Source organism: Dromiciops gliroides, chromosome 3 (assembly GCF_019393635.1).
Source record: "Dromiciops gliroides isolate mDroGli1 chromosome 3, mDroGli1.pri, whole genome shotgun sequence".
NCBI lineage: Eukaryota > Metazoa > Chordata > Mammalia > Microbiotheria > Microbiotheriidae > Dromiciops > Dromiciops gliroides.
This window is the reverse complement of record NC_057863.1, coordinates 665,208,648-665,352,826: the sequence shown is the minus strand read 5'-3', so window position 1 is coordinate 665,352,826 and position 144,179 is coordinate 665,208,648. Positions and strand designations below refer to the sequence as shown.

Genomic DNA, 144,179 nt, shown 5'->3' with positions numbered 1-144,179 from the left:
AACCCCGATTGCCTCACTAAAAAAAACAAAACAAAACAACAAAAAAACCCACAGCATTTAATAGTAGTTTCTCTATTCATTTCTTTGCCTACAACTGGCTCTCCTTTGTCCCATCTCTCTAAAACTGTATCTAATGGAGAATCTTGAGGAATTGATATTCTATTTAGCCCAGTTCTCATGTCACTCAGAGTGTGGAGAAACAATCTGGCTTGTACTAGACAAACAGAACCACATACTATATCTTCAATAAGGGGGGCTTCTCTGGCTGAGCAAATACAATGCCACTCTACCCTTACACACTCTGGTGGTGCCAGCCACACAGACTAGCTACATAGCTTAGACCTCTACACACCTTCCCCTTTTACTCAAAGTTTAGAACGAATTTCACAATTTTAGCTACTCTAGTTATTCAGATTCTAATTTCAAAATGTTATAAATTATTATCTCTTTATAATCTTTAATCCCTAATTGTCCTAATTTATTCCTATATATTCTCTTTTTACAAGATAAAATCATAAATAATTCTCCTTCTAACAGAAAGTCAATGATTGTATAGTTTTAAAAAAAGAGAACTTTTGGGGCAGCTAGGTGGTACAGTGGATAGAGCACCGGCCCTGGAGTCAGGAGTACCTGAGTTCAAATCCGGCCTCAGACACTTAACACTTACTAGCTGTGTGACTCTGGGCAAGTCACTTAACCCCAATTGCCTCACTATAAAAAACAAAAACAAACCCCTACTCAGTGTCAGAAGGCTTAGACAAAGACAGAAGAAAATTAGTATCTCCATCTGCAGCTTGAGAATACTCACCTGACTTGGAGAGTAGATCCCTTGTATCATTGCTTTGGTGGGAGCAAATGCAAATGCAAAAGCTATATTGTCACCTTGTCTGCTGTACAACTTTCCTAGAATCTATCTATCTGACTTCCATTTGTAATTAGTTATAGCTACCAATCAAGCTTAAATGTCAGATACCTAAAATAGTAACTCCTGAGCTGAAAGGAACCAATCGGGGCTGCCAAGAAGTTGGAGTGTCACACTTAAAGCAACATGGCGGGAAGCCTTTACAGTAGAAAACGACTTAGAGTGATGGAGCAAGAGAAGATTCATCTGAGATGGCAAAGACACATTCCAGCAGATGATTTCCTGTGTTATGAGTCTGTTATTTAGTAATTGGGCTATTTAAAGTCAAGCATATAGAATGGCAAGTGCCTATGCTGATATCAGACTGGTGGTTTCTTTCTTCCTATGCCATACTCATTGAATATGTACCACTCGGATTGTGTTAAATTATGGGAGGAGTCATGTATAAATATCTCTGGAGCCTGAGGTTTGGGTCTTTGGGTCCTAGATTGAGAGCAGCTTTGTTGTGAGACAGGATCCCTCTCTCAATAAACCTATTTTCTTTTGGCTTAGAGACTTTGGTTCTTGCTTCTTCTAACACTGCAACTTAGAAATTGTCACAATAGTATTGATCTAGTAGTAGGAAGCTCCGATAGTGATATTTCAGAATGCTATGGATGACATAAGGAATAAAAGTCCTTAGAATCATCAGTTTGAGATCACTCTCTGATCCTACTATCTATATTTTCAAGCCACTGCATGCTTCTAAGAAATGGGAGTTTAGTCTCATATTTAGGAACAGATCCAGGTCTCATTCAATGTGTGGCTTACTTTACTCTAACTGGAGTTTTCAGGAGGTCGTCCTGGGCAGAGAATATTTATGTGTCACCAGGGTAAAAATGTGGGGTTTCCTCCCACAAAGAGCATAGAGGTACCTGGTAACTTGTGAGTCACTGCTGATCAGCACATAGGGGCTAATAGCTGGGAAACATGAAGCCAGGAAAGCAGAGGAGTGCATCAACCAGGGTGGGGACTTTATAAAAGACATATATGCTGTTAAGATGCAATTGAAAGCATAAGAGGAAACAAAGGTGCTTACTAGCAGTAGAATAGTGTTGGTGGCCCTGGTCTCAGGGGAGGCTCTGGGGGAGAGGCAGGTAAGGTGAACTTGCTGGACTTGCTGGTGATGCCTGTACAGAAGAAACATCATGTAGCCACTGGCAGAGACCATGAGTCCCAAAAATATAGCATCAGGAAAGGAGATAATGGTTGCAAATATGGAAACTTGAAACCCAGCAAGAATTTGATAAGAGCAGTATCCAGTAAGTTGTATCTCAGTAATGTTTCTGGTGTATTTTGGTCCCTTAATTCCCCAAGGGATATAGCTACAAAAAAGCAGGTGAAAAGTCCAAAAGAAGAGACTGGAAGGCATAAGGTATCTTGGGGCTCTGGCTTTAAGCTCTGCCCAATTGGAGTTGCTGGGGCTGATGGTGATGGCCTGAAAGCCACTCAGGAGGCAAGTCATGCTGAGGGAAAGGTCCCGAGCTACTTTGTGAAGGTAGAAAATAATTTTACAGCCAGTTTCATCCAGGAAATTCATCAGTCCCAAAGCTGTCATTGTCTCAGGGATGCCCTTTGAGAGAAGCACCAAGCAGTTGACCAAGGCCAGCTGAGTGATAATAGTGTCTACAGGTCTCATCCTATGTCCACTGAGAAATGAAAACATGAAGAGACAAATAAGGAAGGAATTCCCTAGAAGCCCAATTCCCATTTGGGGAAAGAAAGCAAACCTCAAGATTATGTCTTTCGATTTCATATTAGTTGTGTCTTGATGAGAAGATCTGTCTTCAAAGGTAGAAAAACCTAGAGAAAAGGAAAAGTTGATTTTATTTGTGAGGACTTCCTCCTCAGTCCCCCCTTGCACATCCTATTTAAGGTCTTTCCTTCTGGTCTTTACAGAAACATTCTCATACTTGGCTTTGGTCTATAGAGCAGGGGGGTTGGGATTAGTGGGGGGATGCTATTCCTTTACCCTCTTTTAGTTTAATATTAGGAAACCCCATGTTTTCACCTGGCAAAATCCCATAATTCACCAGGTGTTCTCTTAGCTGGACAAGCACTGGACAAACTCAGAAAGTCCAGAAATAGTTCAAACTTGTCACATTCTTGCTGTTAGCCATCATTGTCAGTGCTATAGCTCATTGTGCAGCCACTAGTATAAGTACTGAGATGGTTATGGGGATACAGTGAGACTCTAATGAGAAGGGGGGTCAAGAAACAAGTCAATTATGGAAAGGTGAGGGAGATAACACAGGGGTCTGATGAAAATCCTGCTGTCTTCATGAGCCGCTTAGCGGACTCTCTGAAGAAATATACCAACCTAGACCCCCAAAGAGATGTAGGAATAACTGTCCTCAATATTCATTTTATCAGCTAGTCTGCTCCTGACATTAGGAGAGAGCTCCAGAAGTTAGACTGGGGTCCCCAGATCCCATCCTCACAGCTACTTGACATTGCTTTTAAGATTTTTAATAACAGGGACCTTGCAGTAGCCAAAGAGAGAGCAAAAGATGGCTCGTGCCCGCTCCATAGACCAAGATTCTATAATAGCAGCAGCCATCACCACATCTGCTGCCAGCAGAACTCCGGCTGGCCGAGATTCTGGCAGCTGCAGTAAACCGGGACACAGAAGGTGAGGCCAGCTCTCCTACCTCTTTGTCCCCAGGTCAGCACCCAAGAGATCGGCTTAGTGAAAATCCAGCGCTCTGCAGCTTGCTCTCCTGACCAGCACCTTGTCAGGCCCATGGCCAAGCTGGACATAGGAGGCAAGCCTAGGAATGGTTTGGGGGCGACCTCTGTCTTACTCTCTGGTTCAGGTCCTAACATTCAATCAAGACACAAAGTGGGGATGGGATAAAAGGACCCTAAATGTAGACAGACACTGCCCCTCACAGAACTAGCCTTTGATCTGATTACTTAACTTTGGTAAAGCAGGCCACACCCTGCCCTGCATTCAGCCTTTCCAGCTTCCACTGGGAAAAAAAAAGCGGTCACACTTTACTCCTGATCTGATAAAGTCCCTTTTCGGTTTTGCTCTGGTCAGTTTTAATTTTTTTGTTTAAGTCTGTTCCATCTAGGCTCAAGGATTCATGACACTGTGCCTATGCATTGCCTCTGGACTCTCTGGGCCCCTCACAGCTCTGCACATTCCAGGCCTTCTCCACTTCTCTCCCCTTCCCCTCCCTTGCGCCGTGATTTCTTCCACCCCGGTCAGCATGAAGCAGTTTCAGAAGAATCTTCGTCCCCTTTCCTTATATATAGAGAAGTGGGGAAATGTTATGGAGTGCAGAGCACCCCAGAAGTTCTCTGGGGCACACCAAGGAAGCTTTTCCTTGAGAAACTAAACCAGAGGACAGATAATGCCTAGAGAGATAAGCAGAACCAAATTGGACTGAGCTAGCTTCAGATTCCTACCCTTCATTCTGGTCTCCCTTACCCTGGGGAGATAAATTTGGGTGTGGCTGTGGCCTTTGTGTCCTGAAGAGAGGTCTGTAGCCACCCCTCACCCAATTCTTCCAGTCACTACCAGTGGGGGATGGTCCTCCCTCACTAAAGGAACTTTGCACAGGCAGATGGTCCACCCCCATCAGTCCTCTATAAAAGTACCTTCCAGTCTCCTGCTCGTGGAGATTGGTACCTCTGAGCCATGTGCTTTGTGCCTATCTCCCCATGAGAAGTCTAAGGATTTCTTATTTGCATTCCAATACCTCTGCAATTGGGATAGCATTCTACAGCTCCTTTCTTACCACCCTGTCCTTCACACTTATCACAAATTACATTCTTTTGCAAAGCTAGTTTTCTTGTTGCACCATTATATAAACCTTCCAAGGTCACCAACAACTGATGAACAACATTTTTACCTCTCCGTTCCCTTTGCATTCTTCCACCTCCTCCAAAAAACATATCGAAGATAACCATTGGAGAACCAAAGCCACCACCAGAACCATCCTGTTTGATGGCTTGTTCTCCACCTTTGTCATATAAGTCTCTTTTCTTTGCATCAGAAAGTACTTCATAAGCTTGAGAAATCTGTTTGAACTTTTCTCCTTCATTTCGATTCATGTCTGGGTGATATTTCAAGGCTAGTTTTCTATATGCCTTTTTTAGTTCTTCCTGGGAGGCATTGGGTTTTACCCCCAAAACATCATAATAAGTCATTTCCTTCATCATTTTTTTATAACCAGGAGTGCCGCTCGTGGTACACCGGGTGTTGAAATGCCCACGTCCGGGGTGGGGTGAGAGGGGACCGCCCAGGAGCCAGTTGGGATGTTAGGGGATCGAGTGGAAGAGAGAGAAGATTGGGGGAGTGGGCACGAGGTCTTGTGCGTGGAGCTCAGGCAACGGCAGGAAATTCTGGGGTGCTCTGCACCCCATGACACTAAGAAACCCAAAGATCCCAACCCCAAAGACCAAGGGAAAAGCAGCTCCCTCTCCCACCTCAGGTATGAGGTGTGGCAGGACGTGACCCCAGTATGCTGATAAGCAATACTAGGGTCTGCAAGAGCATATGCAGCATATGGATGGATGCTGCCTAGCCTACTGATACTTCAATACCAAAGATCCCCTCTTAGGTATCTGGCCCCAGTTTTTGCATTTCCCCTTGTATAGCTCCCTTCTCTTTGTTTTGTAAACAAGACCAGTCTTCTCTTAGTCCAGTTGGACCATCATCAAGGAAATCACTGTTCCCTTTCCATATATCCCTGTCTCCTAATAAATCTCTTTTATTTTACAAGATTCAAGATGATCTTCCAATTCTTTGGGTGACTAGCCACCCCCCCCCAAACATTTCTGGTATCAAAATCAGGGAAAAGTCATCAGACAAGTAAAAAGAGTGCTGCTCATTTGGCTCTTGGATTCCCTGGGTGGGGTATGCACTGTGTTTCTCTCCTCGGGCAGGAGCCTCAGTCACTTTGGGTGGGCCCCCAAGGTCTGAGGTTGGAATAGGAAGGGACAGGGAGAGAGCATTCTGTATGATTCCCACCCCTCAGGTGTAACCTTAAAAACCAGGAAGAAATTGGACATAGACAAAAGGAAGTGAATGATTTTCTATTGTAACACCAAATGGCTATTATTTGTAGGAGAGAGGAGAATTGAGGTAAACAGGCCTCCTGATTAGCCCCTACCACACCTCAGACTGAGCTAGCCCGGAAGAAGTAACATCTCACAGCTGTTTCTTTGTTTGTTGTCTTATGTGCATTTATATGTCTGTCAAATGTTATAATCGTGTGTATAATCTATGGAAATTTTCGGTTGAGACTCATAAAGCTGATTCTAAACCCGTTGCCTTCCTGAGCTGTGGCCAGACTCTGAAGGTGTGGAAAAGGCTGTCTGACTTCAGGATACCTTTACATTGTGAACGACTCAGAGTCTTAATTTGGCATTGGAATGTAAATTCTCTGTTAGGCATTCATAGCCTTAGATGAACATTGTAAAAGCTGGTTTAAAAAAAATACTGCCACCTTTGAAATCTTTTGTAGTGGAAAAGTTTAAAATCAGGAATCATTTGTAATGTCTAAAAGTTGCAGCTTACACCATATATTAAAATAAGGTCAAAATGGGTACATGATTTATTATGTACATAAAGGATGATACCATAGGTAAATTAGGAGAGGAAGGAATAGTTTACCTCTCAGATCTATGGAAAGGAGAACAATTTATGACCAAACAGGAGATAAAGAATATTATGGGGGCAGCTAGGTGGTACAGTGGATAGAGCACTGGCCCTGGATTCTGGAGGACCTGAGTTCAAATCTGGCCTCAGACACTTAACACTTACTACCTGTGTGACCCTGGGCAAGTCACTTAACCCCCATTGCCTCACCAAAAAAGAAGAATTTTATAAAATGTGTTATGGGAATATTATGGGCCCCAGTTACCCCAGAAGTTGTCTGGGGAGGTCAAGGAACCTACTCCTTGAAGCCCCAGGAGCTTTCCCTAGAGATCAAGGAACCTTGTCCTTGAAACTAAACCAAAGGACAGACACACCCAGAGAGATAAGCCACACTTGGGACTGAGTTAGCTCCAGGACCACCACCTTTCATTCTAGTCTCCCTCACCCCCTCAATGAGGTAATCCTGTTAGAGTTGGCTGCACCAGGAGGGGACAGAGCAACTGCCCACTACCAGACTGCTTCCAGCCCAACACCCAATAAGGGACATTTCACCCTTCCTTGGGTGGTCACGCCATCTTGGCCCTATAAAAGGGTGCTCCCCAGTCTAGTCGGGGAGAAAAGAGTTTTAAACTTTCCTCCCGGCCAGTTTCTCTTGTATCCAATAAACCTTTTATTTTATGCCTAACTAGGATGTGTTTGAGAATGTAATTCTTTACAGAGGAATCCTAAGGACCCACGTGTTTTCCCCATACAAATGCAAAATGGATAATTTTGATTACATTAAATTAAAAAGGTTTTGTTCAAACAGAAGCAATGCAGCCAAAATTAGAAGAGGGGCAGCTAGGTGGCTCAGTGGATAGAGCACTCGCCTTGGATTTGGAGGACCTGAGTTCAAATCCAGAGTCAGACACTTGACAATTACTGTGTGATTACCAGCTTACTGTGTGACCCTGGGAAAGTCACTTAACCCCCATTGCCCCGCCAAAAAAAAAAAAAAGAAGGGAAGCAGAAAGATGGGAAACAATTTTTTACAGCTAGTGTTTCTGATAAAGGCTTCATTTCTAAAATATATATAGAATTAAATTAAATTTATAAGAACACAAGTCATTCCCCAATTGAGAAATGGTCAAAGGATATGAACAGGCAGTTTTCAGAAGAAGAAATAAAATTTATCTATTGTCAAATGAAAAAATGTTCTAAATCACTATTGGTTAGAGAAATACAAATTAAAATATCTCTGAGGTACCACCTCATGCCTATAAGATTGGCTAATATGACAAAAAATAAAAATAATATATATTGGAGAAGCTGTGGAAAAATTGGAACACTACTGCATTGTTGGTGGAGCTGTGAACTGATCCAACCATTCTGGAGAGCAATTTGGAACAATGCCCAAAGGGCTATGGTACTGTACATACCCTTTGACCCAGTAAAACCACTACTAGGTCGTATCCCAAAGAGATCATAGAAAAGGGAAAAGGACCCACATGTACAAAAATATTTATAGCTGCTCTCTTAGTGGTGGCAAAACATTGGAAATCAAGGGAATGCCCGTCAATTGCTTATCAGACACTTAACATTTACTAGCTGTGTGACCCTGGGCAAGTCACTTAACCACAATTGCCTCACTAAAAAAAAAAAAAAAGCATTGGTTCTATGACTATTGTTGGCAAAGAATGGAGCTGATAAATTAAAACTCACCAGGAGGAGGCAGTACCATGAAAGCTAATGGCAGAGTAGATCCAATGTCAAATGCTGAAAGGTGCTATTGTATTACTTCTGTATCCTATGCTACACAGGCCCAATTTCTGTGTTTACACAGATTGGATTCAATTTTTGCAACATCAGCAGACATACCAAATACTATGTGTGTGTGTGTGTGTGTGTGTGTGTGTGTGTGTGTGTGTGTGTGTGTAAAATGAGGTAGATATGAGGTACAGAACTTGCAATCAGAGAGATGAGTTCAAATCCAGCTTCAGGCAATTACTGACTATGTGATCCTTGGCTGGTCATTTATACTTTGCTTCAGTTTCTTCAACTGAACAGAGAGGGAGGGAGGAGGCTCTGAGGAGGTTAAAGAAATTCACTCTCTCTGTTGGATGCTTTGCAAAATCATATGCCTGCTTCAAGATCCTTCCTTTAAGTTTACCTCCCTGACTCCATACTGTAGAAAATTTGTACTAGGTTCTGTCTCCCCTTCATGTCCCAGAGAATACTTTCTCCTTTGAATAGATATACCACATATCTGAGTCTGAGATATAAGAAGACACTCACCAGGCTGGTCTCAGCAGCTGGTCTGTCAGGCATGGTAGTGGCAATCAGCATGTCAGTGGGCAGGCTGTGTAAAAGCAGGGCCCTAGTTAAAGGGTCTTAATTCCCAAAGAGGATCTTCCCCCTCCCATCCTCTTCCCACCAGGGACCTACATTCATCTTGTCAATGACATTGACATTGTTGGCAGAAGGAGCCAGGGGATGTTCCAAGAGGAGAGAGCTTTTAGCCCCAGTGCAAATTACCATCAGCAATTACTGTTCATTAATAAGCACTCCTCAATGGAAACTCATTATAGATAAAGTGGACAGAGGCAGCTGGGTAAAAAACTTTCCTGTGCCCTGAAGGAAGGGCTAAGAATGTCAGCCCTGGTCACACAGAGCGGGGAGGTGGCAGTGAAGTCTGAGCAGAGAAGGCCTCTATACATCTATCCTGAATCAGACTCGAAGCAGCTATTTCTATAATGGCTAGAGTGCTGGACTTGAAATCAGGAAGACCTTAGTTCAGATCCTGCCTCATACAGTTACTAGCTGTGTGACCCTGGGCAAGATGCTGAACTTCAGGTGACCAGGAAGTGTAAGGGGTTAAAATTCTAGCTATACTGTCTAAAATATCTAATGAGTGGTCACCAATAAATTATAAGCTTTAGCAAGAGTTAGACTTTTAAGCATTTGTGCAGGTCTGACCATGTCACAACCCTCCCAAGCTCAATGAACTGCAATAGCTTCCTATTGCTTCCAGGAGCAAATACAAAAAGCTCTGTTTGGCATTCAAAGCCCTGCATAACTTAGCCCTCTCCTACCCTGCCAGTCTTCCACCTTTCTCCCTACCTGTACTCTTGGATCCAGGGACACTGGGCTGGCTCCTGGATGCTTCACTAACTAGACCCTCCATCTCTCAGCTCCCAGCATTTTCTCTGGCTGTCTCCCATGCCTGGAATAGTCCTCATCCTCTGCTCTGACCACTGACCTTCCTGGCTTTAAGTCCTAACTAAAATGCCCCCTTCTGTGGGAAGCCTTCTCCAACAGTTCTGAGAGTTTACTGCCTTTCCTCACTATCTTAGCTCTGCCCCAGAAATCCAGGGCTTAAAATTCTTTAAAGAAAATGGTAAAAAAAAAAAATTAAAGGATGCTAAGTTAAAAAATATTTACAGAATATAAAACAAAATATAAAGAAAGAAATAAAGCAAAAATACTGCAGACATTCTGGTTTTGGGTTTTTTTGTGAGGCAATTGGGGTTAAGTGACTTGCTCAGGGTCACACAGCTAGTAAGTGTCAAGGGTATGAGGCCTGATTAGAACTCAGGTCCTCCTGAATCCAGGACTGGTACTATCTCCACTGCACCACCTAACTGCCCCTGCCCAGACATTCTGAACACAGTAGACACAGTCCATCTCAGAATATACATATTTCCTCTAAGAAAAAAAAAAAGGCCATATACTTGAAACATCAGATTAAATGCTAATTTATGGAATGATTCCATTGGGAAAAAAAGAAAAAAAACTTCTGCAAGTGACCAGCACAAATACCATCCAGTATAAAGGAAAGGAAACTTAAATAACACAAGCTTATTCTATAACTATTAGAATCCACAAGGGGGGGGGCTGTTATAATGTGTAATAAAGGGGATAAAAAGGATCCCAAGATGATCCCCAAGATTGATATAGGAGGCAAAAAGGGGTTAATAGAAAAACCCAAGACCCAAGCTCTAATTCAGATATTAGCTCTAAAAGGGAGTCAGACCCCAGTTAATGGATAACTTATACTAGGTTCTTGTACCCATAGAAATCAGTGCCCAGAATGGGAACAGAGGGAGCTAGGCCATAGAGACCTGACAAGACTATAGAAATTCTAAAGAAAAATCATTCTATTTTGAAACTAGCCATGGGAATCAGAAAGAGACATGCGCGGAAAAGGCCAAATTGTCCCCAGATTCACCTTATGAACTGTAACCCCCCAAAACACACCTCCACTGAAAAAGGGACCCACCTCGGGGCTTGGCTTAGGACCCCAGGAACTCCAAATTAGGATAAACCCTCCCCTGTAACAACTCTAGGTGGAGTATATTTTAATGAAAGGACAGGCCCTCCCCTGTACCTCCCCAAGGTGGAGATTATTATAATGAGACTGATAATCAATTTATCTATACTATAAACATAACTGTCTTTTCTTTCACTATTCTAGAGATACCTTTCCACTTTTCTGGTTCTCTCCCTGTGGTCACCCACAGCATTGCAATAAAACTTGGCAAACTGAGTCACTGAGTCTTGTGATTGTTTTGGGACGAGACACAATCAATTTGACCCTAAATTCTATCCCAAATGATGTGGCCCAGGACAATATTTGCCAGAGTTAAAGCACTCTGTAACTCTAACTCTTTCTCACTTCTTGTGAGAAGGAGGCACCCTAGTGTGCAGCTAGTGGGTGCAAAGAAAGGGGGCTTGCAGGCCCTGTTTTAAACCCTAGTCTCTAACTCAAATGGACCCTCCCCTTTTTCATCATTGGTCCAATTGCTACCCCTACCCCTACCCCATCCCAAACTCCCTAACCTTTTTTCTCCATGACACTTAGTAAGACTGGAACTCTCTGTGAAAGTCTTTCCAAACTGATTACGTTCATAAGGTTTCTCTCCAGTGTGCATTTTCTGATGTCTACCAAGAACAGAGCTGTGTATGAAAGTCATTCCACATTGATTAAATTCATAAGGTTTTGTTATGGGGGAAGTATGGTAGGGGGTTTGGGATAGAGGATGGGGTTCTTAGGAATTCCTCTTTAAAGAATTACACCCTCTTGCACACAAATCCAATAGAATAAGATAATAGTTTATTTAGGGGCTGGGGAAAGGAAACCAAGAGAGATATCCTTGGACTTCTCATGGGGAGAAGGCATAGCACAGAGGCATGACTCTGAGATACCTTTCTCCTCCAGCAAGAGAAAAGCAGATACTTTTATAGAGGTCTGATGGTGGTCTGATGAAGTGATCATCTTGTTAACCTGGAAATTAAAGAAACAATCAATATAGGAGAAATAAGGTCTTTAAGCAGGGCAGAGGAACTATAGCTCATAGTATCCCAAAGTTCAGAAGTTAGGAATACCCAAAGATGGGAACAGAGGACAGGGTTTTTATGGGGCAACAGAACAAAAAGGGAACCAAAAGATTGCTCCAGAGTCAGGTGCAACTACTTAATGTAAATGAACCTTTAACAAAAGAAATAATAGAACTACTCCTAAGTTAAGTATAGATGCTACTAACTCTGAATAGAAACTAATTAATGTAGGTTGACACTTTTTACATAATAACATAAAGTCCAGGGAGTAAGGTGGGGAAACATTGGGTGGGGAAAGTTGGTTGCTTTGGGAAAGGTCTATAAGTCCATCAAGAGTCTGGAAATGGGAGACTTCTGGGGCGGAGCCAAGATGGTGGAGGAAAGGCAGTGAGCTCCCGAACTCATGACATGATCGCTACAAAAAACATCCAAATAAGGTCATAGGAAAATGCCCAGAGCAGCAAAACTCACAGAAGAATGTGCTGAAACCATCTTCTAACCAAGAACGGCTTGGAAGGTCAGAAGGAGGGAGCTGCTGTGATGATACAGGAGTCGGGCCCAACCCCACAGTCACCCTGACACAGATCCAGTCTCAGAAAGTCCTCACCAGAGAAGGAGACCCCCAGAGCCTCTGAATCAGCTGAAGCACCAGTGTCGTCTGGAACTAAGCTCACAGTCTGGTAAGAGGGCTGAGCCCTGGGCAGGGGAGAGACTACAGGGGTCTATGCTGGTGCTAAGGCAGAACTTGGATTTTACACCCCTACTGAGAACCAGGTGGTAGGCTCGAATGGAAGTGGCCCAGGTGGGGAAGGGGCACAGGCTCGTCGGAGCTAACAACCACAACACACAAAACTGGTTGATTAGCAAGTTGGTCTGGTGTCATCTAGGACTAGGAAACAGGCCTGGCAAGTGAAGAACCTGATTCTCCTTAAATCATACCACCTGGGACTTCTTAAGCTTGGGATACTGCAGCCTGGAAACAGTGTCCCACTTTAAGGAGCAAAAAGTCTAGTAAGAGAAAGGCAAGATGAGAAGACAGAGAAAGGTGAGGACCATAGAAAGTTTCTTCAGTAACAAGGAAGACCAAGGGGCACCCTCAGAGGAAGATGTCAACATCAGGGCCCCTAAAGCTAAAGCTTCCAAGAAAAATATGAATTGGTCTCAGGCCATAGAGGTTCTCAAAAAGAACTTTGAAGATAAAATTAGAGAGGTAGAGGAAAAAATGGAAAGAGAAATGAGGGTGATGCAGGAAAGACATGAGAAAAAAGTCAGCAGCTTGAAAAGTCAAATGGAAAAGGAGGTACAAAAGCTCTCTGATGAAAATAATTGCCTAAGAATGAGGATTGAACAAATGGAAGCCAGTGACTTTATGAGAAACCAAGACACAATAAAGCAAATCCAAATGAATAAAAAAATAGAGGGCAATGTGAAATATCTTCTTGGAAAAACTGCTGACCTGGAAAATAGATCCAGGAGAGATAATTTGGAAATTATTGGTCTACCTGAAAACCATGATCAAGGAAAGAGCTTAGACACCATTTTCCAAGATATTCTCAGGGAAAATTGCCCTGAAATTCTAGAAGAAGAAGTTAAAATAGAAATTGAAAGAATCCACTGATCACCTCCAGAAAGAGATCCCAAAAAGAAAACTCCTAGGAATATTATAGCCAAATTCCAGAGCTCTCAAGTCAAGGAGAAAATATTGCAAGCTGCCAAAAAGAAAGAATTCAAGTACTGTGGAGCCCCAGTCAGGATAGCACAAGATCTAGCAGCTTCTACATTAAAGGACTGGAGGGCATGGAATATGATATTCCAAAGGGCAAAGAAAATGGGATTACAACCAAGAATCACCTACCCAGCAAAACTCAGCATTATCTTTCAGCGGAAAAAATGGGACTTTAATGAAAAAGAAGACTTTCAGATATTTGTGATGAAAAAACCTGAACTGAATGGCAAATTTGACTTTCAAATACAAGACCCTAGAGAACCATAAAAAAAAAAAATTGGAGCTGGGGGACATACCTGGGGTCATACAGTGGGCGACTGTCTTGTGTCTGAGGCCGGGTTTTGGCTGGGATCCCCCTGGGTCCAGGGGTGATGATTTGTCCACTGTGTCAATTAGCTAGATGATAACACCTTTAGGATTAAATTGAGGGGTGAAGGGAATTCATTGGGGGAGGGGGAAGGGCAGAAGCGAAATCCTACATGAAAGTAACAGGAAAAGGCTTATGGAGTGGAGGAAGAGATGGAAGAGGAGCAGGGCAGTAAATGAATTTTACACTCATCAGAAAAGGCTCAAAGATCTTAAACTCATCAGAGCTGCTTCAAGGAGGGACTAATAGACACACCCAACTGGGTGGAGTAATCTATTTAATCTGGGCAGTAAATGAGCCTAACACTCATTAAAATTGGCTCAAAGACCTCAATCTCATTAGAATTGGCTCAAGGAAGGAATAATGTACACACTCAATTGGGTGGAGGAATCTCTCTAACCCTGTAGGAAAATAGGAAGGGAAGGGGATAAAGAGAGGGGCATAAGAAGAAAGGGCAGAGTCGGGGAGGGGACAGACAGAAGCAAATCCCTTTTGAAGAGTGATAGGATGAAAGAAGTTGGATAATAGAATAAATATCATGGAGAAGAGAATAGGATGGAAGGGAAACAGTTAACCATAGTAATCATGAAAAAATGAAAAGGGGGGGAAATTGTACAAAAATATTTATAGCAACTCTTGGGGAGGCTAAGAATTGAGAATCAAGGGAATGTCCATCAATTGAGGAATGATGGAAAAAGCTGTGCTATATGATTGTGGTGGAATGGTCTTGTGCTACAGGAAATGACAAAAAGGATGATCCCAGAAAAACCTGGAAAGACTAATGAACATCGATATATAGTGAAGTGAGCAGAGCTGGGAGGACATTGTGCATAGTGACAGCAGTACTGTACAATGAGCAATTGTGAATGACTTAACTACTCTCAGCAGTGCAACGATCCAAGACAATCCCAAGGAACCAATGAGGAAGCATACTATGCACTGCTATAGAAAGAACTGATAAAAAGAACACTTGTGGATTGTACATATATAACCTGATTGCGATCTTGTGGAGGGGGGAGGAAAAGGAGGGAGGAAGGGAGAAAAATTTGGAACTCTAAATCTTATGAAAATGAATGTTGAAAACTACCCTTACATGTAAATGAAAAAAAAAAGAGTTTGGAAATTATAAAGATTGGTCAGCCCCTGGCAATTCGTTTGTCTGGGAAAAGCGGGACTGGGTAGGGAATCAGTTCTCAGTAAATTTTGTAGTTCTCATTCCCTCCTCTTGGTCAAGAGTAATTCTGGAATTCATCAATGACCAAAAATAGTGTTGGGGCATGAAACAGGATTCTCAGGCCACGTCCGGACATTTTGGGACTAAGTAGTCTACACTGATGTCGTCTGCTTCTTTTTCCTGGCCAGACAAAGCTTGTTGTCATTGGTAGCATGTATGGCCATCAATTCAGGGGTTAGAGTCTTCTTCAGATGTGATAAGTGGATCCAGCTGTCAATTCCTTTCAGCAACCTGGTTAGTCAGCAGCACCTGGTAGGGAATCTTTTTCCATTAGACCCAGTCTCCGGGGTCCAACTGTAGGTTAGACTGATTTAAGATTGAGCCACTAGAAAATGACTGAGAGACAAGATGATTAAGGTGATGAAGAGTTTGGGTGAGTCCTTTACAATAGGACAGAAGGGAGGCTTTAATGGAGAGGGAGTGACTTGAGGGAGAAAAGAGAGGCATAGGACACCCAGAGATGATTTCAAAAGGTGAAAGAGAACGTTTACCAAAAGGGTTGCCCTAAGCTTCAGAAGAACTAAAGGGCCTTTGGCCATGGTAGATTCAAATCAACTATAAATTTTCCAAGGTGAATCTTAATGATCCCATTTATACTTTCTATTAAACCTGGGGATTGGGGGTGGTAAACATAGTGTAAATGTTGAAGTACTGGCCAGGAAGTGAACAATTGGGAGACAATTGAACCACTAAAAGAAGTACCTCAATCAGTGTGAACTCCATTAGGAATTCCCCAGGTGGGAAAAATCTTTTCTGATGAGTACTTGGCTACAGCTCTTGCAGTAGCTTTCCTGCAAAGAAAACTTCTACCCAATGGGAGAGCATGCAAACCATAATATAAGCTGCCAGATTTGAAAAGGGGTAAAGGAATTTCCTAGGGGTAAGTTTTATTGGCTTGCTTACATTATATTTAGTACAGATCTTACATTGTAGGTAAGTGTCATATGCAGCTCATCTCAATTTTACCACCAATATTTGCAAACTAAACTAAGCAGTTTGTCAGGACTCCAGTAACTTAAAGAGTGCAGGTGTTCCATCATAGGTCAATGGAAAGAGTTGGGGAGGATTGGGCATCCATTGGACCCAGAGTTTTTATCCTTTTTACACACTTCTGGTCTTAGCTGGTCTTGGATGGGACTGTACAGGGTCCTTGGGACTACAGCAAGTTTTGGTGGGGTCAATGTTAACTTGGGGCTAGGTCCAGGGGATGTAATAGAAGATAGACTAAGAGGGAGTAGGGTTTTTTGAGCAGCCTGCTTGGCATGCAGGGCATCAATCCAGGCATGGGGAGAATCTTCATGGGGGTGTCCTGGCATTTTAACAATCACTGCTGCTAGCGACAAAAGGGAGTCAAGCAATCTCTAGATGTGTAGGACTGTCAGAGGACATCAGAAACCCTTTCCATAAGATCCCCAAATCCCCAGCACATATCTGCTATCTGTGTAAAATATTCACTAGTTTTCCTTTTGCTAATTTACAAACTCAAGTCAGGGCTTCAAATTCAGCCTGTTGTGCTGAAGAGCCAAAAGAAGGGGTCAATGACCTTTTCTGTGGTAGTGACAGCATACCCAGCATTATTTGAGACAGGAACCATCAGTGTACCAGGGATAATCGGGGTTTTCTATCTTAGTTTTGCATAGTAGAGAGATCTCTATTCCTTCAAGACAAGAGACTATTGGCTAATATCAGATGTCCTAAAAACTTCAAACCTGAGAACAGGAGCATTCAGTGCTCAGGTCTTGGACAAGTAGTCACATGAGCTCAACAAAGAGGAAGCATCAGAACCTAGTGCGGGAACTAAAAGAACAAAGGATTGGCAGTCCTTAAAAAGCCTAATGCCCTCAGTTACCTCTGGAAAGGAAATACTGTGAGACTCAAGGAAGTTTAGAGGGATCCAACTGAATCTGGATTGGAGAGACACTAAGAACCTTTCCAATGTCAGAAGAGTTAACTGCCTATGGGGAGGATGGGAGGATGGGACTTCTTCCAGGGGTGGGGAAGAGCAGATTGACATGAGCTGTCAGGGTATGGGGGAAAGTAGAGAGCTTTTCAGAAAGAGTGAGAGCTGGATATCATTATGGGGAGTTCTGTATATGCATTGAAAGTCATGGCCTAGAAGTGGAGAGGTACATCTTTTTACATTTTCATCACAAATTAATTGTAACAGTAATCATATCTTTCAGCAAAAAAAAAAAAAAAAGATGAATGCTATGGAAGTTTAGAATCCTGGCAATGAAATAGAGTATTAAGAGAAAGAGAAAGGTTAAAATGGCATGAATGTCTTAAGAAAAATTCCAGATAGTAAAACAAATTCCAGTTGAAATTTTTTTCAGGGCAACGAGGGTTAAGTGACTTGCCCAGGGTCACACAGCTAGTGATGTGTCTGAGGCCAGATTTGAACTCAGGTCCTTCTGAATCCAGGGCCAGTATTTTATTCACTGTGCCACCTAGATGCCCCTCTTGAATTTATTTTGAAATAAAACTTACTCAAACATCTATCAATTAAAAGTTATTAAACATAAAAGCCATCATAACAATTGAATTGCTAGGGGTATGAAAACTTGAAAATACCTGTGAAGCTTGAAGAAAACAGTAAAAAGTTTAACAAAGTTAAAACAAAATTATTAACTATCATACCATTATTAATGTGTGTAATTATTTCAACAGTAACTGCTTAACAGAATTATTGAGAAAAGCTGTAAAATAGCACCATTGCTAAATAGAACAAGATTCTCTGGCATTATTAGGGAAACCTCCAGTTTTCAGAATTTTAAAATTTGTTCTTGGTATTGACACCTAGAAGCCAAGATATTTTTCCTAGAGTCAAACATTCATTATACCTAGATGTTCCTGACTTTGAGATCACTTCTTTGTGAATTCACAGTAATACTGCATTTCTGAACAAAGAGTTTCAAGTATTTGACATTCTTTTAACAGTAGCATCTATAACAATTTATAGCCCAAAAGAATACTCTATAATGATCAAATATCCACATTACAGATCGGTAAACTAAAGTAACTTGATTTAGGATCATGCAATTAACAAAAATCCAGATCCAAACTTTTAAACACTTTGTCTTAATGTCAATCTCAAAATAAACTGTGCCTTTAAAACCCACACATCTTATTAGAAGACAAACTTCAATTAAAATAAGACATATAAATTCAATTACAACTGGAACTATTCCCACACGGTAAAATCCTCAATTTCTCTGAAGCCTAATATTATTAATTATCAATAAACTCATTTTTACATGGTGATAAACACTGAAGGCTGAGAAGCCAGATAGTTCCCCAAATTTAAAAAGAACCTGATTAACCTTGATTTGGGGGTTCATAAAACCTGGATTTAAACTATCAAATATTGGAGATCAATTCTCAACTAAAGTTTGAACAAAGTTCTTAAAAACAGGTAAAAATAAAATCAAGATATAGTCTGTCTAACTGCCTCTCTGTAAATTACCTTTCTGACAATTCTACTTTGAGTGGTAAAGAGGATTGCTAACCAAGTGCAAGATAAAGGACTCAGCTTGAATAGCAAGGGACACGGACATGGACACACACACACACACATATAGAGCCTTTTAACACAAATAGCATTGTACAAGGACACACACAAAATCAATAATGGTAAAGATTCTTATAATTTAGCATGCCCAAATTAAGTCCTCTTCTATCCTCAAAGACCTATTTAATTTGAGCCAAATTAATTGGTCTTTTTCCTTAAAAAAATTTGACCTTTTTCTGAGGGACAACATGTTGAATGGGATTTGGTGGTCTTGTGTCATTTCAGATTCTGAGGATGGGGTCTGGAAAGTGCCCAGCCCTCAGTCCCTGTTAGTGTCAGATTACTTTGTTCATGTTTTATTCCATTGCTAATAACAGAAATCGTGTATTTTGTTTTACTGAACTTGATGTACCCTGGTATCATCCACCCCTGCCAACATTCCAAAGCCCCCAGTCCTTGTTATGGTTAGCCATGCAGTTGCTACAACACACCTCTTACTCCCCCCTTGTTCTATGACCAAGCAGGAAAGCTGTCTCCTGCTAGCACAGACTCACCCAAATGCAACCTCACACTTCTTGCATTCCTAAGCCCTAGCTGAGCTGGTACCATCTCTCTCCTCTTCCCCCTTGGCCCTTCCTTACACAGGTGGAGTGGTTTCACCCTTTCCCCCTCCCAAGGTTTGACTTTTTCCCCCTCCCCTTCCCCCTCACTCTTGGAACATGTATCCATACCCTGATCACGAGCTGAACACGCATACAGGGTGAGACAGGATCAGATATTAGATTGTGAACTCATCCTGTGCATGAGGGGACCCCCCCCCCTTAAAACTTCCATAAAAACCCAACTCATGAGCCCATTAGTGCACTCCTCATCCCTTGCATGAGGTCACCCATTCTCATGAGAATGTAATAAATCTGCTCTGCTTGACTTGGTGGTCTCCTTGAATTATTTGGATAAACTGAGGCAATTTCTCCCAAACAATGTCCTATCAAAAATCCTATTTTCCCCCCCACCCCTTTTTTTTTAAGGGAGGAAGGTTCAGATTCAGATTCTCCTTTAATTGAATCAAAATGTCATTGAAAAAGGAGAAAGAAAAAAGCAGTCCCACTCAGGGCCTTCAACTTTTAGACTGACTGAATCAAGAGTAAACTCAAAAAATGAGACCCCAACTGTGGCCATCAGTGTTGTGGGTCAGACTTGAATTCTGCTAGCACTTGCAATCATGTGGTACATGATCTGAAAACAAAACCTGGCAGCTATCCTTTCCAGGAACTGTTGGAGTGGCCATATATGGTCCATCAAAATCTGCAGCCATCCCCTTTTGGGGGACCTGTCAGAACGGACCCATTACAAAGTCATCCATGGACATAACCAGACCTCCGACCAAATAGCTTTTAGGAACTCAAGCGAAAAGGATGCAAGTTCTGAATTCAAGAGACCCTTGCCCAGGCCAGGCCTCAGAATTTGAGTCCAGACTGGAACACAAAAGATTCCTGCTGGCGCTGAGTGTACAAGAATCAAAAACAGTGGCTGACTGGACACTGAGTCTTCAAATCACAGAAAGAGCCCCCATATGTTAACCTGGAAATTAAGGAAACAATCAATATAGGAGAAATAAGGTCTTTAATCAGGGCAGAGGAACTATAGCTCGTAGTATCACAAAGCTCAGAAGCTAGAAATACCCAAAGATGGGAACAGAGGACAGGGTTTTTATGGGGTAACAGAACAAAAAGGGAACCAAAAGATTGCTCCAGGGTGACATATAGCTACTTAATGTAAATAAACTTTTGACAAAAGAAATAAGAGAACTGCTCCTAAGTTAAGTATAGGTGCTACTAACTCTAAATAGAAACTACCAAATGTAGGTTGACCCTTTTTACATAATAACATAAAGTCCAGGGAGTAAGGTGGGGAACGTTGGGAGGGGATAAGTTGCTTGGGGGAAGGTCCATAAGTCCATCAAGAGTCTGGAAATGACAAAGATTGCTCAGCCCCAGGCAATTCATTTGTCTGGGAAAGGGGGGCTGGGTGGGGAGTCAGTTCTCAGTAAATTTTGTAATTCTCAGTCTGTGGAAAGTTCCCCTATTGGGGGAGGACCATCCCCCACTGGTGGTAGCTGGGGGAAGTTGGGTGAGGGGCAGCTCTGGATCTCTCAAGCAATCTCTCTGCTCCTCACACCACAAAGGCAGCAGCCACACCCAATCCCATCTCCCTGAGGGGTGGGGGAGACTGGTTAGGTGTGTCTGTCCTTTGTTTTGGTTTCTCAAGGAGGTTCTTTGATGTATCCCAGAGAACTTCTGGGGTGCTAGGTCCATAACATTTTCTCCCCAGTGTGGATTCTTTTTTGTTTGTTTGTTTTTGCAGGGCAATGAGGGTTAAGTGACTTGCCCAGGGTCACATATCTAGTTAAGTGTCAAGTGTCTGAGGCTGGATTTGAACTCAGGTCCTCCTGAATCCAAAGCCTGTGCTTTATCCACTGCTACACCTAGCTGCACCCAGTGTGGAATCTTTGATGTTCAGCAAGTTTAGAGCTCCTTGTGAAAGCTTTTTCACACTGATAACATTCATAAGGTTTCTCTCCAGTGTGGCTTCTATCATGTGCAACAAGACTACAACTCTGTGAAAAAGTCTTTCCACACTGATTACATTCATAAGCTTTCTCTCCACCGTGCATTCTCTGATGGCCAATAAGGCATGACCTGTAGCCAAAGGCCTTCCCACATTCATTACATTTATAAGGCTTCTCTCCAGTATGAATCTTCTGATGTCTAACTAGATCTGAGTGTGAATGAAAGGCCTTCTTACACTGATCATATGAACATGTTTTCTCTCCAGTATGAACTCTAGGATGGTAAGGAAGAGATGAATGAAGGGATAAGGTTGCTCCACCTTCATTGCATTCATCAGGCTCCTTTCTAATGTCAGTCTTCTGGTGAGTAATGAGCTTAGAGTTCTGGCTGAAGGCCTTTCTTCCTTCATTACATACATGAAGCTTTTTGTCAATATCACATTTCTGATGTCCAGTGAGGTCTGAATTCAAGCTGAAAGTCATTTTCTGTTGATTACCTTGATGCAGTTGTATTTCAGGAGGCTTCTCATGGGACTGAATAATGTGTAATTTAAATTTCTAAATGTAGGTTCTAATCTGTCCCCCCAGTTGTGGGGGGAAACTGACTAAAATCACTGATAAACAAGTTTAGGTTTTTAAGGGTTTATTGAAAGAGAAAGATTGAGAACAGAATTCCTACAACCTGGCAATCCTATCTTTCCTCCACTTCCCTGTGAAGTCCTCTGGAGTCTCGCCTCCACCACAGCCAGGTCAGGAACCAAAAGGGCACGAATTCCTCTGCCAGCATCTGCTTCCTACTTCGTGTGTTCTTCCCAGCAATGGGAGGCGCCTCAAACTGATTGGCTGGTAGCTCTGATAGACAGTCCCCATGAGAACTTCCTGACACCAAAGAAAAACCACATGGCCTTGCCCTCAGAGGCCTTCTCCTCGTGGTGGAGCTTTCCTACAGTAAGTCTCCAGCAGGTGGCATCATTCCAATCATTGCAATAAGTTCTACCTGTTCAGTAAAGCTTTTCCTATATTTACTGTTCTCAAAACAGTCATTCCTTGGCGACACTGTCTTGAATATTAGCTGGCCAGATTCTCCCTCAGAAATGCTCAAGGTTGTGATCATCTCTTTCATTTTAAGCCTGGCTACTGCATCTGAAGAAACAAACATATATAACACATATAAATATATATAATTTCCCCTCTAATGGCAGAAAGGAAACCAAATGTTATTCTACTTCCCCAGGCAAAAAGAAGTTTCAAACTTAAGCAGGCAGAATCAATCACTGGAATATGACATTAGCTCAAATTCACATTAACAAACATCCTCCTTCCCCAGGACTAGATGGCCTTTTTCCTTGCACTATCAACACCTATTTTTTTTTGAAAGGGCTATGGGGGTTAAGTGACTTGCCCAGGGTCACACAGCTAGTAAGTGTGAAGTGTCTGAGGCCGGATTTGAACTCAGGTACTCCTGAATCCAGGGCCGGTACTCTATCCACTGCGCCACCTAGCTGCCCCTGTCAACACATTTTTTAAATCCCTTTTTAAATTTTTACTTTTTATGTTGTCAGTCTCAGGTAATTTTCCTGCTTTTTGTAATGCTGATTTGATGCACAGTCACATGATGATTCATCAATTTCATAGAATGTTGGGAAATATGTTTCTTCTTTTTAATTCTCATGTAATAGCATTCAGTGTTCCAACTGACTTCCCTTATATGCTCTTTTTTTTTTAAATTTATTATTTTTTTTTAGCAAGGCAATTGGGGTTAAGTGACTTGCCCAGGGTCACACAGCTAGTAAGTGTTAAGTGTCTGAGGCTGGATTTGAACTCAGGTATTCCTGACTCCAGGGCCGGTGCTCTATCCACTGCGCCACCTAGCTGCTCCCTTATATTCTCTTAAAACTGATAGATATTTTGCTATTTCTGAGCATATATTAAAATTTTCACATTATTTCATTATTCATTAAATCACTAAGTATAATAACTATGTTGGTGTACCCTTTCAAATCTATTTGTTTTTATTTCCAGGTCTCAGACACCACATGACTTCCAGCCATTTTTAAGTAATTTTCCCAAGGTGTAATAGAATCTGTTTTGGGCTATCATTTCTTCAGGATAGCCATTATCCATATATTTACGCCCCCCACCTTTTTTTTTTTTTTTTTTTTTTTTTTTTGTGGAGCAATGAGGGTAATTCAGTGCCCTGCTTAGGGTCACAGAGCTAGTAAGTGTCAAGTGTCTGAGGCCAGATTTCAACACAGGTCCTCCTGAATCCAGGGCCACTGTGCCACCTAGCTGCACCTATCCATGTATTTTCTGTGACATTTCTTTTCTTTCTTTCTTTCTTTTTGTGCAGGCAATGGGGGGTAAGTGACTTGCCCAGGGTCACACAGCTAGTATCAACAGTCTGAGGCTGGATTTGAACTCAGGTACTCCCGAATCCAAAGCCAGTGCTTTATCCACTGTGCCACCTAGTGGCACCCATTGTGGATTTTTTGATGTTCAGCAAGTTACGAGCGCCTTGTGAAAGCCTTTCCAAACTGATTACATACATAAGGTTTCTCTCCATTGTGTATTCTCTTATGTGCAGCAAGACTGGAAGTCTTTGTGAAAGCCTTTCCACACTGATTACATTCATAAGGTTTCTCTCCAGTGTGGACTCTCTGATGGGTAGCAAGATTGGATTTTGTTTGGAAAGTCTTTCCACATTGATTACATTCATAATGTTTCTCTCTAGTGTGAATTCTCTTATGTGCATTAAGACTGGAAGTCTTTGTGAAAGCCTTTCCACACTGATAACATAAATAAGGTTTTTCTCCAGTGTGGATTCTCTGATGTGCAGCAAGATCAGAACTGCATCTGAATTTCTTTCCACACTGATTACATTCATAAGGTCTCTCTCCAGTGTGGACTCTCTGATGCCTAGTAAGACTGGAATTCTCTGTGAAAGTCTTTCCACACTGATTACATTCATAAGGTTTCTCTCCAGTGTGGATTCTCTGATGGGTTGCAAGATTGGATTTTGTTTGGAAAGTCTTTCCACATTGATTACATTCATAAGGTTTCTCTCCACTGTGCATTCTATGATGTCTAACAAGAACATAGCTGCGTGTGAAAGTCTTTCCACACTGATTACATTCATAAGGTTTCTCTCCAGTGTGGATTCTCTGATGTGCAAGAAGATGGGAGCTGCGTGTGAAAGCCTTTCCACATTGATTACATTCATACGGTTTCACTCCAGTGTGGGTTTTCTGATGTGCAATAAGAACATAGCTGTGTGTGAAAGTCTTTCCACACTGATTACATTCATAAGGTTTCTCTCCAGTGTGGAACCTCTGATGCTTAGAAAGACTGGAACTATGTACAAAAGTCTTTCCGCACTGTTTGCATTCATAAGGTTTCTCTCCAGTGTGGAATCTCTGATGTACAGAAAGATTGGAGTGCTGTGTGAAAGCCTTTCCACACTGATTACATTCATAAGGTTTCTCTCCAGTGTGGATTCTCTGATGTTTAGCAAGACTGGAATTCTCTCTGAAAGCCTTTCCACACTGATTACATTCATAAGGTTTCTCTCCAGTGTGGGTTCTCTGATGTGCAACAAGAACATATCTGTGTGTGAAAGTCTTTCCACACTGATTACATTTATAAGGTTTCTCCCCATTGTGGATTCTCTGACGCTTAGCAATACTTGCAGTCTCTGTGAAAGTATTTCCATACTGATTAAATTCATAAGGTTCCTCCCCATTGTGGATTCTCTGATGCTTTGCAAGACTGGAATTATAGGCAAAAGTCTTTCCACACTGTTTACATTTATAAGATTCCTCTCCAGTGTGGATTTTCTGATGGATGGCAAGATTGGACTTTGTTCGGAAAGTCTTTTCACATTGATTACATTTATATTTCTCTCTAGTGTGGATTCTCTGATGTCTAACAAGAACATAGCTGCGTGTGAAAGTCTTTCCACACTGACTACATTCATAAGGTTTCTCTCCAGTATGGCTTCTATCATGTACAACAAGACTAGAACCCTGTAAAAAAGTCTTTCCACACTGATTACATTTATAAGGTTTCTTTCCAGTGTGGATTTTTTGATGTACAGCAAGATTCCAACTCTGGTGGAAAGTCTTTCCACATTTTTGACATTCATAAGGTTTCTCTTCTGTGTGAATTCTCTGATGGCCAATAAGGACTGATTTGTAGCAGAAGGCCTTCCCACATTCATTACATTTATAACGTTTTTCTCCAGTGTGAATTCTTTGATGGCCAATAAGGCGTGACCTGTAGCCAAAGGCCTTCCCACATTCATCACATTTATAAGGCTTCTCTCCAGTATGAATCTTCTGATGTCTAACTAGATCTGAGTTGGAATGAAAGGTCTTCTCACACTGATCACATGAACATGTTTTCTGTCCAGTATGAACTCTAGGATGATAAGGAAGAGATGAGTGAAGGGATAAGGTTGCTCCACCTTCATTACATTCATCAAGCTCCTTTCTAATGTGAGTCTTCTGGTGAGTAATGAGCTTAGAGTTCTGGCTGAAGGCCTTCCTTCCTTCATTACATAGATGAAGCCTTTTGCCAATATCACTTTTCTGAAGTCCAGTGAGGTCTGAATTCAAGCTGAAAGTCATTTTCTGTTGATTACCTTGATGCAGTTGTATTTCAGGAGGCTTCCCATGGGACTGAATAAGTTCTACCTGTTCAGTAAAGCTTTTCCTATATTTACTGTACTCAAAACCGTCATTCCTTGGCGACACTGTCTTGAATATTAGCTGGCCAGATTCTCCCTCAGAAATGCTCAAGTTTGTGGTCATCTCTTTCATTTTAAGCCTGGCCACTGCATCTGAAGAAACAAATAAACATATATAACACATATAAATCTATAATTTCCCCTCCAATGGCAGAAAGGAAACCAAATGTTATTCTACTTCCCCAGGCAAAAAGAAGTTTCACACTTAAGCAGACAGAATCAATCACTGGAATGACATTAGCTCAAATTCACAGTAAGCCATTAACAAACATCCTCCAGCCCCTGTGACTAGATGTGCTCCTTCCCCAGGACTAGATGGCCTTCCTCCTTGCACTGTCAACACCTTTTCTAAATCCCTTTTAAACATTTTTACTTTTTATGTTGTCAGTCTCGGGTAATTTTCCTGCTTTTTGTAATGCTCAGATTTGATGCACAGTCACATGGTCATCATCAATTTCATAGATGGTTGGGAAATATGGTTCTTCTTTTTAATTCTCATGTAATAGCATTCAGTGTTCCAACCGACTTCTCTTATATTCTATTAATTTGGAGACCAGGCCAGCAGGCTGGCTACTATCTGGGTGTGGTCCCAAGGGGTCAGTGAGTCTGGCCGACAGCAAGTAACAAAAAGGGGGAGCTGAGTTTCCCCATATACTGGTTAATAATTATTTTCTCACTCTTTCTTTGTATCCCTGGTGCCAAGCACAGGTCCTGGAATGAAGCAGGTGCTTAATAAAGGTTTCTTGGCTTGAAGAAAATCTAGGACAGTGTTCATTCTCATTGGAGACCTGCAGCCCTTTTTGAATGATTTCAGGAGAGTTCTGTGCCCCAAAGTTCCAAGGAGTGACCTATACATGATCATAGACTTATCACTGGAAGGAAATTGAAAGGCCATGGAGGTTAAACACCTTGTTTTACAGATGGGGAAACTGAGGCTCAGAAGGTCAGTGACTTGCCCTGGAACATGTTGCTAAACAGGAATTTCCAGGTCAGGTCTGCCTGTCCCCAAGGCTAGCACTCCCTTCACTACAACACAAACATCTCTCATACAGCTGCTTACACCTCACTCACCTGGACAAAGGTGCCTTGGGCCTTTTGGCTCCAGAAGCCATGGTGCTCCCCCTTCCTGAGAAGAGGTCAGGTCTTCTCTGGAAACTGGAAGCCCTAGGCATGGGGAATGAGGAAAGGATGAGGATGGAGAGAAATGTGGAATGTGGGCCTCTTCAGGCAATGGGGAGGGGCAAGCAAGGACCACAGGATTCTTCAAGGAGGGTTTCCATGGTAATGATTGTCAGGATCTTTGGAGGGGAATCATGGGATCATGCAGCCAGTTGACAATCAGAAAATCCCATCTCTGGCCACCTCTTTCACAGGTGCTCCATAGCTTCCAATTATGTAGCAATTAGAAGCAGCTGGAAATGCAGTGGTAAGAGCCCCAGGCCTGGAATCAGGAAGGCTTGATTCAAGTCCAGGGTCAGACACTTAGGAGCTGCCTGCCTCTAGGCAAATGACTTCACTTTTGTTTCCCTCAGTTTCCTCAGCTATAGAATGGGGATGAAAGTACTAAAATCAGAAATATTGTGAGGATCAAATGAGAAAATACTTACAAATGACTTAGTACAGTGCCTGGCACATAGTAGGTCTATACAAATGCTTATAGCTCCCCCTGTTTTACAAAGCAAATGTGCTGCAATTAAGGGAACGGTGAAGGAGAATAAAGTAACTGGTAATACTAGTGAGGAGAATAGATTGGTTTACCATCATTTATTTATTAAGCCTGTTGACAACGAATTGATTTTTTCCAGCAAAAGCTTTTGCCCTCTAATTGCTTGGGTCATGGGTCTTTCTCTGTGAACTTAGTTCAGAATTCAGCTGGTCTTTAATGGGTTATCTTTCAAAATCCAGCTCTCCTGCCAATCACTGAAACATTGTTGACTCAAGGAAGTTAACCATCCCTGAGGGATGCATATGAATACTAAGGTGTTGAGTTTAATATCTAGAACACCAAGCCATCCTTCAAGCATGTCTGGTTTGCTGTCCAAAAGACTAGTCTGTTGCCTCTAAGCCCTAAGCAGGTGTTCCAAACAATGACCATTTCTTAGTCACAAGGAAGAAGGGGGGGATTGCTGCTAGCCCCTCATCACCAACCAATCATATTGCTTCCTGTGCCTCAGCTCTACAAACAATGATGCTCTCTTCAATCCCATGATGTGATCTCCCTGTTCTGTTCCTTGCTCTGTATTCCCCAAAACCTACAAAAGGGGATCTGTCTGTTTGGGATCTTTGACCAGAGGTAGAACAATGGCCCATTTTACTGGCAGGCAGCATTCCCTTGCTAACAAAGGTGATCTTGCCCAGAAGTGCTTCAGTTTATCTCATTGTTGAATCTCACACACAACACTAGGCAGGATTAGGAACAATGAGCTACAAAGTGATGCTTGTTAACAAGAAGACCTTTCTAAATTCTATACCCTTCTTTTTTTTTTTTTTTTTTTGCAGGCAATGGGGGTTAAGTGACTTGCCCAAGGTCACAACAGCTAGTAAGTGTCAAGTGTCTGAGGCCGGATTTGAACTCAGGAACTCCTGAATCCAGGGCCCGTGCTTTATCCACTGCGCCACCTAGCCACCCCCTTTGGGTTTTTTTTTGGGGGGGGGTTGTTTTTTTTAAATTCTATACCCTTCTTAAGGAGAAAGGGAGGCCTTGACTGGTAGGGTTTCCCTTCACTGCCCTTCTTCAGGGAAAAACTGTATAAACAGTTGTGAGAGATTTTGCAGACAAAATTCACCTCCAGTTGGAGGTTACACTGCACATCACCTCTATAAGGAGCTCTGAATCAGAGATTCTCTAATACTGGCAACTTTGTGTGGAACAAAGGAAATGCCAGCTTCCCCTCACATAATTCAAAGACCTGTCAGAGGAAAGCCAGGCAGCAGAAGGGCCCTGTGGAGACACCAGCACTTCTGCCTTTCAAATAACTGACAGAGGCTCAAACCCTGCCCAGCAGGTAGGGAATGAAGACGCTGCTTTGATGGCAGATTCAGAGTTACCAGAGGCAAAGGTCCTTACCCAGGGAGAGAAAGGTCTGGACATTCTCCAGCGTGACCTCCTTGTACAGTTCTTTCTGAGAATGGTCCAACAGGCACCACTCCTCCAGGGTGAAGTGCACAACTACATCCTTGAAGGTCACCGACTCCTAAAACATCAAAAATCACAAAATTGAGCAGAGAGACTCCAGAATTCATCTAGTCCAACCTTCATCCACTTCAAGCAGGAAGCAGAGAAGAGGTTTGCCCCAAATGCCTATCACCTTTAAGAGTGTCAGAGCCAATACTTGGAACCATAGTCATTAAGGGCCCAATGGCATGTTGAGAAAAGCATTTTATTTTTGAATTGACAATGATGGGGCAGCTAGGTGGCACAGTGGATAGAGCACCGACCCTGGAGTCAGGAGGACCTGAGTTCAAATCAGGCCTCAGACACTTGACACTTACTAGCTGTGTGACCCTGGGCAAGTCACTTAATCCCAATTGCCTCACAAAAAACAAAAAAGAAAAAAAGATAGGAGCTGAAGTGACAATGATGTAGGAATAATAAAAGCTGGAGAAATATCTTACTACTGAATGTTCCTCCCTATGAAATCACAGAGAAAGCATGTGCTCTACCAATGAGGGATGAGAGTCTGTGGAGAAAGAGAGAAGGTGAGGTGAAATTCCTCCTCATGAGAAGTGTCATAAGGGAAATCTTAAGGAAAAAAAAATTCTATGAAGGGCTTGTGAGAAGCCGGCAAGTCCTGGGTATTCCAGGGGGGGAAAGGTTACCTGTGGTCACTGAAGAGAGCAAAGAAAAGGCACTTTCTACTTAATTTCCTGAAAGGCTGAAATAAAGTCTCAGTGACTTGAAAGCATGAAGGAGTCTTGAGAAATAGTGCTCACAATCGGGGCTGAACTGAGTGGTACAGAACTGTTGCCAGTCAAGTGAAGAAGAGGTATGTATTCTTCTATTGAGGGCACGAGGTGACATAAGGTATGATGTGTCAAACACGAAACAGCTTCTGTCTTTGCTTTATGATTGCTTTCCCTTGGCACCTGTTCCTTAATTTTCATGTTTAGTTACATAGAACTGAGTAACAATGATGGGCTAACTATGAGCTAATTCCCAAGAAAGATACTGACAGAGTTTTTATGAGGAATGAGCTACTGAAATAAATCCCTGGAACTCTAGAATGATGGGTGTTGAGAGTCAAGAGAATGAGTTGAGGCAAACAGATGGCTACAAGAGATGGGCCTCATCTGTCAATCCTTTGATTCCTGTGAGGGGCCATCTATTTTTCCAATCTGCTGCCTGTAGACCCCATGATTAGCCATTGCACATGGTCTTTGATGTTCTTCCATTTCTAGTAGAATGATTCGATCCACTTTGTCAGAGCTTCTATTATTTTCAAGTGACACAAACTTATAACTTGGGTGTCATCTTTGATACCTCCCCTTATCCAATAATTCTGTTATTTGGTTCTATTAGTAATATTCTCTATGTTTAATGTTATTATGTCTATATAGATATAACCTATATCAGATTACCTGCTGTCTAGGGGAGGGGGGAGGGAGGGGAGGGAGGGAGAAAAATCTGAAATTGTAAAGCTTGTATAAACAAAAGTTGAGAACTATCTTTACATGTAACAGAAAAAAATAAAATAACTTTATTAATTAAAAAACAAAAAAACAAAAAAAAGTAATATTCTCCACTATATGGATAAAATTGTATTTTCATGTTTTCATCTCTTGGATTTCTTCTTTAAGACATTAATTTCAACTCTTATTCTACTCCTTATTTCACCTTTTGCTTCCTGTATTACTATTGCAAAATTTCTGGAAAAAAAAATCAGAATTTGTTCTTTCCCTGTCACTTTTTGAGATTCCCAAGAATTTACAAATTTTTCCTTTTCTTTAGGGTTTTTTGAGTCATGATTCTTCACTGTGTAGTATTTATTCTTAGTGTGGGCAATTACTGTAGGAAGGCAGTCCTTTTATTGATTAACAATTGATCTCTAATTGATTCTCTAACCTACTCTCAACAGAGCTATTCCCAACTTGTTTCTTTCTCCATCCTCCCACATCCATCCTCCACCACCATGGGATGATGCCATGACCTCCAAACCTCCATGTAAGCCAAGAGCTCAGCTCACCCATCTCCTCACTTCTCACCTGGCTCCTCTACCTTGGAACTTCTCTGTTAGACTTCTCCATTGTTCCCCAAGAAGCTGATGACCACGATGAGCTCTTCATGCTGTAACATCTCATCACCCTGGGTATTTACCTCATCTCTACCCTCTCACTCTCTGATGAGAACACTATTTGGGGACTTTGGAATTCTCCACCATGAGCCAAGGTCTGGTGTTCTCTCACCCTGTCCCCACCTTTTTGAACTTTTGAACATGAGGAGTGCACTAATGGGCTCATGAGTTGGGTTTTTTGGGAAGTTTTGAAGGGGGGGGGGTCTCCTCATGCACAGGGTGAGTTCACAATCCAACATCCAATCCTGTCTCATCCAGGGTGTGTGTTCAGCTCATGATCAGGGTGTGGATACATGTTCCAAGAGCGAGGGGGAAAGGGGAGGGGGAAAAGGTCATGGGAAAGGGGGTGAAACCACTCTACCTGTGCAAGGAGGGCCAAGGGGGAAGAGGGGAGTGATGGTACCAGGATCTGGTACTCGGAGGAATGCAAGAAGGGAGAGGTAGTGTCTGGGTGGGGTCTGAACTAGCAAGAGATATCTTCTCCTGCCTGGTCATAGAACAAGGGGCGGGGGGAGGGGGGGTTGTAGCAAAAGCATAAATAGCAATAACAAGGACTGGGGGTTTGGAATATAGGTGGGGGTGGGGGTGGGGAAAGGGGTGGTATCAGGGTACATCAGGTTCAGTAAGGCAAGATACATGATTTCTGTTATAATCTATGGAATAAAACATGAACACGATAATCTGACCATAATAGAAACTTGTTTAGGGCTAAAATTCTAGCTAGTCTGTCTAAAATATCCAATGAGTGGTTGCCAACAAATTATAAGCTTTAGCAAGGGTTAGACTTTTAAGCATTTATTAAGGAGAATAAGAATTTGGTAAAGAGAGAGAGAAAGGCCTACATTCATCTATCTATTAAAGGGAGAGCGCATTTCTAGCTCCCTTCTCCACCAGAGTCCTCAGGAAAAGAGCCAGAGTCAGAGCGCCAGGCTCCCCCTTCTTCCTCCCACATGCAAACTGTCACTTCCTGACGCCAAAGAAAAGACGCATGATCTTGCCCTCAGAGACCTTCACCTCATGGCGGAGCTTTTCTACAGTAAGTTTCCAGCAGGTGGTGTCATTCCAATCATTACAGACTGGGGGCTGGGTACTTTCCAGACCCCATCCTCAGAATCTGAAGTGACTCAAGTCCACCTATCCCACACAGGTATTAAACATTTATTAAGGGGCAGCTAGGTAGCCCAGTGGATAAAGTACCAGCCCTCAATTCAGGAGTACCTGAGTTCAAATCCAGCCTCAGACACTTGACACTTACTAGCTATGTGACCCTGGGCAAGGCACTTAACCCCCATTGCCCCGCAAAAAAAAAAAAAAAAATTATTAAAATATATTAGAGGTTGGGGTGGCTAGGTGGCGCAGTGGATAAAACACCGGCCCTGGATTCAGGAGTACCTGAGTTCAAATCCGGCCTCAGACACTTGACACTTACTAGCTGTGTGACCCTGGGCAAGTCACTTAACCCCCATTGCCTCACTAAAAAAAAAAAAATCTATAAAAAATATATTAGAGGTTAACAAAGAGAGAGGAACTTTCTCTGAGAGAATAGGAAAACCTAAACCCCTCAACCACACCTGGTTCAGCTGCCAACCCCAGGAGGTTCCAACCACCAACTAACAAAACAAACTTCCTTACACACTGCTTCAAGCTGATTGGTTGAGGGTGGTCTCATGCTCACTCAGCAGGGAGTCCCTGATAACAATATTCTCACAAGCTATCATTCTGTTTCAAAACTTTTTCCAAGTCAAAGTCCTTGAAAAATCTGTCTGAACTCCTTTTTCCTCTGTCTCTCCCTCCTCACTCCCTTACAGACTGGCTTTCCTCTTTAGTCTCCTGAAAGTGTTCTCTCTAAATTTACCATGGATCTATTCACTGCCAAATTTGATGGTATTTTCTAGTCCTAACTAACCTCTTTTCTTCAGATGACACAGTTGACCCTGCTCTCCTCCAGGATCCTCTCTCCTATGGGGGTTCTCTCTCTTGCATTACCTCCCACATGACTGACCACACTTTTCAAGTCTCCTTTGATGGCCCAGGAACCACATCACAACCTAGACTAGTGAATATTCTTCCCCAAGGCTCCCTCCATACTCTCCCTCTTGGATTGATTGAATTATTATATCTGCAGGTCACTGGCAGATTTCTACAACCAGCCTCAGCTCTTTGAAGCCTCCATCAGACTCCATCACACCAACCAAGCATCTGGGCACATCTCAACTCCAAGAGAAAGCAGAGAGATCTTATCTCAAAAAGCAGTGAGCAGAGTTCTGAAGTGGAGCCAAGATGGTGGAGAGAAGGCAGGAAGCTGCCTGAGCTTTCCCATGTTTACTTCAAAAACATCGTTAAATCAAGCCTCTAAACACATTCTGGAACTACAGAACCTACAAAAAGACAGAAGGACACAACCCTCCTACTTGAGATAATTTAGAAGACTTCAGGAAAGGTCTGTCTCACCTGGGTGAAAAGGGGAGGGGGGATCAGCACTGCTCGGCTCAGCTGGGGTTGGCTCAGTGGGCAGCTGGACACTGCTGCAACAAAATGCAGCTGAGAGTGCAGCAGCTGAGAGCAGTAAGAAGCTTGCAACAGTGATCCCTGTGCCTCAGGAGCAGACTTCAACTTTATAAGTTAAAAAGTAGGCTACAAGCTGAGCAAGAAACAAAAAAGGACCTTTACCACTGACAGCTTCTATGGTGAAAGGGAAGACCAAAACTCAAACTCAGATGAGTTTGTCAAAATGCCTACAAGGGACAAAAATTGGAAGATAAACTTGTCTCAAGACCAAAAACTCTTCTTTGAAGAGCTCAAAAAGGCTTTAAAAACCATTCTGGAGAGCAATCTGGAATTATGCCCAAAGGGCTATAAAGCTGTGCATTCCCTTTGACCCAGCAATACCACTTTTGGGGCTTTTTCCTAAAGAGATCATAAAAAAGGGAAAAGGACCCACAGTTAGAAAAATATTTATAGCTGCTCTTTTTGTGGTGGCAAGGAATTGGAAATTGAGGGGTTGCCCATCAATTGGGGAATGGCTGAACAAGTTGTGGTATATGAATATAATGGAATTCTATTGTGCTGTAAAAAACAATGAGCAGGAGGAGTTCAGGGAAACCTAGAAGGACTTGCATGAACTGAAGAAGAGTGAAATGAGCAGAACCAGAAGAACATTGTACACAGTATCATCAACATTGTGTGTTGATCTACTGTGATGGACTAGATTCTTCTCACCAATGCAAAGGTACAGAAGAGTTCCAGGGAACTCATGATGGAAGGGGATCTCCAAATCCAGGAAAAAAAAAAAAGAACTGTGCAGTATAGATGCTGATTGAACCAGACTATTTCTTTTGTTTTTGGTGCTGATGTTTTTCTATTTTGAGGTTTTTCCTCATTGCTCTGATTCTTCTCTTATAACATGACTAATGCAGAAATATGTTTAATGTTATTTTATGTATACATGTATGTATGTATGTGTGTATATATATATATATATATATATATATATATATATATATATATATATATATATATATATATAAACACCTATATTAGATTACCTGCTGTCTAGGGGAAGGGGGTAGGGGAGGGAGGGAGAAAAATCTGAAATTGGAAAGCTTGTATAAACAAATGTTGAGAACTATCTTTTCATGTAACTGGGAAAAAATAAAATACTTTTATCAGAAAAAAACAAATGAGAGGGGTAGAAGAAAAAAATGGAAAAATAAATGAGAGAAATGAGAGTTACACTGGGAAAAGAAGCATAAAAATTGACTAAGAGAAATAATTCCTTAAAAAATTACAATTCAGAGCTGCTGCCGTCACCATGACCTGCAGTAATCAGTGTGAGCTTGCCCTCCAGAAGAACATGAAAAAGCAAAGTGACTCAGGCAAGGGAAAACACTGGGATGACGGGCTCTCTGCTGCTGCCCGAAAGCAGAGGGACTTGGAGATCATGCAACAGAAGCAGAAAAAGGCCAATGAGAAGAAGGAAGAGCCCAAGTAACTCTATGGCTCATACCCATCTCTCTTGCCAGTCGACCAGTCCTGTCATGTGCCTGGAGCCAGTCCCGTCATGCTCTCACCTCCTCCTGTAGCACTCACAGGTCCCAGAACTGATGGCATTCCCTTTGCCCTGTGTCTGCAGTGGGTTCCCTCTGTGCATCCTTCACCCCAGGCAGACTTGCTCTCTTCCAGGGCATTCCTGGGGGTGAGGGGGGCTACCCTCTCCCAGTGTTTTTTATTCCCATTGGGCTTATCCCAGAGTATTAAAAGTAGCTTTGTAAAAAAAAAATACAATTGGCCAAATAAGAGACAAAAATTGCCAAATGGGAGAAAAAATTGGCCAGATGGAAAAAGAGGTGCAAAAGCTTACTGAGGAAAATAATGCCTTAAAAATTAAAATTGGGCAGATGGAAGGTAGTAACTCCACGAGACACAAAGAATCTGTCAAGCAGAATCCAAAGATTGAAAAAATAGAAGAAAATGTGAAATACCTCATTGGAAAAACAACTGACCTGGAAAATAGGTCCAGGAGAGATAATCTGAGAATTATTGGACTACCTGAAAGCCATGATCAAGAAGAGTCTAGACACCATATTCCAGGAAATCATCAAGGAGACCTGCCCTGAAATTGTAGAACCAGAGGATAAAATCATCATTGAAAGGATCCACCCATCACCTCCTGAAAGAGACCCCAAAAGGAAAACTTCAAGGAACATTACAGCCAAACTCCAGAATTAGCAGGTGAAGGAGAAAATATTCCAAGCAGCCAAAAAGAAACCACTTAAATATCATGGAGCCATGGTCAGGATTGCACAGGACCTGGTATCTTCAACATTAAAAGATCAGGGCAGCTAGGTGGCACAGTGGATAGAGCACCAGCCCTGGATTCAGGAGTACCTGAGTTCAAATCTGGCCTCAGACACTTAACACTTACTAGCTGTGTGACCCTGGGCAAGTCACTTAACCCCAATTGCCTCACTAAAAAAAAAAAAAAGAATTGACATTAAAGGATCACAGGGGTTGGAATATGACATTCAGGAAAGGAACTTGGATTACAATCCATAATCAACTCCCCAGCAAAACTGAGGATTCTCTTTCAAGGGAAAAGATGGACATTCAATGAAATAGGGGACTTTCAAGACTTCCTGAGAAAAAGAACAGAACAAAACATTTTATGTCCAAATACAAGACTCAAGAGAAATATAAAGAGGTAAAATTGGGGGGTGGGGGGTTGTTTAATGAATTAATGAATTTAAACTGCTTACATCTCTATGAGGGAGGAAAATACTTTTAACTCTTGGGATCTATATCTCTGTTAAGGGATTGTTATTAAATTGACTTTGATGTAATGATATGAAGAAACTTAAGGGGCAGAATTAAAGAAGACTGGGGAAGGAGAGGAAGGGAGAGGTGCAATGGGGTTAATTACATCATAGGAAGAGGCACAAAAAGAAGCCATTACAATAAGAAGGGAGGGGTGAGCATTGTTTAAATGTTACTCTCATCAGATTTGGTTCAGGGAGGGATTAAAATATACTCCCTTTTGTATAAAGGAACTTAACTTACTCCTTAAGGAAACAAAAAGGGAAGGGGGAAAGGGTGGTATTAATAGAAGGGAGGGCAGAAGTGAGGGAGAAAAGGGTAAAGAAAAGGGAGGGGGGATGGTAAAAAGGAGGACAGATTGGGGGAGGCAGTGGTCGGAAGCAAACTGCTGGTGAAGAGGAATAGAGTGAAAGAAGGGGAAAAAGAGTACAAAGAGGATGGAGGGAAATAAACAGTTAATCTTAACTGTGAAGGGGAATACTATGAACTCTCCCATAAAATGGAAGCCAACAGCAAAGTGGATTAAAAATCAGAATCCTACAATATATTGTTTCCAAGAAACACATTTGAAGTAGAGAGATACAGAGTAAAGGTAAAAGGCTGGAGCAGAATATATTATGCTTTAACTGACTTCAAAAAAACAGGGGTAGCAATTCTTATCTCAGACAAAGCAAAAGCAAAGATAGATCTAATTAAAAAAGAAAAGGAAGGAAACTAAATCTTGCTAAATGGAATGATAGATAATGAAGTAATATGAATACTAAACATGTATGCACCAAGTGGTATAGCATCCAAATTCTTAGGGGAGAAGTGAAATGAGTTATAAGAGGAAATACACAGCACAACTATACTAATGGGGGACCTGAACCTTCCTCTCTCAGAATTAGATAAATCCAACCACAAAGTAAATAAGAAAGAAATTAAAGAGGTGAATAGAATATTAGAAAAGTTAGATATGATGAGATATCTGGAGAAAACTGAATGGGGATAGAAAGAAATATAGCTTTTTCTCAGCAGTGCATGGCACTGACCATGTATTAGGGCACATTATTAGGTGGAAATAGTAAATGCATCCTTCTCAGGTCATGATGCAATAAAAATTACATGTAGACTGAAAATTAATTGGAAACTAAACAATCTCATCCTAAAGAATGAGTGGGTCAAACAACAAATCATAGAAACAATCAATAACTTCATCCAAGAGAATGACAATAATGAGAAAACATGCTAAAACCTATGGGATGCAGCCAAGGCAGTGCTTAGGGGAAAATCTATATCTCTAAATGCTTACCTGAATACAAAAGAAAAAGAAGAGATCAATGAATTTGGCATGCAACTAAAAAAGCTAGAAAAAGAACAAATTGAAAATCCCCAATTAAATACTAAATTAGAAATCCTGAAAATCAAAGGAGAAATTAATAAAATTGAAAGCAAGAAGACGATAGAATTAATCAATAAAACTAAGAGCTAGTTTTATGAAGAAAACCAATAAAATGGATAAACCTTTGGTTCATTTGATTAAAAAAAAAAGAAAGAAGAAAACCAAAATACAGTATCCAAAATGAAAGGGGTGATTTCCCCACCAATGAAGTAGAAATTAAAGCAATAATTAGGAGCTATTTTGCCCAACTGTATGCCAATACATTTGGCAATCTAAATGGAGTAGATGAATATTTACAAAAATACAAATTGCCCAGGTTAACTGAAGAACAAATCAAATTCTTAAATATGCCCATTTATATTCATGGCAGAGGAGCATGTAGCCTAGCTAGAGAAAACCCATGCTGTACCAATTGTCACGAACTCTTATAGGAAGAATGATAAGATTGACCCATTCAAAAAGCCTTATTATTGGTGATATATGTTCCATGCATGCCAACTGCCATGAGCCTTTACAATTGTTATTATTGTTCTTACAAATTTAAAGAAGGTATTCAGGTTGGGGTGTAGTTAGGATTTTCTACATAAACGAATCATCAAGTTGATGTTGAGGAAATATGTATTTATCTTTGCTATGTTTCTAATTCTATAACTGTGTCCTAATATGGTAGAAGTTATTGTGACTGTATTTTATAAGTTGCACCCATTCACATTATTTTGAATGTAATCTTGTACCTCAGTAGGGGAGTGCCACCTCTGGATTTTGAGAACTTCCCTCTATGTGTTAATGATCCAAGAGACAAATTTAGTATTTGTCTTTGGATCAAAGGAGGGATAATGTAAATGAGATTTTCCTCACCCCTTAGTTATAAGAGATTTAATTATGGTAATAATCAGTATATTGACTACAATTTTTGATTTACTATATTTTATTCTATTTTATTAGTAGATTAAGTTAATAATAATGGATTGTTTTAAAGTAATACCAGTAGAGCTAAAACTGATCTGATTTCTTAGCAATGCTACTATGATTAACAATACTCTTCTGATCAGAAGTGCCAGATGATCTGTAAGTTCCCCTACTAACAGCAAGCACCTCTATGTATCATATCACAGCAGTTTGTACATCATTGTATTCCCTGCTAACAGCAACCATCTCCAGTCATCATCTGTAGCTAAAGCTATCATTCATTACATCACAGTACTAAGTGTTTAGCAACTACAGTTTGCAGATTGTGATATTCTCTGTTAACAACAAACAAGTAGCTAATAACAAGTCCTTATGATCAACTTATGATAGCCCATTAAGAGGAGTTTGTCTAAAACTAGTAAAGCCCTGCAGGGGTATAAAAACCCCTGGATTCTAAGGCTCAGGGTCTTTCAGCTCTACTCCTATCTGAGACCGGCTTTATGGTGAGACTGACCTTCTCTCAATAAACCTATTTTCTTTGGCTTGGAGACTTTGTTGTTTCTTTCCTTCGTCAGACTTAGAAATTTTCATAACATCTGTGAGATCACAGGAACCAAGTGTCCATCACTCTTGAGTGGATCAACAACCTGCCATGTACCTGTCTGGCTTCAACCTGTGTTCCCTTATTCTGCATGTCCCTGGCAAGGACCCTGACAATTCTCCCCACAGGATCAAATGATTTACTATTTCTAAGGCTCCCGGCATAGAACAGACACCACAGCACCAGCCCCAAGCCCCTTTCCACTTTTCTTGCACCTCCCTCCCTCCACCTCCTCTCTGGTCCAAGGACACTGGCCTCCTGGCTGATCCTTGACCAAGACCCTCCATTCCTGATGCTGTGCCCCTCCAGTGACTGTCTCTCATGCCTGGAGTGTCCTTCCTCCTCCCCTGCCCCTCCTGGCTTCCTTCCCATCTCAGCTCACATCTCCCCTTCTGAACACAAGCTTTTCCTGGTCCCTGACCCTGCTCGAGCCTTCCCTCTGAGGCTGCCTCCCATCCATACTGTAGAGACCTTCTGTGGACCCAGCTGCTGACACACTGTCTCCCCCATTAGACTGTGAGCCCCTTGAGGGGAAGGCTTGTTATTGTTTGAACCTTCCTTTGCATCCCCAGTTGAGGATGCACAGTGCTTGGCACAGAGGAGCCCCTGTCTAAATGCTCATTGACTGGACCTAAGAATGACAAGTGAGAAGGATTCAGAGAGAGCAGGGAAGACTGCGTGGTCTGAGGCAGAAGGAAATGAGCAGAACCAGGGGGACCATGTCTGCTCTGCTGACAGCCCTGCAGAGGACAATGTACATGTAACAGGATAAAGCTTCCTTGGCTCTGCTGGATTCTTCCTTAGCTGACGATGGTCAGCTCTGTGAATGGGTTGCACTCACCTGGGATGGGGGTCTCTGGGTCCCCGGGGTCATTCTCTCTGGCTCCAGGCTCTCTCCTTGGAATAGCCTTTGGTTGTCTGCAGGCTCACCTGGGGAGGGAGAAGGATCTTGGTGTTGGGGAGACATTGACTTTGTTTTCTCTTCCTAGGCTGGATGCTGACCTGCCCAGGATTATAAAGCTTAGAGCCTCAGAGCACTTCCAAAGAGGGGAGCAGGGAGGGTCCGGCTTGGAAGTAAACTTGGTCTGAGCAGGAGGAGACTCCTTGTCTTTGGCCTCATGCCCCTCCCCCATCCTCCCACTGAGACCCCAGAAGTAGGAAGAGCTTGGGGTCCCAAATGGGAGGAGACCAGGCAGAGTCTCAATGACTCCTTACTCAGAGCTCTCCCTCCACCTGATACTATGGGTGACATGGGAAGGTGGGTCAGCTGCCCAATGGTAACAGTGGGAATGGCACCCCAGGATCTTGGGGATGTGAGGGGAGCCTCAACATGAAGCAGAGGCAAGGGGCAGACCAGAGAGCCAGGCCTAAGAAGGAGGCCTGCTCCTGGCCAGCCTGGCTGACCCTCACCAAGGGGTCAGATAGGGAAGATGAAGCCCAGTGGAGATGGCAGCCAGCAGAAGTGAGGTTTGGGGGGTTCAGACTTACCTGGGACTAGCAGGTGCAGAGATGGTTTTCAGAAGACAGAGACCTCAGCCCAGGGGAGGAGGCAGAGAGATGTCAGTCTCAAATTCTTATCTTCGGCCAGCCAACACTGGGCGGGTCCTCCTAGTCCCCAGAGTCCCCCCCCCCCCTCCCCGCCCCCGAGGCCCCGGCTGGACCCTTTCCTCCAATCACACCCAGGGTCAGGATCTCCGGACCCGGGCTGCCTCTCCTCCCCAAGCCCTGCCCTCCGTCACGTGGAACGCCTCGGCCAATGGGATGGCCCCTTTCTTCCCCTCTCACCTCCTCCCGGGCTCCCAGACTCCACCCCAGGCTGGTCCTCTCTGAGAGCTCCTCCTTCCCCAGGCCTCCAGCACTTGTCCCCCTCCATCCCCTTCCACCCTCAGCAGAACCCCCTGGCCTTCTTCCAGCTCCGCCTGCTCCACGCCTCTTCTTCCTCACCAGGATGTGCCACCCTACGGCCCCCCGGCCCTCCCAGGCATCCCCTTCCCCCATGTCCTCACCCCGCCCCCGTTCTCCCTGCAGCCTGGAGCCCAGACTCGTGCACCCCCACTTAACTTGCCCAGAACCTGACAGCCTTTACTGCCCTGGCCGGTCTCCATTCGTGACCCGCCACAGCCCATTCTGAACACTGAGGGGTCTTTTCCCTCTATCTCGTTATCTTCCCTAAGGGCCAGTCTGTCCCTGGAAAACAGCTGGAGCCTATGGGGGCACCCAGGCCAGGCAGTCAGGACTCCGGGCTTATAAACCTCTCCTCTACTCCCTTAGTCACACCTCCACCCCTCCCTCTAAGAGCAGGGGCTTGGCTGCCGCCGGAAATCCATCCCCAAGGGTCCCACTGTTTCCCTCTCTGCCCCTCAAAGCTGGGTCCTAATGGGAAGGGGAGAGGAGCAGAAAGCAGGGCATCTTGGTCCTCGGGCACCCTCAAGACTGATCAGGGCATGGAAGCCAGAGAAGGCCTGAATGTGGGATTGCTGTTGGGGGTGGGGGAGCTAGCTAGAAACCCATGGACAGGGGCCACTAGGTGGCACAGTGGATCAAACACTGGCCCTAGATTCAGGAGGACCTGAGTTCAAATTCGACCTGAAAGAGCTTTCTGGCATTTCTTTTTTTTTTTTTAGCAAAGGTCCACCCTCCTGGCCCTTTTCTCCCACTGGGGAGTGGTTGACAGGGCCCTGCAATGTGGAGGAAAAAGTGACTGGGCTGGGGAGTGGGGCCTTGGGGCATAGACTGAAACTCCTCATCCGGGCACAGGAGCAGTGGGCTTTGATCTGGTTCTTGTTCCCTCACCTGGAGAGGAAAGGGAAAGTCTGGGGGTGAAAATGAAGCTAAGAGAAGGAGTAACAATATCTAGGTGCATATGCACCCACGTGGGTATGTTTGAGCCTATGTTTACATGCACACCTATGTATCTAAATTGTTTCTATGTCTAGGATACAGACAACCCTTCACAGAGAAATTTTGTTACCAAGAGGTTTCCCCATTTGACCTCTTCCCTTTTTCTCTTAGATCCCTCAATGTTTTCTGTTCAGAAGTTTTCAGTTTCAAGTAATCACAGTTATCTTTTTATCCTTTGGAATTGCCTCTGTCTCCTGTTTGGTGAAAATCACATCTCCTCCATAGCTGGGACAGGCTGAGGAGCTGTTTCTCTTCTAATTTTTGTATAGTATGACCTGTAATGTTAAGGCTGCATAGGCATTTGGGCTGGGTGGTGGGGTGTGCTGAAAGGTCTTGGTCTGAGCCTTCTTTGGAAGAGACTCCTTGCCTGCTTTCCCAGCAGATTGGATCAAATCAGGAGTTTTTCCTAGAAAATGCAAACACTGAACCCCTCCTGGGAATCTCCTTGGTTTAGTCTTTTCTGTTTATCTTTTTGTGTTGTAACCAATTCTAGATGGTTCTGATGAATGTAGCGTTACACTATAGTTTAAGGTCTGGAAGCTCTATTCCCTCATCATCCTTCTTTTCATCTGGTTAGGAGTACCTAGGTGGCTGAGCCTGGAGTCAGTCAGCAACATCTAAGCTCAAATCTGGCCTCAGATATTTACTAGCTATGTGACCCTGGGCAAGTCACTTCAACTGTTTGCCTCAGTATCATCATGTGTAATATGGGGATAATCATAGCCCCCACCTGCTGGGGTTCTTTGGTACAACAAACATTTATTTTATTTTTTCCAGTTACATGTAAGGGTAGTTTTCAACATTTATTTTCATAAGATTTAGAGTTCCAAATTTTTCACCTTCCCTCCCTTTCCTCCCCCTCCACAAAACAGTAACCAATCTGAAATAGGTTATATATGTACATCCCACAAGTGTTCTTTTTATTTTTATTTATTTATTTGTTTGTTTGTTTGTTTGTTTGTTTATTTATTTTAGTGAGGCAATTGGGGTTAAGTGACTTGCCCAGGGTCACACAGCTAGTAAATGTTAAGTGTCTGAGGCTGGATTTGAACTCAGGTACTCCTGACTCCAGGACCGGTGCTCTATCCACTGCACCACCTAGCCACCCCACAAGTGCTCTTTTTAGCAGTTCTTTCTAGGGGGGTGGATAGTAAGCTTCTTCATTAGTCCCTTGGGATTGTCTTGGATCACTGTATTGCTGAGAGTAGGTACGTCATTCACAATTGCTCATCTAACATTATTGCTGTCACCATGCACAAAAGATCAAAAAGATAATAATTGCGAAGCTCTTAGCACTTGCCTAGCACAAAGTAGCCACTACCTAAATGCTAGTTATTATTATCATTTTGGGGATTTTAAAATATCCTCTTATTCCCCCTTGCAACTTTTGGTTAATATTAACCTCACCTAGGAGGCAGCTAGGTAGCACAGTGGATAAAGCACCAGCCCTGGATTCAGCCTCAGTCACTTGATACTTACTAGCTGTGTGACCCTGGGCAAGTCACTTAACCCTCATTGCCCTGCAAAAAAATATTTCTATTAACCTCACCTGACTAAAACCTGTCCCATAGAATGTGAACATTTACTGTGACCCTTAAATGTTCCTTAGAGAAGAAACCAGAGGAAGGATCTCAGCCATCCCTGCCTCCTTGGCTACATCTATGTCCTCCTCAATCAGCTTATTGGGGAACCCTCTAACTATAGTTTAATCTGTAACCGGACTTAGTTTGTCTATAGAGTTTGTTTGAGCAGGTTTGCTTCCTATGGGGATGTAGGAGATTATGAATCTGTTTAACTAAGTTTAATTTTTCTGACATTGAAGGAAGAATGGGATTATGGACTTATCCATTTTATGTTCTTGTTTGTCCTTGATTTTTGAAGAGGACCATGACATTGGGGTGATGTCATGACTTTCACTGAATTGGATTTAAGTGAGGGGAGCCTCTGCAAAGTCACCCACCTCACTCTCCTCCAGAGCCATCTGGGTCCAGTGACAAGATACATAAAATGAGATGGCCCCTGATGGTTTTTATTATTATTTTTTTGTGTGTGAGGCAATTGGGGTTAAGTGACTTGCCCAGGGTCACACAACTGGTAAGTGTCAAGTGTCTGAGGTCAGATTTGAACTAAGGTCCTATTGACTCCATGGCCAGTACTCTATCCACTGTGCCACCTAGCTGCCTCAGGCCCCTGATGTTTAAGGCAATTGAGGTTGACTTGCCCAGGACCACACAGCTAGTAAATGTTTGAGGTGAGATCTGAACTCAGGTCCTCCTGACTTCAGGGCCAGTGCTCTATCCACTGTACCACCTAGCTGCCTATCAATTTTCATCAATTTTATGGCCTAAGAGGAATATACAAGATTGTACTATTTAAATAAAGGATTTTCCTGTCACTCTGGTGGAATTTGCCTGTAAAAAGCCTTGTCAGGGTCCTCATGACAGTTCAGGTTTTCTGAGGCCTGAACCTATGCTTGAGCATATTCATAAGACCTAGGTTTTTACTTTTATAATTTCTGCATTGTGGCAAATCGATATTTCGCAGGAGTTGCTCACCAACACCTGGCCCCAGTTCCCAGCACATTCCAATCCCCTAACTCTCCTCCCTAGACTTCTCTTTGCACCATACCCCAGACTTCTTGATCCACTTTCCCCATCAGCCTTCTCAGCCAGGTCACACTCCCCCTTGGCAGTGCTCCCATGGGCCCCTTGCTCCCAGAACATCCATTTTAAGGAAAGGCTCTGGCCAGACACGTTCCCTCTCCTTCCTCACTCTTTGGGCAGCTGTATCCACCATGCTCCAGCATGGACACTTTCTCTCCCTCCATCTTCCCCCTCACCTAAAGTCCAAGCACCTTTCTCTGTTTTGTAGGTATAACCCTTCACTGATGGACTCCAGCCAGGCCTTCCAGACTGGCTACTGTCCTCTACGGTCCAGCCAAACTGGTCTTTCCCCACCCCTACACAGGACATGCCAGCCCCCTGTGTGCCCTGCTTTTGCATGAGCTGTCAGTCCTGACTAAATGCATTCCTCCCTCACCTCCCCTGCTCAGAACCCCAAGGTCCATCAAAGCTCAGCTCTGCTGTCCTTTCCTGGTTTCCCCATGGTTAGTGTTTTACCACCAGGACTGTGATTACTGATCCTCTACATGCTACACTTAGTTGTGTAAGGGGTAGAGCTGAAGTCCCCCTTCTCTCCCCAGCTCTGTATAAAGTCATAGGCTATAATCAGGTATGAGAAGGTGGTGATGCTCCCTTTACAAAGTATGAACACTTTCCTGGAATTAGAATGAGGCTGACCATTGGCTGGGCTAAACATTGGACACAACCCTGGAGGCTCTGAACTAGTCAGAGGTGTGGAGACACGGAGAGAATGCCCAGCCATCCAGCTGCTGGGACCAGAGGTGCAGAAAGATGCAGATCCCTGCCAATAAACAGCTCTTACCAGGGGAGATGGGGTCCCTCTGTCCTCTCCCATCCTGGGCCATGTAGACTCAGTGATGTGAAGCACAGTCAGAAGCACCACAGTCAGGAAAAGGCTCCACACACCTACTCCATCCAGAGCCAGAGCCAGAGCCAGCCCAGAGAGGCACTTCAGCAGCCCCAAGGAGAAGGACCTCTGGCAGCAGAGAAGAGAGCCCACGGTGGACTCAGAGGACAAGCCCCAGCAGCCAGGATTCAAGGCCTGGAGAGCTGAGGCCCCTGGGACATTGCACCTGGTACGGGGAGGGAGCCGGCTGGGGCTCGCTTTCAGAACGGACTGGATGGAGTTTGGGCTGTCACCGGGCAGAGCCTGGAGGCAGGCAGCTGTTGCCATGGTGACGGTGACGTGGTGATGTGGTCCACCAGGAGAGAGCACACGCATGGGTTCGGCCTGGGTGTACAGGAGGAGGAGGAGGGGGGCGTGCCTCGGGCGTATCAGGTGAGGCCAGCACAGGCTGGAGCAGGGTTGATCGATCGCAAGTGTAGGAGGCCATGGGGCGCCAGTGCCAGTGCCAGGACAGCTGGCATTTATGCGGCAGGAGGGGCAGCTCCCCTGGGCCCTTGTGGGAGCCCTTAGCGCTTTCTTAAAGGACTAAGCTAAAAGAACAGACGCCCTCCTGGGCCTTCTGGCCAGGTCCAGGCAGCGGCGCCACACGTGTGGACTACATTTCCCAGAATGACTGTACCATGACATCATCCATGTGGGGGGGCTTTTCCTGTGGTTTCTGCAGAGCCTAAGGCATGCTGGGAAATTGGGCGACACAGGAAAAATTTCGACTGGGCACTTTGCTTTTGGGCCAGTTTGGGCGAATGCAGGTTGGGGAGGGAGATGCTGAGGGAGGAGGTTGCCAAGCCAGACACTGGCTTCCAGCGGGCTGGGGGTGCCCCTCTTTCTCCTTACCCCTCCTCGGTACCCCAAAACCCTTGGCCCCTGCCTGGGTTCATGAGGATAAATGATGAAATGGGCCACCCACTTCCAGATATATTGGACGGGGATACCCCAGGAATGTTGTCCTCGATGGTACCACTTATCAACTTGGGCTTCCTTGTCTCAGTTTGTGACAGGAGCAGGGGAAGGGGAAGGAGGGCATGTGGAGTTCTCTTTATTAGGAAAAAGCAGAAGAAAGCTCACTCAGATACTTTTCTTGATCTAAGATCACTTTCTTTATATCTAAACACAATTTAAACGTTTGAATGAAAGAAATGGGCAGCAAGGTGGCCCGATGGGATTGGCTTCAGGAAGACGAATCTTGGGAGTTCAAATCCAGCCTCAGACACTTACTGGTTGCCTCAGTTTAATCATCTGTAAAATGAGCAGGAGAAGGAAAAAGGCAAACCACTCTAGTATCTTAAAAAAAAAAAGTATTTTATTATTTTCCAGTTACATGTAGAGATAGTTTTCAACATTTGTTTATATAAGATTTGCAATTTCAAATTTTTCTCCCTCCCTCCCCTGGGAGGGCCTCTGCAGAGAGTACACGCTACAAATGGTGTATATAATAACAGAAGGAAAAAAGAAAAACAACAAAACCAAACTGTTCATTTAAAGTCTTTGAAAGTCTTTTCTCAGATGTCCTCTGGGTGTAGTCTTGGAATGGTCTTTTCAGGGGTTGATGTGTGGATGCTGGTAATCAGCCAGGAAAATTTCCTACAAAATTGAGCTTAACACAACTTTAAAATAGCTTTGTCAATAATCAAATCAAACAATGAGAGTTCTCAAAAACATGTCTAAGGGAATTCAGAATCTTAGTTGTTACACATGAAACATATAATAAAACAAAAATTGAAACATTCTCTAAAACTTAATATTACTATAGTCCCCCCTTGTGGAGGGTAAATTGAGAAGATAATTGATGCAATATTAATTTTTAAAAATAATTTTTATCTTTGTTTCATCACTTTTTGCATCATCTGCCTAATTATCCTCATGCCATTATGAGAAATTTAAAAATCTAATATAATTGGTAACAGATGTCAAGGCCAAATTCAACACTGTATTTATCATGACACCTAAGATAATTATGGGGGTTACCATAAAAGAACAGAGAAATGATGGGATATGAGCATTCCCAAATTTCAGCAATATATATTGCCCATGCGGTATGCCAAGATTAAAATAGGTGGATGGAATATATGTCCATGCCACTGAACATATTGGAGGAAACTGAGTCAGACTTAATCAGATGTATGGGATTAAAACGTCCATGGCATCAGGCAAATAGGAGGGGGCATAGAAGCCATGTGTAGAATGAGATGGGTGGGATCAAAACTTCCAGCCACCTGTATAATATTATGGAGGAAAAAGAAAAAAAAATAATTAAACCAAGAGAATCCAACCTCAACATTTGTCAAAAGCTGTTCCCTTGGCCATACCTTGAATTCATGCATGTCTCCCCTCATGTGACAGTTCAATGTCTGCTCTTGCATGTATTCCTCTTGTGATTGGATGGCATCTTGGCCAACTGGCATCTGATATCTCAGAATAAAGGCAATAAATGTCTTAAATGATAAGTTCTCATAATCCAAGTCTCATGTGGATTTAAAAATTGAGGATAATAAATGATCGCAAAAAATGTGAATGTATCTTGACTCAGAATATAATATACAATTATGCAACAATTCCAAATACTACCTTTTTTTTTACTTAGTATACAATTACTTTTGTGAAAAATAAGAACATATTTAAATACAAGTTAAAGCACAACACAATCTCAAAGAAAACTTTTTTTGAAAAAAGAAAACTTTTACAAATGTTCCCCTCTTTTTTTTTATGCTTATCAAAAATAATACTTCTAGAATCAATTTACACTTTCCATGGCAACCAATTTGCCAGGGAAATGTTTTAAAGAGTTTGATCAAATAATCAGTTGAGAAAAAATAACAACAAAAAAACCCTCAGAATATGGGAGCACAATACTCCCAGAATTAACATTGTATTATGAAATCAAAACCATCTTGCATTGTTTCAAAATTAGATAGATGAATGAATAGAAGAAAATACACATGGAAAAATAAAAGACAATGAAATTCAAACTAGGGAAATCTAAATGAATATGAACTTAATGTTAACAAGAGTGTTATAAAATATAAACTTGATCACATGACTATAAAAAGCTTTTACAAATATTCTTTTTTTTTAAAGCTAAGTATAAAACACAATCTCAAAAGTATGAAAATCTCTGAAAATAAAGCCATATCATTAATTTCAAATGTAGATGTAATAGCATAGAAATCCTATGTGACCTCTGAACTGATACTGTTCCTCTGAGTGAATTTAGAACACTTCTGATTCTGGCATCTAAAATCCCCAACACTCATATCAATACCTTGCCACTTACTTCTACATTTCTGTACAATATGTACCCTCTCATGGCAAAAGAAGCAGAGTCTTGAACTATGATGATGATTGTCATTTTTATTCAGCTTAAGTTTGTCTTCTTTAACCCCTCTACTTTGTCTGTCAGTCCTTTCACCATACAAATGCTTTAAAAGGTTACCAATTAAAGACAAAAGCAGATTAGCAAAATTATGAACAAAAGGAGCATATGTGGAATTTAAAGGGCTTTCTAAGGTTGAGTCAGAAGCACAGCCAGGCTGGGAAAGGGCTGAGACTGAAGCTTCAAATGTAAAACTGCAAATGCAGGTAGAGAAAGCTGCACATGCGCATTAGATCTCTGGACTTCCCTGGCAGAGGAATCAAGGGGCTTGGCCAAGGGAGGGGTAGAAGGTGGGCTCTGGAGAGGAGGAGAGGGACTAGGGCAATTTGAATCAGACTCGATTTTGAACTCAGGCCTGGTTTCCCCTTCCCCCACTGCTAGGGGATTAAAAGCTTCTAAGGTTGGGTCATTGCCTCCAGGCATGCAAAATTAGAGCAACAATTAGTGTTAGAACTTTGGAAAAGTTGCAGGAATCAGAGGTTTCTTTGAAAAGGCATGTTTGGGAGAGAGGGGGATATTTATATTCCCTTGTGTGAGCACCTTGCTGGCTCTTCTAACAAAAATAAAAATAAAAATAGAAAATCCACAAAAACAAACTATTAACATGATCTTATCTCCCATTTGTCTGGTTAAACAGACTAAAATCAAAAATAGGGTAATGAGGGAGTTTAAAAAGTCCATTTGAAAAAAATTAAAGGGAAAACAGCCAGTACTTAGCAGTTTAAAAGGACAGGGTAGGGGGCGGCTAGGTGGCACAGTGGATAAAGCACCGGCCCTGGATTCAGGAGTTCCTGAGTTCAAATCCGGCCTCAGACACTTGACACTTACTAGCTGTGTGACCTTGGGCAAGTCACCTAACCCCCACTGCCCCGCCCAAAAAAAAAAAAAAAAGGACAGGGTAGGGGAAATTTCTTACCCAACTGGAAGATGAGAAGATGGAGGTTTCAGCTTTCCTCTTCATGGTCAGCCATCTGTAAAGGCTAAAATGCTAGCTAAATTATCTGAAATCTCTAATGAGTGGTCACCAATAAATTATAAGCTTTAGCAAGAGTTAGACTTTTAAACATTTATTAAGGAGAATAAGAATTTGGTAAAGAGAGAGAGAAAAGCCTAGATTCCTCTATCTATTAAAGGGAGAGAGCATTCCTAGCTCTGCTCTCTGCCAGAGTCCACACGAAAAGACTGAGTCAGAGCGCCAGGCTCCCCCTTCTTCCTCCCACAAGCCAATGTCATTTCTTGATGGCAAAGAAAATGCCCTCAGAGACCTCCTCATGGTGGAGCTTTCCTACAGTAAGTCTCCAGCAGGTGGCATCATTCCAATCATTACATCATGTTATAAGAGAAGAATCAGAGCAAAAAGGAAAAACCTCAAAAAAGAAAAACAACAGCGTCAAAAACAAAAGAAATAGTATGGTCCAATCAGCATCCATATTCCACAGTTCCTTTTTTTTTTTTTCTGGATTTGGAGATTGTTTGGGACAAACTGCCTCAGTTTACCCAAATAACTCGAGGAGACCACCAAGTCAAACAGAGACAGATTTATTTCATTCTCATGAGAACAGGCAAACTCAATGACAGATTTGAGTCTGCAATGATAGGCCCAAACTTTTAAGGTTTTTATAGTAATTTTGAAGGGGGGGGGGGAACCTTCATATGCACAGAGTGAGCTCACAATCTAACATCCAATCCTGTCTCACCCAAGGTGCATGCTTAGCTCATGATCAATGTATGGAGACATACCTATGTGTTCCAGGAACAAGGGGGAAAAGGGGAGGGGGTGATGAGTCTGAGGAATGTCAAAGAAAAGGGGAGGCAGAAATCACTCCCTTATCTGACTATAATTAATCCATGACAGGGACTGGGGATCTGACATGTGAGAGGGGGTAGGCAGACTGGTCGGAGACATGATTTTTATTACAGGCCATAAACTAAGGTGTAGCTGACGTGTGGAAACTAAGCAGAAGTAAAGTAAATAGTGCTAATTTGTAGAACTGACAAGCAATAAAATTTATGGGGGGGGGGGGGTCTGGGTATCTTCCAGATCCCATCCTCAGAGTTTACAGAACTGACTCAAGTCCATTATCTCATCAATAAAACAAAGGAGACAGTGAGAATTTAACAAGCAATTAACTTTTAGGCAAAGTGAGAGACTAACTATACTGGGGTGGGGTGGGGCTGGGTATCTTTCAGACTCCATCCTCAGAGTTTAATCTTACTCAAATCCATAATTATCCCATACAGAGATCCTTTTCCATCATGACCACTCTAGTATCTTTGCAACACCCAGTTGGGGGCAGAGAGTGAACAACAACAACAAATAAATGAAAATCAAATTAGAAATTAGAGAAAGGAGAATATATCCAATATTACCTGGAAAATGATTAAGAAAAGTTATTCATATCCAAGACATAGAGAGAACCAGCACTCACATGGACGAGGAACCATTGTCAATAGATGAGAACTAATAGGTCAGGAAGTTTTCCAAAGTCCTGACATGTGAAAACATGTTCCTGTTGAATATTTTAAAATATAGCTTTTGTATCTGCCTGTGTCTTACAAACTGTTCAGAGAAATAATGTTTAATCTCTCCTACAAATTAATAAACAGATCAGAGAAATTACAACATCTTATATCTCCTACAATAAACCAGATCAGAGAACATGATATATCTACCTGTCTCCTACAAACAGACCAGAGAAACAATGTTTAATCTCTCCTACAAGTCAGAGACAGACAAAAAAAAAACCTGTCCTCCTACAAAAACGGTTCAGAGACAGACAGAAAAAAAAATATCAATTTAATATTTTATTTTCCCAAGAAGAAAGTCAACAAAACATGATCATGTGGAGATTTCCCTCCTAAGAGAGAAGAAGCTCAGAGACTCCCCATTCCCGAGGGTATATATGGCTTTAGTGCACTGATTACAGGGCATTGTCAGTTTCAATAGCATGATATAGAAATCAACTCAGAAGCAAAAAGAAGTTTAACAATTTCAGTTATTACAAGTATGGAGGAAATACAGAAGCATCAGGATAACACTACAGGATTCTAAAAAAGGATTTGGCAAGGATGAGGATGACCAGATGTTACCATAAGATAGGGACTTACTATCCTGACAGAAAAGAAGTCACTAGATAGGGCCTTTTATTTGCTAGCTATCTGGGTTCAGGTTTGGAGTTCAGTTGAAGGACATTATGCTCCTATTAATCCTATTAATCCAGGGTTTTATAAAACTCCCCTTGGATAATAAGGTACCTCCATCAAATCCAGGTGATCCATATATTCATATTAACATTCCCAAGTAGTGATAAAAAGGTAAATCTTCCTAATTTTCCATAATAATCCTGATAGAAGAGCAAACATTCAGAGCATGTTATTTCTTTTAGGCAGATTTTGGTTTAAATCAAATCAGTTGGGGATTTATAATAACTAATGGTAATATTTTAGTTCTATGGCCTAGTACTCTGCAATTATAAAATTCACATAATACCTTTGTGAAAGGTTTTCAACTCAGGATTTTGTCTGAGCTCAACCCTGGGGATATTTCCCCTTGGTCCCTTCTTGAGGGAGAGGTACCTGAAGGGTATTCTATTTCTGGAAAGAAATTGGGAACTTTTGATTCTGAGAGTCTAGACAAGTTAGAAAAACAAGAAAACTGGAAAGAGAATATTTGCTTTGTTGAAAATTGTTATCTACTATGATTATTGAAGAAATTGGACAAAGAAATGAGTCTATTATTGAAGTACCATCAAATCTTCCTTCTCATTGTCCTTGGACTTCTTCTCATGGTTAGAAGGCATGGCACAGAACGTGGCTCTGAGATACCTATCTCCTGGAGCAGGAGACAGGCATATACATTTATATAGGACTGATGGGGGTGATCATCTGACTGTGGAAAGTTCCCCTATTGGAAGAGGACCATCCCCCACTGCTAGTGGCTGGGGGAGTTGGGTGAAGGGTGGCTGATGTCATGGGGGCATGGGGGATGGGGTTGGGGTTAGGGGTAGGGGTTCTTAGGAATTCCTCTTTAAAGAATTACACCCTCTTGCACACAAAAGCAATTAGAATAAGATGGTAGTTTATTTAGGGGCAAGGGAAGGGAAGGGCAGGGAAGGAAACCATGAAAGAAATCCTTGGACTTCTCATGGGGAGATAGGCACAAAGCACGTGGCTCTGAGGTACCAATTTCCTCGAGCAGGAGACTGGCAGGTACTTTTATAGGGGGCCGATGGGGGTGGACCATCTGCCTGTGGAAAGTTCCTTTAGTGAAGGAGGACCATCCCCCACTGGTGGTGACTAGAGGAATTGGGTGAGGGGTGGCTATGGATCATTCAGGACACAAAGGCTGCAGCCACACCTAAATTTATCTCCCGGGGGTAAGGGAGATAGATCAGAATGAAGGGTGGAGATTCTGAAGCTAGCTAGCTCAGTCAGATTTGGTTCTGATTATCTCTCTAGGCATATCTGTCCTCAGGTTTAGTTTCTCTAGGAGTAGATTCCTTGATGTGCCCCAGAGAACTTCTGGAGTGCTCTGCACCTCTTGACACTGTGGATCTCTCAAGCCATCTCTCTCCTCCTCCTGCCACAAAGGCAGCAGCTACACCTAATCTTATCTCCCTAGGGGTAGGAGAGCCTGGAATGAAGGGTGATGATCCTGGAGCTATCTCAGTCCAGAATCCAGTGCCACTTATCTCTTTCCTTTGATTTAGTTTCTCAAGGAGAAGGTTCTATGATTTACCCCCAGAGAACTTCTGGGGTGGCCTGGGCCCATAATATTCCCATAACAATTTATAATCAGAATAAGTTCAGGACAAGATGAGGAATGAAACAAGGATGCCCACGTAGCGCTTGTGAGAAATAGAGCTCCAATATTCAGTGTTGGTGATATGTCAAAGGCTAATTTATTTTCATTCTCACAAGAACTGGCAGCCCTCTAGCAGAGCTAGCAAGCATACAGGCTCCCAGGCCTGTTTTTATAACAGCAGATTGGCCCTGCCCCTAGGGGTACAATCTAAGCAGGAACTAGCTAATCAATCAAACTCAGCATTCCTGCCCCTCTGCATTGATTTTTCTTCTGTGGGAACCTCCCTGGGGAAGTTCTCCCTTTGAATTAACCCCCATCTGTGGATATCAACATTTAAGTACCTGCTTCTATTCTCCTAGCTGAATCTGAATCCACTCCCCAAGCACCTGTAGGTGTTTGCCCAGACAGATCTAATCAATCAGCTGAGAGGAGTCAACATTTTCCCACAGTGCTATACTCAAGTTTAAATGGGGAAAAATTATCTGAAGATTGTGATAATCAAAGTTCAGCTACAAGCCCTCATTGTAGTATTCATTTTCTCACTGTTAACCAATCAGAGTTGATTGCCACCCTCAGGAATACCACTTCCAAAGGGTCTTATAAGCCATGAACTACAGCTAATTCTCTTTTGTCTAAGAGACAATACTGAAATAGAAATGCTGGCATTACTAATAAAATTATTTACCCTTTGACCCAGTAATACCACTACTAGGTCTGGATCCCCAAGAGATCATAGAAAAGAGAAGAAGACCCGTATGTACAGAAAATATTTATAGCATCTCTGTGTTGGCAAAAAATTGGAAATTGAGGGAATGCCCATCAATTGGGGAATGGCTGGACAAGTTGTGGTATGTGAATGTAATGGAATACTATTGTGTTGTAAGAAATGATGAGAAGGCAGATTTCAGAAAAACTTGGAAAAATTTAAGTGGACTGATGTTGATTGTTTGGGACAAACTGCCTCAGTTTACCCAAATAACTCGAGGAGACCACCAAGTCAAGCAGAGACAGATTTATTACATTCTCGCAAGAACGGGCAACCTCAATCCTGAGATTAAGTCACAATAATTTTTTGTTTGTTTGTTTTGTTTTGTTTTGTTTTTGCGGGGCAATGGGGGTTAAGTGACTTGCCCAGGGTCACACAGCTAGTAAGTGTCTGAGGCTGGATTTGAACTCAGGTACTCCTGAATCCAGGGCCAGTGCTTTAACCACCATGCCATCTAGCTGCCCCCTAAGTCACAATAATTAATACATGACTTGAGTTTTTATAATAATTTTAAGGAGGGAAGTCCCCACGTGCACTAGGGTGAGCTCACAATCTAACATCCAATCCTGTCTCTCCCAGGGTGCATGCTTAGCTCATGATCAATGTATGGAGACATGCATGTGTGTTCCAGGAACAAGGGGGAAAAGGAGAGGGGGTAATGAGTCTGAGGAATGCCAAAGAAAAGGGGAGGCAGAAATCACTCCCTTATCTGACTACAATTAATCCATGACAGGAACTGGGGTTCTGACATGTGAGAGGGGGTAGGCAGACTGGTCGGAGACATGATTTTTATTACAGGCCATAAACTAAGGTATAGCTGCCGTGTGGAAACTAAGCAGAAGTAAAGTAAATAGTGCTAATTGGTAGAACTGAAAAGCAATAAAATTTATTGGGGGAGGCTGGATATCTTCCAGACCCCATCCTCAGAGTTTAATCTGTCTCAAATCCATAATTATCCCATAAACTGAGTGAAGTGAGCAGAACCAAGAGAACATTGTACACAGTAACAGCAATATTGTGTGATGATCAACTGTGATAGACTTGTGTCATGGGGTGCAGAGCACCCCAGAAGTTCTCTGGGGCATATCAAGGAACCTTCTTGAGAAACTAAACCAGAGGACAGATAATGCCTAGAGAGATAAGCTGAGCTAGCTTGGGATTCCTACCCTTCATTCTGGTCTCCCTTACTCTGGGGAGATAAATTTGGGTGTGGCTGTGGCCTTTGTGTTCTGAAGAGGGATCCCTAGCCACCCCTCACCTAATTCCTCTAGTCACTACCAGTGGGGGATGGTCCTCCACTCCTCACCCAATTCCCCCAGCTACCACCAGTGGGGGATGGTCCACCCTCACTAAAGGAACTTTCCACAGGCAGATGGTCCACCCCCATCAGTCCTCTATAAAAGTACCTTCCAGTCTCCTGTTTGAGGAGATTTGGTACCTCTGAGCCATGTGCTTTATGCCAGTCTCCCCATGAAAAGTCCAAGGATTTCTTTCATGGTTTCCTTCCCCCCACCCTTCCCTTCCCTTGCTCCTAAATAAACTATCACCTTATTCTAACTATGTTTTGTGTGCAAGAGGGTGTAATTCTTTAAAGAGGAATTCCCAAGAACCCCAACCCTAATCCAACCTGTACCCCATTTCCCACCATATCACTTGGCTATTGAAAATTCCAAAGAACTCATGATGGAAAATATTCTCCACATTCAGAAAAAAGAACTATGGATTCTGAATGCAGATTGCACCATTCTTTCTACTTTTTGGCTGTATCTTTTTGGAGGTTTTTCTCTTGTGTTCCAATTCTTCTTTCACAACATGACTAACGGAGAAATGTGTTTAATGTGACTGTACATATATAATCTATTTTAGCTTGTTTTCTGTCTTGGGGAGGGGGAAGGGAAGGGAAGGAAGAAAAATGTGGAACTAAAAATCTTTTGAATACCAATGTTGAAAACTATCTTTACATGGAACTGGAAAATAATAAAATAATTTTATGACTAATAAAATGATTAAATTACCCAGCATTCATGTCTCTCAAAGCTTTCTTTCTTTCTTTCTTTTTTTTTTGGTGAGGCAATTGGGGTTAAGTGACTTGCCCAGGTTCACATAGCTAGTAAGTGGTAAGTGTCAGGTCCTCCTGACTCCAGGGCTGGTGCTCTATCTACTGTGCCACCTAGCTGCTCTCAAAGCTTTCTAAATGTCACAGAAGAAAGATGCATCCACCTCCAGAAAAAGAACTGAAAATTAGAAGTGTCCATTGAACAGAAAGGAAATTAATTCAGCCAATACATAAAGAATTTAATTCAGGCTTCTCACTGGAAGATGAAATACTGAAGCTGAGGCTTCAATACTTTGGCCATCTACTGAGAAAACAGAACTCATCCCCAAAGACCCTAATGTTGGGAAAAACTGAAGGCAAAAGGAAAAGGGACTGCAGGGGATAAGACTGATAGATAGTGTCATGGAAGCAATGGACAAGACCCTGGAAAGACACTGGGAGATTGTGGAGATAGAAGATTCTGGAGTGCTTTGGTTGAGGGGTCACAAAAGGACTGATGTGACTAAACAGCAAACACAACAATGTATTCACCATCCCACTCAGCACAGCCCCTTGTGCAAATCTTTCCATCCCTCCTGAAATCTTCTGTAGCTTTCCTCCAGCCACCTTCTTCACGGAGCACTTCTTTTTTTTTTTTTTTATTATGAGATATTTTATTTTTTCCGTTACATGTAAAGATAGTTCTCAACTTTTGTTTATACATGCTTTACAATTTCAGATTTTTCTCCCTCCCTCCCCTCCCTCCTCCCTCCCCTAGACAGCAGGTAATCTGATATAGGTTATATCTATATATCTCTATACATATACATATAGATATATATACACACATATATATATACACATAATAACATTAATCCTATTTCTGCATTAATCCTGTTACAAGAGAAAGAATCAGAGCAGTGATGCAAAACCTCAAAATAGAAAAAAAAACCAACAGCACCCAAAACAAAAGAAATAATATGGTTCAATCAGCATCTATACTCCACAGTTCTTTCTTTTTTTTTTCTTGGATTTGGAGATCCTCTTCTATCATGAGTTCCCTGGAACTCTTCTGTACCATTGCATTGGTGAGAAGAATATAGTCCATCACAGTAGGTCAACACTCAATGTTGATGATACTGTGTACAATGTTCTGGTTCTGCTCATCTCACTCATCATCAGCTCACGTAAGACCCTCCAGGTTTCTCTGAACTCTTCCTGCTCATCATTTCTTACAGCACAATAGTACTCCATTGTATTCATATACCACAACTTGTCCAGCCATTCCCCAATTGATGGGCACCCCCTCAACTTCCAATTCCTTGCTACCACGTAAAGAGCAGCTATAAATATTTTTGTACATGTGGGTCCCTTTCCCCCTTCCATGATTTCTTTGGGCAAAAGACCTAAAAGTGGGATTGCTGGGTCAAAGGGTAAGCACAGCTTTATCGCCCTTTGGGCATAATTCCAAATTGCTCTCCAGAATGGTTGGATCAGCTCACAGCTCCACCAACAATGCATTAGTGTTCCAATTTTCCCACAGCCTCCACGGAGCACTTCTAAAGGCAAAATTGACTGAGAACTGATTCCCCACCCAGTCCCCTCTTTCCCAGGCAAATGAATTGCCTGGGGCTGACTGTCTTTGTCATTTCCAGTCTTATGGACCTTCCCCCAAACAACTTATCCCCCCTCCCAATGTTCCCCACCTTACTCCCTGGACTTTATGTTATTATGTAAAAAGGGTCCACCTACATTAAGTAGTTTCTATTCAGAGTTAGTAGCACCTATACTTAACTTAGGAGCAGTTCTCTTATTTCTTTTGTCAAAGGTTTATTTACATTAATTAGCTATATGTCTCTCTGAAGCAATCTTTTGGTTCCCTTTTTGTTCTGTTACCACATTAAAAACCCTGTTCTCTGTTCCCATCTTTGGGTATTTCTAGCTTCTGAGCTTTGTGATACTGTGAGCTATAGTTCCTCTGCCCCCATTAAAGACCTTATTTCTCCTATATTGATTGTTTCCTTAATTTCCAGGTTAACAGCACCTTGCCATTGGCTACAAAGCTCCCTCTTCTCCACACTTCATCTCCCATCAGTTTTATTCTCACCTTTCTCCTCTTTTATGTCTGCCTCATGCCAAATAATGGCCCATTTTCTTGCCAAAGCAAACCCTATTATATGCACTAGTGACCCCAGTCTATTCTGCCTACTCCAGCAGACTCATCCCCAACCCCCATTCATCCCACCCTCTTACCAGGAATTTTTGTAGCAGCAAAAACCAGAAAACACAGTGATTACCAATTAATTGGAGAATGGCTGATGACATGTTAAGTATATAAATGTCATAAAATGTAATGATAGTCGGATTTCAGAAAATTCATTACATTTATAGGGTTTTATAAATAGGATGAAATTTGGGATGTTAAATGAGGTCTCTTAGTGGAAGGTCTCATGAAGTCTGTGTTGCAACAAGAGACCTTCCCTTGTTATTTAGATATCTAAGATTTCTCTCCAGCATGAATGCCCCAAATGACAGAAAAGTATGAGCCCTAGGTGAAGCCCTTCAGACAACCACTGCTGTTATACATACACCTTCATTCCACTATCAATGTTGTTGTCTACTCATCACCCTCCTTGAGACAAATGCCCTTGAGCATTAAGTCCTTCTGACTGAAATCCTTCCCACAATGAGTTGATATAGAGTTGTTCATAACAATGAATTCTCTAATTTTGAACAAGCTCTAAATGACAAGTGGATGCCTTTCCTCATTTATGACATGGATGAGATTTCCATATAATAGGAATTCTCAGATGGGAAATAAGAGGTAATTATAGCCTGAAGGTTTTTACCACATTGATTATATTCCTAAGATTTCTCTCCAGTGTGAATTCTCTGATGCTTGGGAAGACAGGAACACTCTCTGTGAAAGTCTTTTCACACTGATTACATTCATAAGCTTTCTCTCCAGTGTGGATTTTCTGATATCTACCAAGAACAGAGCTGTGTATGAAAGTCATTCCACACTGATTAAATTCATAAGGTTTTGTTATGGGGGAAATATGGTAGAGGGTTTGGGATAGAGGTAGGGGTTCTTAGGAATAGCTCTTTAAAGAATGACACCCTCTTGCACACAAATCCAATAAAATAAGAGAATAGTTTATATTTAGGGGCTGGGGAAAGGAAACCAAGAGAGAAATCCTTGTACTTCTTCTCATAGGGAGAAGGCATAGAACAGAGGCTTGACTTGGAGATACCTATCTCCTCGAGCAGGAGACAGGCTGATACTTTTTTTTTTTTTAGTGAGGCAATTGGGGTTAAGTGACTTGCCCAGGGTCACACAGCCAGCAAGTGTCAAGTGTCTGAGGGCGGACCCGAACTCAGGTACTCCTGACTCCAGGGCTGGTGCTCCATCCACTGCGCCACCTAGCTGCCCCCAGGAAGATACTTTTATAGAGGTCTGATGGTGGTCAGATGAGGTGATCGTCTGACTGTGGAAAGTTCCCCTATTGGGGGAGAATCATCCCCCACTGGTGGTAGCTGGGGGAACTTGGATGAGGGGCAGCTCTAGATCTCTCAAGCTATCTCTCTGCTTCTCACAAAATAAAGGCAGCAGCCAAACACAATGCTATCTCCCTGAGGGATGGGGGAGACTGGTTAGGTGTGTCTATCCTTTGGTTTGGTTTCTTTTTTTTTTTTTTTTTAGTGAGGCAATTGGGGTTAGGTGACTTGCCCAGGGTCACACAGCTAGTAAGTGTTAAGTATCTGAGGCCAGATTTGAACTCAGGTACTACTGACTCCAGGGCTGGTGCTCTATCCACTGTATCATCTAGCTGCCCCTGGTTTGGTTTCTTAAGGAGAAGGTTCTTTGATGTACCCCAGAGAACTTCTGGCATGCTAGGCCCATAATATTTTCTCTACAGTGTGGCTTCTTTTGGTTTTGTGTTTTTGTGTTTGTTTGTTTTTGCAGGGCAATGAGGTTAAGTGACTTGCCCAGGGTCACACAGCTAGTTAAGTGTCAAGTGTCTGAGGCTGGATTTGAACAAGGCGAGTACTTTCTCCATTGTGCCACCTAGCTGACCACATTGTGGATTCTTTGATGTTCAGCAAGTTTAGAGCTCCTTGTGAAAGCCTTTCCACACTGATTACATTCATAAGGTTTCATGCCAGTGTGGATTCTCTGATGCTTAGCAAGACTGGAACTATGTGCAAAAGTCTTTCCACACTGTTTACATTTATAAGGTTTCTCTCTCCAGTGTGGATTCTCTGATGCCTAACAAGACTGGAATTCTCTGTGAAAGTCTTTCCACACTGATTACATTCATAAGGTTTCATGCCAGTGTGGATTCTCTGATGCTTAGCAAGACTAGAACTATGTGCAAAAGCAATTCCATACTGAATACATTCATAAGGTTTCTTTCCAGTGTGGATTCTCCAATGTGCAATAAGATTGGAACTCTCTGTGAAAGTCTTTCCACACTGAATACATTCATAAGGTTTCTCTCCATTGTGCCTTCTCTGATGTGCAAGAAGATGGGAGCTCTGGGAGAAAGTATTCCCACACTGTTTGCATTTGTAAGGTTTCTCTCCAGTGTGGGTTCTCTGATGTCTAGCAAGACTGGAATTATCTGTGAAAGTCTTTCCACACTTAGTATATTCATAAGGTTTCTCTCCAGTGTGGATTCTCTGATGGGTGGCAAGATAGGATTTTGTTTGGAAAGTCTTTCCACACTGAATACATTCATAAGGTTTCCCTCTAGTGTGAATTCTTCGATGATGCAAAAAGCTTGATGTGGAGCAGAAGGTCTTTCCACCTTGATTATATTCATAAGGTTTCTTTCCAGTGTGGATTCTTTGATGTACAGCAAGATTCCAACTCTGCTGGAAAGTCTTTCCACATTTTTGAAATTCATAAGGTTTCTCTCCTGTGTGAATTTTCTGATGGTCAATAAGGACTGATTTGTAACAGAAGGTCTTTCCACATTCATTACATTTATAACGTTTTTCTCCAGTGTGAATTCTTTGATGGCCAATAAGGCATGACCTGTAGCCAAAGGCCTTCCCACATTCATTATATTTTTAAGGCTTCTCTCCAGGATGAATCTTCTGATGTCTAACTAGACCTGAGTTCGAATGAAAGGTCTTCTCACACTGATCACATGCACATGTTTTCTCTCCAGTATGAAATCTAGGATGGTAAGGTAGAGATGAATGAAGGGATAAGGTTGCTCCACCTTCATTACATTCATCAGGCTCCTTTCTAATGTGAGTCTTCTGGTGAGTAATGAGCTTAGAGTTCTGGCTGAAGGCCTTCCTTCTTTCATTACATAGATGAAGCTTTTTGCCAATATCGCTTTTCTGATGTCCAGTGAGGTCTGAATTCAAGATGAAAGTCATTTTCTGTTGATTACCTTGATGCAGTTGTATTTCAGGAGACTTTTCATGGGACTGAATAACTTCTATCTGTTCAGTAAAGCATTCCCTATATTTACTGTACTCAAAACCATCATTCCTTGGGGACACTGTCTCACAGTGATTTAGAACTGAATACTGTATGAAGCTCTTTCCAACTTCATCAAATTCACATGAATTCTTTGGATTTTTATCCACCTTGATATCAGAGTCATAGACTTCTCTCACATTGAAGTCACAAGGACTATCACTCATGAATCTTAGCTGGCCAGATTCTCCCACAGAAATACTGAAGTTTGTAGTCATCTCTTTCATTTTAAGCCTGGCCACTGCATCTGAAGAAACAAATAAACAAACATATATATGTATATATATATATATGTGTGTATGTATGTATAAACACATATAAATATATGATTTCCCCTCTAATGGCAGAAAGGAAACCAAATGTTATTCTACTTCCCCAGGCAAAAAGAAGTTTCAAACTTAAGCAGACAGAATCCATCACTGGAATATGACATTAGCTAAATTCACAGTAAGTCATTAATAAACATCTTCCGGCCCCTGTGACTAGATGTGCTCCTTCCCCAGGACTAGATGGCCTTTCTCCATTGTATTATCATAATCTTTTTAAAATCCCATTAAAAAATTTTTATTTTTTTTGTTGTCAGTCTCAGGTAATTTTCCTGCTTTTTTGTAATGCTCAGATTTGATGCACAATCACATGGTCATCATCAATTTCTTAAACTGTTGGGAAATATGTTTCTTCTTTTTCATTCTCATGTAATAGCATTCAGTGTTCCAACTAACTTCTTATATTCTATTAAAACTGATAGATAGTTTGCTATTTGCTGAGCATATATTAAATTTTCGCATTGTTTCATCATTTATTAAATCACTAAGTATAATAACTACCCTGGTGTACCCTTTGAAATCTCTTTTTTTTTTTAATTTCCAGGCCTCAGACCCCAACATGACTTCTAGAAATTTTAGGAAATTTTCGCAAGGTATAATAGAATCTGTTTTGGTCTATCATTTCTTTGGGATAGCCTTTATTCATGTATTTTCCTTTTTTTCCCCCATTTTTTTTGTGGGGCAATGAGGGTTAAGTGACTTGCTTAGGGTCACACAGCTAGTAAGTGTCAAGTGTCTGAGGTGGGATTTGAATGCAGGTCATCCTGAATCCAGAGCCACTGTGCCACCTAGCTGCCCCTATCCATGTATTTTTTTTCTTTTTTCTTTTTTGGTGAGGCAATGGGGGTTAAGTGACTTGCCCAGGGTCATACAGCTAGGAAGTATCAAGTGTCTGAGGCTGGATTTGAACTCAGGTCCTCCTGAGTCCAGGGCTGGTGCTCTATCCACTGCACCACCTAGTTGCCCCTATCCATGTATTTTCTAAAATTTATCTTCATTGATTCTAAAATGTCGTGATCAGGCAGACCTGCAATGGTTTTGGTGTTCATGCCATGATTATATCCAACTCTGTCCACTTCTAAGGGCAACAAATTCCTTCTCAATCTGACATCAGATTGCTTCCAAGCAGTCAGGTAATATATCCCCTTCCCTCCCAATATTGCAACTTTCTTAGTTCAGGCCTCAATCAGCTCATATCTGAGATATTTTTGTAAGAGTGTCCTTGTTAGCCTCACCATAGCATAGCAAATCTCTCTCCCATCCACTCAATCTCCCCTCCAGCTGTCAAACTCATCTTCCTAAATAAAATGTTCCTCTCTTCATGTCACTGCCTACTCCATAAACTCCCTTGGCTCCCTATCACAAGGACCAAATATAGAGTCCTCTGCTTGGGTGTTCAGTCCTTCATCATCTGCCTCTCTCCTCCCTTTCCAGTCTTCTTTCACTGACTCCCCTCCACATGTTCAATAATCAGTGGTACAGGCCTCCTCTCTATCTGGACCAGGACATTCCATCTCCTGACTCCATGTTCTCTCTGGCTGCCCCTCCTGCTTGCTCTGGCTTCCCTCAAGCCTCACCTACAACCCCTCATTCTACAATAAGTCTTCTCCAGGCCTCCTTAGCCAAGGGGGCTTCCCTCTCTTGATGGGCTCCAATTCATCCTGTGCATAATGGGTTATTCATAGTTGTTTGCATGTTGTCTTCCCTACTAGACTGTGAAGTCCTTGAGAGCAGGGCTTGTCCCGTTTGTTACAGGTAAAATAATTGTAAGAGACACCAGTTTTGGGCAAACATTTTATGATTTTATCAATTTCTACTAGTAAGCGTGTGAACAAGCCGCTCCCTAGCTTCTTGTGGTCCTGAGAGAGAGAGAGTGAGAGAGAGAGAGAGAGAAAGACAGAGTGAGAAAGAGACACTCTGAATGAGCCTGCAGGGCTACTTGTCCAATTTTTTATCCCTTTTCAGTAAGAGGCAGGTCATTTTCCATCAATCAGAGCTAACTGGTTCAGGTATTTGAAGGTGGATTATATCAAGTCTGAAGGACAGAACTGTTGGCTGGATTAGAATCCAAAGAATTTTGACCCCAGCCAGACCAGGCCAGCAGGCTGGCTACTATCTGGGTGTGGTCCCAAGGGGGACAGTGAGTCTGCCTGACAGCAAGTAACAAAAAGGGGAAGCTGAGTTTCCCCATATACAGGTTAATAATTATTTTCTCACTCTTTCTTTCTATCCCTGGTACCAAGCACAGGTCCTGGAAGGAAGCAGGTCCTTAATAAAGGTTTCTTGACTTGAAGAAAATCTAGGACAGTGTTCATTCCCATTGGAGACCTGCAGCCCTTTTTCAATGATTTCAGGAGAGTTCTGTGCCCCAAAGTTCCAAGGAATGACCTATACATGATCATAGACTTATCACTGGAAGGAAATTGAAAGGCCATGGAGGTTAAACACCTTGTTTTACGGATGGGGAAATTGAGGCTCAGAAGGTCAGTGACTTGCCCTGGAACATGTTGCTAAAAAGGAATTTCCAGGACAGGTCTGCCTGTCCCCAAGGCTAGCACTCCCTTCACTACAACACAAACATCTCTCATACAGCTGCTTACACCTCACTCACCTGGACAAAGGTGCCTTGGGCCTTTTGGCTCCAGAAGCCATGGTGCTCCCCCTTCCTGAGAAGAGGTCAGGTCTTCTCTGGAAACTGGAAGCCCTAGGCATGGGGAATGAGGAAAGGATGAGGATGGGGAGAAATGTGGAATGTGGGCCTCTTCAGGCAATGGGGAGGGGCAAGCAAGGACCACAGGATGGTTCCCAGGATTCTTCAAGGAGAGTTTCCATGGTAATGGTTGTTGAGATCTTTGGAGGGGGATCATGGGATCATGCAGCCAGTTGGCAATCAGAAAATCCCATCTCTGGCCACCTCTTTCACAGGTGCTCCATAGCTTCCAATTATGTAGAAATTAGAAGCAGTTGGAAATGCAGTAGTAAGAGCCCCAGGCCTGGAATCAGGAAGGCTTGATGCAAGTCCAGGGTCAGACACTTAGGAGCTGCCTGCCTCTAGGCAAATGACTTCACTTTTGTTTGCCTCAGTTTCCTCAGCTATAGAATGGGGATGACAGTACTAAAATCAGAGATGTTGTGAGGATCAAATGAGAAAATACTTACAAATGACTTAGTAAAGTGCCCGGCACATAGTAGGTCTATACAAATGCTTATAGCTCCCCCTGTTTTACAAAGCAAATGTGCTACAATTAAGGGAACAGTGAAGGAGAATAAAGTAACTTGTTATACTAGTGAGGAGAATAGATTGGTTTACCATCATTTATTTATTAAGCCTGTTGACAACGAATTGATTTTTTCCAGCAAAAGCTTTTGTCCTCTAATTGCTTGGGTCATGGGTCTTTCTCTGTGAACTTAGTTCAGAATTCAGCTGGTCTTTAATGGGTTATCTTTCAAAATCCAGCTCTCCTGCCAATCACTGAAACATTGTTGACTCAAGGAAGTTAACCATCCCTGAGGGATGCATATGAATACTAAGGTGTTGAGTTTAATATCTAGAACACCAAGCCATCCTTCAAGCATGTCTGGTTTGCTATCTAAAGGACTAGTCTGTTGCCTCTAAGACCTAAGCAGGTGCTCCCAACAATGACCACTTCTTAGTCACAGGGAAGGAGGGGGGGATTGCTGCTAGCCCCTCATCACCAACCAATCATATTGCTCCCTGTGCCTCAGCTCTACAAACAATGATGTTCTCTTCAATCCCATGATGTGATCTCCCTGTTCTGTTCCTTGCTTTGTATTCCCCAAAACCTATAAAAGGGGAGCTGTCTGTTTGGGATCTTTGGCCAGAGGTAGAACAATGCTCCATTTTACTGGCAGGCAGCACTCCCTTGCTAACAAAGGTGATCTTGCCCAGAAGTGCTTCAGTTTATCTCACTGTTGAATCTCAGACACAACACTAGGCAGGATTAGGAGCAATGAGCTACAAAGTGATGCTTGTTAACAAGAAGACCTTTCTAAATTCTATACCCTTCTTAAAGAGAAAGGGAGGCCTTGGCTGGTAGGGTTTCCCTTCACTGCCCATCTTCAGGGAAAAACTGCATAAACAGTTGTGAGAGATTTTGCAGACAAAATTCACCTCCAGTTGGAGGTTACACTGCACATCACCTCTACAAGGAACTCTGAATCAGAGATTCTCTAATACTGGCAACTTTGTGTGGAACAAAGGAAATGCCAGCTTCCCTTCACATAATTCAAAGACCTGTCAGAGGAAAGCCAGGCAGCAGAAGGGCCCTGTGGAGACACCAGCACTTCTGCCTTTCAAATAACTGATAAAGGCTCAAACTCTGCCCACCAGGTAGGGAATGAAGACGCTGCTTTGATGGCAGATTCAGTTACCAGAGGCAAAGGTCCTTACCCAGGGAGAGAAAGGTCTGGACATTCTCCAGCATGACCTCCTTGTACAGCTCTTTTCTGAGAATGGTCCAACAGGCACCACTCCTCCAGGGTGAAGTGCACAACTACATCCTTGAATGTCACCGACTCCTAAAACATCAAAAATCACAAAATTGAGCAGAGAGACTCCAGAATTCATCTAGTCCAACCTTCATCCACTTCAAGCAGGAAGCAGAGAAGAGGTTTGCCCCAAATGCCTATCACCTTTAAGAGTGTCAGAGCCAATATTTGAGACCATAGTTATTAAGAGCCCAATGGCATGCTGAGAAAAGCATTTTATATTTGAAGTGAAAATGATGCAGGAATAATAAAAGCTGGAGAAATATCTTAGTACTGAATGTTTCTCCCTATGAAATCACAGAGAAAGCATGTGCTCTACCAGTGAGGGATGAGAGTCTGTGGAGAAAGAGAGAAGGTGAGGTGAAATTCCTCCTCATGAGAAGTGCCCTAAGGGAAATCTTAAGAAAATTCTTTGAAGGGTTTGTGAGAAGCTGGCAAGTCCTGGGTATTCTAGGGGGGGAAGTTACCTGTGGTCACTGAAGAGATAGTAAAGTGTATGGGATAATTATGGATTTGAGTCAGATTAAACTCTGAGGATGGGGTCTGGAAGATATCCAACCCCCCAGTAAGTTTTATTACTTGTCAGTTCTATCAGTTAACACTATTTACTTCTGCTTAGTTTCCACATGTCAGCTACACCTTAGTTTATGGCCTGTAATAAAAATCGTGTCTCCGACCAGTCTGCCTACCCCCTCTCACATGTCAGAATCCCAGTCCTTGTCATGGATTAATTGCAGTCAGATAAGGGAGTGATTTCTGCCTCCCCTTTTCTTTGACATTCCTCAGACTCGTCACCCTCTCCTCTTTTCCCCCTTGTTCCTGGAACACATATGCATGTCTTCATACATTGATCATGAGCTAAGCATGCACCCTGGTTGAGACAGGATTGGATGTTAGATTGTGAGCTCACTCTGTGCATGTGAAGGTCCCCCCCTCCTCAAAATTACTATAAAAATCTAAAAGTTTGGGCCTATCATTGCAGACTCAAATTTGTCATTGGGTTTGGCCATTCTCGCGAGAATGAAATAAATCTGTCTCTGCTTGACTTGGTGGTCTCCTCGAGTTATTTGGGTAAACTGAGGCAGTTTGTCCCAAACACAAAGAAAAGGCTCTTTCTACTTAATGTCCTAAAAGTTTGAAATAAAGTCTCAATGAGATGAAAGCATGAAGTAGTCTGAACTGAGTGGTACGGAACTGTTTTCAGTCAAGTGAAGAAGAGTTATGTATTGTTCTATTGAGGGCTTGAGGTGACACAAGGTATGATGTGTCATACACAAAACAGCTTCTGTCTTTGCTTTATGATTGCCTTCCCTTGTAATGGCACCTCTTCCTTAATTTTCATGTTTAGTCATGGAGAATTGAGTGACTATGATGGGCTAACTATGTGCTAATTAGTGAATTACTGAAATCAATCCCTGGAACTCTAGAAGGCTGCATATAAAGAGTCAAGAGAATGAGTTGAGGAAAACTGATGGACACAAGAGATGGGCCTTATCTGTCAATCCTTGGATTCCTGTGAGGGGCCACCTATTTTTCCAATCTGCTGCTTGTAGACCCCATGATTAGTCATTGCACATGGTCTTTGATGTTCTTCCATTTCTTTTTTTTTTTTTTTTGTGGGGCAATGGGGGTTAAATGACTTGCCCAGGGTCACACAGCTAGTAAGTGTAAAGTGTCTGAGGCTGGATTTCTTCCTTTCCTAGTAGAATGATTCGATCCACTTTCTCAGAGTTTCTATTATTTTCAAATGACACAAGCTTATAACTTGGGTGTCATCCTTGACTTCTATATCTCACCTCCCCATCCAATAATTCTGTTATTTGGTTCTATTAGTAATATTCTCCACTGTAATGACTGGAATGATGCCACCTGCTGGAGACTTAATGTAGAAAATCTCCGCCATGAGGTGAAGGTCTCTGAGGGCAAGACTATGCGTCTTTTCTTTGGCATCAGGAAGTGACATTTGCTTGTGGGAGGAAGAAGGGGGAGCCTGGCACTCTGACTCGCTCTCATTCCTGAGTACTCTGGTGGAGAAGGGAGCTAGAAATGCACTCTCCCTTTAATAGATGAATCTAGGCCTTTCCTTCTCTCTTTACCAAATTCTTATTCTCCTTAATAAATGCTTAAAAGTCTAGCTCTTGCTAAAGCTTATAATTTATTGGTGACCACTCATTAGATTTTAGACAGACTAGCTAGAATTTTAGCCTTAACATGGGTTAACCTTTTTTAGCCTTAACATGCTTAACCCTATTTTCCTCAGTTTACTCATCTGTAAAATGAGTTGGAAAAGGAAATGGCAAACCACTCTACTATTTTTTCCCCAAGAAATCACCAAATGGGGTGAAAATGAGTCAGCAAAGTCACCAGCCTCCCTCTCTTCTCCAGTGGCAAGATAAACTGTGTAATCAAATTTTGTTTCCATACCAGTTGTCCTTTGGGTGTGGGGGAGCAGAACAAAAAACCCAGATGTTAGAACTACTAGGGAAAACACAGCACCAGGTTATTTGTCCCAAGAACAAGCAGGCAGTAGCAGGAAATCATGTGGAGACCCTTTCCAACTCTCCTTCTTTCTGAAGCTATTATAGGTGTCTTATAGGTGTTTGCTCCCTAGTTACAGATCTTATTGGTACAGGGGTTATCAGTTTCATTAGCATGATACAAATCAACTTAAAAGCAAACACTGTAACAAGAATGCATGAAATGCAAGTCAGTTTAACAATTCAACTTAAAAGCAGACTCTAGGAGAAGATTATGTAGTTCAAAAAAAGGGTATTTTCAAGGACAAGGATGCTCAGTTGTTTTTATAAGGATGATTCCAACAGAAGGTGTTCCTTGGTGTGCCATAGAGTCTACTTATTATTTTAGGGAAGATCATTAGATTGGGCCTTATTTGCTTTCCCAGACATTCAGAAACACAAATGATCCACAGCCCAAATGGCTCTGGGGTTTTCCTGACACCCACTAACTAGGACATTGTCTGGGTTCAGCTTGGAGTTCACTCGGAGGACATTCTGATCTGTTCATCTAAGGTTTCACAACATTCTTTGGCCAATGAGGCAGCTCCATCAAATCCAGGTGATTTGTACATTAACAATACATAAGGACAACTGGAGAGAGCCCTAGATGTTTGAGGCAATTGGGGTTAAGGGACTCACCCAGGGTCACACAGCCAGTATCTGAGGCCACATTTTAATTCAGGCTTTCCCGACTCCAGGGCCAGTGTTCTATCCAGTGCAACACCTAGCTGCCCCATTAAAGACCTCTAAAAGAAAAAAAAATAGCATCTTCTCTGTGCCAGGCACTGTGCTAAGGCCAACATGGCTTCTTGGAGCAGAGTTTGAAAATGGGCCAGTCCTGGGGGGAGGGGCCAAGAGGGTTTGTTCATTAAAAGATGGGTGAGAATGACCAGGAGGCCAGAGAAAGTCCCTGAGTGAAGGACAGAGCAGAGATGTGTGAAGAACAAAGACACTTTAGGAATTGGAATTCATTCAGGTCCCCTAAATGTTTCTGAAGGATTCTCCCAGTTCAGCCTGGGCCCCAGCCCGGGCTGGGATGGTGGGCAGGGGCAGGTGGCTGCCCAAGGGAAGATATTAGGAGGCCACTATTCAAGTGTCCAGCTGTCAAAGTGATGGAGGAGGCTAGAAGGGGTTAATAAATAACCTAAGACTTGATCAATAGTAGTGTTAAGGGCTAAAATTCTAGCTAAACTGTCTAAAATATTTAATGAGTGGTCACCAATAAATTATAAGCTTTAGCAAGAGTTAGACTTTTAAGCATTTATTAAGGAGAATAAGAATTTGGTAAAGAGAGAGAGAAAGGCCTAGATTCCTATCTATTAAAGGGAGAACACATTTCTAGCTGCCTTCTCCACCAGCATCCCCAGGAAAGAGCATGAGACAGAGCACCAGTCTCTTCCTTCTTCCTCCCACAAGCAAATGTCACTTCCTGATGCCAAAGAAAAGATTCCTGGTCTTGTCCTCAAAGACCTTCACTTCATGGGCAGAGCTTTTCTATAGTAAGTCTCCAGCAGGTAGCGTCATTCCAATCGTTACAGTAGCTGGAAGGGTCAACAGAGAAACTAAGGTTTGAGTTTTTTCAGCTGTAACTAGTGTTCAAGTCCCTAGCAGCCAACAACATCATGAGAAGTTTAGACAGTATCTCCTTAGAGTGCCCTGTGGCCTCATGGTATTTTTTGTTTGTTTGTTTTTGCAGGGCAATGAGGGTTAAGTGACTTGCCCAGGGTCACACAGCTAGTAAGTGTCAAGTGTCTGAGGCCGGATTTGAACTCAGGTACTCCTGAATCCAGGGCCGGTGCTTTGCCACTGCGCCATCTAGCTGCCCCTGCCTCACGGTATTTTAATAAAACTTAGCAAACTGAGTCCCTGAGTCTTCTCATTCTTTGGGAAGCCTCACGATCTATTTGATGAATTAAATCCATGCCCACCACAAAAGGACCCTGGGCTAGAGCTAGGAGGGACCTCAAACTCTAGGCCCTCATTGTTCCTTGGAAACACCTGGTTCTCTGATGTCTTCTCTGTCTGGCCAGAGGTGACTGAAGACAGATAGAGACTGCTCCTGTCATCTCTCCTCCACCTTTCCATAACTCCCACTATTGATATCACTTCTCCTCCCCCTCTCCCTCCCCCTTCCTGGCCATTCAAGGCCAAACTTGGCTCCACCCTGCTCAGCCTCCTCCTAGCCCAGCTGGGTGGGAGGGAGGTGGGGGGAGGGCTGAATGGCCAAAGCTCCCTTTACCCAGCCTGGGTCAGTCTGCTGGCCTGGGTTCAGTGCTGCCACCCTTGCTCCAATAATGCAGACATGTCTCCAATCAGACCCCTCCTTCCTTTGAGCTTGGAGACCTCATCTCTGACCTCCCCATAGATATCTCAGTGACTCTTCTAAGCCTAGGAGAAGACAAAGACCCTGTGGCCCGGGCTGACTCTGTACAGGGTTGTGACTATAGCTCCCAGCGTATCTGCACCTGCTACTTTGTCACTTGCCCTTTGAGACAGGTCAAAATGGTAAACTCATATGGATGACATCTTTTGACACGGGCATAAATTGGATTAAAGTGAGGCAGTGTTGCCCAAAGACATCGACCTCCCCATCTCTTCCAGAGCCAACACAGTCCAGTGGCAGGACAGGGTCAAGACAACTGGTGATGGCTTGAGATGAAGTAGATGACCTTGGTGTCCGTGATGTCTAAGCAGACTCTCAGCAACTGCCCAGCACTTACTTCAGCTGCCTTCAGGGCCATGGGAACAAAGTGTTCTCATCTGCCCGTTCCACCAGGGGACGTCATCACATGGTGGGGATAGACGCCACCCTGAGTCACTGACAGGTGTGAGACCCCTCAATTACCCTCAGCCTGGTTTAGCCTGTGTGCTGAAATCATTTCACAGTGTGTGGCTGCTGTGTAGGGTACAGCTTCTTGGGGCCAAAGGTGAGAATCTTTGAAAGCAACCCAGAAAAGGGCTTGGCAGCCCTCACATCAGAGGTACCAGTCTTCCCTGAATACACTCTACACCCCATTCCTGGTATAAATTCCACTCGGTCACTACCTATAATAGTCATTCGTCTGCTCTTCATTCCACTGAAATAAGGATTTAGAGAGATATTTTCCTTAATTCATTTTTGTTCTGCCTCCCATGAGATTTTATATGTATACTAAATATTGTTATTCTTTTTTTTTTTAGTGAGGCAATTGGGGTTAAGTGACTTACCCAGGGTCACACAGCTAGTTAAGTGTTAAGTGTCTGAGGCCGGATTTGAACTCAGGTCCTCCTGACTCCAGGGCTGGTGCTTTATCTACTGCACTACCTAGCTGCCGCCTCGCAATTACTTTTTAATGTACATTTCCTTAGTACCTTATTTAATATAATTTTGATGCATCATGATCTGCAAAGAATATGTTTAATACTTTGTCTTTTAACTAATATATGACCACATTTTGTAAAGGTACAATGAACATTAATCATATTGTGAAAAAAGACAGACCCAAAGGAAAAAAAACACACAAAAAAAGAGAAAAACAGTACACTTTGATCTGCCTTCAGACTCCATTAGATCTTCCTCTTGAGGTGGAAAATATTTTTTATCATGAATCCTTTGGAATTGTCTTGGACCATTGCATTGCTTAGAATAGTTAAATCATTCATATTGGACATTGTCATGTGTTCAAATTTATATTTTGATACTAATTTTGAAACAATCTAAGATGGCTTTGATTTCATAATACAATGTTAACCCTGGGAATATTGTGCTCCCATATTCTAAAGTGTTTGCTTTTTTTTTAACTGATTATTTGATCAAACTCTATAAAGCATTTGCCTGGCAAATGTAAATTGATTTGATAAGTATTATTTTTGACAAGCATATAAAGTTTTTTAGAAATTTAATTAAAATGTTTAATGTTTAAATGTTACATGTTTCTTTTTTATGCTATTGCAACTACATTTTGAACTCAATAATATGGGCTTATTTTTGTAGAGATTCTTTTAAGCAGGCATTGGACTGTCTCAGAAGGGGAGACACACACAAAGTTCAGGTAGTACACTGCCTTGGGAAAGGCCAAAAGAACAGCTATTGGCAAGAGCTTCAGTTGCCTTCTATTTCCCCAGAACATTTTACAGATGGCTGGACGTTTTCATCCCACCCATCTCATCCTACACCTGGCTTCTATTCCCCCTCCAATATGCCTGATGCTATGGACATCTCAATCCCATGCATCTAATTAAGCCTGACTCAGTTTCCTCCAATATGTTCAGTGGGAAGGATGTAAATCCCATCCACCTATTTATTTTAAGTCTGACATACTGTATGGGCTTTATATATCACTCAAGTGTGGGAATGCTCATCTCCCAGCATTTCTCTGTTCTTTTATGGTAACCCCCATAATTATCTCAGGTGTTATGATAAATACAGTGTTGGATTTGGCCTTGACATCTGCTACCAATTATATTAGATTCTCTCATTTCTCATAATGGCATGAAGATAATTAGGCAGATGATGCAAAAAGTGATGAAACAAATATAACAATTATTAAGTTTTGAAAGAAAATTCAATTTTTGTTTTTATGAAATAAAATTTTTATAAAATATCTTGAATTTCCTTAGACATATTTTTGAAAACTTTTGAAAAATTTTGATTTGGTTATTGGCAAAGCTGTTTAAAGTTGTGTTAGGATCAATTTTGTAGGAAATTTTCCAGCTGAGGAGACTTTCTAGCTGATCATCAGTATCTGAAACACCTGAGAGACTTTTTGTTACAACCACATCTGAGACCAGGCCTAGGATCCAGAGCCAGAATCCAGAGCTATACCCACAGGACATCCCAAGAACCATCTGAGAAAAGACTTCCAAAGACTTAAATGGACATTTTCCTGTTTTCCTTTTCCCACTGCATACACTATTTGTAACATCCACCTACTAAAGGGGAATGTCCCCTTTAGTTTTTGTCAATGCATCAATTTCTTTTCTCTCTTTTCATTCCTCTTACATTTTTAGTTATAAGTATCTGGAAAGTGATTGTTTCATTGAAGGAAACTATTGTTTCTTAATGAAACACAGGTGGGAGTATAAGATTATTACCAGGGGCCCCCTACTGAGAGCATGGGTTGACCTGTCTAAGGTTCAGTGTCTGGAAGTTACCACACATCAACAAGAGACCACCTTCAACCAATCAGATTGAAGCAGTGTGGAAGGCAGTTGGTGGTTGGAAACTTTTTGGGGGGTTGGGGGGTTGGTAGAAGAACCAGGTAGGGGTGTGAACTCTAATCTCTCCTCTAGGGTAGATAGGTTTCCTATTTTTCCTATTCTATCAGAGACACTTGTTCTCTCTTTGCTAATCTATAATATATTTTAATACATGTTCAATACTTAAACTGTTAAACCATTGTCCTAGTTAATTTTCCCCACACTGGGGAAAGGTAACCACACACATTTAGTTTTATCCCTCACATCCCTTTTCTATGATCTCTTTGAGATACAGACCTAGTAGTGGAATTACTGGGTCAAAGGGTATGTGCAGCCCCATAGCCCTTTGGGTATATGAAACACAAAGTTCTAAAATGGATTTTAAAATAGTTTTTACATGTAATTGGTGGGGAAATAAAATCTGAAGTGAAAAAAAAAAAGTGAATCCCTAATTTTGAACAAGTTCTAAATGACAACTGAATGTATTTTCTAATTCATAACAGTGATAAGATTGCTATAGAATATGAATATTGCCTGAAGGTTTTACCACATTGATTATATTCCTAAGATTTCACCAGTGTGAATTCTCTGATGTACAACAGAATTGGAGCTCACTGTGAAAGCCTTTCCACACTGATAACATTCCTAAGGTTTCTTTCCAGTGTAGATTCTCTCATGCTTAGCAAGACTATACCTGTGTGAGAAAGCTTTTCCACACTGATAGCATTCCTAAGGTTTCTCTCCAGTGTGGATTCTCTTATGCTTAGCAAGACTGGAGCTCACTGTGAAAGTCTTTCCACAGTGATAACATTCATAAGGTTTCTCTCCAGTGTGGATTCTCTCATGCTTAGCAAGACTGGATCTCTCTGTGAAAGCCTTTCCACATTGATGACATTCATAAGGTTTTTCTCCAGTGTGGATTCTTTGATGTGAAGCAAGAGTGGATCTCACTCTGAAAGTCTTTCCACACTGATAACATTCATAAGGTTTTTCTCCAGTGTGGATTCTCTGATGGTTAACAAGAGTGGATCTCTCTGTGAAAGCCTTTCCACACTCATAACATTCATAAGGTTTCTCTCCAGTGTGGATTCTCTGATGGTTAACAAGACTGGATCTCTCTGTGAAAGCCTTTCCACACTCATAACATTCATAAGGTTTCTCTCCAGTGTGGATTCTCTCATGCTTAGCAAGACTGGATCTTTCTGTGAAAGTCTTTCCACACTGATAACATTCATAAGGTTTTTCTCCAGTGTGGATTCTCTGATGGTTAACAAGACTGGATCTCTCTGTGAACACCTTTCCACACTGAAAACATTCATAACCTTTCTCTCCAGTGTATATTCTTCGATGTGAAGCAAGAGTGGATCTCACTCTGAAAGTCTTTCCACACTGATAACATTCATAAGGTTTTTCTCCAGTGTGGGTTCTCTGATGGTTAACAAGACTGGATCTCTCTGTGAAAGCCTTTCCACACTGATAACATGATTGATGGGATGAGGTTGCTTTACATTCATTGTATTCAACAGGCTCCTTTCTAATGTGAATTTTCTGAAGAGTAATGAACTTAGAGTTCTGACTGAAGGCCTTTCCACTTTTGTCACTTTTCTGAAGTCCAATGAGAGCAGAATTCAAATTCAAGGCCATTTCCAGATGATTACCTTTGTACTTTAGCATTTGAAGAGACTTCTCCAGGGCCTTAAAAGGCTCTAGTTGTTGAGGAAAGCATTTATTATCTTCACTGTCCTGAAAATATTCATTCCAGGAAGCCCTTCTCTTCCTGTTATTTAAGACTGAAGACTCTCTGAGTGCCTTTTCAATTTCACCAAACTCGCAGATACTACTACCCACCTTGGTATCAGAGTCACAGATTTCTTTTAAATTGAAGTTACAGGCACCATCACTCTCAAACATATGCTGGCCAAATTCTTCCACAGAAATGTTCACTTGTGTAGCCATCTTCTTTAATTCCAACCTGGTCTCTCCACCTATAGAAAATAATTATGGATTAACAGAACAATACATACATATAAATATGTTTTCTCATGTGGCATAATGTAAACTTATTCATATTCTATTTCCCTAGTCAAAATGAAGAATTTTCCTCAGTAAAATTAAGAATTTTAAATTTAAATAAGCAGAATGAATCTTTGGAAACACCTGCAAAATGGCTTATTTTATTTTGATAAATAGCAATTCTTTTTTTCCAAATTACATGTAAAGGTGGCTTTCAAAATGTATTTCCCATAGAATTTTGTGTTTCAATTTTTTCCCTCCTTTCTTTTCCTCCCCCCTTCCCAAAATGGCAAGCAATATAATACAGTGATTTATATGCATTTCCACATTGTTCATGTTGTGAAAGAAAAAACCGGTCAAAAGGGAAAAACCACTGTAGTGAAAATTTCTAAGTTGCAGTGTTAGACAAATAAAGGGAAAAGAAAATAGGGCTATTGAGGGAGGGATCCTTTCCCATAATACAGCTGGTCTCAGTTCTAGGACCAAAAGCACCCAAGCCTCAGGATTCAGGGATATTTATTATACACAATGACTCCTCCCACTATTTATCATAATCAAAGGAGTACAAATACAATAAGTATGGAATAGGGAGAAAGAAACCATCAGATACTAGCATAGTCACTTTCAATTCTATATATTGTTTTAAAATAACAGGCTCATAACATATGAAACCAGATACTGGATTGCATCTTTGCTATCTTGGATGTGTCCTCTCTGGACTACATTTCTCTGACTTTTTTCTCAGCTATCAAGACTTTCCACCATATTGGTTAAGCTTGGCTTTCCAACTTCTCTCCAGCTCCCATTGGTTCCTTATACCTCAGAAGTTACTATTTTAGGTATTTGACCTTTAAGCTGACTGGTGGCTATACCTAACCACAATTGGAAGTCAGGTAGTTGTACCTTTGGTTAAGCTTGTTGAATAGGCAAGTTAGCATTTGCCTTGGCTCCTTTCAATAGCTATCTTACTTCATTATCATTTTCTTAAGTGATTAAAGAATATCTAAATCTTTTAAATGCCAGTTTGTAGTCTATAAAATGATTAGTACTACTGTTAAATTACTTCTATTTAAGGGGTGGGGAAAATCTCACAATGTGAGAAACAAAAAAACAGAAAAAATGTGAAAATAGTATGCCTCAATCTTCTTTCAGACTCCATCACTTTTTCTCTGGATGTGGATAGCATTTTCCATCAAGAGTCCTTTGGAAATGTCTTGGATCACTGTATTACTGAGAAGAGCTAAGTCTTTCATAGATGATCATTGCACAATGTTGCTGTTATGATGTACGATGTTCTGGTTTTGCTCATTTCACTCAGCATCAATTCAGATAAGTCTTCCCAGGTTTTTCTGAAATCTGCTCATCATTTCATATAGCACACTATTATTTCATTACATTCCTATATCACAACTTGTGCATTCATTCCCCAATTGATGGGCATTGCCTCAGTTTCCAATTATTTGGAAACATAAAAAAACCAGCTATAAATATTTTTATATATATAGATCTCATTTTTGACCAACCATAATAGTAGTTTATTTTTTCCAGTTATGTGTAAAGAGTTTTCAAATTTGTTTTTATAAGATTTTGAATTCCAAAGTTTTCTTCCTCCTTCTCTTCCTTCCTCCCACCCCAATTCTATATATGTGCAATCACATTAAACATATTTCTACATTAGTCCTGTTGTAAAAAAAAGAAAATCACATAAAAAGGAGAAAAACCAAATGTTTTCCATGACCACTCATGTATAACTTATTTTGAAATGCTTGAGTTCTAGTGAGTGGGGGGTGAGAATGGAGGAGGAAGAGAAGTTGGAACACAAATTTTTTTTTTAAATTGATGTTGGGGTGGTGAGGTGGTGCAGTGGATAAAGCACCGGCCCTGGATTCAGGAGGACCTGAGTTCAAATCCAGTCTCAGACACTTGATACTTACTAGCTGTGTGGCCCTGGGCAAGTCACTTAATCCCATTGCCCCACAAAAAAACCACCACCAACAAAATTTGTTTTTACATATATTTTGGAAAATAAAGTTCTATTCAATTTTTAAAAAGGAGGAAAACCCAAAACAAACAATCAACCAAAAACCACCTCAAAAAGTCAAAACAGGATGGTTCAATGTGCATTCAGAGTCCACAGTTCTTTTCCCTTGGTGTGGAGAGCATTTACCATGATGAGTCCTTTGGAGTTGTCTTGAACCATAGTATTGCTGAGAAGAGCTAAGTCTATTACAATTGATCATCCCTCAATGGTGCTGTTTACTATATACAACATTCTCCTGGTTCTGCTCACTTCACTCAGCTCCAGTCCACTTAAGTCTTCCCAGGTTTTTCTGAAATCTGCCTGCTCATCATTTCTTTTAGCACAGTAGTATTCCATTACTTTCATATACCACAACTGGTTCAGCCATTCCCCAATATATGGCCATTCCTTCCATTTCCAATTATTTGGAACTGCAAGAAAAGGAGCTACAAATCTTTTTGTACACATAGGTCTCTATTTTATGATCTCTTTGGGATAGAAACTTAGTAATGGCATTGCTGGATCAAAGACTAGGCACAGATTTCTTGCCCATTGGGTATAGTTACAAATTGCTCTGGACAGGGTTTGGATCAGTTCACAACTCCAGCAACAATTCATTAGTGTTCCAATTTTCCCACATCTCCAACAGTTATCATTTTCCTTTTCTGTCAAACTAGCCAATCTGAGGTGTCAGGTGGTTGTTTTAATTTTCATCTCTCTACTCAAAAGTGTTATAAAGCACTTCTTCATATGAGTAGAGGTAACTGATTCCTGACCTTGAAAACTACCTGTTCATATTCATTGGCCATTTATCAATAAGGGAATGGCTTGTGTTCTTACAAATTTGGTTAAGTTCTCTTTATATTTGAGACATAAGGCCTTTATCTTTGGGCAGGTGGGGCTCCTTAGCCTTGGCAGGCAACCCACCTAGGGGAAGGAAACCCTGATTTTAACCCTCTGCTGCCTTGTGGCTATCCCCATATATGGGAAAGGCTTCAGGAGTTAACCCTGAGGAAATATCAGGAGTTGGAGTCCCTTAGGCAGTTGGAGGTTGGACATCACATCCCTCTGGAAACTCCTGCGGCGGCACTGGTGCCAAACTTTACTGGCTCTGCCTCTCCTTTGGATCCACCAGTGTCGTGGAGAAGGAAAACCTGCTGCATGGCCAACAGCTTGTTTTCCATATTGATCCACCCAGGCCAGCTCCCTGGAGAAGACACTCCCACCACTCCTCACGGGGTAGATACAACACAGAATGCGGCAGTTACCAGTTATAAGTCACTCAGGAACTGTGGCTCCTGGCTGCACAGCCACACTGTGGCTTCAATGTGCCGATCTATGGTCGTCTGTGACTGGTGGAGGCCTACCACTACTACTACTAAGGCCTTTATCAGAAACACTTGCTATAAAAAAATTCTTCCCCATCTTTCTGCTTTCTTTCTAATCTTGGTAACATTGATTTTGTTTCTGCAAGCTTTTTTTCATGTAATGTAAGCAAAATGATTCACTTGGCATTTCATGATGTTCTCTATCTCTTGTTTGGACCTAAAATCTTCCTCTGTCCACAAATCTGACAAACTACTCTCTGCTTTCCTAATTTGCTGGTGGGCACCACCCTTTATATCTAAATCATGTACTCATTTTGACTGTGTCTTGGTATAAGGTGTGAGATGTTTGTCTACATCTAGTTTCTGCAATACAATTTCCATGGTAACCAACAGTTTTTGTCAAATAGGGAGTTCTTATACTAGAAGCCATACTCTTTTGGTTTCTCAAACTGTATACTATAGTCCTTTATTCCTCCATTTGGTATACCTAATCTATTCCACTGATCTTGCACTCCACTTGTTAGCCATTACCAGAGAGTTTTGATGACTACTGCTTTATAATCTAGTTTTACATTGGGTGTGGCCAGGTCACATTCCTTTGCATTTCTTTATTAGTTCTTTTCATAATGTTGTCCTTTTGTTCCAGATATATTTTATATTTTTTCCATCTCTATAAAACAATTATTTTTTGATAGTTTGTTATTGTTCATCCTTCATTCTTGAAGAGGACCAAGATATTGGGGAGGTGATGTCATGACTTACAATGAACTGGATTTGAGTGACGAAAGACTGTGCAAAGTCACTAACCTCACTCTCTCCTCCAGACCAATCTGGGTCCAGTGGCAAGATATTTATCAGGACAACTGGAGATGGCCCCAAATGCAGTGAGTGACCTTTGCCTTTTCAATTAAGATCTTTCCCAGGTCTCAGTTTGTCTGAGGCTATGCCCATTCAGAGATTAAGGGTAGGTCGTTCTGTGACCTACATTCCAAAAGAGGACCATGACATCAGGGTGATCTCATGGGTCCAGTGGCAAGATATAGATCAGCACCACTGGAGATGGCTCAGGATATTGAAGGCAATTGGAGTTGAGTGACTTGCCCCATGACATGCACTTAATCAAAAAAGATAGATAAGGAGCTAAGATTGGAGAATGAAACCAGCAAGCTCCCTGAGCTCTCCCAAATTTTCCTCAGAAACAATGTTTAAAATATGCCTCTCAACATATTCTGGAACTGTAAAATCTGCAAAAAAAAAAATGGAGTGAAACAATCTCTCAACTTAAGATAACCAGAAGAGCTTCAGGAAAGGTCTGTCTTGCCAGGGTAAAAGGGGAGGAAACATTAGCTCAGAGGGTATCTGGGCAAGCCACCAAAGGGCTATGACCCACAGCACAGATCAGCAGCTGAGGACCCCCAGTCCAAGCTCAACAAGGCAGTAGTAGCACAACAGGCTAGTTTTGAGACCCCTGGCTTCAGTGCAGAAGGCAATCTGCCAGCTGGGGTACCTGCTACCCAACAGGACCAACTAGGCTGGGCCACTCCAGTGCAGTGAGCAAGCTGCAAGGAACTGAGACCTCAGAGAAAAAAGCTAATGACTTTGCCCCTGACCCCCAGCAAAAGAAGCTTGGGGGCAGCTAGGTGGTGCAGTGGATAAAGCACCGGCCCTGGAGTCAGGTGTACCTGAGTTCAAATCCGGCCTCACACACTTAACACTTACTAGCTGTGTTACCCTGGGCAAGTCACTTAACCCCAATTGCCTCACTAAAAAAAAAAAAAAAAAAGAAGAAGCTTGGAACAGTGCATGCTGTACCCCAGGAGGAGAACTCAACCTTAAAAGGCACAAAAGAGGGTAAAATATGAAGACTAAATAGAAAAGAACCCTCACCACTGACAATTACAGGGAGGATAAAAACATAAATTCAGGAGCACAACAAAGAACTTACAGGTAAGAAGAATTGGTTTTGTTTCCATAATCCCTCTTGGAAGAGTTCAAAAGGGATTTTATAAACCAATTAAGAGAGACAGAAGAAAAATTGGGAAAAGAAATGAGATTTATGCAAGAGAAAGTCAATAACATGGAAAAAGAAAATAATGCCTTACAAAATACAATAGGACAAATGGAAAAGAAGATGCAAAAGCTGACTGGGGAAAATAATTCCCTAAGAATCATAATCAGGCATATGGAAGCTAATGATTCAAGGAGACAAGAGGAAGAAGTAAGGCAAAATGAAAAGAATATAAAAGTAGAAGAAAACATAAAATACCTTTTCAGAAAAACATCAAACCTGAAAAATATATCCAGGAGGGACAAGTGAGGACTACTTGAAGAACATGACCAAATAAAGAGCCTAGACAGCATATTTTGACATTATCCAGAACTGCCCCAATGTCTTAGAACCAAAGGAAAATTTAGTCATTGAAAGAAGTCACTGATCACCTCCTGAAAGCTATCCCAAAAGGAAAATGCCAAGGAATATTGTACTCAAGTTCCAGAATTAGAAAGTAAAGGAGAAAATACTGCAAGCAGTCAGAAAAAAAACCATTTTAATATCAAGGATCAATCAGAATTACACAGGATCTGGAAGCTTCTATATTAAATGATTAGAGGGCTTGGAATATGATATTTTGTGATGTAGGAGGCAAAAAAGGGGTTAACAAAAAAACCCATGGTCTAAGCTCTAATTCAGATATGAATTACCATGTCAGCAGCTCAGAGTCACCAGAGGCAAAGGTCCTTACCTACAGAGAGCAGGTTCTGGACATTCTCCAGCATGACCTCCTTGTACAGCTCTCTCTGAGAATGGTCCAAGAGGTGCCACTCCTCCTGGGTGAAATCCACAGCCACATCCTTGAAAGTCACCAACTCCTAAACCATCAAAAGTCATATGATTTAGAGCTGAAAAAGACTTCAGAATTCACCTAATCCCAACCCTCATCAACTTTGAAGAAACTGAACCACAGAAGGGATTTGCCCAAAGCTCATATATTTATGAGCATTAGCAACAACACTTGAAACCATATCTGAAAAGAGCCCAATGGAATATTGAGAAAAGCATTTTATATCTGAAGTGAGAACCATGTTAGAATGATTCAAGTTGAATAAAGGTCTTACTATGAAGTGTTTCTCCCCATAGGCTTAGGGAGAATACATGTGCTCTTTGAGTGAAGTATCAGAGTCTATGGAGAAGAAAGCAAGGTAATATAAAATTCCTCCTCACCCAAAGGGATATGTTACATGTCATAAGGGATATGTTAAGGAAATTTTATAAAGAATTTATGAGAAGTTGGCAAATATTGTATACTCTGGAGGGGGCAGGGGGAACCATTACTAGTCATCACTGAGAAGAGAACAAAGAAAAACAACTTAATTTCCCAAAAGGCTGAAATAAAGTCCTACTTAGATAAAAGCATGAAGAGCATTCTTAAGAAATATTGTTTGAGGGGCAGCTAGGTGGCACAGTGGATAGAGCACCGGCCCTGGAGTCAGGAGTACCTGAGTTCAAATCCAGCCTCAGACACTTAACACTTACTAGCTGTGTGACCCTGGGCAAGTCACTTAATCCCAATTGCCTCACTAAAAAAACAAGCAAACAAACAAACAAAAGAAATATTGCTTGAAGGGAGAGCTAGGTGTTGCAGTAGATAAAGCACCAGTCCTAGATTCAGGACCTGTGTTCAAATCCAGCCTCAGTCACTGTGTCACCCTGGTCAAGTCACTCAACTCTCATTGCCCCTCAAAAAAAAGTGAAGGAAAGAAAAAGAAAAAGAAAAAAAGAAAAATTGCTTACAATCTGCCCTGAAGTAAGAGTTATGAGAATCCCTTTCCAGAAAAGTGGAGGAAAGTTATCTGTGTGTCATAGCCAAAATAAATTTTATGTCTTTGCTTTATGATTGCTTTCACTAGTTAATGGGATATATTCATCCATTTTAATATTTAGTTACATAAAAATAAGAGTGACTATGATGGGGAAAGGAGAACTCATTTATCTAAAAAATTACATTTTTCATATAATTTTTTATTGACTGGGGTTGAAGATCAAGCTTATTCATAAGATACTGACAGTTTATTTATGAAAAAGAAATGATCACAATTTAGCCCTAAAACTTTAGAACATTTGGCACCAAGAGTCAATACAAACAGTTAAGAAGCAGACTGATGAATAACAGGCAAGAGATCAACTACATCTGAAATCCTTAGATACTTGGGAGGCTCACCTATTTTTCCAATCTGCTACATGCAGAACCTGAGCTTGACCAATGCACTTGGTTTTTGAACCTCTTCCACTTCAAGCAGAATGATAGGATCCACTTTTTTAGAGGTTCTATTATTAGGAGCAAATCTTTTTCTTTCTTGTCAAATTATTTTCATTAAAATAAAATAGTTATTTAGTTTTTTTCAATTTTATTTATTATTTAATAATAAACATTTTTATTTAAAGCTTTGAGTTCCCAATGCTTCTCCTTTTCTCCCTCCCTCCTGGAGGCACCAAGCCATCAGCTATGGGTTATACTTGTGCAATCATGCAAACCATGGTCATATCAGCCATTTTGCATCAGAAAACTTGAATAAAAGAACAATGAAAGAAAGTGGAAAATAGCTTCCTTCAGACTGCTCGATCAACCTGATTCAACCAGCTTCTTTGGAGGTGGACAGCAAGTTTTATCATTAGTCCTTTGGGATTGTTGTGGATCATTGTATGGAGCAATTCTTTTTCACGTAGATGCAAATATCTTCACTTTTCTGCCATTTTAATTTTTTCCTCAAAAGATTTATCAAATTTATGCAAATTTGATGTTTATTTCCTTCAACTCTTTTAGCTGCAAAAGGAGGATACTAAGAGGTTTTACCTGCCAGGGTTCTTCTGAGGATCAAATGAGATGTTCTTTGTAGAGAACTTCACACCATGCTTGGCACATGGTAAACTCTATGGCAATGTGGATCCTCATCCTTTTCCTCTCCCCCAAAGCCTCTTAAGTGGTTGCTCTGGCTCTTGTCTCTCAGCATTCTGGGCCATCCTCTTCAGTGCTGCCAAACTTCTTTTCCTTAGCATGGATCTGACCATGTAACTCTGCTACTCAGACAATTCCAATGGCCCCTAGGATCATATAGCAACCACTCACCCTCTTGCCTTTGCAACCCAGACACATTGGCCTTCTCTCTTTCTGGGCTCTGCTCTTCCTCCTTGCCTTTCTGCCTCTTTTACTCCATGTTGCAGACCCTCTGTCCCTTGAAAACACATTTTCTGCATAAAGCTTGCCTGCTAATTCCCACCACGGGGAGCCTCTATTTCAAATTACTTTCTATTGAGTACCATTGTGTTTATCTGAATTTATCCAGTCCTATTGATGCTGTACCTGTGTTTGTCAGTACTTCTTGTCTGTTCTATGAGAATTTAAGCTCACTGGAGTGGGCATTATTCCATTAATTGCAGCTATCTCTCTCATAAGCAGTACAGTTCCTGTTGTCCTTCGTTCTCAAAGAGGAATAAATGGACATCACTATTACAATCATGTTACAGTGTCGGACTGGCTGATCAGACCAGTACACCCTCAGAATGCTCTACCACAGGTCCAGCCCTTCAATTTGGTATTCAGTCTAATACTTATTGTCCCCCATGATTTTCTTCAGAGCCTCCAAAATACTGAGGCAGCTCTGGGAATGCATGAGTCAACCACATAATCAATATGGACATCCCTGAAAAGGAGACTGCCAAGGCCAGTGAACACATTTACAGTATTTAAATCTTCTCCACTTGTTGGAACTGATGGTTCCATGAATGCATGACATGATGACTGATGAAGTACCTATATATTCTTAGTGTTTCCTGTTAGGCCACAATAAGCAGCAGGAAATTGATTCATATTTTGTTGCTTATCAACTTCAGAGGCTACACTGAATTCAGTCATCTGCACAGAAACCAAAAAAATAATATGATGGAGAGCCTCCTCTGACGGTCACAGGACAATTCATTTCCTTTACTTTTATATGGATGGACAATGGAGGCATCCTTGAGCTCCTGGGGGATAACCTCCTTTTGCCATATAATTCAGAAAATGTTAGCCAATGTTTGTATGAACAATGGACCCCCCACACTGTAAATCTCAGCTGGAATAAAATCAGCACCAGATGCTTTACTACAGGAGAGGAGCTAAGGGCATTCTAACATCTTCAGCTGGAAATTTGGTTAGAAAGGGATTGACTCCAAGCTGAGTTAAATGACCAGTGGCTTCATGATTGATAGATAACAAGTCTGTTGAGATCATTATGGAAGTGTTCAGTCCATCTCTCCAGGATCCTATCCTTATCATTTACCAGAGGGGCTCCTTCCTCACTGAGGAGTTGAGATGCACCACAGGTCTTTGGTCCATCGCCTTGGCATTTTCCTCCAAGGCAAGCACACTGTCACATGCCTTTTGTTCACTCCTCTTGGTAGGCATACAAGCTTGGTGACTAGATTAGTTTTGATTGCAAAACCTATGCCAGCTTCCCTGGGCTCAGCTTCACTGTGGCCCCTCCAGAAAAAATGTGTATCCGGCTCCAACTTCAGGAAGCTGGCCTTCATTTCCCAGCCTTGTTTTACTTAGGGCTGCTGTTGGGATGTGCTACTGCCTGAGTTCTCTTATAACACAAGCTGTTCATCTTTCAGGTCCACTGGATTGTCTGCTGTCCCTAAGGGTGCACACATTTCATAGACTGATGGGGAGTGGAATCACCTTTGCAGAAATGTTTTTTAGTTTTTGTTTTGACAGGATGTTGGGATCCCCACATGCTGTGGTCATCAGGCCAAGGTGTGGTAAGCAAATTTGATGCTAGTATGTATGGCTCTTCTCAAATCAAGGTACTGAATACCTCCTTCAGTACCTCCCTCCCCCAGTCACTTTAGGAGAACACACAGGACTCACTTCCTGTCCTGCTATTCTGTCCAAGGAGGTGCAAAGGCTCAGCAAATAGTGATTAACTCCCTGCCTAATCAAGCAGCTCCTATCTTCTTTAGACTGCTTTGAGCACCAGTGCTAAACATCTTTGTATCTAAACTTTCAAGTCTAACTCTCAATTCAGTTTTTACTTTTGCTCAAAATGTAACGTTTTTCCACTATTAGGTCTTATCCCAAAGAAATCATAAAAAAGGGAAAAGGACCCAGATGTATAAAAATATTTATAGCTGGGGCAGGTAGGTGGCACAGTGGATAAAGCACCAGACCTGAATTCAGGAGGACCTGAGTTCAAATCTGCTCTCAGACACTTGACACTTACTAGCTGTGTGACCCTGGGCAAGTCACTTAACCCCATATAATTTATACCTGTTCTTTTTGTGGTTGGAAAGAACTGGAAATTGAGAAGATGACCATCAATTGGGGAATGGTTCAACAAGTTGTGACATATTGTGATTATGAATGTAATGGAATGTTATTGTGCTATAAGAAATGATGAGCAGATGGATTTCAGAAAAGCCTAAAAAAGATTACATGAATTGACGCTGAGTGAGATGAGCAGAACCAGGAGAACGTTGTATAAATAGTATCAACAACATGGTGCGATGATCAATTGTGATAGATTTCACTTTTCTTAGCAACACAATGGTCCAAGATAATTCCAAAGGCCTCATGATGGAAAATGCTCTCCAAATCCAGAATAAAGAACTGTGGAATCTAGATGCAGATTGAACCATACTGTTTCTGTTTTTGTCTTTCTTTTTTCTTTTTTGTGATTTTTTTCCTTTTTGTTCTGATTCTTCTTTCACAACATATGCATTTTTTTTAAGTGAGGCAATTGGTGTTAATTCACTTTCCCAGGGTTACACAGCTAGTAAGTGTTAAGTGTCTGAGGCTGGATTTGAACTCAGGTACTCCTGACTCCAGAGCTGGTGCTCTATCCACTGCGCCACCTAGCTGCCCCACACATATATTTTTAATGTCATCGTACATATATAAACTAAATCAGACCACTTGCTGTCTTGGGGCAAAGTGGATAAAGCACTGCCCCTGGATTCAGGAGGACCTGAGTTTGAATCTAGCATCAGGCACATGGCACTTACTAGCTGTGTGACCCTGGGCAAGTCACTTAACCCTCATTGCCCCACTCCCCCCAAAAATGTTGAAAACTATCTCTACATGTAACTAGAAAATAATAAAATACTTTTATTATTAAAAAAGTACCTTTTCCTATCTCTGTGCCCCAATCAAAACTTATCTAAAACATCTTTGTAAGCCTGTCTATGGTAATAAGACCTAACCCATCCTGCCCAAAGGTTAGGTCACATAACTCAGGAGGGGAAACTGCCTCTCCATCATCTGTGGAACTCTGAGATACACATGTCCATCACCCACTCTGGGAGGTCGTCACTCTCTAGAGAGAATAAATAAACCTTGGTTTACTGCCTGGCTATAACTTGTGCTCCCTTATTCTGGCCATCCCTAGGAAGGACCCTGACAAATGTCCCAACAGGATCATGGGAGATAATGTTTATATGGCTCCTAGCATACAGCAGACACCAGATAACCCTGTCCTGTCTTCTTGCACCTCAGTCATCTTCTCTCTGACCTGAGGATACTGGCCCCCAGCATGCAATGGCTGTCTCTCACACTTGGACTGACCTCCCTTCTCACCTGGGCTTCCTGGTGTTGTGGGAGGAGGGACCCCAAACTCCAAGGAATCACTATACTTTCCCAAGGGAAAAGCAGCTCCACCTCCCATATCCAGAATATGGTGTCACTGAGTAAAAAGACCCTGGTCTGCAAGGAACAAAGATGACATACTGATGAGGGTGGGTGCTATTCCTACCCAGGCACTCCTTACCAGTTGTTTCCCTGCCAGTGGTCTTGCCCCTCCTAACTGCTTTGCACACAGCTCTTGTTTGTAACATAGAAAGGACCAGCTCTTCTCTTACCCAGGGAGACAGGTTTTCAGCAGTGATTCTGTCTCCTGGTCATATGTTCCTCTCTTCTAATAAATAACTTTTCATTTTACAAGGTTTGTGATGAGCCTCCAATTCATGGGTGAGCTTGCCTCCTGCTCCAGGTCACAAGTCTCCCAACATTATGGTGCTGAAACCCAGCAAAAGTCATTAGGCAGGTAAAAAGTTGGGCTGCTCATGTGGCTCTTGGATTGCCCAGGTGGGGTGTCCACTCTGCTCTCTCCCGTCAGGATCCTCATTCTCAGTGGGTAGACCCACTGTCTGAGCCAGCCAGGCTACTTTTAGATTCTCTTTGATTTATAGTCACAGGACATCCAGATTTGGGAAATGCTCAGGTTTTTGTCAGCACCCACTTGGAGGCAGGTGTGGGCATCAGTCCCTGAGGTCTAGCCCAGCCCACCATGAAAAGGGACAAGGAGAAAGCATTCCCTGGGGCCCTCCCTGCTCAGGTGTATCCTTTAAAAATGGGGGGGGGGGGAAATGGGAGTTAGGTGCAAAGAAGTGCATGATTTTCCATTGTAACACAAGATTCCTGATGAGCCTCCAATTCTTTGGCTGAGCTAACCCCTAGATGCAAGTCACAAGGCCCCCAGCACTGGCTTCCTTCACATCTCAGCAAAATCCTCATCTTCTGAAAATGAGCTTTTCCTGGTCCCTGACACTGCTTGGGCCTTCCCTCTGAGGGGGCCTCCCATTCATACTGTAGAGACCCTGTGTGGACCCAGCTGCTGCCATGTTATCTCCCAAGGAGACTGTGAGCTCCTTGTTGGCAGGGCCTGTTATTGTTGGAACTTTCCTTTGCATGCCTAGTAGGTTGGCACAGTGCTTGGCACAGAGGAGCCACTGTCTAAATACTTATTGACTTGACATAAGAATTGACAAATAAGAGGGATTCAGAGAGACCAGGGAAGACTGGGGTGGCCTGAGGCAGAAGGAAATGAGCAGAACCAGGAGGACAATGTCTGCTCTGCTGACAGCCCTGCAGAGGACAATGTACATGTTACAGGTAAAGGCTTCCTTGGCTCTGCGGAATTCCACCTTTGCTGATGCCAGTCAGGTCTGTGGATGGGCCGCACTCACCTGGGATGAGGGTCTCTGGGTCCCTGGGGTCATTCTCTCTGGTTCCAGGTTCTTTCCTTGTAATACCCTTTGGTGGTTGGCAAACTGGCCTGGGGAGGGAGAAGAGTCTCAGAGTGGGAGAGACATTGTCTTTGCGTTTTCCTCCTGGGGTGGACACTGGCCTACCTGGAATTACAGAGGTTGAAGTGTCAGAGCACTTGCAAATGTCCTGCCCTCAGGGGAGAGACTCTAACCAGAACAGGAGGACAGCAGGGAGGGTCAGGCTTGGAAGTGAGCTTGGCATGAACAGGAAGAGGACTTGCCACCCTCTCTAATTCCTTGTCTTTGCAGGAAGATGGGGAGGGGCAGGGGGCCAGAGACCCAGGAGGCAGAAGGGGCTGGGGACCCCAGAGGGCATGAGATCATGCAGAGCCTGAATGACCACAGACACATAGCTCCACCTCCATCTGATACTATGGGTGAGATATGTAGGTCAGGCAACTCTGACCTCATGGTGAAACTGGGCATGGCATCCTAGGACTTTTAGGATGGGACAGGTTTCTTTTATATTTAGCAAGGGACACCTCCAGACCCAGGCTTGGAGGGATGTTTACTCCTGGCCAGCCAAGAGGACACTGAACAAAAGGTCAGAATGGGAGAGATAGGGGGCTTGGTGGTTAGAACACTGACCCTCCTCACTTAAATCTAATTCATTGCAAGTCATGATCCTCTTTGAGAGGAAGGACAAACAACAAACAGACAACAACAGAGTGGGAAGATGAGGCCCAATGGAAAGGACAACCATCAGAAGCAGGATGTGGAGAGGGGCCCTTGTTCTGACCTACCTGGCACCTGCTTGTGCAGAGCTGGCTCCCAAAAGACAGAGAGACCTCAGGTCCAGGGAAGGCAGAGAGATCTCCCCTTGAGGGAAGAAGAGACCTCAGCTTGAAATGAAGGATGAGAGAGCTCAGATCTAAGGGCTGCTCTGGGTAAGGCCTCCTATTCCCAAGGGTCAAGCCCTGCCCAGCCCTCCCTCTCCTGGAATGACCTCTCTCCTCCCCTTCCCACTTCCCAGGCTTCCAAACTTCACCCCAGGAAGAGAATTCCCCCAAGGTCACCCCCTACCTGGCTGCTCAGTTCTGAGGCCTCTCCTCCCCCATTGCTCTACCACCTCTGCCCCTCCCTTACCTGCTCTGGGACTCCAACCCCCCTCAGCAGAAACTCCTGCCCTGCCAGCTCCTCCCCCACCACACCCATCTTCTTCCTGGTTCTCCCAGCCATTCACCTCCCCTGAAGCCCCCCTTTCTTCTCTGTAGTCTGGGCTCCAGACTTTCCCACCCCTCCTTAACTCTCCTCCATACTGAAAACATTCACCCCCTTGGCCAATCCCCACTCTTGACCTTCCATACCCCAGTCCTCACACTGAGGGAGTGTTTCCTTCTGTCTTGTTTTTCTTCCCTCAGAGATGTTCTTTCACAGGAAGACAGCTGGATCCTAAGGGGGAGCTGAGGCCAGGACACCTGGGTCCCAGGGCATAGGTCACAGCACATGTTAAAACCTTTCTCTATCTACTTACACACACCTTCACATCTCCCTCTAAGTCTAGCGGTGTGGCTGTTACCTGACTCAGCCACTGGAATCCCTCCCCTGGGAGGTCTCACTAGTTCCCTCTTCACCCCTCAAAACCCAGGTTCTAGGGGAAGTGGAGAGGGGCAGAAAACAGGACAGGCTGGTCCTGGGGCACAAGGATGCCAGGAAACCAGGATGGAGGCCACAGAGGGACAGAAAGTGGGATTCCTGGGCTGCTGAGCTCAAAACCCCAGCACAGAATCCTTAATGATCCTTCTGGCATTTTTTAAAACAAAACTAAAGACTAATGAAGAAATACATTTAATGTGATTGTACATATATAACCTATATCACATGGCTTTCTGTTGAAAAGTGTCTTTACATGTACCAGGAAAACAATAAAACTTTCATGAATAAAAAAAAAACCTAGGAAAAATAAGGAAAATAAAAAGAAAACCAAATGAAGGAGAATGCACACATACACAGACCCACTTCTCTGTCTGCTTGGCTTGGGGGTGAGACCTACTACTGCTCAGCTGAGAATTAAGAGCTTTCCCAGGGACCTCAGGGGCTCTAAGAGAGGGATGGCTCTCTCACAATGGGAACAGCAGCATAAAGACAAAGCCTGGGGAAGGAGCAACACAAAGGAGGAGAAGCCAAAAGGCCAGTTTGACTGCTCAGGGCTGTGTGTAAGCACACACTGGGGCCAGGTTCTGAAGAGCTTTCAAACAGCATCCAGAGGCATCTAGACCTGCTCCCCAATACTACAGGAGTCACTGGAATTTCCTGAGTGGACGTGATATGGGGAGGCCTGAACTTTCAGCCTGTAGGAGACTATCACCTTCACCTTAGATTTCTTTCCCCCCAAAGACAAGAGTTAGATAAGCCAATCCAGTTAAGTTCTGGGATAGGGCCCATGTGTGGAAGTGTCTTATATGGGGAGATTTGTTTACTTGGCCCCAGAAAAGAGAATTCTTTCCACAGCCAGTAGTTCAAGAAAATAGTGGAGGGGAGGGCTACAGAGAAGACTTAAAAGAAAAGTGAAAAATAGACAGTGAAACTGTAATACTTGGAGAAAACAAGAGACGATTATCAGACAGAAAAATTAAAAGGAAAAACAAGAAAGAAGATTTAGCACCTAATTGGCTATAGGGAGATGGGGCCAAGACAAAGGGAAGAGTCAGGGATGGTGTCTAGGTTGGTAATTTGGAGGAAATCCAATGAACAGATTCCCCACAGGTGGCTATCTCCATTCCTTCATCAACCACACCCGGTTCTAATCAACCCTCTAGCCTGGTCAGGCCTCAGGAAATCTGCATACCAATTCCACCTGCTCCTGTATCCCCACCAGCCCCCCTGCTCCCCTTAAGGGAAGTCCCCATGGGGGATTCTACAACTAGGGTCCATGTTCCTTTTTCAATGGGTGATATGTATCAGATTAAGGAGAAATTAGGGCGTTATGCAGAGAACCCCACAAAGCTTCTAGATGGTTTTATGTCTGTGACCATGCAGTTTGACCTCTCTTGGTCTGACTTGCAAGTTATCCTTGGGGGCTGTTGTACCCCCGATGAAAAAAAGCGAATCATAGACCTGGCTATACAAGCCGGTGATGAATATGCACAGGCTGGCACCTGGGCAGGAACCCCAGGCACGGTGGCAGTACCCTCGGGCAATCCCGGCTGGCATGATCACGATAGAGCTCGTAGGGACCACATGGTTACTTGTCTCATTGAGGGTATGAAAAGAGGGGTCAAGAAACAGGTTAATTACGAAAGGGTGAAGGAGGTGACACAAGGGCCTGATGAAAATCCTGCTGTCTTCATGAGCCGTTTAGCGGACTCTATGAAGAAATACACGAACTTAGACCCAGAAAAGGAGGAAGGGATAACTGTCCTCAATATGCACTTCATTGGCCAATCTGCTCCTGATATTAGGAGGAAACTCCAGAAATTGGAATTGGGCCCTCAAACCCCAACCTCAAAGCTCCTTGATGCTGCTTTTAAGATTTTTAATAACAGGGACCTTGCGATAGCGGCAGAGAAAGAAGAGAAGGATCGAGCACGCTTGATGGAGCAAGCCACTCTCATAACCGCAGCCATGAGGTCAGCCATCAGCTCTCAAGGTGGCCAAGGTAGGGGCAGTTGTTTCAACTGTGGCAAGCCGGGACACTGGAAAGGAGAGTGCCTCTCCAAAGGGAACAATCTCCCCACCTCTCTGTGTCCAAAATGCCATCGAGGAGGCCATTGGTCTCGCGACTGCCCCCAGGGGTCTGGCCCTAGGAAAACCCAGTGCCCAACTGTCCCATCCCCAGTGGACCGGGACTGAGGGTGCCCGGGGGCCAGCCAGCCCCTAACAAGACTCTCCATAGTGGAACCCTGGGCGATACTGGAGGTGGCTGGGACAAGAATTAATTTTTTAATAGATACTGGGGCCAGCTACTCTGTTTTAATCTGTCACGCAGGACCCACTATCCCATCAAGGCATAAGGTTGTGGGAATTGGGGGTAAAGCTCTAAAATGTAGGCAGACATTGCCTTTAACATGTGCGTATGAGGACCATGGAACACTCCTTTCTGATTCTAAGCTCCTCACCCTGCCCCCTACTGGGGAAAGACATTATGGGGAAGCTGGGGTCCCAATTCACCTTAATACCTCTTCTTCCTTTACTCCCCGGGGCACCTGTCCCCCTCAGACCGGATAACATCCCATTAGAAATGTGGGAAAATATAAACAAAGAAGTCTGGGATGTAGGAATTCCAGGGAGGGCAAAACGAATAGACCCTATCATGGTACAGCTCAAGCCTTCTGCCTCTTATCCAAACAAAAAGCAGTACCACATTTCCCACTCTCATGCTATTACTAGTTTTTCCAGACAGCTAGGGTCTGTGCATCGGGCCATACGGGAATATGCAGACCAAATACTGCCTAAACCTTCACCTCAGGATGACTCGGGCATCCAATACCCTGCCCAGTCGGGAGACTTAGTCTTCCTTAAAGTCTGGGACACAGGCAGGGCCTCAGACCAGCTGACCCCTCGTTGGGAGGGGCCTCATCGGGTAATCTTGTCTACCCCTACAGCAGTAAAACTGGAGGGGCAGCACTCCTGGACTCATCTTTCTCGGATTAAACCTTTTCGTCCCTATAGCACCTGATACAGAAGACACAGCTGAATATTCATGCGAACCAGTTGAGGACCTGAAGTATCTATTTAAAAGACAGAGCTGATCCCGAGACAGCCTGCGACTGGTCTGGTACCATCATCGGTGTACCTTCCCCTCACTATCACTTTATTATGTTATCTCTCACTGGATGAGGGACACACGTGGGCAGCTTTTCTCTCCTCACGCAGGTTCCTGGAGTTCTTGGTTCCTTTCTTGGTTCACTCCCTTCATTCCGATAGTGATATTAGTTGTTGCTCTTCTAATCTTTGGCCCTTGTCTCTTTAACCTTTTTGTTAAATTTGTCTCAAGCAGACTCGAGGCTTTCAACCTTATGGCAGCCACTACCCCGGCCTACATGCCTCTTCGCTCCCTGGACCAGGCCCATAATGACTTCTGCTGTACCCCCAATGATTCAGGGACATCTCTACATCCATAACCAGCAGGAAGCAGTTACAGAAGATGAGACCACCGCCCTTTTTCCCTAGATATAAGAAGGGGGGAATGTCATGGGAGGATTATGGGCCCCGGTCACCCCAACAATTCTCTGGGGAGTTCAAGGAACCTTTTCCTTGAACCCTCAGGGGTTTTCCCTTGAAATCAAGTAGGCCTCTCCTTGAACACAATCAAGGACACACACACTCACCTAACAGAGATAAGCGGCACAGATCGAACTGAGCATGCTCCAGGACCATCACCCCACATTCCAGTCCTCCTAAGCATCTGGATGAGGTAATCCAGGAGAAGACCACCTGGAACCGCCCATCAGCAGACTGCTTAGACCCACCAGGACAAAGTTGACACCCACCACCAGATCTCTCACGAGGGATTCTTCCTACCACAGCGCAACGTGGGAAGACCACCAGCCCCTCACCCAATAAGAGACTCTTACCCACCCCCATCTAAACCCTATAAAATGGCACCCCACAAGTCAGTTGGGGGGGAAAGCGTTTTGTTCTGGCAAACCCTTCCTCCCGGCCGGTTTCTCTTGTACCCCAATAAACCTGTTCTCTTATTCCTGATTAGGTCTTGTGTGAGAGTGTAATTCTTTACAGAGGAATCCTAAGGACCCACGTGCTTTCTCCAGACAATGCCTAGGAGGCCAGAGAAAGTCCCTGAGAGAAGGGCAGGGCATGGTGTGGAGAGCAAAGACAGCAGAGGAATCTACTGAGCCTGGGAAAAGTGGAGCAAGGCAGAAAGTTGGTGGTTGGAATTGGGCTTCCTTCCGGGCCCCTAAATGTGTCTGAAGGTTTCTCTCAGTTCAGGCTGGGCTGGTGGGGAGGGGCAGGTTGGCTGCCCAGTGGCAGACAGTAGCAGGGAAGCAGGGAACTGAGTAGGGCCAGAGATGGTGTCCAAGGCTGGAGGCCACAGTTCGAGTGCCCTGGGCTCCATGCCCTCCTGTTACATTGGAGGAACAAGGCTCAGAGCAGTCAATGACTGGCCCAGGGTCACAGGGACATGACAAACAGCCAGGATTCCAGCTTGGGTCAGATTTACAGCCAGTCGGGAAAGCCAAGAACATTTACTGACTCTAGCTCGGAACATGCATGAGTTTATTTCTGAGCTGATTTCCAGATCACAGGAACACACATATATGTGAAACCTGACAGGGCTAGTTAGAGGTCACTCCATCCAGCCCTCTCATTGTACAGATGAGAAGACTGAGGTTCAGTGAGTTTGCAGCTGAGGCTAAGAGGATAGAAAGAGCCCTGGGCCTGGAGTCAGTCAGACCCGGTTAAGAATTCTCCCTCAGACACATCCTAGCTAAGGCCCTGGGAGGGTCACTATACCTCTCAGCCTCAGTTTCCTCTTCTGTAAAATGGGGATAATAGCCCCTACATGGCCAGGTTGTTGTGAGGTTCAAAGGAGATCACAAGTGGAAAGGACTGGATGACTACTAGAATCTAGAAGTGCGACCCAGGGGAGGTGGATTTGAACCCAGAGCCCAATTCCAAATGCAGCACTCTTCTCCTCTCTCTACCAGGCAGCCTCCTATCATGGGTGGAAGGGGCAGGCCTCTGAAGAGTTCTCTCCTGGGAGGAAGGGAGGAGGACAGATTGGGGAGGGGAGACACAGAGACTAAAAAGATTCTGAAAAAATGCTTCATTTCCGGATCCTGAGGAGGTTTCTCTACCAAAGGAGGTGTGGAGGAGGGGCAGATACCTGAGGGGTTGTGGAAACTGGAGAGGAGGTGGGGGAGGGGGAGGGGAGCACCAGAGACCCAGACTTACTTTGTCTGGCCAAAGACTCCAGGTTCTTTGATTGTCTTCTTGGTCTGGCTCCTGTCGAAAGAAGGTAGATGATGGCTGCTCCAAAAATCCGGCCCCCAACCCTCCCATTATTTATATCTCTTCTGCCCCACCCCCTCACCTTTCCTGGCCACTCAAGGCCAAACTTGGCTCCACCCTGCTCAGCCTCCTCATAGCCCAGGTGGGTAGCAGGGAGGTGGGGGGAGGGCTGAATGTCCAAAGCTCCATTTACCCTGCCTGGGTTAGTCTGGTGTACTAGGTTCAATGCTGCCACCCCTGCCCCAGTAATGCAGACAGGTCTCCAATCAGACCCCTCCTTCCTTTGAGTTTGGGTATCTAATCTCTTACCACCACCACCCCCCCAAACTGAAACAGATTTAGGACTCCCCAGAGACATCTCAGCTATTCTTCTAAGTCTGGGAAGAGGGGAAAAGGACCTTTAGCCTTTCCCCCTTCCACTTACCCAGGCCCCCCTTCATCCCCACAAAATAATCATGAATTCTAAGCACTCACAGTTATACTGCACATTAAGGTTTCTCAATCAGCTTTCAACAAAACCCCATCACCTCACACCTGGAGTAGGTCAATAGCTACTAGGGGAGGGGATCTGGAAGCCTCAAGTCTTTCCCCATTCCAGTCCATCAGCCCTCAAACTCATGTGCAGGTTTGACCACCCTCCCCCACTCCATGAACTGCAGTGGCTCCCTATTGCTTCCAGGAGGAAATACAAAATGCTCTGTTTGGCATTCAAAGCCCTGCATAACTTAACCCTCTCCCACCTTGCCAGTTTTCTTCCACCTTTCTCCCCCACCTGTACTGGGCTCCTGGATGCTTCAGTAACAATGATGGAGGAGGCATAAAGGGGTTAACAGATAAACTGAGGCTTGGAGTCCTTATTGATAGTACTTAAAAAGGTTAACAGAAACTGTTTGTGTTCTTACAGTAACCAAGAGGCTTTGTCCCTATCACCCCTCACCATCAACAGAGACAGGTCACCTGCCAAAACTTATAAAGTAGTAGCAATAATTTTAGACAACACATTTCTTATGATGAAACATAGTATCTGCCTCCAGAGGGAAAAAAACTGATATCTGAAAACAGAGCAAAGCATACTATTTTTCTCTATCTTTCCCCAAAAGGGGTAGCCCAAAGCAAGGCAGTAACCAGCCTCTATCCTCATCTTACTGCTTCCACCGATGGTGTGAATGGAATTTAATTAAGGTAAACGGACTAGATTTCCACATAGAACCACACGGGATTAGATTTTCTGGCACTTTGGTAAGAGAATATCTTGAAAATGTTTTAAATGACTGAGGGCAGGGAAAATTTCTGTGAGAAAAATGACTCCCCAATAATTTTCTGGAACTCAATGGTGGTGATGTGTAAAAGGCTCATTTATGGTCATTCTCAATAGGCCACCCCATGTGCAGCTGGTGGGTGACCAAAAAATGAGTGGAGCTAGGAATGCTCTCTCTATTTAATAAATAGAGGAATCTAGGCTTTTCTCTCTCTCTTTACAAAATTCTTGTTCTCTTTAACAAATGCTTAAAAGTCTAACTCTTGCTAAAGCTTATAATTTATTGGTGACCACTCATTAGATATTTTAGACAGTATAGCTAGAATTTTAGCCCTTTACACTTCCTGGTCACCTGAAGTTCACCATCTTGCCCAGGGTCACACAGCTAGTAACTGTATGAGGCAGGATCTGAACTAAGGTCTTCCTGATTTCAAGTCCAGCACTCTAGCCATTATAGAAATAGCTGCTTCGAGTCTGATTCAGGATAGAAGTATAGAGGCCTTCTCTGCTCAGACTTCACTGCCACCTCCCCGCTCTGTGTGACCAGGGCTGACATTCTTAGCCCTTCCTTCAGGGCACAGGAAAGTTTTTTACCCAGCTGCCTCTGTCCACTTTATCTATAATGAGTTTCCATTGAGGAGTGCTTATTAATGAACAGTAATTGCTGATGGTAATTTGCACTGGGGCTAAAAGCTCTCTCCTCTTGGAACATCCCCTGGCTCCTTCTGCCAACAATGTCAATGTCATTGACAAGATGAATGTAGGTCCCTGGTGGGAAGAGGATGGGAGGGGGAAGATCCTCTTTGGGAATTAAGACCCTTTAACTAGGGCCGTGGTTTTACACAGCCTACCCACTGACATGCTGATTGCCACTACCATGCCTGACAAACCAGCTACTGAGACCAGCCTGTTGAGTGTCTTCTTATATCTCAGACTCAGATATGTGGTACATCTATTCAAAGGAGAAAGCATTCTCTAGGACATGAAGGGGAGACAGAACCTAGTACAAATTTTCTACAGTATGGGGTCAGGGAGGTAAACTTAAAGGAAGGATCTTGAAGCAGGCATATGGTTTTGCAAAGCATCCAACAGAGAGAGTGAATTTCTTTAACCTCCTCAGAGCCCAACTCAGAGCCACCTCCCTCCCTCTCTATTCAGTTGAAGAAACTGAAGCAAAGTATAAATGACTAGCCAAGGATCACATAGTTAGTAATTGCCTGAAGCTGGATTTGAACTCATCTCTCTGATTGCAAGTTCTGTACCTCATATCTACCTCATTTTACACACACACACACACACACACACACACACACACACACACACACACAGAGTATTCGGTATGTCTGCTGATATTGCAAAAATTGAATCCAATCTGTGTAAACACAGAAATTGGGCCTGTGTAGCATAGGATACAGAAGTAATACAATAGCACCTTTTAGCATTTGACATTGGATCTACTCTGCCATTAGCTTTCATGGTACTGCCTCCTCCTGGTGACTTTTAATTTATCAGCTCCATTCTTTGCCAACAATAGTCATAGAACCAATGTTTCTTTTTTTTTTTTTTTTTTTAGTGAGGCAATTGTGGTTAAGTGACTTGCCCAGGGTCACACAGCTAGTAAATGTTAAGTGTCTGAGATTTGAACTCAGGTACTCCTGACTCCAGGGCTGGTGCTCTACCCACTGTGCCACCTAGCTGCCCTGAACCAATGCTTCTTGAATGAATAAACAAAGTAAACTTAGAGGGAGTCTGAGGAGGAAAATAGGGTAAGATAAGATCAGGAAAGGGCATTTCTAGGAGATTACATCTGAGCTTAACTTTCTTTCTCTTTTTTTTTAATTAATAAAGTATTTTATTTTTTTCCATTACATGTAAAGATAGTTCTCAACTTTTGTTTATACAAGCTTTACAATTTCAGATTTTTCTCCCTCCCTGCCCTCCCTCCCCCCTCCCCTAGACAGCAAGTAATCTGATATAGGTTTTATATATATATATATATATATATATATATATATATATATATATATATATATGTATATACATAATAACATTAATCCTATTTCTGCATTAGTCCTGTTATAAGAGAAAAAATCAGAGCAATGATGAAAAACCTCAAAATAGAAAAAAAAAAAAAACAACAGCACCAAAAACAAAAGAAATAGTATGGTTCATTCAGCATCTATACTCCACAGTCCTTTTTTTTTTTCCTTGGATTTGGAGATCCTCTTCTATCATGAGTTCCCTGGAACTCTTCTGTACCCTTGCATTGGTGAGAAGAATATAGTCCATCACAGTAGATCAGCACTCAATGTTGATGATACTGTGTACAATGTTCTTCTGGTTCTGCTCATCTCACTCATCATCAGCTCACATAAGACCCTCCAGGTTTCTCTGAACTCCTCCTGCTCATCATTTCTTACAGCACAATAGTATTCCATTGTATTCATATACCACAACTTGTCCAGCCATTCCCCAATTGATGGGCACCCCCTCAACTTCCAATTCCTTGCTACCACGTAAAGAGCAGCTATAAATATTTTTGTACATGCGGTTCCTAGGTAGGAAACCAACAAAGATGGAGGAGTAGGAGATAGAAGTACAATGCAGCCCTCCTCATAAATATTCCAAACAGTTTCTAAGACATCCAGAGTAGAGATTAGGAAATCTAGAAATAAAGCATAGTGTGTCATGTGTCCATACCAAGGTCATGAATTCTATCCGTTGGCTCGTGACCCTGTTAGGGACTCTTGAAAATGGGTGGGCTAATAATTCTGCTGCTCTTACTCTGGGGCAAGATCAGGGATTCATCCCCAAAACAGACAGGCTGGCACCTCTTTCACTCTGACTCTAGCATAGGTCTATAGAAGATATGAACAGACATGTCTCTCGCTCTGACCCTGGAGTCCTCTCTGGGACTCTAATTAGAGGTGATTGATCTGAGCAGGAGCTGTGGAACCATTGGTCAGCCTAAGTCTCTGTCACTCGGAATCTAGAGAACCTTCCAGGTAGCTCACAGTGAGTGGTGAAAGCCAATTGCCTACTAAAATTCCCTCACCCCATAGGTACAAATCTGTAATTATTTTGCCTGTACACAAACAGGGTCTGTAGCCTTGAAATCTCAGTCCAACAGGGCAGTGACCAGACCACAACCAAGATCAGACTGCTTAGAACCCATTACAAATTTTACAAATGAAGAAACTGAGGTTGGAACAGTTTCAGCATCTTGCTCAGGGTCACATAACTAGTAGGTGTCTGAGACAGGATCTGAACTAAGGTCTTCCTGACCCCAAGTCCATCATGCTAGCTCTTCAGCTCCTGGATCTAAACCTCCCCTGTCACTGATACATTCTATACCCAGAAAACAAATGTCATGGGGGAAAATGGGGTATGAGGTTTGGGGTCCTTAGGAATTCCTCTTTAAAGAATTACACCCTCTTGCACACAAAAGTAGTTAGAATAAGATGGTAGTTTATTTCAGGGCAAGGGAAGGGAGGGGAAGGGAAACCATGAAAGAAATCCTTGGACTTCTCATGGGGAGAGAGGTATGGCACAAAGCATGTGGCTCTAAGATACCAATCTCCTGGAGCAGGAGACTGGCAGGTACTTTTATAGAGGACTGATGGCGGGGGAGGGGGGGTGACCATCTGACTGTAGAAAGTTCCTTTAGTGAGGGAGGACCATCCCCCACTGGTGGTAGCTGGGGGAATTGGGTGAGGGGTGGCTACAGATCTCTCAAGCCATCTCTCTCTTCAGGACACAAAGGAAGCAGCCACACCTAATCTTATCACCCCAGGGTTGAGGGGGCCTAGAATGAAGGGTGGGGATCTTGGAGCCAATTCAGTTGGATCTGGTTCCACTTATCTCTCTAGGCCTATCTGTCCTCTGGTTTAGTTTCTCAAGGAGAAGATTCCTTGATGTGCCCCATGACCCAACGGTCAGAACTATAAAAATAGACTATGGCCATGAGTCCTCAACATTCTCTCCAGAAGAGCATAAAGCCTAGTTCTCACACAAAGCTGTAATTCAGAAATTAAGGCTTGTGGACTCAGTAAATAAACAAACAAACAAAACCATTCCACTGATGAAGAGCTTTGATGCCACTTATAATGCCCAAGACACATGCCCCAAAGAGCTGAATAATTCCAAAATATCTGCAAATGAGGCCTAAAGGAAAAACAGTAGAATCACTAGTCAAATAGAATTTCTAATAAAAATGAAGGAAGAGCTTTTGAAAAAGAGTTGAAAATTATATTATAAATGAAATAACTTACAGAAAAGAGAAAATAAATGAGAACTTTAGAAGAAACTCTTGAGATCAGAATTAAAACCGTGGGAGGAAGGGGCAGCTAGGTGGCGCAGTGGATAGAGCACTGGCCCCGGAGTCAGGAGTACCTGAGTTCAAATTCTGCCTCAGACACTTAACACTTACTAGCTGTGTGACCCTGGGCAAGTCACTTAACCCCAATTGCCTCACTAAAAAAACAAACAAACAAACAAAAAAACCTTAGGAGGAGTACAAAAACTCTCCAAAGTAATAGATACCTTATAATTAATTATAATAAACATATAGGAATTAATAACTTTTTTTTTTTTTAGTGAGGCAATTGGGGTTAAGTGACTTGCCCAGGGTCACACAGCTAGTAAGTGTTAAGGTACTCCTGACCCCAGGGCCGGTGCTCTATCCACTGCGCCACCTAGCTGCCCCGAATTAATAACTTTTTGAGACAACAAGAAATATTAAAACAAAGTCCCATGACTGACAAAATAGATAAATGGTAATGTATTTCATATCAAAAAACCTTAATCTGAAAAACAAATGAAGAAGAGAATATTACAAAAGCATCGAACTATCTGAAAACTAACAAAAAGGGAACTCAACAATTTATATTTCAATAAATCTTGAAGGAAAGCTGCCTGTCATATTAGACTCAGAGGACATTGTAAAAATTAAAAGAATTCTTGGTTCCTGAAAGACATTCCAAATGTGAATCTTTCGTTATCATAGAAGCCAAAGCATAACTCCATATTAAAAGTAAAAATTCTGAAAGGATCCTGAAAAAAAGACAATTCAAGGCCTGAAGAATTGTTGTGGGATGAGGGACCCCAACCCCCAAGGAATCCCTAAACTTTTCCAAGGGAAAAGCAGCTCTGCCTCCCACCTCAGGAATATGGTGTGCTTGAGCACAGACACTGGTCAGCAAGGAACAAAGATGATATGTTGATATATTCATCCCCAGTCACTGCTTCCCATTTGTTTGTCTTCCAGTTGTTTTGCCCCTCCCAGTTGCTCTGCATACAGCTTCTGTTTGTAAACATACAAAAGACCAGCACTGGAGCAGCTAGGTGGTGCAGTGGATAAAGCACTGGCTTTGGATTCAGGAGGACCTGAGTTCAAATCTGGTCTCAGACACTTGACACTTACTAGCTGTGTGACCTTGGACAAGTCACTTAGCCCTCATTGCCCCGCCCCCCAAAATGTAATCAAAACAGAATAAATGAAGCTTTGGGGGCAGCTAGATGGCACAGTGGTTAAAGCACTGGCCCTGGATTCAGGAGTACCTGAGTTCAAATCCGACTTCAGACACTTGACACTTACTAGCAGTGTGACCCTGAACAAGTCACTTAACCCCCATTGCCTGCAAAAAAAAAATCCAATCTTCCTTCTTTTGTATGTGAACCCCTAGGCCTTAGCACAGTGCCTCGAGTATGGTAGATGCTGAATAAATGCTTATTGACCACTGCCTACCCAAGCAAACTCATCTGAGTATCTAATTTGACTTTAGAAGCCCACCATGCCCTAAACACCACCTCCCTTTCAGTCTTCTTACATCTTACTTCCTGCCTCCCACTCTGATCCCATGACACTGGCCTCCTTCTCATGCCAGGAAGAAGACACCCCAACTCTAGGCTCCAGGCATCTTCTCTGGTTCTTTAAAATCGCTGGAATTCTCTGTCTCCTGGATACCTTCAAGTCTCTCAACTAAAATCCCACCTGCTACAGGAAGCCTTTCCCAGCTCCTCTTCATTCTAGGCACTTCCTTCTTTTAGTTAGATCCCATTAACCTGTCTATAGCTTGTCTGTACATATCTGAGTGCAAGCACTCAGGTTTCCCCCCCTGGGACTGGAAGCCCCCTGAGGACAGCCACTGCTATTTGCCTCTTTGCATGCCACCAGTAAGCACAGCACCTGCCATATTGGAGGCACTCATTGAGTGTATGTTGAATAAGAGCTTTCTCAAACCCTCTTCAGGTAATCTTACAGTAGCTTCTTGCCTGCACTGTTTAAGAAAGTGGGAGCCTTTGTGTTTGCCAAGGCCAACCATGTACAGGGGCATTTGATGCTGTCTTCTCCAACAGTGTCCACCCTCAATCATCCCTCCCTCCACCCCTCAAATTTTCAACCTGTTAACTACTAGCTGGTTACTTTCCTACTGAATTCAAACACACCTGTCTCTCCTACTCTTAAGGAACCCTTCATTAAACCCTTGCCATCTCTTGAGCTTGTGATGGGTAAAACTCAATGTGTGTGGTCACCCTACCTGTCCCCCCTGTGGGGAAAGCTAACTAGCACAACAGTTTAACAGTTAAGGTATTAAACATATATTAAAATATATTAGAGGTTAACAAAGAGAGAACAAGTGTCTCTGAAAGAAGAGGAAAACCTAAACCCCTCAACCACACCTGGTTCAGCTGCCAACCCCAGGAGGTTCCAACCACCAACTGACCAAACAAACTGCCTTCCACACTGCTTCAAGCTGATTGGTGGAGGGTGGTCTCATGCTCACTCAGCAGGGGGTCCCTGATAACAATATTCTCACAAGTTATCATTCTGTTTCACACCCTTTTCCAAGCCAAAGCTCTTGAAAAATCTGTCTGAACTCCTTTTTCCTCTGTCTCTCCCTCCTCACTCCCTTACAGATTGGCTTTCCTCTTCAGTCTCCTGAAAGTGTTCTCTCTAAATGTACCATGGATCTATTCACTGCCAAATCTGATAGTATTTTCTCAGTCCTAACTAACCTCTCTTCTTCAGATGACACAGTTGTGCTTTCCTCCAGGATCCTCTCTCCTACGGGGTTCTCTCTCTTGCATTACCTCCCACATGGCTGACCACACTTTTCAAGTCTCCTTTGATGGCCCAGGAACCACATCACAACGTAGACTAGTGAATATTCTTCCCCAAGGCTCCCTCCATACTCTCCCTCTTGGATTGATTGAATTATTATATCTGCAGGTCACTGGCAGATTTCTACAACCAGCCTCAGCTCTTTGAAGCCTCCATCAGACTCCATCACATCAACCAAGCATCTGGGAACATTTCAACTCCAAGAGAAAGCAGAGAGATCTTATCTCAAAAAGTAGTAAGCAGAGTTCTGAAAGTGGAGCCAAAATGGTGGAGAGAAGGCAGGAAGTTGCCTGAGCTTTTCCATGTTTACCTCAAAAACAGCATTAAATCAAGCCTCTAAGCACATTCTGGAACTACAGAACCAACAAAAAGACAGGGAGACACAATCCTCCTACTTGAGATAATTTAGAAGACTTCAGGAAAGGTCTGTCTCACCTGGGTGAAAAGGGGAGGGGGGGGCATCAGCACTGCTCGGCTCAGCTCCGGTTGGCTCAGTGGGCAGCTGGACACAGCTGCAACAAAATGCAGCTGAGAGTGCAGCAGCTGAGAACAGCAAGAAGCTTGCAACAGTGATCCCTGTGCCCCAGGAGCAGACTTCAACTTTATAAGTTAAAAAGTAGGCTACAACCTGAGCAAGAAACAAAAAAGACCATTACCACTGACCAAAACTCAAACTCAGATGAGTTTGTCAAAATGCCTACAAGGGAAGACTCAAGTAGGAAGATATTCTTGTCAAGAACAAAAAGCCTTCTTTGAAGAGCTCAAAAAGGGTTTTAAATACCAAATGAGGAGGGGCAGCTAGGTGGCACAGTGGATAGAGCACCAGCCCTGAATTCAGGAGGACCTGAGTTCAAATCTGGCCTCACACACTTGACACTTACTAGCTGTGTGACCCTGTGCAAGTCACTTAACCCCAATTGCCTCACTTAAAAAAATAAAGAAAAATAAAGAAAAAATTTAAAAAACCATATGAGGGGCAGCTAGGTGGCAAAATGGATAGAGCATGGGACCTGGAGTCAGGAGTACCTGAGTTCAAATCCAGTCTGAGACACTTGACACTTACTAGCTGCGTGGCCCTGGGCAAGTCACTTAACCTCAATTGCCTCATACAAACAAGCAAACAAAAAAACCAAATGAGAGGGATAGAAGAAAAAATGGAAAAAAGAAATGAGAGAAATGAGAGTTTACACTGGAAAAAGAAGCACAAAAATTGACTTGAGAAAAACAATTGCTTAAAAAATACAATTGGGGGGCGGCTAGGTGGCGCAGTGGATAAAGCACCGGCCCTGGATTCAGGAGTACCTGAGTTCAAATCCGGCCTCAGACACTTGACACTTACTAGCTATGTGACCCTGGGCAAGTCACTTAACCTCAATTGCCCTGCAAAAAAACCAAAAAAACAAAAACAAAAACAAAAATACAATTAGCCAAATGAGAGAAACAAATTGCCAAATGGGAGAAAAAAATTGGACAAATGGAAAAAGAGGTACAAATGCTTACTGAGGAAAATAATGCCTTAAAAATTAAAATTGGGCAGATGGAAGCTAATAACTTCATGAGACACCAAGAATCGGCCAAGCAGAAGCTAAAGACTGAAAAAAAAAATAGAAGAAACTGAGAAATACCTCATTGGAAAAACAAGTGACCTGGAAAATTGATCCTGGTGAGATAATCTAAGAATTATTGGACTACCTGAAAGCCATGATCAAGAAAAGAGTCTAGACAACATATTTCAGGAAATCATCAAGGAGAACTGCCCTGAAATTGTAGAACCAGAGGATAAAATCATCATTGAAAGGATCTACCCATCAGCTCCTGAAAGAGACCCCAAAAGGAAAACTTCAAGGAAAATATTCCTTGTAGTCAAACTCCAGAATTAGCAGGTGAAGAAGAAAATACTTCAAAAGCAGCCAGAAAGAAACCATTCAAATATCATGAAGCCACAGTCAGGATTGCACAGGACCTGGCAGCTTTAACATTAAAGGATCACAGGGCTTGGAATACCATATTCAGGAAATCAAAAGAGCTTGGATTACAACTCATAATCAACTACCCAGCAAAATTGAACATTCTATTTCAGGGGAAAAGATGGACATTAAGTAAAATAAGGGACTTCCAAGGCTTCCTGAGAGAAAGACCAGAACTGAAGAGAAAATTTATCTCCAAATATAAGACTAAAGAGAGAAATATAAAGAGGTAAATGGGGCAGGGGAGGGGAGAAGGTTGTTCAATGAGGTTAAACTGCTTACATCTCTATGAGGGAGGATAATTCTTTTAACTCTTGGGATCTGTATCACTGTTAAGGTATTGTTATTAAATTTACTTTGATGTAATAATATAAAGAAACTTAAGGGGCAGAATAAAAGAAGGCTAAGGGGAGGAGAGGAAGGGGGAGGTAGAATGGAGTTAATTACATCATATGAAAATGCACAGAAAGACCCCATTAAAATAATGGGAAAGAAGGGAGGGGTGAGCATTGTTTCAACCTTACTCTCATGAGATTTGGTTCAGGGAGGGAATAAAATACACACCCTTTTGTACAAGGGAACTTAACTTACTACTTAAGGAAACAAAAAGGGAAGGGGAAAAGGGTGGTATTGAAGGGAGGGCAGATTGGGGGAGGCAGTGGTCAGAAGCAAAATTCTGGTGAGGAGGAATAGGGTGAAAGAAGGGGGAAAAGACTACAAACAAAGGGGTGTCAAGGGCTAAAATTCTAGCTAGTCTGTCTAAAATCTAATGAGGGGTCGCCAATAAATTATAAGCTTTAGCAAGAGTTAGACTTTTAAGCATTTATTAAGGAGAATAAGTATTTGGTGAAGAGAAAGAGAAGGGACTAGCTTTATCTATCTATTAAAGGGAGAGAGCATTCCTAGCTCTGCTCTCTGCCAGAGTCCACAGGAAAGAGAGAGAGAGTCAGAGCGCCAGGCTCCCCCTTCTTCCTCCTACAAGCAAACATCACTTCCTGACGCCACAGAAAAGACACATGGTCTTGTCCTCAGAGACCTTTGCCTCAGGGTGGAGCTTTTCTACAGTAAGTCTCCAGCAGGTGGCGTCATTCCAATTGTTACAGTGGAAAAGAGGATGGAGGGAAATAATCAGTTAATAATCTTAACTGTGAAGGGGAATGCGATGAACTCTCCCATAAAACAGAATAAAACTCTGCCAATAGCAGAGTGGATTAAAAATCATAATCCTACAATATGTTGTTTACAAGAAACACATTTGAAGTAGAGAGATACAGAGTAAAGGTAAAAAGTTGGAGCAGAATATATTAGGCTTCAGCTGACGTCAAAAAAGCAGAGGTAGGGGGCAGCTAGATGGTGCAGTGGATAGAGCACCAGCCCTGGATTCAGGAGGAACTGAGTTCAAATCCAGCCTCAGACACTTAACACTTACTAGCTGTGTGACCTTGGGCAAGTCACTTAGCCCCAACTGCCTTACTAAAAAAAAAAAAAAAAGCAGAGGTAGCAACTCATCGCAGACAAAGCAAAAGCAAAGATAGATCTAATTAAAAGAGATAAGGAAGGAAACTACATCTTGCTAAAAGGTATGATAGATAATGAAGTAATATGAATACTAAACATGTATGCACCAAGTGGTATAGCATCCAAATTCTTAGGGGAGAAGTGAAATGAGTTATAAGAGGAAATACACAGCACAACTATACTAATGGGGGACGTGAACCTTCACCTCTCAGAATTAGATAAATCTAACCACAAAGTAGATAAGAAAGAAATTAAAGAGGTGAATGGAATATTAGAAAAGTTAGATATGATGAGATATCTGGAGAAAACTGAATGGGGAAAGAAAGGAATATAGCTTTTTCTCAGTAGTACATGGCACATACTCAAAAACTGACCATGTATTAGGGCACAAAAACCTCATTGTCAAATGTAGAAAGGTGGAAGTAATAAATGCATCCTTCTCAGATCATGATGCAATAAAAATTACATGTAGATTGAAAATTAATTGGAAACTAAACAATCTCATCCTAAAGAATGAGTGGGTCAAACAACAAATCATAGAAACCATCAATAACTTCATCCAAGAGAATGACAATAATGAGACAACATGCTAAAACCTATGGGATGCAGCCAAGGCAGTGCTTAGGGGAAATTCTATATCTCTAAATGCTTACATGAATACAAAAGAGAAAGAGGAGATCAATGAATTGGGCATACAACTAAAAAAGCTAGAAAAAGAACAAATTAAAAATCCCCAAATAAATACTAAATTAGAAATCCAGAAAATCAAAGGAGAGATTATTAAAATTGAAAGCAAAAACCATAGAATTAATCAATAAAACTAAGAGCTGGTTTTATGAAAAAACTAATAAAATGGATAAACCTTTGGTTCATTTGATTAAAAAAAAGAAAGAAGAAAACCAAATTATCAGTATCCAAAATGAAAGGGGGGATTTCAGTGGAAATTAAAGCAATAATTAGGAGCTATTTTGCCCAACTGTATGCCAATAAATTTGACAATCTAAATGGAGTAGATGAATATTCACAAAAATACAAATTGCGTGGTTAACTAAAGAGCAAATAAAATCCTTAAATAGGCCCATTTTACAAAAACAAATTGAACAAGTCATCAGTGAACTCCCTAAGAAAAAATCTCCAGGTCCAGATGGCTTTACAAGTGATTTCTACCAAACATTTAAAGAACAATTAATTCCAATACTATACAAACCCTTTGGGAAAATAGGTGAAGAAGGAGTTCTACCAAATTCTTTTTATGACGCAAAGATGGTGTTGATACCTAAACCAAGCAGAGCCAAAACAGGGAAAGAAAATTAGAGACCAATTTCCCTAATGAATATTGATGCAAAAATCTTAAATAAAATATTATCACGGAGATTACAGCAAGTGATCACCAGGATAATACACTATGACCAGGTGGAATTTATGCCAGGAATCCAGGGCTGGTTCAACATTAGAAAAACTATTAATATAATCAAACACATCAATAACAAAACTAACCAAAATCATATGATTATCCATGGAAAGGGGAAAGGGACCCACATGTACAAAAATATTTATAGCTGCTCTTTACAGGGTAGCAAGGAATTGGAAGTTGAGGGGGTGCCCATCAATTAGGGAATGGCTGGACAAGTTGTGGCATATGAATACAATGGAATACTATTGTGCTGTAAGAAATGATGAGCAGGAGGAGTTCAGAGAAACCTGGAGGGTCTTTCGTGGGCTGATGATGAGTGAGATGAGCAGAATCAGAAGAACATTGTACACAGTATCATCAACATTGAGTGTTGATCTACTGTGATGGACTATATTCTTCTCACCAATGCAATGGTACAGAAGAGTTCCAGGGAACTCATGATAGAAGAGGATCTCCAAATCCAAGGAAAAAAAAAAAAAGAACTGTGGAGTATAGATGCTGAATGAACCATAGTATTTCTTTTGGTTTTGGTGCTATTGTGTTTTTTTTCTATTTTGAGTTTTTTCATCATTGCTTTGATTTTTTCTCTTAAAACAGGACTAATGCAGAAATAGGATAAATGTTATTATGTGTATATGTATATGTTTTTATAGATATTTATCTATATGTATATAGATAGATAGATATATAGATATAACCTATATCAGATTACCTGCTGTCTAGGGGAGGGGGGAGGGATGGGAGGGAGGGAGAAAAATCTGAAATTGTAAAGCTTGTATAAACAAAAGTTAAGAACTATCTTTACATGTAACGGAAAAAATAAAATACCTTATATGTAAAAAAAAAATCATATGATTATCTCAATAGATGCAGAGAAAGCCTTTGACAAAATACAACATTCATTCCTATTAAAAACACTAGAGAGGTGGGCGGCTAGGTGGCGCAGTGGATAAAGCACCGGCCCTGGATTCAGGAGTACCTGAGTTCAAATCCAGCCTCAGACACTTAACACTTTCTAGCTGTGTGACCCTGGGCAAGTCACTTAACCCCAATTGCCCCACAAAAAAAAAACAACAAACAAACAAACAAATAAACACTAGAGAGCATAGGAATAGGTGGAGCTTTCCTTAAAATAATAAGTAGTATCACTCCAGATTTCTTTAGAGTCCCTGAGAAGCTACTGGAGTCAGGTCCCTCAAACCATGACTCAACTAGGATGGGGGTTGCTGTTCCTGGGCCTCATGGCCATGACTGAAGGGCTTTGGAAAGGTAATGATCTGCTCAACATCTGCTTGGATGCTAAGCACCACAAGTTCAAGCCTGGCAGAGAAGATAACCTTCATAACCAGTGCAGCCCATGGAAGAAAAGAGCCTGCTGCACAGCAAACACCAGCGTTGCCACCCATGAAGACACCTCCTACTGTACCACTTCAACTATAACCACTGTGGGATGATGACCCCAGCCTGCAAACACTACTTTATCCAGGTCACATGTCTCTATGCATGCTCCCCCAACCTAGGACCCTGGATCCAGCCGGTGTCCTCAAGTTGGAGGAAGGAACGAATCCTGAATGTTCCCCTGTGCAGGGAGGATTGTAACCAGTGGTGGGAGGACTGCCAAACCTCCTATACCTGCAAAGAGAACTGCCACAAAGGTTGGAATTGGACTTTAGGGATTAAGGAGTGCCCAGTTAAGGCTGCCTGCCACCCTTTCACATTTCACTTTCCAACACCGGTGCCCCTATGTGAGAATATTTGAAGTCATTCTTACAATGCAAGCTCTTTTGTCCAGGGCAATGGCAAATGTATCCAGATGTGGTTTGACCCAGGCCAGGGATGGAAATCCCACTGAAGCTGTGGCTAAATATTATGCTTTGAGCTCTGCCCCAAGCATTTTCACTTGGAAGGCCAGTTTCCCCTTTTTGATTTCGACATTGCTGTTGCTTCTCTGGGGATAACCCTCATCAGGAAAGAAATCCAACCAATCTACATGTAAAACCATAGCCAAAATTACTCCCAATTTGAGACCCTTGGGGTCCACTTTCCTGCCTGACACAGCCTGGCTCTCCTGAAACCCTGGCTTCTTCCCAATCTGGATTCTTCCCCCTCAAACCTGATCTGGAAACCTCCAACCCCCTACAGTTTGGATTTCACAGACCCTACACCACTATTGAGTGGGGCAGGGAGGGAGTGCCCTTTTCCCCACTTTTAAGTGACTCCAACTCTAGTCTCCTACCTTTTTCTCTGCATAGCCAAATCCACCCTTCTCTCCTTTTCTTTAGGGGAAATTAAATATTATTTCTGCCCTCTCTAAAGTGAAATCCTCCTTACTACCACTCCTTTCAAGTATGGGTTATCTTATTGATTATATTTGTATTCCCAGTACCCAGCCCATATAGGTTTAATAAGTTTAGTAAATGTTGATTGATCAAAAAAGAAAATAAGCAATATCTACATAAAACCATCAGCAAACATTATATGCAATGGAGATAAGTTAGAGGCCTTCCCAGTAAGATCTGGGGTGAAACAGGGATGTCCATTATCACCTCTATTATTTAATATTGTACTAGAAATGTTAGCTATAGCAATAAGAGAAGCAAAAGGAATTAAATGAATTAGAATGGGCAAGGAGGAAACAAAACTTTCACTCTTTGCAGATGATATGATGGTATACTTAGAGAATCCTAAAGAATCAACTAAAAAGCTGCTTGAAACAATTAACAACTTTAGCAAAGTTGCAGGATATAAAGTAAAGCCATATAAATCATCAGCATTTCTGTACATGACCAACAAAGCTCAGCAGCAAGAGACAGAAAGAGAAATTCCATTCAAAGTAATGGTAGACCATATAAAATACTTGGGAGTCTACCTGCCAAGACAAATCCAGGAAATCTATGAACATAATTACAAAACACTTTTCACACAAATAAAATCAGATCTAAGTAATTTGCCTAATAGAGCCAGATTAGGGTTCTGCTCTTTGTGTGAACACATTATTAGATTAACACATTATTAGAACTAGATTAAGTAAAATATCAATTTCTAAAGATTCTCCATTACATATATTTTTAGAAAAGGGACCAAGGAGAGCTCTAAATGTAGGCAAAGAAATAAATAGTGAAATTGTCATCAGATCTTGTTTTCAGTGGGTTTAAAAACCTTAGGAACATTTGGAAAATTATTTTGGAAATTATTTTTAATCTCTATATTCTAGACAAGTTAGAAAACTTCTTAGAAAAACAGGCAAACTGGGAACAATTAGAATATTTAGTTTGTTGAAAATTGTTATCTACTATGATTTCTGAAGAAATTAAACAAAGAAAGGAGCCTGTTACTAATATACTATCAGGTCTTCCTTCTTATTTTATACCTAAAGAGGAAGACTGGGGCATGCCCTAACATGCCTCAAAATGCCATAACATGTACTAATTAAATAGAGACATACCCTTAGCCTTTACTGTTTTCTTTAATAACAGACATGAAACAATTGAGAGATTCTATAGTTGATTTAATTAGGAGAATAGAGCTTTCCTCAGAAAGACCAGAGAATTACAGTAAGCTTGAAGAGACAACACAGGAAAAAGATGAGACTCCTATGAGGTTTTATGTGTAAGGGGCTAAAATTCTGGCTAGTCTGTCTAAAATATCTAATGAGTGGTCGCCAATAAATTATAACCTTTAGCAAGAGTTACACTTTTAAGCATTTATTAAGGAGAATAAGAATTTGGTGAAGAGAGAGAGAAAGGCCTAGATTCATCTATTTATCTTGGGGAGGTACAGTTCTCCTGCTCCCCTCTCCACGAGAGTCCTGGAGAAAAAAAGAGTGAGAGTGTCAGCCTCGACCCCTCTTCCTCCCACAAGCAAACGTCACTTCCTGATGCCAAAGAGCCGCATGTCTTGCCCTCAGATGCCTTCTCCTCATGGCAGAGTTTTGCTACAGTAAGTCTCCAGCAGGTGGCATCCTTCTAATCGTTACATATAACAGACTGTGTAAGAATGCTAGAAAGTTTGTGAAACTAGACCCTATAAATGCTAGGGATGCTAGAATGAAAAATTCTGCTTTTGTGTAACAGTCTTCTGTTTCATTAAGGAAGCACTCCATGTTACTCGAAGACACAAAGGGGGGAATGTGGCAAAATAATGGAATTTGGAAGACTGATTGGCATGGGCCACACCTGTCCTGTCCTGAGTGATGTATGCTGCTGATGTCAGCAGGAGAAACCATTCTCCAGAGGCAGTTTGAAGGACCTACCATTTGGGGGAGGGAGAGTAAACACTCACTGAGGGGAGCTCAGTCTCATTTTGGTATCAGTCTCTTTCTGGTTGTGTGAGCTGGTGGGAGTGGATGAGAGAGAGGTTTTTCTTGGCAGTTTGTCCTGTGGGCCCTGGCTGCATAGCTGTTTCCCCAGGTGGTGAGTTAATAAACAAACTTAGCTCTTTTGAATTACCTAAGCTGGAAGCAAGATTGGGGATGATATAGGTTTTGGTTAGAGTTAGGGGGATTATCCATTTTCCTTTTTCCCTATTCCCTTCTCTTTGACTTTATTAATTTCACCTTTGCTGTGTATTTTATTCCCATTAATAAAGTCTGATTTGTTTGTGGAAAAGAGGCTCTTAGGCTCCTTTCTTATTGGCCTGGGAGAGATATCTAAAAAGGCAGTTCAGAGGGGAGGGAGCTTTGGACCTAGAGGTCCCTCATTATTTTCAGAACCCCAATATTATGGCGACCCACCCAATTAACTCTCTAGATGCTAAATTTGGCCCCCATACCTCCAAATACTTTTTAAGTTTTTTTTTTATTGAATAGAATTTTATTTTCCAAAATATATGTAAAAACAAATTTTAACATCAATTTTTAAAAAATATTGTGGTCTGGGGCAGCTAGGTGGTGCAGTGGATAGAGCACCGGCCCTGGAGTCAGGAGGACCCGAGTTCAAATCCGGCCTCAGACACTTAACACGTACTAGCTGTGTGACCCTAGGCAAGTCACTTAACCCCAATTGCCTCACCAAAAAAAAAAAAAAACAAACAAAAATATTGTGGTCCAACTTCTCTTCCTCCCCCATTCCCACCCCCCACCCACTAGAACTTGAGCATTTCAAAATAAATTATACATGAGTAGTCATGGAAAATATTCCTACATTAGCTAGGTTGCGAGAGAAAACAGTCAAAAAACTCCCAAAACTTCAGACTGAGGAATTGTCAAAGAGAAAAAAAAAACTTTTTTTAATGTGTTTCCAGGAGCAGCTAGGTGGTACAGTGGACAGAGCACCGGCCCTGGAACCAGGAGCACCCGAGCCCAAATCCAGCCTCAGACACCCAACACACACCAGCCGTGTGAAGCCGGGCAAGCTACCCAACCCCAATTGCTTCACCAAAAAAAAATAAAAGTGTTTCCATCTATTTTCAGATACTATCACTTCTTTCTCTGTAGATGGGTTGCCATTTTCATAAGTTCTTCATGGTTATATTGGACCATTGCCTTGCTGAAAATAACCACATGCTTCCCAGCAGATCATCTTACACTATTGCTGTTATTTTGTATACAGTACATTTCACTCTGCTTCAGTTCATGTAGGTTTTTCCAGGTTTTTCTGATGGTATCCTGTTCATCATAACCTAAATAAAGTACCTTAAACTTGACAAAGAATTTTCTTCATATTAGCCCAGCAAAGTAGGTACCATATGTTTTGTCATTATATTCAATCATCATAACTATTTCCCTCCATCCTATTCCCTTCCCATGATATTTACTCTATTTTCTATCTTCTTTTAAACTATTCCTCCTCAAAAGTGTTTTCCTTCTGACTGTCCCCTCCCCTACTCTGCATTCCCTTTTTTTTTCACCCTTCCTTCCTTATCCTCTTCCCTTCATACTTTCCTGTAGGGTTAAATAGATTACTCCTTCCAACTAGGTATTAATGTTATTCCCTCCATGAGTCAAGTCTGATGAGTTTAAGGTCTTTGAGCTAATTCTATGTTCCAAATTTTCTTCTTCCCTCTCTCCTCAACCCTCCCTATGAAATCAAGCAATTCAATATGTCATACTTGTGCCGTTATGCAGAACATCTTTACCTTCCTCAAAAGTATTTTGTTTTTTACTGCTCTCTCCCCCAATCTGTCCTTCCCTCCTTCCCCTCTCCCCCTCTCTTATCTCCCTCCCCTCCCTCAGGGCAAAAATATATTACTATACCCACTTGAGTATGTATGTTAGTCCTTCTTTGAGTCAATTCTGATGATATTAAGGTTCACTCACTCCCCACTTCCTTCCCCCTCTTCTCCTCCCCTCCATAAGCTTTTTTCTTGTTTCCTTCATGTGAACAACCTCTCCCCAGACCATCTCTCCCCTTCCCCCTCCCCCAGTCTATTTCTCCTACACCTCAACCCTATTTTAAGGATGTCATTATGGGTTAGTTAGGTGGCACAGTGGACAATGCACCAGCCCTGGGCCCATTAGGCCCTAAGCTCAAATCCGGCCCTAGACATAAGACACCCCACAAAGAACAAAACATAACATCCTTTCATATTCAGTTCAGACCTGTGTCTTCTGTTAAATCCTTGCTGAGATAGTTCTTATGAGTTTGAAGTATTATCTTCCCATGTAGGAATATAAATAGTTTGATCTTCTAATATCTCTCATGAAGTCTTTTTCCTGTTTATCTCTTTATGCTTCTCCAGGGTCTTGTATTTGAAAAGTCAAATTTTCTATTCGGTTCAGGTCTTTTCATAACAAATGCCTGAAAGTCTTCTTTCTCCTTGAAATTCCATGTTTGCCTCTGAAAGATGATGCTTAGTTTTTCTGGGTATGTGATTTTTGGCTGTAGTCCCAGTTCTTTTGCCCTCTGGAATATCATATTCCATGGCCTCCGGTCCTTTAATGTAGAAGCTGCTAGATCTTGCTTTATCCTTATTGGAGCTCCACAGTATTTAAATTCCTTTTTTCTAGCTGCTTACAATATTTTCTCCTTGACCTCGGAGTTCTGGAATTTGGCTATAATATTCCTGGAGGTTTTCCCTTTGGGATCTCTTTCAGGAGGTGATCAGTGGATTCTTTCAATTTCTATTTTAGCTTCTGCTTCTAGAATATCAGGGCAATTTTCCCTCACAATCTCTTGGAGGATGGTGTCTAAGCTCTTGTTTTGGTCATGGTTTTCAGGTAATCCAATGATTTTCAAATTATCTCTCCTAGATTTATTTTTTAGGTCAGCTGTTTTTCCAAGGAGATATTTCACATTGCCCTCTATTTTTTCATTCAATTGGATTTGCTTTTCTGTGTCTTGGTTTCTCATAAGGTCACTAGCTTCCATTTGTTCAATCCTAATTCGTAGGCAATTATTTTCAGCAGACAGTTTTTTAATCTCCTTTTCCATTTGGCTTTTCAAACTGTTGACTTTTTTCTCATGACTCTCCTGCATTGCTCTCATTTCTCTTTCCATTCCTTCCTCTCTTTCCTCTTTATTTGATCTGAACTTAAGGTACTTTTTATTTTCCTAAATTTCTTTATGTCCTGGGTAGATTTGCTTTTGTTAGGGATCTTGAAGTTGCTTATGGCTTAGTTTATTTCTGTTATGACTTAGAAAAGAGTAATATCACAGGAAAGACTTATAGGATATAAGCTATACCAGGCTAATCAGATAGGCCCACATGGATGCTACATTTGTCAAAGATTATCCACAGTACTCATAATATTTCAGATTGGAAAACTCCACTATCTATGGATATTATTCCTTTAGATCAAGTTAGGTTTAAGATTAATGTCTCAGATTCCTCAGATCAATCATATGTTGTGAAATCTAGACCATCTTACACCCATTGCCAAATCTTACTTCATATGTGACTAGAAACAGAACTTCTTATACTACCATTAATTTAGCTTTTATTAAGAATTGTAGGGGCAGCTAGGTGGCACAGTGGATAGAGCAATGGCCCTGGAGTCAGGAGGACCTGAGTTCAAATCCGGCCTCAGACACTTAACACTTACTAGCTGTGTGACCCTGGGCAAGTCATTCAACCCTCATTGCCCCGCAAAAAACAAAACAAAACAAAACAAAAGAATTGTAACATGACTCCAGAGATGCCACTTGAAGGTACCCTAATCTCTTTCATTTGTGCTGCTACTAGAAATCTAAGTACAAGGAATAATTTTAATGACACCTTTGCTACTATGACATATAATCAGACCACTCTAAATGTAACTAAAATGGCAATCCCAACATTACCTTGGGGATTGGTGACCCCTGGACAGTTTTTTATCTGGACTGGACAAGCTTTTTCTTCCCTTCCTGCAGGATGGTATGCTACCTGTGGAATAGCTTATCTTATTCCTACTGTAACCATAAAGAACCATACCAATAAGTTAATTAATGTTAAGACCACTAGGAACTTAGGTGCATGGTGGCACAGAGATAAGAGATCTCATTTTTGGGGAAGTGCTAATGCAGTAGTAGCACATGGCAATAACCCTGGGTATAAATTTTTATGGGCACTTATTCCCAACATTGGAATCACAGCAGTAATAGATTCTGTAAAGAACTGATCTTCTGAGTTGGAACAACTTGCTCAGAATACAGCAGCTGTTGTATGACACACTTCTCATGCCTTATATCAATTACAGGCTGAACTTGATTCTGTTTCTCATATGGTTACGGAAAATAGACTAGCATTAGATATTTTGAATGCTGCTCAAAGTGGAATTTGTGCTATTATTAATCACTCTGGTTGTTGCTGTTATAGTGGTTTCTTCTCTTGATATAGGGTGTACTGTGAATTTCTCTGTTACTCACAAAATGAGATTTTGTCTTATATTCTCTTAAAGTTACTTTCCTTGTCATACTTGAGATGACTCAAGACTATCCTTCAATTTTGAATAAATTTTGATGATAGTACTTTCAAATTCAGATTTTGTGTTTTACTTTAAGAAAATTATGGAATTTTTTTTTTATCCTCATGCTGTCTCAAGCCTAAGGGCCTTTAAGTTTTTAGGATTTGATTATTAAATACCCCAGACCAATGAGTAGAGTTTCAAGCACTTCCTCTTTTTTACTGTTGAGGCTACTGAGGCTAATTTTACTAAAAGAGACAATCACTTGGAAAAATAAAGTCACAATATAAATTCTGCTTTAAAGTATCTATTCATTATTTTCCCGTCTTCCTGAAGAAATTTTCAGTTGTACTCTTATTAAATTTCTTAGTTGTTATCTTAGCACCTTTCAGGGATTTATCATTTGGTTAATTGGATTTACTTGTCCTCAATGAAGCAATGGCCTATTCTACTTGCGTCTTAAAGTGTATAGTGTTAGTTTTTGGTGTTACATAATATGGATTTATAAAAGGGTTTCCCTCCAAGAATCACTGCCCTGTAAGGAGGGATAATATGATAATAGAATATTATGGGATAATGGGATAATAGAATATTATAGGATAATAGAATAACAGAATACTATAAAATTATAACTGGTACTGGTACAATTGAAAATTTTGATATTTAGATTAAAACTGGTATAATTTAAAAATTCAAATTGGCATAAAATTCAGGTTGAAATAAAAAAATGTATGTAAAAATTATTTGGTTCTGAACTTTTGTGAAAAATAATTTTTGTAATTTTTGAAAGTTCAATTTTAAATTCTGAACTTATACAGCATTCTTTTGGTTTTTAGACATAGCAGGTTAACATTTTATTTATGGATTTTTCTATTAGTCATTTAATTGGTTTATTTAATTTTTTGTGTTGTTTGGGAGCTTTTTTTCCCCTCATTGTTATACTTCCTGGGGAAGAATTGTCACAATTTCAAAAATAATTAGGAAATTTTTCATATGGTGCCCTCCCACCTGGCTAATTTTGAGGCTAACTCAATGCACTTGGCTATCTGCATAACTCTTGTCTGGAGTTGTCCTGGATATAGGGAAAGACTACCTTCCCTGCTACATAGTTTATTTCCCTAATCTTTTGTGGTAACTTCCAATAGCCATGTCAGATGTCATATCCTGACCACCACCGACATCTGTTATTAGATAGAATTTTACTTTCTCATAATGGTATGAGGAAGATTAGAAAAATGATGCAAAGAGTGATGAAAACAGGAAATGAATCTGGTTTTTAGTTAAATAATACACTGGTTAAATAAAGATCTGTCAATATAACTTTTTCTTTTTTTTGGTGAGGCAATGAGGGTTAACTGACTTACCCAAGGTCACACAGCAAGTAAGTGTCAAGTGTCTGAAGCCAGATTTGAACTCAGGTCCTCCAGACTCCAGAGCCAGTGCTCTATCCACTGTGCCTCCTAGCTGCCCCCCAGTAGAACTTTTGATCTACTATGCTGTAAAAGAAATAGCCATTCTTGTTAAATGTCACTACGTGGGTAGTGTAAAAGTTTAAATTATTTCAATAAGTTAATTGAATTCATTATATAATTGAAGATGATATATCAACGTGTATGTATATGATATGATTTTTGTTTATATTGAAGCTTGTGCTGTTGTCAATCCTGTTATACTTATGTAAACGATTCAGGTGATGTTATTAATGTTACAGGGCCATTGCAAACATTACTGAATAGTACACTGCAAATAGCATAGCATACTCATCCATAAGACGGTACTGCTTCTTGGTTGAATCACTCTTCATGGTTTTCATGGTTAGCATCATGGTTCAGCAGTGGAGGCTTCTTACAGTTTGTTTTAAAATGGATCTTATTTATTTTAGGAGCTTTTATTCTTGGGGTTTTTTTTGTGTGTGAGGCAATTGGGGTGAAGTGACTTGCCCAGGGTCACACAGCTAGTGTTAAGTGTCTGAGGCCGGATTTGAACTCAGGTACTCCTGATTCCAGGGCCGGTGCTCTATCCACTGCGCCATCTAGCTGCCCCTATTCTTGTTAAAATAATTGTGAAACGCTGTACTTCTTAAGTTTTCTAAATGTTAATTTGTCTGTAAGTTGGATGTGATAGATGCTTTCTGAGTGTATTTCCATGGAAATTAATGATTCCAAGATGGTACAACAGGAAGATTCTTTTTACCATCCGCAAAGATCTTACTCTGGTGGACTTCATCTTACCTGAATTGCTTGGAATTTTTTTTTTTTTCTGGTAAGGACAATACACCTATTAACTGAGGACCAGTAGCTGATACTTCTCCTCATTAGCAAGAACCAATTCCTGACACCTCTGTTTCTGAATCATCTGAGTCTACTGCAGCCTCAGCTAGAAATATGAAAGACCCAGTAACATTGCTCATGTTTAGTATTTGTGGCTGAGGAGCATGTAGCCTAGCTAGAGAAAATCCATGCTGTACTAATTGTCATGGACTCTTACAGGAGGAATTATAAGATTGACCCATTCAGAAAGCCTTATTATTGGTGATGTGTGTTCCACGCATGCCAATTGTCATGAGCCTTTACAACTGTTATTGTCGTTCTTACAAATTTAAAGATGCTTAGGTTGGCTTGTAGCTAGGATTTCCTACATTAAGGAATCATCAAGTTGATGTCAAAGGAAATATGTACTTATCTTTGCTATGTTTCTGATTCTATAACTGTGTTCTAATATGGTAGAAGTTATTGTGACTATATTTTATAAGTTGTACCCATTCACATTATTTTGAATGTAATCTTGCACCTCAGTAGCGGAGTGCCCCTCTGGATTCTGTGTCGCCCATAGAGGACTTTCCTCTATGCATTAAATTGTATCCATCTTTTAGATTGTTAATGATCCAAGAGACAAATTTAGTACTTGTCTTTGGATCAAAGGAGGGATAATGTGAGTGAGATTTTCCCCACCCCTTAGTTATAAGAGATTTAATTATGGTAATAATCAGTATATTAACTAAAAATTATGATTTACTACATTTTATTCTATTTTATTAGTAGATTGAGTTAATAATAATGGATTGTTTTAGAGTAATACCAGTGGAGCTAAAACCAACCCCATTTCTTAGCAATGCTACTATGATTAACAAGGCTCTTCTAATCAGAAGTGCCAGATGATCTGTAAGTTCCCCTACTAACAGCAAGCACCTCTACTTATCATATCACAGCAGTTTGTACATCATTGTATTCCCTGCTAACAGCAACCATCTCCAGTCATCATCTGTAGCTAAAGCTATCATTCATTACATCACAGTACTAAGTGTTTAGCAACTACAGTTTGCAGATTGTGATATTCTCTATTAACAACAAACAAGTGGCAAATAACAAGTCCTTATGATCAACTTACAATAGCCCATTAAGAGGAGTTTGTCTAAAACTAGTAAAGCCCTGCAGGGGTATAAAAACCCCTGGATTCTAAGGCTCAGGGTCTTTCAGCTCTACTCCTACCTGAGACCGGCTTTATGGTGAGGCTGACCCTCTCTCAATGAACCTATTTTCTTTGGCTTGGAGACTTTGTTGTTTCTTTCCTTCGTCAGACTTAGAAATTTTCATAACATCTGTGAGATCACAGGAACCAAGTGTCCATCACTCTTGAGTGGATCAACAACCTGCCATGTACCTGTCTGGCTTCAACCTGTGTTCCCTTATTCTGCATGTCCCTGGCAAGGACCCTGACAATTCTCCCCACAGGATCAAATGATTTAATATTTCTAAGGCTCCCGGGATACAGCTGACACCACAGCACCAGCCCCAAGCCCCTTTCCAGTTTTCTTGCACCTCCCTCCCTCCACCTCCTCTCTGGCCCAAGGACACTGGCCTCCTGGCTGATCCTTGACCAAGGCCCTCCATCCCTGATGCTGTGCCCTTCCAGTGGCTGTCTCTCATGCCTGGAGTGTCCTTCCTCTACTCCCCTGCCCCTCCTGGCTTCCTTCCCATCTCAGCTCACATCTCACCTTCTGAACACAAGCTTTTCCTGGTGCCTGACCATGCTAGAGCCTTCCCTCTGAGGCTGCCTCCCACCCATACTGTAGAGACCTTCTGTGGACCCAGCTGCTGACACTGTCTCCCTCATTGGACTGTGAGCTCCTTGAGGGCAGGGCCTGTTATTGCTGGAACCTTCCTTTGCATCCCCGGTAGGTTGGCACAGTGCTTGGCACAGAGGAGCCCCTGTCTAAATGCTCATTGACTGGACCTAAGAATGACAAGTGAGAGGGATTCAGAGAAATCAGAGAAGAGTGGGGTGGTCTGAGGCAGAAGGAAATGAGCAGAACCAGGGGGACCATGTCTGCTCTGCTGACAGCACGGCACAGGACAACTTCCGTCTGACAGGATAAAGCTTCCTTGGCTCTGCTGGATTCCACCTTAGCTCAGGTCTGTGGATGGGCTGCACTCACCTGGGATGGGGGTCTCTGGGTCCCCGGGGTCATTCTCTCTGGCTCCAGGCTCTCTCCTTGGAATAGCCTTTGGTTGTCTGCAGGCTGACCTGGGGAGGGAGAAGGATCTTGGTGTTGGGGAGACATTCACTTTGTTTTCTCTTCCTAGGCTGGATGCTGACCTGCCCGGAATTATAGAGCTTAGAGCCTCAGAGCACTTCCAAAGAGGGGAGCAGGGAGGGTCCGGCTTGGAAGTGAACTTGGTCTGAGCAGGAGGAGACTCCTTGTCTTTGGCCTCCTGCCCCTCCCCCATCCTCCCACTGAGACCCCAGAAGTAGGAAGAGCTTGGGGTCCCAAATGGGAGGAGACCAGGCAGAGTCTCAATGACTCCTTACTCAGAGCTCTCCCTCCACCTGATATTATGGGTGACAGGGGAAGGTGGGTCAGCTGCCCCATGGTAACAGTAGGAATGGCACCCCAGGACCTTGGGGATGTGAAGGGAGTCTCAACATGAAGCAGAGGCAAGGGGCAGACCAGAGAGCCAGGCCCAAGAAGGAGGCCTGCTCCTGGCCAGCCTGGCTGACCCTCACCAAGGGGTCAGATGGGGAAGATGAAGCCCAGTGGAGATGCTAGCCAGCAGAAGTGGGGTTTGGGGGTTCAGACCTACCTGGGGCTAGCAGGTTGCAGAGATGGTTTTCAGAAGACAGAGACCTCAGCCCGGGGGAGGAGACAGAAAACTGAATGATTTCAGCTCTGAGCTGAAGAAGTCAGCAAGATCCCAGTCTCCAGTTCCGGTTTTCTGCCCGCCCACGCTGGGAGGCTCCTCCTAGTTCCCAGAGCCCCCCCCCTGCCCCGCCCCCCAGGCCGGGCTGGGCCCTTTCCTCCAATCACTCCCAGGGCCAGGATCTCCGGACCTGGGGTGTCTCTCCTCCCCAAGCCCTGCCCTCCGTCACGCCTCGGCCAATGGGATGGCCCCTTTCTTCCCCTCTCACCTCCTCCCGGGCCCCCAGACTCCACCCCCGGCTGGTCCTCTCTGAGAGCTCCTCCTTCCCCAGGCCTCCAGCACTTGTCCCCCTCCTTCCCTTTCCCTGCTCTGGGACTCAGAGCCTTCCCCTCCTCAGCAGAACCCCCTGGCCTTCTTCCAGCTCCGCCTGCTCCACGCCTCTTCTTCCTCACCAGGATGTGCCACCCTACGGCCCCCCGCCTCTCCCAGGCATGCCCTTCCCCCATGTCCTCACCCCGCCCCCGTTCTCCCTGCAGCCTGGAGCCCAGACTCGTGCACCCCCACTTAACTTGCCCAGAACCTGACAGCCTTTACTGCCCTGGCCGGTCTCCATTCGTGACCCGCCACAGCCCATTCTGAACACTGAGGGGTCCTTTCCCTCTATCTCGTTATCTTCCCTAAGGGCCAGTCTGTCCCTGGAAAACAGCTGGATCCTATGGGGGCACCGAGGCCAGGCAGTCAGGACTCCGGGCTTATAAACCTCTCCTCTACTCCCTTAGTCACACCTCCGCCCCTCCCTCTCAGAGCAGGGGCTTGGCTGCCACCGGAAATGCATCCCCAAGGGTCCCACTGTTTCCCTCTCTGCCCCTCAAAGCTGGGTCCTAATGGGAAGGGGAGAGGAGCAGAAAGCAGGGCATCTTGGTCCTGGGGCACCCTCAAGACTGATCAGGGCATGGAGGCCAGAGAAGGCCTGAATGTGGGATTGCTGTTGGGGGAGGGGGAGCTAGCTAGAAACCCATGGACAGGGGCCGCTAGGTGGCACAGAGGATCAAACACTGGCCCTAGATTCAGGAGGACCTGGCTTCAAATTCGACCTGAAAGAACTTTCTGGCATTTCTTTTTTTTTTTTTTTTTTAGCAAAGGTCCACCCTCCTGGCCCTTATCTCCCACTGGGGAGTGGTTGACAGGGCCCTGCAATGTGGAGGAAAAAGTGACTGGGCTGGGGAGTGGGGCCTTGGGGCAAAGACTGACACTCCTCATCCGGGCACAGGAGCAGTGGGCTTTGATCTGGTTCTTGTTCCCTCACCTGGAGAGGAAAGGGAGAGTCTGGGGGTGAAAATGAAGCTAAGAGAAGGAGTAACAATATCTAGGTGCATATGCCACCCACGTGGGTATGTTTGAGCCTATGTTTACACACACACCTATGTATCTAAATTGTTTCTATGTCTAGGATACAGACAACCCTTCACAGAGTAATTTTGTTACCAAGAGGTTTCCCCATTTGACCTCTTCCCTTTTTCTCTTAGATCCCTCAATGTTTTCCGTTCAGAAGTTTTCAGTTGCAAGTAATCACAGTTATCTTTTTATCCTTTGGAATTGCCTCTGTCTCCTGTTTGGTGAAAACACATCTCCTCCATAGCTGGGACAGGCTGAGGAGCTGTTTCTCTTCTAATTTTTGCTAAACATTGGACACAACCCTGGAGGCTTTGAACTAGTCAGAGGTGTGGAGACAGGGAGAGAATGCCTGCCAATAAACAGCTCTTACAAGGGAAGATGGGGTCCTCTCTCCTCTCCCAGCCTGGGCCATGTAGACTCAGTGATGTGAAGCACATTCAGAAACACCACGGTCAGGAAAAGGCTCCACACACCTATGCCATCAGGAGCCAGAGCCAGCCCAGAGAGTCACTTCAGCAGCCCCAAGGAGAAGGACCTCTGGCAGCAGAGAAGAGAGCCCATGGTAGACTCAGAGGACAAGCCCCAGCAGCCAGGAGTCAAGGCCTGGAGAGCTGAGGCCCCTGGGACATTGCACCTGGTGCGGGGAGGGCATGGGCATGGGGCTCGCTTTCGGAATGTCCCCCGACCAGGACAGACTGGATGGAGTTTGGGCTGGCACCTGGCAGAGCCTGGAGGCAGGCAGCTGTTGCCATGGTGATGAGGGACAGGAGAGCCTGGATGGGGTCTGACTGGGTGTGCAGGAGGAGGAGGGGGGCGTGCCTCAGGTGCATCAGGTGTGAGGCCAGCAGGGGCTGGAGCAGGGCTGATCGATTGAAAGTGTTGGAGGCCAGGAGGCACCAGTGCCAGTGCCAGGACAGCTGGCATTTATGCAGCAGGAGGGGCAGCACCCCTGGGCCCTCGTGGGAGCACTTAGCACTTTCTTAAAGGATTGAACCAAAAGAACCGATGCCCTCCCGGGCCTTCTGGCCAAGTCCAGGCAGCAGCACCACACGTGCAGACTACATTTCCCCAATGACTGTACCATGACGTCACCCAAGTGGGGCAGGGGGCCTTTTCCTGTGGCCTCTGCAGAGCCTAAGGTATGCTGGGAATCTGGGCATCACAGCTGTAGATTTCTTCAGGGGAATTAGTTCTTGGGCCAGTCTGGATGCATGCAGATTGGGGAGGGAGGTGCTGAGTGGGGAGGTTCACAAGTCGGACACTGGCTTCCAGCTAGCTGGGGGTGCCCCTCTTTCTCCTTACCCTGCCTCAGCATCCCAAAACCTACCTGGGTTAGATAAATGATGAAATGGGCCACCCACCTCCAGATATGTGGGACGGGGACACCCCAGGAATGTTGTCCTCGATGGTACCACTTATCAACTTGGGCTTCCTTGTCTCAGTTTGTGACAGGAGTGGGGGGTAAGGGGAAGGAGGGCATGTGGAGTTCTCTATTATTAGGCAAAAGCAGAAGAAAGCTCACTCAGATACTTTTCTTGAGCTAAGATCACTTTCTTTATATCTAAACACAATTTAAATGTTTGAAAGAAAGAAATGGGCAGCAAGGTGGCCCATTGGGAAAGTGGGATTGGGATCAGGAAGACTCATTATCTCACATTCTTACATAGGAGCAATGGATCCAAGAATCCTTCTCTCCAATTTTGATGGCAGTTGGAGTTGTTAGCAATACTTGGACATGACCTTCCCAAGCTCACAAAGCCCACTGGCAAAACCAACTGCCTCACACACTGCTTCAAGCTGAATGGTTGAGGGTGGTCTCATACTCACTCAGCAAGGGGCCCCTCATAAGAATATTCTCACAGGATGTTTAATGAGGTCTCTTGTTGGAATTCTAACAACTGTGCTGCAACAGGAGGGCTTCCCTTGTTATTTAGATCCTTAAGTTTTATCTCTAGCATGATTGTCCTATAGTACAGTCAAGTATGAGCCTTTCCCACAACCACTGCTTTTATACACCTTCATTCCAGTATCAATGTTGTTGTCTACCCATCACCCTCATCCAGATAAATTTCCTTGAGCATATTAGTAAGTCTCCTCTCCACAGTGAATCATCTGATATAATGATGTCTGCCTGAAATCCTTCCCACATTGAGTTCATATAGAACCATTCATAAAAATGAATTCTCTAATTTTGGACAAGCTCAGAATGAAAAGTAGATGCCATTCCTAATTCATAATAGGGATAAGATTTCTATATAATATGAATTCTCAGATGGGAAATAAATGATTATTGCCTAAAGGTGTTACCCACACTGATTACATTCATAAGGTTTCTCTCCAGTGTGCATTCTCTGATGTGCAGCAAGATTGGAACTCTTTTTAAAAGTCTTTCCACACTGAATACATTCATAAGGTTTCTCTCCAGTGTGGATTCTCTGATGCCTAGCAAGACTGGAGTTCTTTGTGAAAGTCTTTCCACACTTACTGCATTCATAAAGTTTCTCTTCAGTGCACATTCTCTGATGGGTGGCAAGATGGTATTTTGTTCAGAAAATCTTTCCACATTGATTACATTCATAAGGTTTCTCTCCAATGTGAATTCTTTGATGATGCAAAAAGCTTGATATGGAGTTCTTTGTGAAAGTCTTTCCACACTTACTGCATTCATAAAGTTTCTCTTCAGTGCACATTCTCTGATGGGTGGCAAGATGGTATTTTGTTCAGAAAATCTTTCCACCTTGATTATATTCATAAGGTTTCTTTCCAGTGTGGATTCTTTGATGTACAACAAGATCGCAACTCTGGTGGAATGTCTTTCCACATTTTTGACATTCATAAGGTTTCTCTCCTGTGTGAATTCTCTGATAGTCAATAAGGACTGATTTGTAACAGAAGGCCTTCCCACATTCATTACATTTATAACGTTTTTCTCCAGTGTGAATTCTTTGATGACCTGTAGCCAAAGGCCTTCCCACATTCATTACATTTATAAGGCTTCTCTCCAGTATGAATCTTCTGATGTCTAACTAGATCTGAGTTCAAATGAAAGGCCTTCTTACACTGATCATATGAACATGTTTTCTCTCCAGGATGAAATCTAGGATGGTAAGGAAGAGATGAGTGAAGGGAGAAGGTTGCTCTACCTTCATTGCATTCATCAGGCTCCTTTCTAATGTGAGTTTTCTGGTGAGTAATGAGCTTAGAGTTCTGGCTGAAGGCCTTCCTTCTTTCATTACATAGATGAAGCTTTTTGCCAATACCGCTTTTTGCCAATATCACTTTTTGATGACCTCCAGTGAGGTCTGAATTCAAGCTGAAAGTCATTTTCTGTTGATTACCTTGATGCAGTTGTATTTCAGGAGGCTTCTAATGGACTGAATAAGTTCTACCTATTCAGTAAAGCTTTCCCTATATTTACTGTACTCAAAACAGTCATTCCTTGGGGACACTGTCTTATAGTGATTTAGGACAGAATACTGTATGAAGCTCTTTCCAACGTCATCAAATTCACATGAATTCTTTGGATTTTTATCCACCTTGATATCAGAGGCATAGATTTCTCTCACACTGAAGTCACAAGGACTGTCACTCATGAATCTTAGCTGGCCAGATTCTCCCACAGAAATACTGAAGTTTGTAGTCATCTCTTTCATTTTAAGCCTGGCCACTGCATCTGAAGAAAAAAAATAAACATATATGCATATAAAACCTATAAATATATGATTTCCCCTCTAATGGCAGAAAAGAAACCAAATGTTATTCTACTTCCCCAGGCAAAAAGAAGTTTCAAACTTAGGCAGGCAGAATCAATCACTGGAATGACATTAGCTCAAATTCACATCCTCCACCCCCTGTGACTAGATGTGCTCCTTCCCCAGGACTAGATGGCCTTTCTCCATTGTATTATCAACATCTTTTTAAAATCCCTTTTAAAAATTTTTACTTTTTTTGTTGTCAGTCTCAGGTTATTTTCCTGCTTTTTCATAATGCTCAGAGTTGATGCCCAATTACATGGTCATTAATAAATTTCATAGACTGTAGGGAAATAGTTTTTTTTAAAATCTCATGTAATAGCATTCAGTGTTCCAACTAACTTCTCTTATATTCTATTAAAACTGAGATAGCCATTATCCATGTATTTTCTTTTTTTTCCGCATTTTTTTTCGGGGCAATGAGGGTTAAGTGACTTGCTTAGGGTCATACAGCTTGTAAGTATCAAGTGCCTGAGGTTGGATATGAATGCAGGGCCTACTGAATCCAAGGCCACTGTACCACCTAGCTGGCCCTATCCATGTATTTCCTTCCTTCCTTCCTTCCTTCCTGCGTGGCAATGAGGGTTAAGTTACTTGCCCAGGGTCACACAGCTAGTAAGTGTCAAGTGTCTGAGGCCAGATTTGAACTCAGGTACTCCTGAATCCAGGGCTGGTGCTTTATCCACTGCGCCACCTAGCCGCCCCTATCCATGTATTTTCTAAAATTTATCTTCATTGATTCCAAACTGTCGTGATCAGGCACACTTGCAATGGTTTGGGTGTTCATGCCATGATTATATCCAACTCTGCCAATTCTAAGGGCAACAAATTCCTTCTCAATCTGACATCAGATTGCTTCCAAGCATCCAGGTAACATCCCCTTCCCTCCCAATATTGCAACTTTCTTAGTTCAGGCCTCAATTACCTCATATCTGAGATACTATCGCAAGAAGAGTCTCCTTGTTACCCTCACCATAGCATAGCAAATCTCTCCCCCATCCACTCAATCCCCCCTCCAGCTGTCAAACTCACCTTCCTAAATAAAATGTTCTTCTCTTCATGTCACTGCCTACTCCATAAACTCCTTGGCTCCCCATCACAAGGACCTTCATCATCTGCCTCTCTCCTACCTCTCCAGTCTTCTTTCACTGACTCCCCTCCACATGTTCAATAATCAGTGGTACAGGCCTCCTCTTTATCTGGACCAGGACATTCCATCTCCTGACTCCATGTTCTCTCTGCTTCCCCTCATGCTTGCTCTGGCTTCCCTCAAACCTCATCTACAATCCCTCATTCTACAATAAGTCTTCTCTAGTCCTCCTTAGCCAAGGGGGCTTCCCTCTCTTGATTGGCTCCAATTTGTCCTGCGCATAATGGGTTATTCATAGCTGTTTGCATGTTGTCTTCCCTACTAGACTGTGAAGTCCTTGAGAGCAGGGCTTGTCCCTTTTGTTACAGGTAAAATAATTGTAAGAGACACCAGTTTTGGGCAAACATATTATGATTTTATCAATTTCTACTAGTAAGGGATTGACTAAGCAGCTCCCTAGCTTCTTGTGGTCCTGAGAAAGAGACAGAGACAGAGAGAAAGACAGAGAGAGACAGACAGAGAGAGAGAGACAGAGAGAGAGAGAGAGAGAGAGAGAGAGAGAGAGAAGACAGAGAGAGAGACATAGAGAGAGAGGAAACTCTGAATGAGACTATAGGGCTACTTTTCCAGGTTTTTCTCCCTTTTCAGTAAGTAGCAGGTCATTTTTCCATCAATCAGAGCTAACTGGTTCAGGTATTTGAAGGTGGATTGTATCAGGTCTGAAGGACTGAACTGTTGGCTGGATTAGAATGCAAAGAATTTGGACCCTGCCCAGACCAGGCCAGCAGGCTGGCTACTATCTGGGTGTGGTCCCAAGGGGGACAGTGAGTCTGGCTGACAGCAAGTAGCAAAAAGGGGGAGCTGAGTTTCCCCATATATTGGTTAATAATTATTTTCTCACTCTTTCTTTGTATCCCTGGTGCCAAGCACAGGTCCTGGAATGAAGCAGGTGCTTAATAAAGGTTTGTTGACTTGAAGAAAATCTAGGACAGTGTTCATTCCCAGTGGAGACCTGCAGCCCTTTTTGAATGATTTCAGGAGAGTTCTGTGCCCCAAAGTTCCAAGGAGTGACCTATATGCGATCATAGACTTATCACTGGAAGGAAATTGAAAGGCCATGGAGGTTAAACACCTTGTTTTACAGATGGGGAAATTGAGGCTCAGAAGGTCAGTGACTTGCCCTGGAACATGTTGCTAAAAAGGAATTTCCAGGACAGGTCTGCCTGTCCCCAAGGCTAGCACTCCCTTCACTACAACACAAACATCTCTCATACAGCTGCTATCACCTCACTCACCTGGACTAAGGTGCCTTGGGCCTTTTGGCTCCAGAAGCCATGGTGCTCCCCCTTCCTGAAAAAAGGAGGTCAGGTCTTCTCTGGAAACTGGAAGCCCTAGGCATGGGGAATGAGGAAAGGATGAGGATGGGGAGAAATGTGGAATGTGGGCCTCTTCAGGCAGTGGGGAGGGGCAAGCAAGGACCACAGGATGGTTCCCAGGATTCTTCAAGGAGGGTTTCCATGGTGATGATTGTTGGGATCTGTGGAGGGGGATCATGGGATCATGCAGCCAGTTGACAATCAGAAAATCCCATCTCTGGCCACCTCTTTCACAGGTGCTCCATAGCTTCCAATTATGTAGAAATTAGAAGCAGCTGGAAATGCAGTGGTAAGAGGCCTGGGCCTGGAATCAGGAAGGCTTGATGTCAAGTCCAGCGTCAGACACTTAGGAGCTGTGTGCCTCTGGGCAAATGACTTCACTTTTGTTTGCCTCAGTTTCCTCAGCTATAGAATGGGGATAACAGTACTAAAATCAGAGATGTTGTGAGGATCAAATGAGAAAATACTTACAAGTGACTTAGAACAGTGCCTGGCACATAGTAGGTCTATACAAATGCTTATAGCTCCCCCTGTTTTACAAAGCACATGTGCTGCAATTAAGGGAACAGTGAAGGAGAATAAAGTAACTTGTTATACTAGTGAGGAGAATAAATTGGTTTACCATCATTTATTTATTAAGCCTATTGACAATGAATTGATTTTGTCCAGTAAAATCTTTTGTCCTCTAATTGCTTGGGTCATAGGTCTTTCTCCGTGAACTTACTTCAGAATTCAGCTGGTCTTTAATGGATTATCTTTCAAAATCCAGCTCTCCTGCCAATCACTGAAACATTGTTGACTCAAGGAAGTTAACCATCCCTGAGGGATGCATATGAATACTAGGGTGTTGAGTTTAATATCTAGAACACCAAGCCATCCTTCAAGCATGTCTGGTTTGCTGTCCAAAAGACTAGTCTGTTGCCTCTGAGACCTAAGCAGGTGCTCCCAACAATGACCACTTAGTCACAGGGAAGAAGGGGGGGATTGCTGCTAGCCCCTCATCACCAACCAATCATATTTCTCCCTGTGCCTCAGCTCTACAATGATGTTCTCTTCAATCCCACAATGTTATCTCCCTGTTCTGTTCTTTGCTCTGTGTTCCCCAAAACCTATAAAAGGGGAGCTGTCTGTTTGGTATCTTTGGCCAGAAGTAGAGCAATGGTCCATTTTACTGGCAGGCAGCATTCCCTTGCTAACAAAGGTGATCTTGCCCAGAAGTGCTTCAGTTTATCTCACTGTTGAATCTCACACACAACACTAGGCAGGATTAGGAGCAATGAGCTACAAAGTGATGCTTGTTAACAAGAAGACCTTTCTAAATTCTATACCCTTCTTAAAGAGAAAGGGAGGCCTCGGCTGGTAGGGTTTCCCTTCACTGCCCATCTTCAGGGAAAAACTGCATAAAAAGTTGTGAGAGATTTTGCAGACAAAATTCACTTCCAGTTGGAGGTTACACTGCACATTACCTCTATAAGGAGCTCTGAATCAGAGGTCCTCTAATACTGACAACTTTGTGAGGAACAAAGGAAATGCCAGCTTCCCTTCACATAATTCAAAGACCTGTCAGAGGAAAGCCAGGCAGCAGAAGGGCCCTGTGGAGACACCAGCACTTCTGCCTTTCAAATAACTGACAGAGGCTCAAACCCTGCCCACCAGGTAGGGAATGAAGACGCTGCTTTGATGGCAGATTCAGAGTTACCAGAGGCAAAGGTCCTTACCCAGGGAGAGAAAGGTCTGGACATTCTCCAGCGTGACCTCCTTGTACAGCTCTTTCTGAGAATGGTCCAACAGGCACCACTCCTCCAGGGTGAAGTGCACAACTACATCCTTGAATGTCACCGACTCCTAAAACATCAAAAATCACAAAATTGAGCAGAGAGACTCCAGAATTCATCTAGTCCAACCCTCATTCACTTCAAGCAGGAAGCAGAGAAGAGGTTTGCCCCTAATTCCTATCACCTTTAAGAGTGTCAGAGCTTGGATACTTGGAACCATAGTCATTAAGAGCCCAATGGCATGTTGAGAAAAGCATTTTATATTTGAAGTGACAGTGATGCAGGAATAAAAGCTGGAGAAATATCTTATTACTGAATGTTTCTCCCTATGAAATCACAGAGAAAGCATGTGCTCTACCAGTGAGGGATGAGAGTCTGTGGAGAAAGAGAGAAGGTGAAGTGAAATCCCTCCTCATGAGAAGTGTCATAAGTGAAATCTTAAGAAAATTCTATGAAGGGTTTGTGAGAAGCCGGCAAGTCCTGGGTATTCCAGGGGGGAAAGGTTACCTGTGGTCACTGAAGAGAGAGCAAAGAAAAGGCACTTTCTACTTAATTTCCTGAAAGGCTGAAATAAAGTCTCAATGACATGAAAGCATGAAGGAGTCTTAAGACATAGTGCCCACAATCTGGGCTGAACTGAGTGGTACAGAACTGTTGCCAGTCAAGTGAAGAAGAGGTATGTATTGTTTTATTGAGGGCATGAGGTGACCCAAGGTATGATGTGTCATACATGAAACAGCTTCTGTCTTTGCTTTATGATTGCTTTCCCTTGTAATGGCACCTGTTCCTTAATTTTCATGTTTAGTTACAGAGCACTGAGTAACCATGATGGGCTAACTATGAGCTAATTCCCAAGAAACATACTGACAGAGTATTTATGAGGAATGAGCTACTGAAATAGATCCCTGGAACTCTAGAATGCTGGGGATTGTAATGATTGGAATGACGCCACCTACTGGAGACTTGCTGTGGAGAGCTTCACCATGAGGAAAATGCCTCAGAGGCATTGTGGCTTTTCCTTGGTGTCAGGAAATGACATTTGCTCATGGGTGCTGTCTATCAAGTCTACCAGCCAATCAACTGGAGGAGCCTCCTATGGTCTGGGAGGAGACAGGAAGGAGGAAAGGGAGCCTGCGCAGAGAGCGCTGGCCTTTTTGGCTTCCGGACTTGATGGTGGTGGTGGCAGAGGACTTCACAGGAAATTTGAGGAAAGATAGGAATGCCAGGCTGTTAGAATTCTGTTCTCAATCTTTTTCTTTCTATTTTCCAATAAACCCTTAAAAACCTAAACTCGTTTTATCAGTGATTTTTAGTCAGTTTCCCCCAAACTGGGGGAACACATTAGAATCCACATTTAGAGTCTTAAATTACACAGGATCAAGAGTCAAGAGAATGAGTTGAGGCAAACTGATGGCCACAAGAGATGGGCCTCATCTGTCAATCCTTTGATTCCTGTGAGGGGCCATCTATTTTTCCAATCTGCTGCCTGTAGACCCCATGATTAGCCATTGCACATGGTCTCTGATGCTCTTCCATTTCTAGTAGAATGATTTGATCCACTTTGTCAGAGCTTCTATTATTTTCAAGTGACACAAGCTTATAACTTCGGTGTCATCCTTGACTTTTATATTTCACCCACCCCTTATCCAATAATTCTGTTATTTAGATCTATTAGTAATATTCTCCACCATGAGGATAAAATTGTATTTCCACTTTTTTATTTTTTGGTTTTCTTCTTTAAGACACTGATTTAAACTCATTCTACTATTTATCTCACTTTTTGCTTTGTTTACTACTATTGCAAAATTTCTGGATAAAAAATTAAAGAATTTTTTCTTTCTGTTTGGGACAAATTGCCTCAGTTTACCCAGACAACTCGAGGAGACCATCAAGTCAAGCAGAGACAGATTTATTACATCCTCATGAGGACTGGCAAAACCCAATTACACATTGAAGTCTTGCAAAGATATGCCCAATCTTTTAGGTTTTTATAGTAATCTTGAAAAGGACTGTCCCCACATATACCTAGGGTGGGTGAGCTCACAATCTAACATCCAATCCTGTCTCACCCAGGGTGCATGCCCAGCTCCTGATCCATGAATGGAGACCTGTCAAGAACAAAGGGGAGAAGGTGAAGGGGTAACAAATCTGAGCAATGTCAAAGAAAGAGGGAGGCAGAAATCACTCCCTTATCTGACTGCAATTAATCCATGACAGGGACTGGGGTTTTGACATGTGAGAGGGGAGTAAGATGACTATTCGGAGGCATGGTTTTTATTACAGGCCATAAATTAAGGTGTAGCTGGCATGTGGGAACTAAGGAGAAGTAAAGTAAATAGTGCTAATTGGTAGAACAGTGACAAATAATAAAACTTACTGGGGGACTGTATATCTTCCAGACCCCATCCCTAAAGTTTACATAACTGACCCAAGTCCATTATCTCAACAATAAAACTTAAAGGAGACAGTAGGAATTTATCAGGCAATTAAATTTTAGGCAAAGCGAGAGGCTAGGTATTCTGGGGTGGGGGAGGGGGGTATCTTTCATACTCCATCCTCAGAGTTTAATCTGACTCAAATCCATAATTATCCCATACATTTCCCTCTCACTGTTTGAGATTACCAAGAATTTACAAACTTTCCCTTTTCTTTAGGGTTTTTTGAGTCATGATTCTTCACTGTGTAGTATTTATTCTTAGTGTGGGCAATTACTATAGGAAGGGAATCCTTTTATTGATTAACAATTGATCTCTAATTGATTCTCCAGCCTACTCTCAACAGAGCTATTTCCCAACTTGTTTCTTTCTGCATCCTCCCACATCCATCCTCCACCACCATGGGATGATGCCATGACCTCCAAACCTCCATGTAAGCCAAGAGCTCAGCTCACCCATCAACTCATTCCTCACCTGGCTCCTCTACCTTGGAACTTCTGTCAGTCTTCTCCATGGTGCTTCAAGAAGCTGATGACTACGACGAGCTCTTCATCCTGTAAACATCTCATCACCCTGGGTATTTACCTCATCTCTACCCTCTCACTCTCTGATGAAAACACTATTTGGGGACTTTGGAATTCTCCACCATGAGCCAAGGTCTGGTGTTCTCTCACCCTGCCTCCACCTTTTTGAACTCCCTTTTGTGTTTTGTTTTCCCCCTAAAAATATAAGCTCTGTGAGGGCAAGAACATTCTTCCTTCTTTTGTATGTGAACCCCTAGGCCTTAGCACAGTGCCTCGAGTATGGTAGATGCTGAATAAATGCTTATTGACCACTGCCTACCCAAGCAAACTCATCTGAGTATCTAATTTGACTTTAGAAGCCCACCATGCCCTAAACACCACCTCCCTTTCAGTCTTCTTACATCTTACTTCCTGCCTCCCACTCTGATCCCATGACACTGGCCTCCTTCTCATGCCAGGAAGAAGACACCCCATCTCTAGGCTCCAGGCATCTTCTCTGGTTCTTTAAATTCGCTGGAATTCTCTGTCTCCTGGATACCTTCAAGTCTCTCAACTAAAATCCCACCTGCTACAGGAAGCCTTTCCCAGCTCCTCTTCATTCTAGGCACTTCCTTCTTTTAGTTATATCCCATTAACCTGTCTATAGCTTGTCTGTACATATCTGAGTGCAAGCACTCAGGTTTCTCCCCCCTGGGACTGGAAGCCCCCTGAGGACAGCCACTGCTATTTGCCTCTTTGCATGCCACCAGTAAGCACAGCAGGTGCCATATTGGAGGCACTCATTGAGTGTATGTTGAATAACAGCTTGCATTCTCACCTTCTCAAACCCTCTTCAGGTAATCTTACAGTGGCTTCTTGCCTGCACTCTTTAAGAAAGTGGGGGGGGGGGCAGCTAGGTGGCGCAGTGGATAAAGCACAGGCCCTGGAGTCAGGAGTACCTGAATTCAAATCCAGCCTCAGACACGTAACACTTACTAGCTGTGTGACCCTGGGCAAGTCACTTAACCCCAATTGCCTCACTAAAAAAAAAAAAAAAAGAGAAGAAATTGAGAGCCTTTGTCTTTGCCAAGGCCAACCATGTACAGGGGCATTTGATGCTGTCTTCTCCAACAGTGTCCACCCTCAATAATCCCTCCCCCCACCCCTCAAATTTTCAACCTGTTAACTATCAACTGGTTAATTTCCCACTGAATTCAAACACACCTGTCTCTCCTATTCTTAAGGAACCCTTCACTAAACCCTTATCATCTTTTGAGCTTGTGATGGGTAAAACTCAATTTGTGTGGTCACCCTACCTGTCCCCTCTGTGGGGAAAGCTAACTAGAACAACAGTTTAACAGTTTAGGTATTAAACATATATTAAAATATATGGCGGAGCCAAGATGGCAGAGGAAAGACATTAAACCCAAAAGGCTCCTGATACAATCACCCCAAAAATAGCAATGAAAGAACCCTTGGGGCAGAAAAACGTACAAAAATATGGGCTGAGAGTTTTCTCCAGCTATAGATAGATTTCAGGGGACCGTGCTGGGCCACAAATAAAGCCTAACCCTGCAATCAGGTTCAGCTGTAGCTTGAACAGTGTGTCCAGGAAGCAGCACCACACTTTAAGGAGGAGTTAAAAGGCAAGAAATAGTAAGCCAGGATGAGCAGGCAGAGAAAGCAGAAGACCATTGAAAACTTCTTTGGGGTAAGGTAGACCACAATACAACCTCAGAAGAAGATAATAACAGGATCAAAGCTTCAACATCCAAAGCTTCCAAGAAAAATATGAACTGGTCTCAGGCCATGGAAGCTCTCAAAAGGGACTTTGAAGAGAAAGAGAGAGAACAAAGATGTAGAGAAAGAGAGGAAGGAATGGAAAGAGAAATGAGAGCAATGCAGGAGAGTCATGAGAAAAAAGTCAACAGTTTGAAAAGCCAAATGGAAAAGGAGATTAAAAAACTGTCTGCTGAAAATAATTGCCTACGAATTAGGATTAAACAAATGGAAGCTAGTGACCTTATGAGAAACCAAGACACAGTAAAGCAAATCCAATTGAATGAAAAAATTGAGGGCAATGTGAAATATCTCCTTGGAAAAACAGCTGACCTAGAAAATAAATCTAGGAAAGATAATTTGAAAATCATTGGACTACCTGAAAACCATGACCAAAACAAAAGCTTAGACACTATCCTCCAAGAGATTGTAAGGGAAAATTGCCCTGATATTGTAGAAGCAGAAGCTGAAATAGAAATTGAAAGAATCCACCAATCACCTCCTGAAAGAGATCCCAAAAGGAAAACCTCCAGGAATATCATAGCCAAATTCCAGAACTCCCAGGTCAAGGAGAAAATACTGCAAGCAGCTAGAAAAAAGTAATTCAAATACTGTGGAGCTCCAATAAGGATAAAGCAAGATCTAGCAGCTTCTACATTAAAGGACCGGAGGCCATGGAATATGATATTCCAGAGGGCAAAGGAACTGGGACTTCAGTCAAAAATCACGTACCCAGCAAAACTGAATATAATTTTTCAGAGGCAAAAATGGGATTTCAATGAGAAAGTAGTCTTTCAAGCATTTGTGATGAAAAGACCTGAACTGAATAGAAAATTTGACTTTCAAATATAAGATCCTGGAGAAGCATAGAAAGGTAAACAGGAAAAAGACTTCATGAGGGATATTAAAAGATCAAACTGTTTACATTCCTACATGGGAAGATTAATACTCTGAAATAATAACTATCTCAGTAAGAAATTCACAGAAGACATGGGGTGAACTGAATATGAAGGGATGATATCTGTAAAGCATTTATGTTTTGTTCCTTGTAGAATAGGGTGGGGTGTCTTATGTCTGGGGCTGGATTTGGGCTTGGGGCCTCCTAGGTCCAGGGCTGGTGCTTTGTCCACTGTGCCACCCAGCTAATCCATGATGACATCATTAAAATAGGGTTGAGGTGTAGGAGGAATAAACTGGGGGAGGGAGAAGGGGAGAGATGGTCTGGCGATAGGTAGTTCACATGAAGGAAACAAGAAGAAAGCTTATGGAGGAGAGTAGAAGAGGGGGAAGGAGTTGAGGAATGAGTGAACCTTAATATCATCAAAATTGGTTCAAAGAAGGACTAACATACATACTCAAGTAGATATAGTAACATATTTTTGCCCTGGCTGGGGGGGGGGGAGAAAAACAGGGGGGAGAAGGGAAGGAGGAAAGGGCAGATTGGGGGAGAGAGCAGTAAAAAGCAAAACACTTTCAAGGAAGATGAAGATGTTCTGCATTCCTGCACCAGCATGACATATTGAATTGCTTGATCTCAAAGGGAGGGTTGAGGAGGGAGGGAGGAAGACAAATTTAGAACACAGAATTAGCTCAGGGACCCTGATCTCATTGGAGTGGGCTCATGGAGGGAATAGCTTTCATACCCAATTGGGAGAAGCAATCTATTTAACCCTGCAGGAAAATAGGAGGAGAAGAGGATAAGGAAGGAAGAGCAAAAAAAAAGGAGTGCAGAGCGAGGGAGAGGAGAGTTGGAAGTAAAACACCTCGGAGGAGGAATAGGTCAAAAGAAGAGTAAATGTCAAGGGAAGGGAGTGGGATGGAGGAAATAGTTATGATGATTGACTACAATGGCAAAACGTATGGTACCCACTTTTTGTTTTGTTTTGTTTTTGTGAGGTGGTTGGGGTTGAGTGGCTTGCCTAGGATCATGCAGCTAGTGGCTGTTGAGTTTCTGAGGCCAGATTTGGGCTCGGATCCTCCTGACTCCAGAGCCGGTGCTCTGTCCACTATGTCACCTAGCTGCCCATATGGTACCTACTTTGCTGGGCTTTTATGAAGAAAATTCTCAGTCAAGCTTAAGGTACTATATAAAGGTTATGATGAACAGGATACTATCAGAAAAACCTAGAAAGACCTACATGAACTGAAGCAGAGTGAAATGTACTGTATACAAAATAACAGCAATAGTGGGGGGATGATCTGCTGGGAAGCTCGTGGTTATTTTCAGCAAGGCAATGATCCAATATAACCATGAAAGACTTATGAAGATTGCAGCTCATCTGCAGAGAAAGAACTGATATCTGAAAACAGATGGAAACACATTTAAAATATTTTTTTTTCATTTCCTCTTTGACAATTCCTTAATCTGAAGTTTTTGGGTTTTTTTTTATTGTTTTCTCTCACAACTAGCTAATATTGGAATTTTTCCATGACTACTCATGTATAAATTATTTTTAATTGCTTGAGTTCTTGTGGGTGGGGGGTAGGAATGGAGGGAGAAGTTGGAACACAAAGGTTTTTTTTTTAATTGATGTTAAAATTTTGTTTTTACATATATTTTGGAAAATAAAATTCTATTAAAAAAAAAGAAAAAATATATTAGAGGTTTACAAAGAGAAAACAAGTGTCTCTGAAAGAATAGGAAAACCTAAACCCCTCAACCACTCCTGGTTCAGCTGCCAACCTCATGAGGTTCCAACCACCAAATGACAAAACAAACTTCCTTACACACTGCTTCAAGCTGATTGGTTGAGGGTGGTCTCATGCTCACTCAACAGGGAGTCCCTGATAATAATATTCTCACAAGCTATCATTCTGTTTCACACCCTTTTCCAAGCCAAAGTCCATGAAAAATCTGTCTGAACTCCTTTTTCCTCTGTCTCTCCCTCCTCACTCCCTTACAGATTGGCTTTCCTCTTCAGTCTCCTGAAAGTGTTCTCTCTCAATTTACCATGGATCTATTCACTGCCAGATCTGATGATATTTTCTCAGTCCTAACTAACCTCTCTTCTTCAGATGACACAGTTGTGCTTTCCTCCAGGATCCTCTCTCCTATGGGGGTTCTGTCTCTTGCATTACCTCCCACATGGCTGACCACACTTTTCAAGTCTCCTTTGATGGCCCAGGAACGCCATCACAACCTAGACTGGTGAATATTCTTCCCCAAAGCTCCCTCCACATTCTCCCTCTTGGATTGATTGAATTATCATCTCTGCAGGTCATTGGCACATTTCTAGCTCTTTGAAGCCTCCATCAGACTCTGTCACATCAACCAAGCATCTGGGAACATTTCAACTCCAAGAGAAAGCAGAGAGATTTTATCTAAAAAAGTAGTGAGCAGAGTTCTGAGGTGGAGTCAAGATGATGGAGAGAAGCCAGGAAGTTGCCTGAGCTTTTCCATGTTTACCTCAAAAACAACATTAAATCAAGCCTCTAAACACATTCTGGAACTACAGAACCTACAAAAAGACAGGGAGACACAATTCTACTTGAGATAATTTAGAAGACTTCAGGAAAGGTCTGTCTCACCTGGGTGAAAATGGGAGGGGGGATCAGCACTGCTCAGCTCAGCTCGGGTTGGCTCAGTGGGCAGCTGGACACTTGTGGTAAAATATGAAAGTTTTTAACAGTCGGTTAGGATAACTGAAAGACGCCAGTTTTTCAAGGACCACCCTTTTGGGGAGGAGATGAACAGTCCGCCTGCTGCGCATGTCAGACTGCCTGCCGGGTACAGTCCGCCTGCTGCGCATGTCAGACTGCCTGCCGGGTACAGTCCGCCTGCTGCGCATGTCAGACTGCCTGCTGGGTACAGTCCGCCTGCTGCGCATGTCAGACTGCCTGCCGGGGTTTTTTTTTGACTTCCAGGGTGGAGAGAAGGGGAGTAGCCTTTTTTGCCGGCTTGGCGGGACTCCTGGCGGCGCGGGACAGACAGTCTGACTCACTCCAAAGGTGGCCTAAATCGGTTTGGTGAGTTTTTATAAGGAATATAGACTAAGCCTAGATTTAAGACGATTTGTACTGTATTTCTATTTTCCTATCCTTCTAATCAACAACACCTTATATACAATAAAGGCTCTATCTAGAAAACCAGAAGCTTCTTCCATTTACTAGTCTGGGAGATAAATTAAGGGAAGGGTTAAGTAGGGGAGATTTATGATCTAATATCCAATTTTAAATCTCACACACTGCTGCAACAAAATGCAGCTGAGAGCAGTAAGAAGCTTGCAACAGTGATCCCTGTGCCCCAGGAGCAGACTTCAACTTTATAAGTTAAAAAGTAGGCTACAACCTGAGTAAGAAATAAAAAAGACCATTACCACCGACAGCTTCTATGGTGAAAGGGAAGACCAAAACTCAAACTCAGATGAGTTTGTCAAAATGCCTACAAGGGAAGACTCAAGTAGGAAGATATTCTTGTCAAGAACAAAAAGCCTTCTTTGAAGAGCTCAAAAAGGCTTTTAAATACCAAATGAGGAGGGGCAGCTAGGTGGCGCAGTGCTGAATTCAGGAGGACCTGAGTTCAAATCTGGCCTCACACACTTGACACTTACTAGCTGTGTGACCCTGTGCAAGTCACTTAGGATATCACTAGGATAATACAATTGCCTCACTTTAAAAAAATAAAGAAAAATAAAGAAAAAAATTTAAAAACCACATGAGGGGCAACTAGGTGGCAAAATGGATAGAGCATGGGACCTGGAGTCAGGAGTACCTGAGTTCAAATCCAGTCTGAGACACTTGACACTTACTAGCTGTGTGACCCTGGGCAAGTCACTTAACCTCTATTGCCTCAAACAAACAAGCAAACAAAAAAACCAAATGAGAGGGATAGAAGAAAAAATGGAAAAAAGAAATGAGAGAAATGAGAGTTACACTGGAAAAAGAAGCACAAAAATTGACTTGAGAAAAACAATTGCTTAAAAAATACAATTGGCCAAATGAGAGAAACAAATTGCCAAATGGGAGAAAAAATTGGACAAATGGAAAAAGAGGTACAAATGCTTACTGAAGAAAATAATGGCTTAAAAATTAAAATTGGGCAGATGGAAGCTAATAACTCCATGAGACACCAAGAATCTGCCAAGCAGAAGCTAAAGACTGAAAAAAAAAAATAGAAAAAAATATAAAATACCTCATTGGAAAAAAAAAAAACTGACCTGGAAAATAGATCCAGGAGAGATAATCTAAGAATTATTGGACTACCTGAAAGCCATGATAAAGAAAAGAGTCTAGACACCATATTCCAGGAAATCATCAAGGAGAACTGCCCTGAAATTATAGAACCAGAGATAAAATCATCATTGAAAGGATCCACCTATCATCTCCTAAAAGAGACCCCAAAGGGAAAACTTCAACGAATATTGTAGCCAAACTCTAGAATTAGCAGGTGAAGGAGAAAATACTCCAAACAGCCAGAAAGAAACCATTCAAATATCATGAAGCCACAGTCAGGATTGCACAGGACCTGGCAGCTTTAACATTAAAGGATCACAGGGCTTGGAATATGATACTGAGGAAGGCAAAGGAGCTTGGATTACAACTCATAATCAACTACCCAGTAAA

General features: G+C 42.5%; 5 protein-coding genes and 1 pseudogene across 7 annotated transcripts; 2 read left to right on the top strand and 4 right to left on the bottom strand.

Annotated features, from left to right (window-relative positions):
- Window positions 1-1,691: 1,691 nt before the first annotated feature.
- On the bottom strand, window positions 1,692-2,657 carry LOC122748437 (vomeronasal type-1 receptor 1-like). The gene has a single exon (XM_043994070.1). The coding sequence runs from the start codon at window positions 2,655-2,657 to the stop codon at window positions 1,692-1,694; it is 966 nt and encodes a 321-aa protein (XP_043850005.1).
- A 19,259-nt stretch (window positions 2,658-21,916) lies between these two features.
- Window positions 21,917-46,410, bottom strand: LOC122751842 (zinc finger protein 345-like). Of its 3 annotated transcripts, XM_043999034.1 has the most exons (6): window positions 45,817-46,410; window positions 40,313-40,401; window positions 29,044-29,170; window positions 27,048-27,140; window positions 23,779-26,069; window positions 21,917-22,375 (listed from the first exon to the last, which is right to left on the bottom strand). In XM_043999034.1, exons 1-6 carry the CDS (start codon window positions 45,857-45,859, stop codon window positions 22,367-22,369), a joined length of 2,652 nt encoding a protein of 883 aa, XP_043854969.1. In that variant the 5' UTR covers window positions 45,860-46,410; the 3' UTR covers window positions 21,917-22,366. The 3 variants fall into 3 exon arrangements, with proteins under 3 accessions (XP_043854969.1, XP_043854968.1, XP_043854970.1); XM_043999033.1 differs by lacking the exon at window positions 21,917-22,375 and having other exon boundaries at window positions 23,599-26,069; XM_043999035.1 differs by lacking the exons at window positions 21,917-22,375; window positions 45,817-46,410 and adding an exon at window positions 40,960-41,080 and having other exon boundaries at window positions 23,599-26,069.
- LOC122751885 (small EDRK-rich factor 2-like) lies at window positions 35,079-35,258 on the top strand. The gene has a single exon (XM_043999107.1). The coding sequence runs from the start codon at window positions 35,079-35,081 to the stop codon at window positions 35,256-35,258; it is 180 nt and encodes a 59-aa protein (XP_043855042.1).
- Window positions 46,411-60,692: 14,282 nt separating the features above from the next.
- Window positions 60,693-62,290, bottom strand: LOC122748436 (zinc finger protein 852-like). The gene is made up of 2 exons (XM_043994069.1): window positions 62,128-62,290; window positions 60,693-61,968 (listed from the first exon to the last, which is right to left on the bottom strand). The coding sequence occupies exons 1-2, from the start codon at window positions 62,288-62,290 to the stop codon at window positions 61,055-61,057; spliced, it is 1,077 nt and encodes a 358-aa protein (XP_043850004.1). The 3' UTR covers window positions 60,693-61,054.
- Window positions 62,291-74,384: 12,094 nt separating this feature from the next.
- Window positions 74,385-124,589, bottom strand: LOC122751867 (zinc finger protein 501-like). The gene is made up of 6 exons (XM_043999100.1): window positions 124,456-124,589; window positions 123,810-123,898; window positions 97,217-97,267; window positions 90,281-90,445; window positions 83,025-83,151; window positions 74,385-76,907 (listed from the first exon to the last, which is right to left on the bottom strand). The coding sequence occupies exons 4-6, from the start codon at window positions 90,311-90,313 to the stop codon at window positions 75,652-75,654; spliced, it is 1,416 nt and encodes a 471-aa protein (XP_043855035.1). The 5' UTR covers window positions 90,314-90,445; window positions 97,217-97,267; window positions 123,810-123,898; window positions 124,456-124,589; the 3' UTR covers window positions 74,385-75,651.
- Window positions 111,756-112,511, top strand: LOC122751877 (annotated as a pseudogene).
- Window positions 124,590-144,179: the final 19,590 nt, after the last annotated feature.

Bases quoted from the DNA above. Each gene is read 5' to 3' on its own strand.
- LOC122748437 (XM_043994070.1), bottom strand. From the start codon at position 2,657: ATGAAATCGAAAGACATAATCTTGAGGTTTGCTTTCTTTCCCCAAATG.
- LOC122751885 (XM_043999107.1), top strand. From the start codon at position 35,079: ATGACCTGCAGTAATCAGTGTGAGCTTGCCCTCCAGAAGAACATGAAA.
- LOC122751842 (XM_043999033.1), bottom strand. From the start codon at position 45,859: ATGGCCCAGGATGGGAGAGGACAGAGGGACCCCATCTCCCCTG. The intron at 29,171-40,312 runs GTGAGTGCAACC...TTGATGTTTTAG, and splicing joins CCCAGAGACCCCCATCCCAG to GAGTCGGTGACCTTCAAGGA. The intron at 26,070-27,047 runs GTGAGTGAGGTG...TTGTTTCTTCAG, and splicing joins CCCAAGGCACCTTTGTCCAG to ATGCAGTGGCCAGGCTTAAA.
- LOC122748436 (XM_043994069.1), bottom strand. From the start codon at position 62,290: ATGACTTTCATCTTGAATTCAGACCTCACTGGACATCAGAAAAGCGAT. The intron at 61,969-62,127 runs GTGGAGCAACCT...AGCCTTAAAAAT, and splicing joins GCCTGATGAATGTAATGAAG to ATAATGAATGTGGGAAGGCC.
- LOC122751867 (XM_043999100.1), bottom strand. From the start codon at position 90,313: ATGACCCCAGGGACCCAGAGACCCTCATCCCAG. The intron at 83,152-90,280 runs GTGAGTGCGGCC...TTGATGGTTTAG, and splicing joins CCCAGAGACCCTCATCCCAG to GAGTTGGTGACTTTCAAGGA. The intron at 76,908-83,024 runs GTAAGGACCTTT...TATTTTCTATAG, and splicing joins CCAGAACCTGCTCTCTGTAG to GTGGAGAGACCAGGTTGGAA.